We start from the raw sequence: 119,452 nt of genomic DNA, 5'->3' as shown, positions 1-119,452 counted from the left end.
CAGCATTCCGAAAAGATATGGGAAAGCCCCTCCCCCTTCGAGCCAATTAAAAGACGTCTGACAATTAGCAACATTTTGCCACCTCAACAAGTACTTCAGGCTCCAACTTCATTTGAGAAAATGAATAATATTTTTTTTAGGACTCAACTTATAACTGGAAATCAGCTGGCCAGCCCAGATGGGGCCCCATTTCCGACCTATATGGCTTTTAGCTAGGGCCCATATGAGGCCCACCATGAGCCCATCTGGGCTTGCCCACATGGGGCCACCATGAAATCTCTGGCCAAAATTAACTGGGACCAGGCTGGGCAGCCCAAATGGGACCCATTCACCACCCCATATTCAACCCACATGGGCCCCACATGGGTGTCTTGCCAGTGATGGTACTATAAAATCAAATTATGAATAGATGTGGGGGCTTTTTGTCCCATCATCACTCTTCACACGAGTCTCTTTTCTTTTTCTTTTTTTTTTTAATGCTCTCATATAACCTACAATTCTCTGACTCAGTTAACTGTGATTTGTGCAGGGCTTTTCCATAATTACGATTTATGAATGTTTTTGAGTTTGGAACAGTGATTTTAGGTGGAGTTTCCCCTCACTTGTGTCTACATCAAACAGTGAAGTATCTTTTGTGGGATGACCTTTAAAATGGCAAAGGTAAAAGAGATTAGCTCGCGCTCATAGAGATATGCAGAGAGGTGAATCATAATCCGTGATTCAGCTATCCGACATTATCTTTCAATCGTTTGTCTGACTTTCTTCAGCTGCTACTGGCAGACACACACAAAACAAAACAAACCCAAAGGAGCCAAACGTTGACTAGGCACGGGAGTGGGGAAGCTGTCTTTATATGACAAAATACAAAGTAACAACAGAGCGGGGCTGCATTCCGATGGCCTTGAAGAAAACAGTTGCTGGAGAAACCTTGACTGAGAAACCTGGATTGAGAGAGCAGGGCTGGATGCATGGAAGCAGAGACGTGCGGAGTGGGGGACTATGGGTGTCCACTCGGGATGTAACGATATCCAAATATCACGATACGATATTGTCACAATATAAAAGTCACGATACGATAATTATCACGATATTGTGGGGGCATTGACGACATTTAAAAAAGATCACCATCCATCCATCCATCCATTTTCTTGACCGCTTATTCCTCACAAGGGTCGCGGGGGCTGCTGGCGCCTATCTCAGCTGGCTCTGGGCAGTAGGCGGGGGATACCCTGGACTGGTTGCCAACCAATCGCAGGGCACTAAAAAAGATCACAATATTGTAAAAAAAAAAAGAAGAGAGCTCATACAAAAGAAAAAAAAGCACAATATTGTGCTTTTGTACATTACAGCAATGCATATCAACCACCTACAATCTCTGATAATATTGAGGCACTTACTTGCTGATGCAAACTAGTGTTGTTCCGATACCGATACTGGTATCGGCAGAGGTGCCGATACTGCATTAAAACAGTGGTATTGGTATTGGTGACTACTCACAAGTAACATGCCGAAACCATTAATTCCAAAGCTAATATAGGATTTTGGATGCAGCATCTTGTGTCTTGCTCATGCACGACATTCATTGATATGTGATATGTTCACTGCATGCCAATCTAAGATATCCTATTGGCCCTTGAATGCTCTGAACCAATAGCAGGACAGCTTTTTCATGTTGAGGTAAAAAAAAATACTCATGTATCGGTATGTATCGGTATTGGCCGATACTGCAAAGCTGGGTATCGGTATCGGTATCGGGGGCCAAAAAAACGGTATCGGAACAACACTAATGCAAACACACATTGATCGCTTCACAAGCAAATTAGGTTCCCCTTCATATGGCAATTAGCATAGATTTTAAACATAGAAGGCCACAACATCCCTAATGAAAATTAAACTACACTAATAAACTAACCAGTACAGGGTGCTAAATCGGCACAAATGGAAATCAACCTGACTTTTTTTAACAGATGTGTTCCTTTTAAATATTGTGAACATGACGACGACGATGTGGCAGTTTTAATATCACGATATTACGATATTGCCCTTTTCGTGACATCCCGAGTGTCCCACATGCCCTTTTGGCACTGATGCCCAAAGTCAGGTTGCTCGCCGCTGCAACCTGGTCGCTATTTTTTTTATTTTAGTCTCACTCACGGTAAACAAAAGCCAAGGTTATAGAATGCAGAAAACTCAAGCAAAAAAAAAAAAAAAGTCATTATTTGATAGATCTGTTGTATACTATCACGGAGGCGACTGCATGCTAGTTCTGTCGATCGCGGTGAGTACGCACCGTCCTTCTCAATTTGTGCATTTTTGTGAGGCTTCGCATTATCAAGCATCCGCCAAAAGTTGGGCACTTCCACCAGTCAACATTTCCAGTCTATGACGATGCCCACCTCTGAGAATAATATTTTGGTTCCATAATTTTACGAAACTGTTCTGTTGTGGTGAACTGAGTTGTGATGTTATGAAGTTTTGAGGTTATAACTGGAGATCATTTGCTGGGTTATTGTGCTCAGTTAAAATGATTAAATCACAAGCAATATGTGGAATGAAAATTGATCTATGAATTTTGGCACAAGATTAAAAAGAGCACGAAACAACAATCCCTCCATCGACTGTTCTTCATTGCCCGTAATTTTGTACCGCTCCAGTCATTTCCTGTTTTTGTCCGAGGTTTTTGCTTACACTGTTTGCATCTCTCTTCAGCCTTTCCTGTGAGCATTTTAAATCATTTATTGTTCAGTGGGGCGGCACGATGGATGACAGGTTAGCATGTCCGCCTCCCAGTTCTGAGGACTCGGGTTCGAGTCCAGGCTCCGGCCTTCCTTGGTGGAGTTTGCATGTTCTCCCCGTGCCTGCGTGGGTCTTCTCCGGGTACTCCGGTCTCCTCCCACATTCCAAAGACATGCATGGCAGGTTAATTGGGCACTCCAAAATTGTTCCTAGGTGTGATTGTGAGTGTGGATGGTTGTTTGTCTCTGTGTGCCCTGCGATTGGCTGGCAACCTGCCCAGGATGTACCCCCACCCTACTGCCCATAGCCAGCTGGGATAGGCACCAGCACCCCCTGCAACCCTTGTGAGGAGCAATCAGTTCAGAAAATGGATGATTTTTCATGTACAATTAATACCTTTAAAAACACATTTGCCACTTTGCAACTGAAAACGACATCACGTGTGCGAAGGGCTCAGGTAACAACCAAACGCAGGTGAGCCGTGATTGGTCGTTACCTGAGTGTGAGCACCTGTGATCTCATTTTTAGTCGATAGCACGTGGCAAAATGTGTTTTTGAATGTATTAATGATAAATGAAAAATAATAATAATATCCATCTACCCATCCATTTTCTTGACCGCTTATTCCTCACAAGGGTCGCGGGGGGTGCTGGAGCCTATCTCACCTGGCTTTGGGCAGTAGGCGGGGTACACCATCCACACGAACAACCATCCACACTCGCAAGCACGGCTAGGGACAATTCGGGGCGCCCAATTAACCTGCCAGGAGGAGACTGGAGTACCCGGAGAAGACCCACGGAGGCACGGGGAGAACATGCAAACTCCACCCAGGAAGGCCGGAACCTAGACTCGAACCGGGGTCCTCAGAACTGGGAGGCGGACATGCTCACCACTAAACCTCAATAATAACAAAGTTATCTAATTAATTATAGACAAAATATGAACTTTTTATTGCTGGAATGTCTAAATGAGTCAAGGTTTGTTCGATCTGCACAAACGAAAGGGCTGTTTAGTCTGACAACTACAATTAAAAAAAAAAAAAAAAAAAAAAAAAAAAAAACATGCACTGACATGATCGTCCCATCACAGGGGGCGAACAAGCCTCAGGTGCTTTAAATTCTCTTTCACTTGTGGTTTTAGTAGGGGGGGAGATAACAGACTCCCCACCCTGTACATACTGAAAATAAGACCAAAAAACAAAGGCAATTCTATTCTTTCAACTTCATGTGTTAAAATGGGAAACTTTCACTCTGCCCCAGTGAACAAAGCAAAACCTATAAAGGCCTGCTTGACTGAGTTTGATTTGAAACAACTTGAGAGGCCGACCTCAACCTCATCAAAACGTTTGGAAGAATGAGAACAGTCAGGCCCATCAGCACCTAATGGCCTGCCATGCATAAACGAGTGTTTTTAGTCATTTCAAGAGGTTGGTTGTGGTCACTTATTTTCCAAAATAATTCCACCCACTCTTCACTTTAAGTAATGAAACGAACACACTATTTCAAATAAAGCTTAAACAAGTACGGTCACTTTCTCTGTCAGGTATTTACATGCCTAATTTTCTCTGCCAGTTGAAAATTTATTACATTTCCTGATTATAGCTTCTTAATGTGAGTTTTCCCTTCAGTGATTACCAGAATAACTTTTTCCAGTGGATACCGTGCCAGGAAAATAAAATTAGGCTTTGATTCTGCTGGAAATTCCCTATAAAATAAAGTGCTCTTTATTGTGTGAATGCATCTCGATAATATAATGGTGACACTACTTTAAAAAAAAAAAAGACACTCCCTCGGAGTAAATAGTCTTGGAGGAGCAGTATTAAAAACAAAACAAAAAAAGTTGCAGAACATGCAATGGAATTTTAGTGTCGTTACTTTAAAATGTCACTCTCAAACATTCAGTAATAAAATGCTTGAAGAAATGCACAGTATGCAACGTGAAGCCAAGTTCATCATAGCGAAAACTAGACCATGATAGGTGCAAATCTGTGATATGGATCGACCATCGTTTTTTGTGTGCCTGTAAAATGTTATCGTTCTCACGTGTTTTGGACACATTTTAACTAAGGCTGGGAATCTTTGACTGTCTCACGATTCGATTCGATTACGATTTTTCGGTCTGCGATTCGATTCAGAATCGATTTTCGATTCTCGATTCAAAATGATTTGATTGACAAATGATTTCTGCTTCAATTTACAGATATGCACAACATTGTCATGATCTACTCCAGTCTGCTTTTCAAGACAAAATGACAAATAGAGACATCAAAGTCTTTTTTTTTTTTTAAACATTTATTAATTTTGTATTGTAAGTGCCTTTTTCCACAAAAAACAGCATGTGGGCTACAACTGCCTTTTCCCCTTCTTCTTCATTTCTAATTTAAATAAATTCAATTTTTGGATATTAATATCGATTCGATTCGATTAATAAATGAGAATCTCGATTCTTTTATGAATCAATTTTTTTGGCACACCCCTAATTTTAACTCATGAAACCACACTTAAAACACATTTTACTAAGTATTCCTTAGCACCTGTTATCTGTCAAGAAATGGCAGACTATCATAACATCAATTTGACGAAAGGAAACTAGAAAGTTTCTCTCTCTCTCTCGCTCTCTCTCTCTCTCTCTCTCTCTCTCTCTCTCTCTCTCTCTCTCTCTCTCTCTCTCTCCCATCTTATTTTTCACTCCCACTTTGTTTCGTTTACTTTGTAGTTACAGTTTAATGACATTTACCATATACCATTATTTTGTAAAAACATTTTGTTTTGAAAATCATTCCTGTGATCACAACGCAAATCTGAAGTCATGTTTGAACAGCAGCTCGCTTTATTCAGCATGTATGCAACCAGCTTCTGCAGTTGGCAAAACAGGTGAAAGCACTTCCTTATGGCACATGTAAATGGTGGAACCTGATCACAAGTGACAGGGACAGTAAAGCACCCGTAGGAACTATGAACATCTACAAGCATCTTTGTTTTACAACCATAAGTCTTGAAAAGCTACCAAATGTAACACTGCTAGGCTTTGTTCACGTTTACAAATATTATATAATATTTGTACAAGTGAATGGTGTACATAGATTTAACTTTTGTCCAACGACAACAGCCATAGAGAAACCATATTTTAACAAGATTAGCTTGAAACCATCGTGTCATCAAGATGCTGTTATGCTAGCTATCATGACATATGTAGGAAGCCCGTTAGCCTGTTTTCCAGGTTTGGTCACACGACATTCCACACAGAGCGGATTTTAACAAACTTTAATGAAATGAACAGACATTTGAAGCTCCAGTTATTTCGCTTCTCCCTATAGTCCTTTTAAAGACATTCTCTGTAAGTAATAAGTATAGAAATGAGTAAAGTTATTTGTTATGATGAGAAACATGTTAGAACAGAAGTGAATATTACAGCCACTTGTCAAATAGTTGTTTATCCTCACCAAACATGTACCGGTAACTGACTTGTGAGCAAGGTTTGTGAACACGTGTTTATAATAACACATTTTCTTTCATGTCACATACATTATGTATGTATATGTTAGGGGTGTGAATTGCCTAGTACCTGACGATTCGATTCGTATCGCGATTCACAGGTCACGATTCGATTCGATACCGATTAATCCCGATACGAATTTATAAGTCAATTGTTTTTTTTTCATTCAAATTTAGAAAATACTAATCAGTAAGCTTGTAGAGTGTAAGATTTACATGAAAATGTATTATTTATTTATCTGAAATTTCAGTCTTATAGAGGTTGTAATCTGTTTCATGTTTGAACAGCATTAAAATAAAATATTATGGCTTAATGTTCCGTTCGTATAACATTCTTCCATGCTCAAGGTGTGAATCCTAACCCGAAGTCAGACGTTTTGTTGAATATTTTTCCATTAAAAATGGAAGTTTAAAAATCGATTCACACACACACACACACACACAAAAAAAAAAGGCAATGATGATAAGACGTTGAATCGGTAAGACTACCGAATGAACAATTCTGAGCTCTTAAAAAAAAATAAAAAATAAAAAAAAATAAAAAACCATTTTTTTTTAATCGATTCGAGAATCGCGCGATGTAGTATCGCGATATATCGCCGAATCGATTTTTTTTAACACCCCTAGTACTATATGTGTTTTCAGTTTCACATTTTCCATTCTATAGTCATCTTCACTCTCTGTGTTTTGAATTTATTGCGTGGAGGTTTTTAGCTAACTGGATAGCTTTTTTTTTAGAATCAGACTTGAACTTTATATCGCTCTCTCTGTGTGGATTTCCCAAGCAGACATGTTTTAGGGGCTAATCCTAAATTATGCTTAATTTTCACTGACGTTTTTAAAACCTGTGGCCATTGCAAGGCACTTGTGAATGATGGTTCAGGAAGTGATCCCAAGTCAGCTTAGTTTAAAATTCACCAATCAGTCATACTTATTAAAGGATTTTCTACCATTTCCAACAAAGACTCAGAAATGCAGGAGTCATTGCAGGGATCTGATCCAGCGCTTATACTAACGTGTAAATTTAGGAGAACTCTTCTGGCCATGATGGGCTATCATTAGTTCTACATAATATATATTTTATTCATTTCAACAAATGGTACAGTTGTTTATAGTCATGTTTTGTGTGTATGACCGCATGAGATTATTAAAAATGACAGTTTATAGTATTTGGCTCCCAGTGGTGTCACCATAAAATATAATATGTGGCTGGATTTATAGCATTTGAAGGGACGGGGCCAGGGCAGGGAAAGGACAAGTGTCACTTTTTAAAGCCTTAAAACTCAGCAATTGCCCACTTATCCGAAAAGTAAAACATCTGGAATTGGTGTCTAAAACATTTTTGGAAATTGTATTAAGATGTGCCATGAATGTTAAAAGCACATGGTTATTGAGTTCAGAAATGAAGCTGTCGATACTTACTGTACATCAGTGCTTCTCAATTATTTTCTGTCATGCCCCCCCTAGTAAGAAGAAAACGCCCCCCCATCTGGAATGCATCTGAAATTCAAAAATAACATTAAATCCTTAATTAAACTATAAACATTGACTGACCATGTCAAACCATATGATACGGAAAAATAAAATTACATAAAATCAATAAATAATAATGCATTCAAACTGGTCACCAACATTAACTCAGGAGCACAATATTAAAAAAAAAAAAAAAAAAAAAAAAAACTTAAAAAAATAAATAAAAAATAAATACAATAATTTGTGCTGATTTTTTATTTATTTTTTTTTGCTGTGTGCAAAGCGCGCATGCTCAGTGCAAACAAAACCCCTACACCACCGAGCGAATGCTCCCTGCGCACACTCTGCCAATAATGAGAACACCACTGCCCCCTAATGTAGTGGAGGTGCAATTGCACTTTATTCTAGGACAGTAAAAAAAAAAAAAAAAAACATCAAAATAAAAAACTAAAAAAGCATGTTCCCCGAGGTCAAACGCGCCCCCCTTGATGGAGCCTCGCGCCCCCCTGGGGGTGGGGGCCGCCCCACTATTTGAGAAGCACTGCTCTGTACATGGTCACATTTGCTAGCTGAAGGCATTTTTTGACACTTTCAACTGTCACACAACTGTAAAAATAATATCATAAAAAATACTATATTAAAATGAAAAATTAGGTAATAACGAACTACGATGGGAGATGAAGGACGTGGCTTCAATGACAGTGAGCAAAAGGGCAATTGCATGTGATTTGTCTTCACATTAACATTAAAAACGGGCGAGTGTGGCTTTCATTTGGTTCTTTTATTTTTGATACGACTCACTGTACTTCCTATATTGTACTGAGCAACCAGGACATAGATTGATGTCTCACTTTGGGCATGAGATTAATACGAAGTCACAGGTAACTAACTAGCTTGCTTGGCTCCTTTGTTTCAATAAGAAAATGGAAGGGAAAAAGAAACATCTGGAAGTTCATTAAGATGAAGTCTAGCACGATGTTTGAGCATCAAGTCGTTTTGTGTGACTTACAAGACATATTTTTCCCCACAATGTTGGATGGCTGACAAATTGTAAGAAGGGCGATCAAGGGTCCAGTGTGTGTGCGTGCGTTTGCGTGTGTGTGTGCATCTGTTTGTCTGCGTGAATGAGAGAGCGAGTAAGGCATAAATCCAACCAGATGCTTTTCGCAGATCATTTGTTAATTGGACAAAGCTGGATTCTGACTGTGGTTTTTCTGCTTTTTTTTTTTTTTTTTTTTTTTTGAAAACAGTTAAAGTAATGATTCATGAGGAAAGTCCACAACTGAGAAAGGTTTACCAAACTTTTACAGGAATAAGATGGGTTTGTTTGTTTATCCTGTTTTTATAACAAGCTCATTCGTTTACAAAATGTTTTTTTGTATAATGATAAATTTATATTGGCTGCACGGGGAATGGCTGGTTAGCGCGTCTGCCTCCCATGCTGAGGACGTGAGATCGAGTCCGGGCTTTGACCTTCCTGGATGGGTTTTCTCCGGGTACTCCGGTCTAATCCCACATTCCAAAGACATGCATGGCAAGTTAACTCATTCAGTGCCATTGACGGCTATACACGTCAAAGATCCATTTTTACTGGGCTGGCAGTGAATGAGTTAATTGGCCGCTCTGAATTGGGATAGGCTCCAGCACCCCTGTGACCCTTGTGGATGGATGGATAAATGTATAAAATTGTTGAAAGGTTCGTGATCCTCTTCCTGAATAAAGACTTAAACAACCATATGCCCTCTGTTCGTAGACTGCTCCGCTGCACTCTAAAAAGAGAATTGTTGCGTCAATGTAAGATTACAAATGGAATTGTTGACCAACTTCAAAAAATTGCTTCAGTTGGTAGCACATGATAGAATTAAGTTAATCCAAAGTGAATATAGTATGTTTAATTAATTATGAGTTCAATATTTTTTCACTTTGGATACATTTTGGATTTAATATATTAACTTTAAAAAATGTAAAATTCTACTCGATTCTATTCTTCACCCGTCTTCTGCTGAGGATAGGAAATAGAGAATGTGGGCTTCCATAACTCCCACGCAATGCCACGGGCTGATTGCATAAATTCCACATTCCAAACAAGTAGAAGTGAAGATTTACAAATCGTTTTCAAAAAATAACATACATTATTCTAATTTTTTTAAATCCCGTTTTCTTGGGTTTTATGAGCTGGAGGCCCAAATTATGTAAAAATAGAGGGGGAAAAAAAGTAATACTTTAAATTGTGGGCTCTGAATCTATATGAAAGTTTAACTTTTTGAATAGCGTGGGAATTAATCAACTTTTTCATCATATTCTAAATTTTCGGAAAGGGTCTATATTCCATTTTGCAATTTATTTGCCAGCTCTGCTGAATTTCCAACCTAATTAAACCCATTACTGTAGTAGTAATATAAATACATATATATAAATATATATATATATATATATATATATATATATATATATATATATATATATATATATATATATATATATATATATATATATATATATGCAATAGACATGACATATTTGCGTGTCTAAACCAATGAAACGCATAATTTGATGTCAACACTGCTGGTTCATGATTGGATCTTAACTAACCAATCACAATCGCAGTTGATTTGCATGATGTTCGTGTTAAAAATGTTACATATAAGCTTATAAGTTTACAACATGTTGCAGCCATATTTTCCTGGCGCCTACTATAGAAACTAAAAACACGAGATAACCCCCCCACCAAAAAAAAAAAATGTCTGAAGGGGCTACGCACTCTCGAGAACACTCCAACCATCCGTGCTCTTCACTCGGAGGACAAATAAAACACAACACAATTTAGGTTTTCCCTATTTATGTCAAATTTGTATGTACACATAATAGTCAGAAAGGCACACAAAATAGTGCTAAAACAGACCAGCAATATCAAGCAAAACACTCTAGATGACGATTAATATTTTTTTTCCATCTGAAAAAAAAAATGTCAAACTGCAAACAATTTCAATTTAGCGAAATAATGATTACTGCAAATGCTCAGTGGTGTGATTTTGTGAGTGCCACACAATATTTGGTCACGATTGCATGATGGCAAAATATGTTACAACTGGAATATATCTTTTTGTGAGAGTTTGCAAGACGCATGAATGAAAACAAGCTAAGTGGCGGTCTTCAGCTGAATCATCTTATTTTTCACTTGCTCATTAAGAAACGTGATGCGCTCTGAATTGTTATAACTCAAAACACTAATATATATAGCATAAAGAATAATCATGATACTAATCACTTAGTTTTTTGTTTTTTTTTAATACTTTGGAGGTAAATAACAAAACCAGTCTCAGTTTTGTGGTCCAGGTCTAAAAAAAAAAAAGAAGAATCGTAGAAATAGAATAACCAGAAAGCTGGATTGTTACTGAATGATACTGTAACTATGTTTTTGCATTCTCATGACTAAAATACAGACAGAACCAACAGAAGTTCTCCGATGAAAGTGTTCTGTTACCATCAAACAAAATAGGCTGACATGTTGGACGTCCACATTTGAGAATGAATATGTGGAAATTGGGGATACAGAAGAGAAGTTTCTCAACTGAAGAAATAAAGAAGAAACAACTCTTCAATTTATGATGACATCACTCACTCAAAAACTGTAAAAAATGATATATTGCAAATGATATATGTAAACATAGAAAGATGTAGCCACATAAACAAACAAACAATTAAAAAAAAAAAAAAAAGAAGCAAAGTTTCGGAGTTGAATGCATGTGCAAGTTCATATGAAGGAGGCGCCGTGACCAATTGGAAGCCATCTTATTTGAAGACGTTTTCGAAGGCGGGGCATTTGTGGGTCTTGAGTTTCTTGATGGCCTTTTTGAACTCTTTGCTGGACTTGTCCCACTTGTGGATGCCCGTGAGCAGGAACTGCTTGTCAACCTTCCGGCCCATGATAAGATACTGGTTCCCCAGATTGTCCAGCTGCTGACACGGGCAGTCGGCACCGTTCTTCAAGTACATCACGAGCTTCTTCAAGTCCTTCTTCTTCAGGTTGCCCGCTTTCAGCATCTTCTTCCGCTTCTGAAAGGTCACCTTGCGGTCCATGTTTTCTCGCTTCACCTCTTTGATCTTGGTCTTAAAGGCTGCAGAGGGCAAGGAATTACGCACATCAATTAATTGATTATACGTGATGAATGTCTTGATGTAAAAACTTGAAATTGAATCAGAAAATTCAAATGAAAAACAATAACAAAACGTGAAAAATTCATGTCCGTTCGTCTTTTCTATAACCAGAAATCACTTGAACTGAAGCTGTTTTAAGTTTCTCCCACATTTTTTAATTATAAAAGCAAATGTTAGACTTTTAACTCTTTTACCGCCAACAACGTTTATTGACGTATACTAAAATCACAATGAGTGCCACCAATAACGTTAATTTATTTTGCAAGGTCCACAGATTATTGTGTTTATTGCTATAAAAGCATGGAATCTATCAAAAGAAATATTAAAGTCTCTTCTTTTATCAGGAAAAAAAAAGTATGTTTCTATTTGTTTCCGTTTTGCAGCAATTAGCATTAGAAGAGAGCTAAGTTTAATCAGTTTTCACAAATCTATTTAAAATTGTAAGTAATTGAGCTTTTTTTTCTAGATGGCTCTGGTTGATCTCCTTTGATCTGCTGCCACCTGCTGGCCGTTTGTGTAATAACTACCATTTCTGCAACCGTTCTTTGCAGTTGAGAGGCTGCATCAAAGCCTTATGTATGCTCTAGCATAAAAAACAAAACAAAACAAAAACGTATAAATACGTCTTTGGGACACTTAAAACATTAAAAAACGTATTTACACGTTATTTGGGAGAAGATGAGTTAAAAACTATGGGGTGGTAGCTGGGAAGGTTCCTCCGTCATGTGTAGGGGGACCTCAGGTGTTGCCTCCCTCCCCTAAGTCTTCTTCCAAGTCAGTCCCCAGGCACACAGCTAGTAGGTGTCTCCCTCTTTCATGGGGCCACAATCCTCAAACCCATGCAGGCTCTCACACGGTACTGTAAAACAGCCGACAACACACCGGCACACGCGCTCCAAAACACAAGGCCACCACCAGCAAATCTTCAGCCTCCATAAAAACAATCAAACAAAAAAAAACGTATAAATACGTCTTTGGGACACTTAAAACATAAAAAAAACGTATTTACACGTTATTGGGAGCAAATGAGTTAAGTATCGTGAACATGACGACGACGATATCGTGGCAGTTTTAATATCACGATATCACGATATTGCGCTTATCATTACATCCCTAAACATGAGGGCAGTTATTTCCTATTTTCATATGCATACAAGAAACATTAAACATACTGTATGTTACGTAACTGGGTGTTTTGTTTTATTGTTGTAGCTTGCCTCTGCCTGACAGCAGTTTTTCCTGGTAAATTAGTTCGGCTTAAGATCTGGCAGCCATAAAGCCAAACAGAAGCGTGTGCCGCTGTCTCCCATTCACAATGAATGGCAACGTGGCTCATCCAAGTGGCTGAAGGGATCAGTCCTGCAGTACAGAACTGCCCCGTTCACGATGTCAGCGAGGGGGAAAGCAATTTGGCAACGACAACAAAGTGAGCTGTCCTAAGCAGAGACGAGGTTTAATTGAAGGGTGTTGGGAGTTTTTGTGTGCAATTGAAGTCCCATAAAACTCGAAGCATGGAGAGAGAAATTGCGGTGGGAACAAAGTGTGGAGTGACACAGGCCGTAAATCTGTTCCGAGCTGAGTGCCGTGCAGATTTGTGTTTGACGGAGGGAAATTCATCAGGATCCCTGAAACATTAGGGAGTGTGATCGTGTTGAGGGAATGACTTAAAAGCATGGGTGTCAAATGTACGGCCCGCGGGCCGGATCAGGCCCGCAAAGGGGTTTAACCCGGCCCACGAGATAAAGTAAAAAATAATTTGTAATGTCGGGCCAGTTAATCAGCTGTCCACAATCAAAACATATCAACTTAGAATTTCACAAGCAGTCCTCAGATGAGCAATGCAACTTGTACGGGGGATCGTCCTGGATGTCATTATTTTACACACAACCTAAAGTTACGATGTATTTATTTATTTATTTATTTATATTTTAAATCATAGACCGACATAAACATGTTAAATACGACACAAATTAATTACTGGTAACACAATAGATGTGACAGATTAACATCATTAACTCATTTGCTCCCAAAAACGTATAAATACGTTCTATTTTAAATATTAAGTATCCCAAAGAGTTTTTTTTATTTTTTATTATGATACAGCATACAGAAGGCTTTGATGGAGCCTCTGAACTGAAGAGAACCGTTGAAGCAATGGTAGTTCTTACAAAAATGGCCAGCAGGTAGCAGCAGAGTATAAGAGATCAACCACGGTTTACAAGCGTTTACCCAGTTTTAAACAGATTTGTGAATCATGATAAAACTTATATTCTAATGCTAATTGCTGCAAAACAGAAAAGAAGAGACTCCAATCTTTCTTTTGGTAGGTTCCGTGTTTTTATAACAATAGAAGACAATATTCTGTGGGCCTTGCAAAAATCTGTCAAAATCTAGGAAAACAGCTGGGTGAGAAGGGGGTTGCTTAAGTGAAAATGGCGGCGAGTGAATGCGTTAACTGCGCCACACAATGGATTCTGGGAAGAATATATATGCAAAACAGGTAGATTTTACACGTCCAGAACACATACAGGCCAAGTGTTGCCGCGTTAGATTTGCATTCATGGTGTTTTTTTTTGGAACAATATGATTACAGTTGAGCTCCATAATTTAGGGCTAGCCCACAAATGGAGAAAATGTGCGTATAATTGACGCCAACAGTTATATACCATTATTTTACCGATCCGGTAATATATTATCCTCTATGCGGCCTCTGAGCTAATATGAGTTTGACAGCCCTGCTTTAAAGTGTTACTTTTTTCAGCAAACATTCTGATGTATTGGAAGCAGAGCAAGTAGAAGAATCCCTCCTTACATTTAACTACTCTGAATCAAAAGCTGACTTGGCTTAATTATTATTATTTTCTGCTTTTTCTAAGGTCAAACCACATGGGGACGTGCCTGTGCATTAAGCAGGAATCATTAATGTGCATGTGTAAAAATGTTGAGGAGATACCAAAAAGACAACAACAACAATTTAAACTCCGCCTCTAAATGAGAACAGATTTTCAACCATTTCCAGTAAGTACGATTTTCAGTGGTCAAAGAGGGCAAGCCACTGCCAGAGTGGGTATATTTAATAAGGATTTCTGCAAAAAAAAAAGTCAATGACTCATTCCTTAAAACCTCACCAAGCTTATCCATCTCATTGTTGCACTGAAAGGAACAGGAAGTATTTCAAACATATCTATTTTATGGTCCACCCCAAACAAAATCGACAAGCCTGTGTGTAAAGTCAGCTTGTAAACTTGGTCCCAAATCCTGCTGCCCCCATTCCCTTGTTTTCAAGTCAAAACTGAGCACAATGCATGCCATAGGTGTGAAAAACGTCATAATCTTAGTGTGGGTCTCTTCTAATTTGCGTGTATTTAATTGGTTTCCCGAATACATGCCATGAAGTCATGCTTGGCTTCAAACGCAGTTGGAAATATTTTGCACTTTGCGCGTCCTACACGAAACACTCTCAAGTTGGCCGGCTGGAAGAAGAAGCAGATGTTTGGCCGAGATGTTGCAAAAAATGCTATGTGCTGTCATGCTGCCGTACATTTCTTGATACCACATCGCAATTAACTCTTTCACTCCCAGCCATTTGGACTGAAACAATCCCCTTCACTTGTCTGGATTTGGACTGATTTTGCAAGGCCCACAGAATATACTGTGTTCGAGTGCTATCAAAACATGGACACCTACTAAAGGAAAGATTAGTCTCTTTTGTCATCAGGAAAAAAAAAGAACATTGGGGAAAAAAGAAGAGCTTGTTGGAACATGGCCCTGGCTGATCTCTTATACTCTTCTGCCACCTGATGGCCGTTTTTTGTAATACTACCATTGCTTTAAGTGACCTCTTCAGATCAGAAGCAAAAATAAAGCCTTCTGTTTGCTGTAGCATTTAAAAAAAAAAAAAAACATTAAAAAAAACGTATAAATACGTTTTTGGGAGTGAAGGACAAAGTATTAAAAACACATTTTATACGTTTTTGGGATTGAATGAGTTAACGCAACGCCGTAACGGGATCAAAGTGGCCTATCCCTAAGACGTGTTTCTGAAACGGCGATGTTTGTTTAATGCAGGTCACCGGGGCATCATTGTCTGCGTCAACTCACAAGACAACTTTTAACGAGGAAACAAAAGCAATTTTCCTCCAGGATGGAATAAGGAAATAATGTGCTTACCACCCTTTTGGCAAACGACGACGCAATTGGCAGAAAGGCCAGACTCATTACCAGTCTAAACAACAAGGCAAAACATGAAACAATAACTTTCAACCTGGGATGGGATAAGGAAGAAAATCTGTTTTTAATATTCATGCTAGGTCAGCAGGGAATGTGGAAGGAAGTCAGCTTGCCAATATATTGTGGAGCAGCTCGTGAATAAAAGTTTGTAAATGCTCTTTCTGACGACAATCAAATACTTCCATTCGACTTCCTTCTCAGAGTGGTTTGTTTAGGTTGTACTCCATCTGGTTTCCATTGCAGTTGGCCAGATGACCCTTCAATGCGATGAATGCAGACATCTATATGGCTTCAATACAGACTATTTCCTGTGAAGATTTGATCTGATTTCTCAAACAAGGGGACAATCCTTATAATCCATATATACACCAGTAATTCTCAGACATTAACTCACACTTTTTTTTTCATAGTTTGGCTTGTCCTGTGACTTATAATTAGTTGTGAGTTGTACATCACGTTGAAACCTTTATACTTTTGGTCAGTCCACACGTGTGGGTGTTATTTTTTTATGAATTATTGACAATCAAAAGTGTTGAAAATTGGTGATGGAATGTTGAATGAACACATTCAGTTTTGTTGGGGGTCTCCTCAAAAGCGACAATTTTGGAGGTGCAAGGTTTTGGCCTGATTGACACTCAAAATAGCCGTTCCCTAATTGTGTTGACTTTCTGTCCGTTACTGCCACCTTGCTTCCACTGGTGGTGATGCACCAAATGCATTTGCAGGCTGCCAAAAGACAAGAAGAAATGGGAGGGGGTAAAAAAAATAAACCAAAAAAAAGCACTCAAGCATTACCGCCAGTGAACACCTTCTTTATAGTAATCTTAAGGGACAATAACCGACAAGGGTTCTACCTATGGCCACAATGCAACGTGGAATTCTACTTAAAGGTGGATTCAAGGAGTTTTTTTTCAAAAAGTGGAAGCCAAACATCTGTTTGTTCTCAGGTATTTTCAAAGTACGCGGTCAGCTTGGTGGAACTACAACGACGAACGGCCGAATCCGAAGCTTAGCGGCTACATGCTACAAACACTTGAAGTGCGCATGCGCAGCTAGGAACGAGCACGCACGACGTCGTTACGCAGATTGATCATTACTTATCATTACTTTTATCAATCTTTGTTACTTTGTATAATGTGTTTTATTGTCTGTTTTTTTTTTCTGTTTCTGTGATCTATGGAAGCCCATTCCCGCCAGTAAAAAAAAAAAAAAAAAAAAAGGGAGGTTTTTTTTTGCTCCCGCCAGTAAAAAAATAAATAAATAAATAAATACATAAATAAATTACTAAATAAATAAATAAAAATAATATTTATTTCCACCGTCAGAAACCGCCAGTGGATTTTTTTATTTTTATTTTTTTTTACGTTAGAACGAGAATCCGCCAGTGATTTTTTTTTTTTTTCTTAACACGTTCGAACGAGAATCCGGCAGTGGGAAAAAAATAAAAAAATCACTGGCGGATTCTCGGTCTACGTAAAAAAAACAAAAACTCCCTTTTTTTTTTTTTTTTTTTTTTTTTTTTTTTACTGACGGGAATGGGCTTCCAGAGTGATCTGCCTGAGGGCAATGGATGGAAATTGTGTGGTGTGTTTACATGCATGAGTCCCATGTAATGTTCACTAACATGCGTTGTTCAGACTAAATAAAACTGAAATTGAAGTTGAAAAATTGCTCAGTCCATGTATTTTTATATATATTTTTCGCGTCATTGTGCACTCGCCGAAAGGTGGGCGACGTCATTGACGGGAAGGGACGGTTAAAAAAAAAAAAGTGCACGGGCTCTGTCTGATGCGCTAACAGTGTGTGTGTTCAGAGAGGAAGAGCATGCTCTAATTTTTGAACCCAGACTCTTATAAAGCAATCAGCAGCTCGTGCTTGAACTTGGTACTTTATAATGCACTGGGCTCCAACACTTCTTTTTGGGGGGGCACTCGGAATAACCAAAATGCTCAACAGAATGGTCAGAGTGAAGCAGTGCAAAATCCCTCAACATAACCCATGTTGAGGGATTTTGGTTGGGGGCTCGTCCCAACTTCTGTTCTTGGTCCTGTTTTTTTGGGGGGGGGGGAATACATTTCCCAAAAATATCTGACTTATACTCCAAAGCAACTTATATGTTTCTTTTCTTCCCCCCAATGCATTGATCTTGTCCAAAAATATCATCATATATTTATTAGAGCTGTCAAACAATTACATTTTTTAATCAGATTAATCACATCTTAAAATTGTATTAATCATGATTAATCGCTTAATTAAAAAGGATTCTTTGTCAACGTTTTTTGCCTGCCAAATTTAAAGAGCACTATTATTTTTGTTTTCAACATTTAATATGAGGATGTCTTCAAAAAATTTTATCCACTGCACATGCTCATCCTCTTTTACTAATCACTTAATAATTTAAAATGAAAAAAAAAATACCCCAATAGTTTGACATGAACAAATACTGTGAATGTCATATGTAAACATTTATTAAATGTTTTACTTTAATACATGTAATTATTTTTATTGCTCAAACACAGCCTGTGCTCCCTTTAAAGTAACCATCCTGTGTCAGCTAAAGGATCATCTGCGGTCAGAATTAATAGTGTGATTAATCTGCATTAATACATGATTAATGCTATAATTTTTTTGTGATTATTTAATTAGTTAACACTTTAACTTTGACAGCACTAATTATTAATGGCACTGATTGCAAGCTAATATTTTACGAGTACTTTTATATTATTTATATAATATATTTATCTATATTTTTAGTAGATTTTTGGTTATCCATTGTGTTTTATAGGATAATTAGCATTGCATGATTTCTGTTAATCATTATTTCATTTTATTCAGAAGTCTAAACGATACGGGTAATATTCGGGTAACAGTTGGCCCAGACGGCAAAAAAAAACAAAAACATTCAACTTTACTGCTGTGTGGCGCTGTCACATAAAGACTTTAACGACCTCACTTCATTAGCCACTGAACACAATCCTCTCCCAATCCAGACAAACTGTGACTTGTGACCAAAAGATAAAACCTGAGAACTGGTTTGAGTCACATGAAAAAATACTATCAGTTGTGTCGAAATAGCAAAGTACCCTTATAGAGGTTGCCCGCACTTTTAAAAAAAAAAAAAAAGAATGTTGCTTGACATGCTGAAACAAAGTTTATGTAGAGGTCAAAAGCTGTTTTAAGATAGATGATGGAAATTAAACGAATGCTGTTCACGGGAAAATGTTTATGCATAAACTTTATCCTTACCAAATTCGCTGGCACACATATGCTCCAACATGGCATCCGTTTTCATTTCATTGTCACAGGGAGGGCAGATGGGAGAATAACCTGCAGAGAAATCAGGGGACAAAGTATGTAAAGTATAATGGCATGAAAATTACATTTGCAATCAGACAAGAGCAATTTACAGTATACTGTATCCCTATTAGGGACGTCACGATAAGGACAATATCGTGATATCGTGATATTAAAACTGCCACAATATCGTCGTCGTCATGTTCACAATATTTAAAAGGAACACGTCTGTTAAAAAGAAAAAAAGTCAGGTTGATTTCCATTTGTGCAGTTGTAGCACCCTCTAGTGGCTAGTTTATTAGTGCAATTTAATTTTCATTAGGGATGTTTTGGCCTTCTATGTTTAAAATCTATGCTAATTGTTAGATGTAGGGGAACCTAATTTGCTTGTGAAGCGATCAATATGTGTTTGCATCAGCAAGTAAGTGCCTCAATATTATTATCAGAGATTGTAGGTGGTTGATATGCATTGCTGTAATGTACAAAAGCACAATATTGTGTTTTTTTTTTTTTAAATATAAGTTCTCTTTTTTACAATATTGTGATCTCTTTTAAATATCGCCAACGCCCCCACAATATCGTGATAATTATCGCATTGTGACCTTTATATCGTGACAATATCGTATCGTGATGACTCCACAGCATTTTGGCTGCATGACCAAATCATATTTAGTGTTTTAAAAACTCCAGTCGTTGCCTTTTTAAGCTTTGTATGCCCTTAAAACCTGCCACAGCGAGGAATGTTTTCAACAGCTGTCACTAAAATAGGCAGAAAGCAATGTTTTTTTTGTTTTGTTTTTTTGTTGTTGTTTTTTTTACATTCTGATTGCGTGTGTTTGAACGTGTGCTTTCGATTTAACCAAACTACTCGCAGCATTTCGCAATCACACAGGGGTAAAATGGAGGCTAAACAAATAGTTTTCTCTCCATTGCCAGTTGTCCATTACATGTGTTTAACAAAAGTTCGTCAAAGTGACACCCTGGTGTAAAGAGCTTGTGAAAACAGACACTGTTTACCAAGCCTCGCAGTCCCTTTGCTTGTTTGAGATGGTTTCTCCTTTTAAATCAATTATCACCAAATTGTGTGTCGCAACAGGGGAGTTGTAAGCCCTGTTGGCTGACATCTTTTGAACAACAATGACGGAAAGCTGGACGGATATGTTTGCATGCTGATGCTAGCAGCGGTTAAGTTCGTACCAAGCAGACCAGTGACAACAACTGATAACAGGTGATGTCTGTCGAGCGGGGACATCTGTGTGGTCCACTCGACTCTTTTTAGAAAAACAGGCCTCGGTCCATCCATACCAACGTGTCAGTCAATAACAGCCGCCTCCTTGACACACACGGGGGCCGTGTCCTCTGCTCAGGTACAGTGAGCGGCTGTGTAATCGCTGGGAGATGGCACAGTCGGCCCATTTATAGCTCACGTGTAGTGCGAAAAAGCCTTCAAGTGGTGTCGTTAAAGCGTCAGATGGAAATCGAAGTGAGTTGATGATGTGATGATGGAACCCCCCCCCTCTATGTTTGGTTGAAAATGAATGAGATGGCTGTACATTCCCTACCCGGGTGTAACAACTCACTTGAGGCATGTGGCGTCGGGGGGCACAGCAACACAACAGCAAACCGTACTTTTATAATCAACCCACACTTTGTCTTTCCCCAGACTTGCTGGTTTTGGCCATCTTTCAAGGTTCCTCTGGTATTTGTCAGCTTGGCTCGGCCTGGAAACAGGACGCCCCCCCCCCCCCCCTCCCTTTCCCTCCCCTCCATTGATTCAGTGTGAGGTGTGTGAGTCAGCCTCTGCAGGTTTGGGGAATGAGCAGCCTGCAGAGAGCCATTCGTAATGGATGACGGCTCGCGGTGGGGGTGGGACGGTTGGTGCGGCTTGTCGTCTTTGGCAGCTCGTTTTAAGATTGCTTAAGAAGTTGACAAACCTCCGAATTTTAAGGTCCCCGTTGAGGCAATATTGAAAGAAGATGTGCGTCTTTTTCCTGTTTTGTTTAACTTATCATTGAATAGTCCTAATAAACTGAGCTATTCTTTTTTTTTTTTTTTTTGTGGGCTTCTACCCAACATTGTATTTTGCTACTCAATGAGCACAGCATAAAAACGATCATTTTAGCGATCCATCACATTAAGTAAACAACATGCGGACAGCTTTTTGTGGTCATGGATTCAAGTCCCTTTAGTACAGACTAAGAAATTACAATCATGTTAGATGTGGGTTGACGTTGCAAAGTAGAATGCGCTTCCTCAAAAGGCTGCATTCGGTTTGTTTGTGTTGGGATTTACATCGTCACACCTTCACCCCTGAAACAACAATATCAAGCCAATATATCTGCACCCAGTGTCACATTTTACAGGGCGGCAAAAGTGGCCACTGTTTGTTTTTTCAGCAGGGGCACTTTGGCTTGATTTCTCGGTCACTTCATTGTTCTTCACAGTTGTCGGTGACCACATTAGACAATTTGGATTGCTGAGTAGGGCAATGAATTTAAAGGCAAAACAAATGAGCGGATTAACAACTGGTGACGTTTTAGGGTAAAACAATGGCTGGCGTTTTTAAGGATAATGTTGTACACATCCAGTATTTTATGTCATTTCAACCACTTTGGGTTTAGAACTTGACTGGAGAACTTGAAAACGCGCGTGTTCAAAAAATTATAGACTGACTAAACATCCTCATTTGCCCGGATAATTCCACTTTTCCATCATTATTGTCTTTTTTTTTTTTTTTTTTTACATATATAAATTCATGAAAATGTCCAGATTTTAATGTGCGATAAATGTGATGCAATGTGCACAATGTTACCACGACTGGTTGACCATGAACTCCCCACAAATTGATTGCAAGCGGTGTGGGGAAAAAAGAAAGGCGGGCTTTTGTTTTGTTTTGTTTTTTGTTTTTTTTAAGCCAAAAAAAAAAAGTCAATTTTACAAAGCTCACTTCCTAAGCGTTCATCTAAGCCTACAAGCTACATTGGTGGCCCAGAACTTCAGCTCACCGCTAGTTCTTTATAGGTCAGTAACGATAATGGCAATATCGTGATATTAATCGTGATATTAAAACTGCCACAATATCGTCGTCGTCATGTTCACGATATTTAAAAGCTACACATCTGCTCAAAAAGTCAAGTTGATTTCCATTTGTGCAGTTCTAGCACCGTCTGCTGGCTAGTTTCTTAGTGCAGTTTAATTTTTACAAGGCATGTTTAGGCCCTTCTATGTTTAAAAGCACTAATGGTCAGATGAAGGGGATTGTAATTTGCTTGTGACTTGAGTTAATATGTGGAGGAACTAAATGTGTTTGTGCATTAGCAAGTAAGTGCCTCAATATTGTCGCCTTTTCTATGTATCGCCAACCTCCCCACAATATCGTGATAATTATCGTATTGTGAGCTTCATAACGTGATAATATCGTATCGTGATATTTGGAAATCGTTACATCCCTGGTTTACGCTGCCAAAAGCAGGGTGAGGGTTCGATCCCGGCTTGCGGCATTAATAATAATAATTAAGGATGGGCAAGTACCGACACCAGGTATCGGTATCGAGCCGATACCAGCCTTTTTTTCAAGTACTCGAGTACTCGTGACGCAGACGAGTACAAGCGACCGATGGCAGAGGGGGAAGACATTAAGTGAGTCCTCCTTGCCTGTAACTGGCGCAAGCTTGCAGCAGTTTTTCACCAAAACTTCACCGGTTTGGAAATACTTCAAAATTGTGAATCTTCAACTAAAAGAGCATTTTTGTGTTTTATTTTGAGCGTTAAGACTATTGAAGAGTGACTGTGCTGTTTTTTGTTTTTTTTTGGTCAAAATTAAAGTAAATATATTTGTTTAAAAATAGCTTTTAGTGATTTTTTTTTGGTCAAAATGTACTACTGGTATCGGCAGTTGGTATCGGTATCGGTGAGTACTGAGGGTCTGAGTATCGGCATCAGTATCGTTCTGAAAAAAGTGGTATCGAACATCCCTAAAAAAAGTAAGCGTCGATCTGTATTAGAAGTCCGTATTTGTTTAAAAATCTTTTAGTGATTTTTTTTTCATTTGTCAAAATGTACTACTGGTATCGGCAGTTGGTATCGGTATCGGTATCGGTCTGAAAAAAAAAGTGGTATTGAACATCCATATTAATATTAATAATAATAATAATAATAATAATAATAATATATAAGAAAGATCGAGTGTGGGAGTGAAATATGATGGGCTTGCAACTTTTGTCATTATTTATTAATTTATCAAGTAAGACGTTCTTCGGCGTTATTGTGACCGGTTTTCGGCTTATTGATGGTTCTGACCAAGTCATTTCAAAATAAGATCATGCCCAGGGGTTTTAAAAGAGCTCTGTTTCTGTTTTATTTTCCCATACAGAGGAGGCATGCATTAAAGTAGACAAACAGTTTTTTTTTTTTAATATGGATGGCATATTTGAATAAACTTTGAGCGTCCTCTGTTTTTTTTTGTGGAAAAGAAAATGTGGTCACCCAAAATAGGCTAATTATTAAAATACGGTGAAAAGAACGGTCTTTAGACTCTTACCCGTCTGCTTTGTGGATTCAGTGGCGTTGGGTTGAGTCATGGCGATGCACACGTCGTCTTGAGGGTATTTGTCGCAGGTGAGCATCTCCGGCCAGGGGAAGCCAAACGCCTCCATGATGGGGGTGCAGCCGTCCCGCACGGCCTCGCACAGCCATCTGCACGGGTAGATGGGCCGCTCCAGGCACACGGGCGCAAAGAGCGAGCAGAGAAACACCTGCGTGCCCGGGTGACAGTTCTTGTGCACCAGCGGCACCCAGCTGCTGGCCTGCTGCTTCACCTCGGCCATGGTCTCGTGCTCCAGCAGGTTCGGCAGCAGCATCTGAGCGTAGCCCACGTTGTGGCACAGTCGCAGGTCGTCCGGGATGTCCACACACTGCGGGGGCTTGCCGTAACTGCGCCCGCCGTTGTACGAGTCTGTCGACTTCCAGCTCAGATACTCGTACTCGGAGGCTCCGCATGCTGTCAGGAGCAGGATCACTCCAAAAGCTGCTTGAGAAGTTGTCTTCATTGCGCGATTCCAACCAGTGGGCTTCACAAATAAGATGTGCAAATAATGACCCGCTTGTATATGTAACGTAAAGTCCTTATACGTGTTGCGCTCCTCTTGAGCGTGTGCCTGCTGCAGAGTTTGCCGCTCAACTGATACGCGGTTCGAGCACAAGCGCACAAGAGGTGATTGTAAAGTGCGCGCTGGCCAATAAGAAAGCGCCTCACAGCCTTTTGGCACTATTGCGCTGTCAGTCAAAGCGCTTAATTACCCAATGTGTAAAAACTCCCCGGGAGGCTTTCCTATACCCTTCCTTTTACTCCCCTGCTTGTAGTTCCTTTGTCAGACCAAACTGCGGAATAGAAATGCCCAAAATAAATCACACAATGGTAAATGAACGGCTAATTCACGGGCTTACTTCGCCGCAGTCAAAAATTATCATAAGGGACATCAGAATGACTCAAATGCAAACATTATACTGAGCTGTAAGTGTCATATTTCAGTTTCAGTTTGTGAGACTCAAATGACACCTTTTGGCCCTTCAGAAAGAAGTGAGTCAAGTGGCAATCTAATCAGAGTCATTCATAAGATTTTCCAGATAGACTCATCTGATCATGCTCAGTGAGGATTTTCATGTTAAATGCACTGCTGCTAAAGTACAATTTGACATTATGACTTGCAGACACATCACGTCGTTCCGGAAGGATATTTTTTAGAGGAAATTTGCAGTTTTTTTGTTTAGTTTATGATGGGTGAAAAGTAGTGTTGTTCCGATACCGATACTGGCACCTCTGCCGATACGGCATTAAAACAGTGGTATCGGTATCAGTGACTACTCACAACTAACATGCCGATACCATTAATTCCAACGCTAATATAGGATTGTGGATGCAGCATCTTGTGTCTTGCTCATGCACGACATTCACTGATATGTGACATGTTCACTGCATGCCAATCTAAGAAATCCTATTGGCCCTTGAATGCTCTGAACCAATGGCAGGACAGCTTTTTCATGTTGAGGGAAAAAAACAAACCTTAAGTATCGGTATGGTATCGGCCGATACGGCAAAACTGGGTATCGGGAGCCAAAAAACGGTATCGGAACAACACTAGTGAAAAGAAACAGTTGGAGAGGAGGACTTGTTGGAGAGGGTGAACCACTGCGAAACTTTCTTATGGTTTCGTTGCTTTAATGTTACGTTTGCTGCTTTGTATGTTTTGTGTATTTTGTCTTCACACGTGTACTTTAATAACCAGTCTGTATATGAGGGTCATTCAATAAATAAGGTGAATTTTTCAGTATATGGACTTCTAATACAGATCGAAGCTTACTTCTTTTTTTTTCTGTTTTACTTCTTTTCCACATGGATTTAATTTCTTTTGCAGGTGAAAGAAAAACTTTGAGAGTTTTGGCAATTAACAAAGGTGACTGACCAAGAAGCATACTCCAGGATGGAACAGTGGTCACTTATCAAGTATTTGGTTGCTGAAGGGTGCAAACCGGTTGAAATTCATAGGAGATCGTGCCGCTCCAGACTTGAACCTGTTTGGTCCCTTGAAAGTGTTCACGAGAGGCACAAAGTTTGAAAGTGACGATGAAGTCAAACGTGTTGTGAGCGACTGGCTGAGACATCAGTCGAAAGATTTTTACGCTGAGGAAATACGGACGCTTGTGCACTGATGGGGAAAGTGTGTGACAGTGCTGGCAGATTACGTTGGAAAAAAAAAAAGAAGTAAGCTTCTATCTGTATTAGAAGTCCTTATAGCGAAAAATTCACCTGATTTATTGCAGTATATGGATCTGCATGGCTTATCAGAACAGTTCCGCTGGGGAGTTTGACATACTTTGCAGTGCAGGTTGTTTGAAATGAACAGTTACACTATTAAAAATGTGATGTACACTCTAAAAAGAGAATTGTTGAAACAATTTAAGATTGAAATTTGAATTGTTGACCAACTTCATAAAATGGCTTCAAATGGTAACACATGATCGAATTAAGTTAATCCAAAGAGAATATCCATCCATCCTTTTTCCTAACTGCTTACTCCTCACTAGGGTCGCAGGGGTGCTGGAGTCTATCCCAGCCAGCTTCGGGCAGTAGGCGGGGGACACCCAGAACTGGTTGCCAGCCAATCGCACACAGAGACGAACAACCATCCACACTCATAATCACACCTAGGGACAATTTGGAGCGCCCAATTAACCTGCCATGCACGTCTTTGGAATGTGGGAGGAGACCGGAGTACCCGGAGAAGACCCACGCAGGCACGGGGAGAACATGCAAACTCCACCCAGGAAGGCCAAAGCCTGGACTCGATCTTGCGCCCTCAGCACTGGGAGACGGATGTGCTAACTAGTCAACCACCGTGCCGCCACGAAAGTGAATATCCATCCATCCATCCATCCATTTTCTTGGCTGCTTATTCCTTACAGGGGTCGCGGGGTGCTGGAGCCTATCTCAGCTGGCTTTGGGCAGTAGGCGGGGGACACCCTGGACTGGTTGCCAGCCAATTGCACACAGAGACAAACAACCATCGTGAGAGAGACTTGGCTGGGACGTGATAGAGACTTAATGTGGGGGACTTGACTTGACTTGACTTGACTTGACTTGACTTGACTTGACTTGACTTGACTTGACTTGACTTGACTTGACTTGACTGCAAACAACATCAACACAGCACGCCACAACAGACAATTCTCCCACACCGCATGAACAAACACCACTGACTAAATACACCAACACTAATGAGACACTAACAAGACACACCTGGGAAACACAATAGGCTGAGGGCACTGATTGGTCAAACATACTGGGAAGTGAAGACACACGCAGGTGGACGAGGTTAACCATGACGAGACAAGGAAGCAAAACCAGGCAAAAGACAACATGGACACCCAAAATACAACAAAAACCCAACCACACCGAACCGAAACATGGCATAAAGAAGAAGTAGCACACATGAACATGTGCGCCAATGGATGCATAACCTCTCTACATCCCCATCAAAAACACGTTCTTGTGAGATTCTTCTGTAGTCGTATATTGGTGTACAATGTGAAGCAACAGCGATATTTTATGGCCGTTTCTCGTGTTCATCAAGTGCTGTAAATCTGTGGGCCGAGAGAAGAATCCGCACACCGTAACTCTTCATGTTGACATTTTACAATGTTGGATTACAAACAAAAAAAAGTCAAGGTTGCAATAAAATTGAGCAGTGCTCTTTTCGATGAGAAACAGATACGACAGGGAGTTCCTGGCCATATTTATCTGATCAAATGCAAAGCAGTTAATGTAATGAAGCGCTGTTTGTGACTGCCACATTCGGGAAGTGCCACTTTGTTCAACCTAATTATAAACAAGAGTCTAAAGTCAATTTACTGACCAGCGAGTGTCCTCACAGCTGTGCCAACTTTCATGATAAGAGTAAAGGTGTAAATTACCTCTATTTAAATGTCGACACATTAGCATTCCATTGTGCTATCAACACATCTTGCAGAGCTTAAGGAAAACAAAGCCTTTAATTAGATTTTAAGTGTGGGCAGACCTTGTAGAAAAATGGCCTCGCTTAATGTATTTATCAAATGAATACATTTTACAGCTCGTGCTGCCACACTCACCCTGATTTTTTTTTCCCCCACTTGTTGAATAAAAGCCAGAAGACAGACTGCATTTTGAACACAATATGTAATGCATGATGGTGAAAGATGACAACATAATCAGAAAGTAAACTCTACTTTGCTACTGGGCATAGACTGTAAATGTAAAAAAAAAGCCTGTAAATCAGTTTGTAACTATGATCAAACTTGGAAGAAGGCATCTGAAAATGTGCATAAATATTACAAGCTCAAATGGCTTGTCAGTCAAATTTGTTGCGAATAAGGAGTCTGCATGCCAAAGTGGTGGCGCGTGTCGACACTGAAGCCAACTCATTCCCCAAACTGCTTAGGAGACATATTTCAAATTAAAAGTGATGGTTTAATAAGCGTTTGCTGCGCATGTGGGGTTGATGACATCAAACTGATGGTTGCTAAAGCAAACCTTTTAATGTCTCGGACAGACGAGGGTTTTCAACTCAGGGTCAGACCTGGCTTTGCTCAAATAGACTGCCTGTTTGGGGTTGAAGGGCTGCTTCAAACATGTTTAAGGATAGTAATAAGCAAGTCCAGCTACAAAGAGCCTTTACAGAAGATATGTCTACACTTGGTTCCCTTCTTGATTTACAACAGAGAACATTGGTCAGTTTGATGTCACTCCTATCATTGTGTTTCATTTCAAAGTGATGTTAAAAGCAAAGACAAGACTGATAGAAACTAAATATTTGCTCAACACAGTGTTTTAACTGGGCCGGAACACACCAGTACGCAGCTTGGGCGCTTCTAAAAAGATCCCTTGTGTTCAGGTACTTCTCAACATGCAAAGAACATGCAGCACTCCTGCATGCTTGACAATGCGAATGTTTTCGACGCTTCAAAAAGTTGCTTTGCGAGTGAAGCGCTCGTGCTTCTCTCAAGCCGCCCGCTATAAACATAAGATGCTAGGCTAGCCTGAAGCTAGCCCATAAATTGTGTCGATGTGAATGGCAGCCATCTACCACTAGACGTAAGACTGAAATTCATGTGCGTTACCACGAAAGGGCGTTTTAGCAATGGCAGGACTGACATAGGGCTCAGTCATCACCAACCATTGAGTCAACCCTGGACCGTTCCCAGAGCATGACGTCACCACCGAATAAAAGCTCTGTTATAGCCAATGCGAAATTTAAAAGTAACAAGCACACCTGCTTTTTGTCAAGTCACACCAGGGGAAAGAAAGAAGTTTAAAGTTCTCTTGAAAGGCCTCTTGCAGCATTTATAGTGGATACAAAATGTCTACACACCTCTGTTCAAATGCCCATTTTTTTGTGATTTAAATGTGACTAAGATAAACCATTTCAAGACTTATGCCTCCATTGATTTTACATATAACCTCAACAACTCAATTAAAAAAAAATTGTATTTCAGAGAGAAAGTAAAAATAAGTAGTTTCACAAGTGTGCATGGTGTAGCCAAATCTAAGGGGTTAAGATTGTCACCTGCCACCGCGGGGGCCCCCAGTTCCCTGTCCATCCAAAACAGGTGAAAAGATAAGAAGAAAACTGGTCAGCAACACCGAAGACGCGGCTACAGCAATTTCTGGTAATTACAGGCTGTTTAGTAAGCTTGCATCTTCATATGTCTTGGCTATGGGGTAGGGCAGCAAGGCAGAAGTCTTGAAGTTTGACTTTCTCGAAAACACAACGCAGGATCCCATGTGACGTTTTGTTTATGTCCACGCGTTGCATCATGGGAGACTTGTGTGGCAAGAAGCAATGTGTTCTACATGGAGTTCATTGGTTTTTGTACATTCGGAGGACGATTAAGAGAAGCAGATGGTTAATTCTTGTTTTGCCATCAACGTATGGCCTGTCGGGTGCCTGCTATTTTTTTTTTTTTTTTTTTTTTTTTTATCGCATTCCCACCGAATGGAGCCGCGTAAATGGAAAGAAAGGGCTTTGAGCCGGCCGGGATGCTATAACTTGATGTTCAAAATCTGCATTCTGGATGAGGCTGACAGGCTGACTTCGGGCACAATAAACAAATAATAAATAAATAAATAAATAAATAAATAACAATAATAATAATAAGAAGAAGAATTGATGGTCCAAATTTTTCCCCAAATTCCCAATGTTATTTTATTTTATTTTATTTATTTATTTATTTATTTTTTTTACACATCTCTGCAACATCACATGTGCTCTGTGGACGTGGGGAAAGGGTACGATCATTACCCTCATGGAGTCTTATGTGGCGTGCTTTCCGAGTATGGCGTGCCGAGCCCCGCTATTTCGGGCTGTATTGTCCCGGTACGACAAGTGTCTGCATTGCCAGACCGGAAAGTGGGCTGAAGGGACTTGGGATGTAACGATATCCAAATGTCACGATACGATAATTCTCATGTTATTGTGGGGAGGTTGTCGATACAAAAAAAGGTTACAATATTGTTAAAAAAATAAAAAATAAAATTGCTCATACAAAAAAAAGTACAATATTGTGCTTTTGTACATTACAGCAATTAAAAATATAAAAATACTATAAATTAAATATATAAAAAAGAAATATAAATATACTATCTGTATATATAGAGGCACTTGCTTGCTAATGCAACATAGAAGGGCCAAAATATGCCTTGTTAAAATTAGAAATGGAACGATACCGGCAATATCGTGATATCGCAATATTAAAATTGCCCCTCTGGTGGCTATTTTTTTTTTGTGCAGTTTCATTTTAACAAGGCATGTTTTGGCCCTTTCATGTTGCATTAGATATTGTGACGTGACGACGACGATATACCGTGGTAGTTTTAATAATCGCGATATTACGATACTGCCGGTATCGTTACATCTCTAGAAGGGACTCACTTCCAATTCAGTAACCCCTGCTTGCTATTTACTCAATCATTCGCTTGCCATGCATCACAAAAGGTTTTCATCTTTTATTAATGACTTAATTTCATGTTTTTTTTTAACTTGTTTGTAAGTTAGAATGTTCAAATTATGTGGCAGGTTTCGTATCAAATCCAAGGATACACAAAGTTTATTTATCTGATTATGTCTCATTAGTTCATTCTTGGTATTGAAGTATGGCCACAGTAATGTTTGTGGTTTGGAGCTGTGTGGAGTCACGTGGAGTCGCCGAAGAAAGTCTTCTACAAGCTGAACATTACAAATCATGTCAATTTAAATAAATAAAGTAACTAAACTACATATTTTCATGAAAGACATGAAATGGAATAGACCTACAAACCGCGAAGGCTCTTGCAAAAGGTCAGGCAAAGGATCAGAACTGAACAAAATAAAACATCACAGGATAAATCCATCAAGTAATTATATGACCTAAGTGGATGAACACCAAGGAATGCACCAAGCTTATTCACTTACTAAATGTTTGCTCGATGACACACAGTTGAAAGTAATAATCAGACCACAACAACAGAAGGACATAACTAAAGAAAAAAGAAAAAAAATAACCAGGGCTCTACACGTGTTAAATAAATAAATAAATAAATAAATAAATAAATAAATAAATAAATAAATAAAATGTATAAACCTGGTTATATATACACTGCACTTAGACATACGTGCATTTGCCAATAACATATTTACATGAAATTCCTAGACATATACCATAATACTTATCTAAATCATATACACATACATAATATGTTTTTTATATTTCATCTAATTTTTTTTTTTTTTTTTTTTTTTAATGTTTCATCTTACATCAAGTGCCCTTCTCCCTCGCAGGATTGCGCCTAAATGAAATGAATTAATGAGCTATCATTCAACAGGTTTCCCCTGTAATATTGTGATCGCAAAGGACCATATATTTAAATACTGTATACGCATTGACCCGAGCAGCACCACTATGGGGAGCCGCTGCCGTGTTGCACTGTTTTTTGTTTGTTTTATTTATTTATTTTAAATAAAGGGGCAAAAAAATAAAAAATAATAATACAAAAGCAACCCGGAAGCAGAGGGCGGCGCCATGCTCGGCTTCCCCGTTGCCATGGTGACTCGACGAGTCAATTGAAGCGGTCTTTTAAAGTCCAGGTGAGACTACTCAGTTTTGATATAACTCACTGGAATCAGCTGGACTGGAACCGAAAACGCAGAGTTGCCTATCCGAGGGAATGTCAACTCGTTGTTCAGGGTTAATCTAACAGTTTCTTCAACCTCCTTTGTAAAATACAGCCCTGGATTGGACAGCAGTCAATCGCAATGTACACTCACTTTGCTGCCTATTCTCATAATGCTTGCTCAAGTAATTCAGAATATTTGACACCTTTAATTGCCCTATTCTTCAGATGTTATCCTAATCAGGTAAATTATTTAGATGTTCATAGTTTAACTGCATGGACAATGAATAACTTAAATGCTAGTTAACCAAAACATAAACAAAAATATGTCACAGTTTCATTGTAAGAAGTTAACAAGAGCTAGAAAGGTCAAAGGTTGAACTTGCATTTTATATATCAATATGACACTGAATTTTTTGAATTAGGGACTAGCCAGCTATTTTAGGTTTCCAGTCACAAATTAATATTTGTTTGTTGTGTTTGTATTCTTTCATTGCACAAGTATGAATTACTCATTAATGTTTAATATTAATAATCAGCTTGACTTTATCCAGACTTCTAATCGTTCTAAAACGGCAATATTAGTGACAAAACGACCCGAGTTTAGTATATCCGTCATTAGGGATGTAACGATAAGGACAATATCATGATATCGTGATATTAAAACTGCCACAATATCGTCGTCGTCATGTTCACAATATTTAAAGGGAACACATCTGTTTAAAAAAAAAAAAAAAATCAGGTTGATTTCCATTCTAGCAACCTCTGGTGGCTAGTTTATTAGTGCAGTTTAATTTTCATTAGGGATGTTTTGACCTTCTACGTTTAAAATCTGTGCTAATTGTCAGATGAAGGGGAACGTAATATGCTTGTGAAGCGAGTCAATATGTGGAGGAACTCGATGTGTGCGTGCATTAACAAGCGCCTCAATATTGTTATTAGAGAATGTAGGTGGTTTATATGCATTGCTGTTATGTACAAAAGCACAACTTTTTTTAGTATGAGCTCTTTTTTTTTCTTCTTTTTTTTACAATATTGTGACCTTTTTTAAATATCGCCAACACCCGACAATGATAATTGATAATTATCATATCGTGACCTTCATATCGTGATATTACCATATAGCGATGTTTGGATATCGTTACATCCCTATCTATCATGGGGCATAATACATCATAAGCAAATAAGACGATTTTATATCTAGATATCAGGATAAATCAAGAAAGAAAGTAAAGTGAGCGAAACTGGAGTTATTCCCAGGAATCCCATTCCCAGCTGCCCAAGAGCCATGGGAAAGCAAGCCCAGAGAGTGTGGGTCAGGTCAAGCTTGTCTCCTTGCCTGACTGTCAAAGTAACAGTACCTTCCCCTCAGGCGTCCAGTGCTGCCCGATCGAGCCGTGTTGCTGTGAGCTCCTGCACAGAGGGTTGGAAATGCAATTAAATCAAACATGGGTGAGTAGCTGCAGAACAAATGCCTAGTCAGCGGTTTTCAGTGAGCTGAGAAAAAAAACCAGCTTGAGTTTTTTTTTTTTTTTTTTTGCATAGAAAGAGATGGTATTGTAAGTGATAAAGAAAACCCCCACTCAACACCTCCCCAAAAAAAAACATCTTGGAGATTTTGTTTTTAGTTGGTGACCAACGCGGGTTTTAGCAAATGGGTAAGAGAAAAATTGGCCCAATTCAGACCCTCTTTATTCTTAAGTGTTGGCCTAAAACTTGAGGTCAGACATATAGGGCGACCCCTGACCGATATGTAGGCTGACCCCTGACCTCCTGGTTCACGTATTCTTGTAATTACCTTTGCGCATCAACTCATCGGCCACCCCCACCCAAAGACAATGTAACAATTTGTCTTTTCAATTGTCTGTCAGTCACTCTCGAGCGGGCCTTTTCAGTGGGCGTATATGGTTTCTTTTTCCATTTGTATTTATTTATTTATCTTGCTTGGAGAGTTGGGGGGTTGTCTGGCCCCAGAAACAGGGAGTCTTTGTTTGGGCAGGTTTCACATGGATATAGCTCCCCCTCCTCTACCCCCCCTGCTCTCTTGCCCTCTATACAGCTCCCCATGAACAGAATCCATAGATTTGTTTGGGGGTCATTGTACATGGCATTTCCATAACCATTGACCAATCAATGAGACCTTTCTCTCTCTCACTGGCCACCAAGGTACTCTTTCACCTGCAAAAACCTGTACACAAAAATTAGATGATGAATTCTACATATAGTTGCCAAACGTATTGGGACATATACTGTATATATATATATATATATATATATATATATGTATATATATATATATGTATATATATATATATATATATATATATATATATATATATATATATATATATATATATATATATATATATATATATATATATATATATATATATATATATTATATATATATATATATATATATATATATATATATATATATTAGGGCTGGGAATCTTTGACTGTCTCACGATTCGATTCGATTACGATTTTTGGATCTACGATTTGATTCAGAATCGATTCGCGATTCAAACGATTTCCGATTCAAACTTATTTGGATTCATACTTATATAATATTTGATTCAAACTTATTCTGCTTCAATTTACAGATATGCACAACATTGTGATGATCTACCCCAGTCTGCTTTGCAAGACAAAATGACAAATAGAGACATTAAAGAGTTTTTTTTTTTTTGTTTAAACATTTATTAATTTTGTATTGTAAGAGCCTTTTTCCACAAAAACAGCATGTGGGCTACAACTGCCTTTTCCCCTTCTTCTTTATTTCTAATTTAAATAAAATCGATTTTGGATATCAATATCGATTCGATTCGATTAATAAATGAGAATCTCGATTCTCTTATGAATCGATTTTTTTTTGCACACCGCTAATATATATATATATATATATATATATGAACACAATGTCGCTCTGTGATTGGGTGATTGGTCCGAACCACCAGTGGTTTGGGAACGGCAGAGTATGTGAACTCGCAAATACCGCGAGAATTCATCTTGCTAGAGCAAGGTTAAAATTTTAATTTTTGTTTATTATATTGAATGTGTGTTTGTGTGCGCGCGTGTATATGCATGTGTTTTGACCTCAGTATAAATGACTCTTTGCCAGAAAGCCTACTGAGTTAGTGAAGGAACATTTTGGTCATTGGAACTGTGAAGGAATGCTCAGCTGCAAAGCTTATTGGTTGTTAAATTGGACATTTGGATTCATTGGATCTTAAGTCAGCAATCGAGTTATGTGGGTCATACGACTCTCTCTCTCTCTCTCTCTCTCTCTCTCTCTCTCTCTCTCTCTCTCTCTCTCTCTCTCTCTCTCTCTCTCTCTCTTACACACACTGTAAAACCTACTTGATTTAAACGTCATGATTAATGTCTCTCAAACTGCTGAGTGAAAAATGAGGTAATCTGACTCTCCAATCCAAGTCAAAACATGCCCAGCCCGAAGAACATGTCCTGATGGGGGTGAATGGGGTGATTTTGCATACCTATATATGTTGTATGGCTTACAGCAGCCCTCAAAATATGTTTGTGGACAAATCCTCACACGCAAATGTAGAATTAAGATGTGACGCAATACAATGGAAGCAAATGAGATTCTATAATGGTAAAGGGTTGGGGAAGAGATTCCTACCGGACACTCAATTGAGATACTTCACAACACTGATTTAAAAACGCACCCACGCATACACGCACACACCATTAGCAGGATATTAAACAGCTAATAAACATTTAGAGGCATGTATATTTCCCTTTAAGTCCTTTCCCTGTCATCTTGAGGAACATAACACTTCAGATTTCCATATGCTCTTGAATGTATGCTTTTGACCTGATACTAGTGAATCACATGGAGGTGAGGTAATAACATCATGTCCTTAATGGTGTAATTTGGGCTGGCGTGGACTAGTGTGTGGCACACAAAACCTATGTGTAACTGTTGCATTTATGCATGAAATCCACAGTGCTCCGTTCATGTGCAATTTTGAAAGAGAAACAACAGTAATATTCAAAAGTCCATTTAAATGATTATGAAGGAATGCCACTTTCAGGAAAAAATTTGGCATGACATTCATGGCTTTCTAAAATCAGCACTATTTTGGTCACGATATGGGAGATAGACCCAATGGCGGAAAAACAAGGCAGGGAGACAGACAGGAATGGGAGTAGATTTATTGACTATAAACAAGTAGAAGACAGGATGGGACGTGAGCGGACTGGTCGCCATGACTGGACTGAACGCGGGGCAACTTGGCTTGGACGTGAGAGAGACTTGACGTGGGGGACTTGACTTGACTTGACTTGACTTGACTTGACTTGACTTGACTTGACTTGACTTGACTTGACTTGACTTGACTTGACTTGACTTGACAGCAAACACTGCACGCCACAACAAGACAAGACAATGCTCCCACAACACATGAACAAACACCACTGACTAAATACAACACTAACGAGACACTAACGAGACACACCTGGGAAACACAATAAGCTGAGGGCACTGATTGGTCACACAAACTGGGAAGGGAAGACACACGCAGGTGGACGAGGTTAACGATAACGAGACACGGGGAGAACTCAGGACAAAACACAACAAATACTTAAAACCAAACAAAACCTAAGCACACGGAACCAAAACATGACAATTTTGAACTTTTTTTTATTTTTTTTTTTTACTATTTTCAATGTGAATGCTAACATATTTTTATCTTTATCTTTTATTTTGTCCACACATACAGATAGCAAAGTCCTGGCGAATGCTTTCTACCTTTCATTTTTAACTTCAATCTCAGGTAACATTAAAAAGATGGCACATAGACACAACATAGTCTGTCAGTTTTGCGTGCGTATTTTGCTGCTGGGTGTTGTAGAGAGTCACTCTCGAGACACAGGAAGGCAAAAACACTAGCTATTTCAAACTCCATCTGAACAAAGTCCAAAAAACAAAGGGAACAGATATCTTTTCTAGTGTCAAAACCAAAAGATTTCACACAACTGGCCATCAGCTGCAGTTGAAAAGAAACCAAGTATGCCTTCTTGTATTAATTCCTCTTTGTGCCTTCATGTGATCTGAGTTGCTTCAGTATGATAAATAAATCTGGCTAGACATATTTTTCTTCTTTTGAACTTGATATGAATGCTACATGTTATCGACCAACAAATACTTTAGTCTGGGATAGTTTATTTATATTAACTACTTGTTGTCTCAATTGTATACATTTGCCTAGTCTTCATATACAAAAGTGATGTAAATGTGTGTTTGATGTAAGTGCAGAAAAATTAAAAGTAACTTAAGTTAAATTCTTTGGACAGATAATCTCCAACCCAAATTTTCACACAGTACTTTTTAGTCTTTACAAATAATGCAATAGACACAGCTGATATAAATGAATGACCAAGTTGTTGTTTCTTTCCAACTAGAAAGAGGTTGAGTCATTTCTGGAGTATTTAAAGCATTTCCAAGAGAGTCCAACTTCAGCAAGAGTTGCCTGTACAGCAGTAAAACCATTGTCGTAGGCTATTAACCCCCATGGGTTATAAATGAAGGACCCAAATGGCACTCATTAGTGGTCTCTCTCCCGCCAGCGCACACAGAGGAGTGTGGTTTCCAACCCTAAGCTGCCAACAGAAGTGAAGTCAGCGCCAAGTGTAAATGTTTTTAAATCCAGGTTGAAAACTTTGCTTTTTTCACATACCTTTGATTTAGGTCTTTTAAACAGTTTTTGGATTTTTGGACATTAATCTCTATTTCATCCTCACCTGCAGTGTGTGCGATCAGCACTGACTTACCCCTGATAGCGTTCTGTGACACGAGAGCATCCGTCGGCCGCACACAAGTTCATCATAGCATTGGTAGCTGATTTATCAACTGTTTGACCTATTTTCTAGCTCACGCTGATTGTTTTCTAATTCACTCGTATTGACGCCCTGACCCCCACCGCTAGGGGCGCACTTCAACGTGACGTCACACCGAAAGGGTCTATATAGGCTATGTGTGTTACTTGTTTCGTCTCAGTCAGTGTAAATAAAATCAAATACATGTGGAATTGTTCTTCATTCTGAGCGTTAGAAAAGTGTATCGTTTTTTTTGTTTTGTTTTTAAAGTCATTTCCCACTTTGCCTGACTACACGGAACCTTGTTGTGTTGTAAATGTTTCCGCACGGATAACTGTACTAGGCGTACGTACTACTGCACAGCTAACAGAAGATAAACAGAAATCCAACTGACGAGTCAGTAATATGGCAGAGGTAGGTGAGATAATGTTAAATAAATTGTTTTACGTTTGTCGCTCCGATATTTGTTAGTAATAAGGATACAATTGATCGATGGTAGCTGCTTAGTAAATCGATTGGCTGCATTTAGAAACTAGTATATCCATCTTACGGATATACTTGAATTGTTAATTTCTCAATATCGTGAAGAGGATGTGTTTTATTTCAACCGTATCTACACTACAAGTTTATTTATTTATTTATTTTTAAATATCGATCTGGGCTGACTGAACGGGGCTTCCAATCCACCAGGGTTCATCATCATCATAACGTGAAATGGCAACGTTACAACAATGCCGTTGTCTCAGCAGTTTTGTTTCTATTAAAACAGACTTAATGTTATTGTGACTCCATATGGCCGTGTTTCGTTAAATAGCTTGATATGTCACAGAAGCATTGTAATGTGTATGTAACTATAACGTTGTAAAAACTGCAGCAATTATGTCTCGTGTAAAAATGTGTTGCTACGAATATTTGATTGAATGACTATTTGTCTCTTTCATCTCGTGTTTTCACAGACTCATAGTTTGCATCCCATTCGGCAACAGGCTACAATTGCTGCCAAAGTCTTCATACAGAGGGATTATACTAATGGCACTTTGTGCCAATTTCAAACCAAGTTCCCTTCTGTGCTGGAGACCAGGGTAAGACAGTTACATCTGTGGATATATAATTGTTCTCATATAATCTGGTGGATGGCGTTTTCTGTGAAGGAACCACTGAGGAATCCTGATTCTTAGAGTTGTATATAATAGAAGGGACACCACTCTGCTCTCTGCCAATGGCAGTAGCTTTAATCACGTAATTACAGTCATGCATGCTTCTATCCGATGGTGCATAGTTACAATAACCAAGTAAATCAATATTAAAATTGTTGCATACAAGATTAATCAGAGATGGTCAACATGAGCGCAGTCTGCAGATTTCATTATCACCAAGGTCTGACTCACTTAGTAATGCCATCATTTTGGCCTTGCCCAGGAAATAATTGCTGAGGTGCAAGTGACTCACTTATACAATTTAGTCACTTCACTTCAAGTGGCACACACTGGGGATGAATATTTTTATATTGCATGCGAACTGCATCCCTGGCAGGCATGTGTGGAGTATGGCCCACAGCACAGTTTTTACTGGCCTTTGGGATATTATACAACTAACATTTAATATTTATTGAGTCAAGCTGCCTTGGTCCTGAGCAGCTTCGCTTATGATTGGACAGATGTGCGTCAAGCAGTTTTCTTTGCACTCCTTGTAAGCACTAAATGATAGTTAGTCATCATGAAAATTCAGAGGGGGACAGAGAACCAACACATAATTCACAAAGTTGACATTTTCCCATTCCCTTAACAAGTGACCTTACAACACTTTCAGAGATATACAAACAAACAACATTCTGGATCTCAACAAGATGAGATGTTGGTGGTAATCAACACTTGAATTGCAAAAGAAATAAAATAATGGAAATAAATAACTAATAAAATCACAGCTGAACACTTGCTAAAACCGAACCACAAACTTTACAGATCTCTCTCTTTTTCTGAATTAAGAAACAGATGCATTTGACAGATTTTCACATTTGCTCGTTAAACGTCATAGAGCAAGTGTTGCCAAATCTGGTACTGGAGAGTTCCTAGCCAGTCTGTTTTCCATGTTTCCCTCCTCCAACACACCTGTATCAAATGATCACAAGCCTGATAACTGTCATGGCCTGCGTCGCATGCGCCAGAGTCACGTCGTGCCAGAGTTCATGACCTGTTATGTGTCTGTTTAGGTACTGATGTAACAAGTGTCTGTTTACAAAATGTGATGTTCGTGATGTCAACCTTTTAATCCTTTAGGTGATGTCGGGACCTATGTGATGTCGTTCTTTAGTCCTTTACGATTCACTGTCCGCGGGTGGAGTCTGAGAATTGTGTGTGGTTTGCCGGATGATTGTCCAACTGCCCTGTGTACAGCGTCTCTGAGTTTCTGCCTCTCGATGTGAATAAATGGAGAAAATCTTATTTGTGTCTGCATTTGGGATCCAAACTTTTCAGTACACAACAATAACGGTCCTGATGATTTGATTCAGGTGTTTTGGAGTAGGGAGACATGGAAAACAGGTTGGATAATGGTTCTCAAGGATCGGACTTGGAGACCCCTGTCATAGAGCAACTTGACCAATTGATGGCGCTACAATAATTTCCTGTAGTTTGTTGGCGGATCCTTCGTTTATGTCATGTTTATTTGTCAAACTCAATCGCAATATCGCAATAACTTAAACCTGGAAACGAATCTTCTGTCAACAAAACAAAATGGCCGCAACGGGAATTGCAGAGGTTCGCCGGACTCACCCAAAGGCGTCTATTGGCGCTTCTGCTCTCAATCCTTATTCTGTAGTTAGTCAGAAGTAGTTAGACAGGAGCGGGAGCAACGTCTTCTCCCCACCATACTCAAAGATACCCGAATCTCTGACGTTGCGTTGAAAATTCAATATATGTTGTCATAAACAAGCAGAGAATCATTCAGAAGCAACAGGAGAGTTGTCACACATACCGGCGCACTGTCCGCCATCTTGCTTCACTCGCCAATTACCATATACACCATACCATATGTTTACTTTTACGATCAGTAACACATAACTGTTTTGACTGAGGTCAAGCGATGAAGATTATTTGTGTGTAACAATCTAGGGATGGAAACGGGTCATTGTGACTGAACAGGAGCTATGCAGCATTTAAAGAGAGCAAGTGATATCTTGACAGCTTAATTGGAGCACACGCAATAAACAAGAGTTATTAAATTAAATAAAAAAGTTGACTAATGGAGTTTTCCTATTAAACCTTTGTTTACAAGGTTCCTGTTTTGATTTCTTGACCTTTCTAATAAGAAGAATATCACTTGTAATCTCGTAGGAATGCTAATTATCAGGTCAGATGCCCTGGCAGAGAAACGCGGTTTGAGTTGGAAAATTGGAGGAAGAACAAAGCGTGTACAAATGTGCCTGCTTAGGCCACTGGTGTTTGGAGCCTGTCGCTACATTCCTCAAGACACACGAGCAGAACTTTGGGAAGGTGTCAGAAAAGCCAGATTCCCTCAGCTGCCTGCTTATCTGCTCGGAAGATTCTTTCTTTCCTCAGTCTCACATGAGAAATCACTGGACACCCTGTGCATTAGCCCGATATTGACATTCTCTGTCAAGCGGCCCGTTTAAATAACATCTAAGTCATGGCTTCGTTTATAGCCCACAGAGCAGCTGAGATTTAGGGCTGTTTGTCTTAGTCAAGGCATGTAAGTAATGTAAGTACGACTGGAGCCTTAATATTTCTGGATTTTTACGGTGTGTATTCAGCTATCAGTCTCTCATTAGGTGATGACATTCAAAGAACACGTTGTTAAGGGCATCTTAACCTTTCCCAGATGTTGATGATCATCACCCCTGATGTAGTTGCAGTCCAAGAAATATGAAGATAGTATTTTCAAACCGAGTTAAACTGCGCTTGAATGGCATCCTTTGACCATGCATATTTGAAACTGGAGCATGTGGAAGACAATGGGCCACTCAGAAGTAGAGGTCTCAATCTGTTGTTGCACATGAAAACTGGACAACTTGCAAAATGATTCTTGTCTTAACATTTACATTTTTATTTCCTCCCCACCCCTGAATGATGTGCTACAGATCGACAAACAGCAGTTTGAGGAGACGGTGCGAACTCTGAATAATCTCTATGCCGAGGCCGAGAAAATTGGAAGCCACTCGTACATTGAAGGTTGCTTGGCCTGCCTGACAGCTTACACCGTCTTCCTGTGTATGGAGACACATTATGAGAAGGTGAGTGAAACTTGCCTGGACTAAGAAGCAATCACTAGCACTTTTCACACTTACCATCGCAGCCAGCGTTGTCACAGGTTTTTCCTTACTTGGAGCCCGTGTCAGGTACCAGAACAGGCTCAGCTGGAAACAAACTTGCATTTTGAACTTTTTACCTTGGCAAACTCAATTTGATTTGGTTGATATTATTCATGATCAGCATGTTTTTTTTCTTTCCTTTTTCTTCTTTCCCTTTTTTTACAAGTCTGACCTTACAGTAGTTCTTTTAAACTTGTCTCACACATTAGAGAGCATTCAAAATATGTATTATTGTCATGACAAAGAAAATTCTGAATGTTTAGTTTAACACAGAGTTTTTGTACAGAATGCAACGTTTGATCTCTGTCAACTGGCCTGGTGTGTTTTACATCCTTCAAATTTTATTGGGCATTTATATATAATCTGATTTTTTTTTTCTTTTCTTAAATGAGAGCGTCATAGTTACCTTGTAAAACGTGATGCAGCTGTTTAACTCATTTTGTTCGTCAGCTTCAAAGCTTTATGAGCAAAACTACAACATCTAAACTTTTGTGGGAAACGTGTTGAAATTATTTTTCAAACATCTTTGCCACATTTCTTTGCATCTGTTTGAAATGTGCAGTTTTTTTTTTAATTGCCTGCTGTGTTCTCTTTCCAGGTTTTAAAAAAGATTGCAAAGTATGTGCAGGAGCAGAATGACAAGATGTACGCTCCCAGAGGTCTCTTGCTCACCGACCCCATCGAGAGAGGCCTTCGAGTCGTATCCTCTTCCTCAGTGTCTGTTATGTGTTGGGAGACAACACTCCACTGTTCCTTCTCCTTTGGCTGAAATATTTCTCGATCCATATTTAACCACTTAACAATGATTGTCTAACAATAAACAAAGAGATACATTCCTAAGCAGAACACACTGGCCGTAATAATCAATTTAAACTCATATTTGAAACTTCATTAATACACCAAATAAATCAGGGGGAGCACGTCGCGTATGTCAAAGCTAAATATATATACGCAAATTAATTTGTAATCATTTAGTATAATTTGTCAAACAATAAGATGAGCATTTAATCACATTATAGTTACGCAAAGACTGCAGTTAATCAAAAATAATAAAAAGCTTCGGTGCTGGCAATTTACAAGAAACCCAGCACTGTATAGGGGTGTCAAGTCCAAAGAACAAATCAAGATTTGTTTGTAGTCCGTAACATCTGCATAAAATTATTGGCTTTCACCAGTATGTGTTTGGGAAGTCACAGACTGACGCAACATTGTAATTAAATGGAGCTGAGCAGCAATCGGAGATTAGGGATAACACAAATATGACTGAAATTGTTCACAGCTGAGCTTTGTAACTAGCCTCGCCCCTTGAGTTTATTGGGCTGACAGGGTTCTGGATTATTTCGCCAACACTGGGGAGCTGCTGTGCTGTGTTTGGCAAATGCGTCCTGGTGGAGATTGACAGGAATGTATCACCTGAACACTTACTTCAACGTCAACAGCAGAATTGCCAGCTCATCGCCTAGCAACATCAGCCCTCAAATGTCAGTCAAGTGCTGTCGTGCGAGTTTCACCCGAAAAATAGTTGGGGGATCTTTTTTCGAAATGTTTTTGTAACGGGTGAAATTCCCTGACACGAGCGAACGTGAGATATTTTGTTTCCGTTGGCCTTCAGTTGACTAAATTGAAGCCAAAAGTTGTTCAAATGCTCTTCCTTGACTGATTTCATTCCAGATTGAGGTCACTATCTTTGAAGAGAGAAGCCTGACCAGATAGAACTCTCCCAGGTGAGTTTCAAGGATTTATTATTTTGTTGTTATTATTTTACTTTTACCAGGACATCCAGAAATTACAGTCTTGATGTGAACGTATGGACACGACGAGGAACCAGATGTTGACTTTTTGTTTTGGAATGTTCTCGTGAAATCAGCGATGTTACAATTTTGTAGTCATTGGGATGAAAATGACTCAAAACAAATGCAGAAGTCGTGTAATTAGCTGTATGGTTATTTTCTATATCGCGTTTTGGAAGGCTGTTGCCCAATCACAGACACATTCACACTATTTTCCTGCCCTTTTAGTAATGAGTATCAAATCTTTCCCAGATGGATTATGCAACAAATGGTCTGTCATAGCAGGTTAAGGTAATCCCCGTTCCAAATGTAATACCCTCAATGATCAAGAGCACATCACCCAAAGCCTTCAGCCATACACATTCAAGCTTAAGTCTCCTCATCTGCTTGTACTCCTAGTGAACTGCTTTCGAATCATGCGGTTAGCTTCCATAAAGCATTTAAGGATAATTCTTCCTAGTTTATGACATTCACATGGCTGCTGCTCGGTGGCTTGTCAGGCTTGTCACTTGTTTGCAAAAAAAAATCCAAAAAAAAATCTGCGAAACAACGAGGCCGCGAATGATGAACCCATGATAAACGGGTGAACACTGTATTGAGAAAGACATGCTGATCAATGATTTTTTTTATTTTTTTTAAATAAATCAAATACAAAACACAAAGCCGTTTGAAATATGAGGGAAGTTTTCAAGGCGGAGAAATCAAATTCCACCCATTCGTCAGCTTTTTTTTCTGAGCAATCTCATTTTTATTACGGCTTACCATCAGTGACACTTGCTGTATTTTGTGCATGAAATCACTGGAGACAACAAAGTAAGATTGTCAACCGCAGATGGCTTTTCAATATCTGATGATTTGTCACTCAGGCACCATGTGTTTTGCCTCAAGAGTGCATCATCGCCTGTTGTAAATAGTTTCCACGGGAGATTCCTTCTCTTCCTCGGTCCTGGATAAGACCGGGTCATGCTGTTGTCCAAACATCGGGGACCAAACTCCACATTGTTACTTTACCCATGCGCCACATTTTGTTTAGCAGCAGTTTGGAAACCACAAAACCCTGTAGATGGAATTCACGTTGAAGAAATACATGCACAGATTAGATTGTTCTAACCATGCGCTTTCATTAGAAGCTGTTGAAAAAAATAGCATGTTGTTCATAGAGATTGCAACCAATAGGGATGTAACGATATCCAAACGTCACGATACGATATTATCAAGATATGAAGCTCACGATACAATAAATACTGTATCACGATATAGTGGGGAGTTTGGCGTTATTTAAAAAAAAAAAGGGCTCATACTAAAAAAAAAAAAAAAAAAAAAAAAAAGCACACTATTGTGCTTTTGTACATAACAGCAATGGTATGTTGTTATTATTATTATCATTATTATTATTATTATTATTATGTTGTTGTTGTTGTTGTTGTTGTTAATGTACGCACACATCAAATTCCTCCACATATTGACTTGCTTCACAGGCATATTACGTTCCCCTTCATCTGACAATTACTGTAGATTTTAAACATAGAAGGGCCAAAACATCCCTAATGAAAATTAAATTGCACTAACTAGCCACCAGAGGGTGCTAGAACTGCACAATATTGTGCTTTTGTACATAACGGCAATGTTATATTATTATTATTATCATTATTATGTTATTATTATTATGTTGTTGTTAATGTATGCACACATCAAGTACCTCCACATATTGACTTGCTTCACCGGCATATTACGTTCCCCTTCATCTGACAATTATCATATATTTTAAACATAGAAGGGCCAAAACATCCCTAATGAAAATTTTATTGCACTAAAAAACTAGCCAGCAGAGGGTGCTAGAACTGCACAACTGCAAATCAACCTGACTTTTAAAACAGATGTGTTGCATTTAAGTATTGTGAACATGGCGACGACGATATTGTGGTAGTTTTAATATCACAATATTGCGCTTATTGTTACATCCCTAGTAACCAACTGTGAGCCTCAGACTGGTTCATACTAACAGTCCCCCTGGAAGCACGGACTGGTGCAACCTCAATGAATGAACTCTTACAGTATATGCACCATTTCCACATTTGGCATCAAAAAAAGAAAGTGGTCGGACAAGTATGTGCAATATGAATTCACATATATGGTGTTCCACAGGGTTCAATTCTGAGGCCTCTGCTGTTCCATTGTATCTGTTCTGCTTGCCCCTGGGTTCAAAAACAGCGTCGGTTGTTTTAAAGTGCTCTACAAATATAGAGTTGAGTTGAGTGATGGGAGTCAGCATCCTAACTGCAGCGATTCGCTCATGTCAAGTTGAGCAATTCTAGTCCAGCACAACTAGTTATCTAACAAAACTAAAGGAAAACCTCCACATTTGTCGAGTCCATTTCTTGTGAGCTCTTTTCTGAGTCGGCCTCAAGTGGTGTTTGGCAACACGCTCAGATGTGAAGACTGCCCACTTGTCCGGAACGAGTGAAGAGAGGAGAATAAAGTCACTGTATGTAGTTTTTCTTCAGTCCTTTGACCTGTTTTACGGAACGTGGAAGTTGGATGTGCATAAATAAATCAAATTGCTTTATCATCATGGATGCATAATTTCAAATTTTCAGTCCTGGACCAAAGGGAGCAAAGACATGCAGTTTCGTTTCCACATACTCACTTTATTTAAAAGACAAAAAATCTACTTCTCAGCATTACCACGTGTCACTGGAAACGCATAGCGGTCTTGTACACGTGACCATTTACATTCAAGGCAAAAAGTGTACTCAAAGGTGAAAGGAGTGACCTATCATAACAAACCAAAGAGGCGCCACCTTGTGGTGTGATATCGTACTACGGACTGTTACAATATGCACCTGGAATTTGTATTTCTACATGACGTCACACCTTATGTTCATTTGTTTGTAGGAGCTGCTTTCTGGGCGGGGCTTCTGTGTCAGAGCACCAAAGCAACCCCCCCACGCAAAAGGACCTCACGTACCTGTACTCTACTGCGTCTCAACAATCGATTCTGTCATGCGGCCCTCAGATGACAGTACAGTATTCAAGATGGCGTTTGCTCTTGTTTGGTAGTCAACGGCAATCAACAGTCTGGCTCACGAACTCTGTTCTCCAATTTGCACTGAATCGCTCACAAATGAGCTTTTGTTTGGTTTTGACCAGAATTGTGCAATTATGAGTCCTATTTGAAGAATGAATCCAAAACCAATACGTGATATTATTTTTTCTTTTTTTTCCCTATGGCGCGAGTCTGCCATCCATTTTGTTCTGTGGAACATTTTTTATGGTCACTTTTTTTGTAATGTCTCCAAGGATAACCTAACATGCTGATTGTTGTCAGACTCAGACATTCCAGTCACACTGCCATACTTTCTAATCTTAATATTTTCTTTTTAAATGTCTCGATTCATAAATTGTAGCGTTCTGAACATGCTGTGTTCATAATGTGCATGAAATGCCAATTCAGGCTCTTAACATTTGCGTACTGTGCCTTGCAAAGCGTTTGGTGACGCATTCAGTGTTCATTTCTGTCATCTGATATATTGTCATGTAAAATATGAACGATGATAGTGCCTGCTTTGTAATTATTATTAGTGGTTAGGTTATATTTAACCCTAAACCAAACCCCAGTTATGATTATCATTATTATTAGTGTGTTTTTTTGTGTGTGTGTGTGATGACAAGCACCAAAAAGCGTAAACGTGTTGAGATTCTCATTGAGGTGAATATACATGCAGCACTTAACAAGATTTGTGTTCACAGCTACCCAAAATTAACCACAATGAGAATTCCCAAAATGCTTTTTGTGTTTCTGTAATATATAATGTATGTTGTTATTGTGTACTCTTTAACTAAAGGTGATATTTTCACTCCTAAAATATATGTAACAATGTTTTGCGCAAAGCAATAGAAACTCTATTTACTGCTTAAAGGAACACTTTACTTATTTAGCCATTTTTGGCAGTCAAACATGAATATTTTGCCTATAATAAATTTGATATTTTCATTATTTTTCATGCACAATTAGTACCTTTAAAAACACAATTTGCAACTTGCTGTCGACTGAAAATGACATCACAAGGGCTCAGGTAACCAACCACAGCTCAGCTTGTGAATGTCACATGGCCACACCTAGAAAACAGGTGAGCTGTGATTGGTTACCTGAGCCCTTGTGATGTCATTTTCAGTTGACAACAAGTTGCACAATGTGTTTTTAAAGCTACTAATTGTACGTGAAAGATAATGAAAGTATCAAATTAATTATAGACAAAATATTAACGTTTTATTGCTATAATGGGCTAAATAAGTGAAGTATCTCTTTAAGATTGTTATTTACGTGCATCTTAGCATTTTACAGTACGTTTGACCTCATTTAGCCAGACATTCGCAGTTCAGAATCTTTAGTGCATCGTACTGCGGAAGCCCAGAATTTTCCCAAACAAGCTTATATTGATGTGAATTAATGTAAACCTATTGTACTCCATTTCTGATTCTTCTCTTGTATTTAGTTGACAATAATATTTTATGTGTTGCATAACTGTGGGAGATGTGACAAGACTCAAGATTTCTGGTGCTTTTTGAAATTGACGACTTGTTTTGGTAGCTACATAGTACTATATGAAAAAAACAAAAAAAACAAAACAGTACTGTATGTATATTAATCCAGAACGGGACAGGATTCAGATTAGGTTCCTTTTTTTTGTGAGCGTGGTCTTGAGGTTGCTTTCTCACATGAACTGCAGAGGAACGATTCTGGCGTTCTCCAACTTGTGACTTTGATGTCCTGCGATTGACTTCAATGTGCGAAAGAAAACAGTGTAATGTTGTAACATAACATGTTGTCGGGGAATGAAAAATGTCATTTTTATCACAGTACATATTTCACAGTATTCAATCTGAAATGAAGCTGCTTTGCGGAACACCGCTACAAAACTATCGATTGTATAGCAGGTAGTTATGTTCCGCATGTATGTTCAGTTGTTAATTGTGACAATCGGTTTGTATTACAGCGGTTTGTTTGCCAGCTAGTTAATATTCTCACAGACCCATGACAAAGCCACAACTGTTGTACTTTTCAGACCTTAACTGTTTGAATTTATGTCATGTGGTTCCACATTTGTGCAGTGATGAAGTGCTTGTGATTATTATTGCTTGCAGAGATTATTTAAAGTCATTGCTGTGCTCTTTTGCTATGAATTGGTAGTATGTGTTTTCAAGTCTCCTAAATTTTATGGTAAAGGTAAGCTTTGGAAAAATCACCCCCACCCCAAACTGATTAATTAAATAAATGTAATAAAACAGCATTTCCGTGCCTCATTTATTAGCAAAAATGTATTTGTGAGCAATCCACCGTTTTTTTTTTTTTGTACATTTTTCAAAATGAGTGACAGGCCTGGAAGATCATCGCAACTAAAGTTATTGATGGGGAAAATGAAGCTTCATGAAGCACTTGTGATATGTTTTGACTCCTCTAGATGGCACTGTTAGTTTAAACATGTAGTGTAAAACTAAAGTTATTGATGGGAAAATGAAGCTTCATGAAGCACTTGTGATATTTTTTCACTCCCCTAGATGGCACTGTTAGTTTCAACATGTAGTGTAAAACTCAAGTTATTGATGGGAAAATGAAGCTTCATGAAGCATCTTGTGATATTTTTTGACTCCTCTAGATGGCACTGTTAGTTTAAACATGTACTGTAAAACTAAAGTTATTGATGGGAAAATGAAGCTTCATGAAGCACTTGTGATATTTTTTCACTCCCCTAGATGGCACTGTTAGTTTCAACATGTAGTGTAAAACTCAAGTTATTGATGGGAAAATGAAGCTTCATGAAGCATCTTGTGATATTTTTTGACTCCTCTAGATGGCACTGTTAGTTTAAACATGTACTGTAAAACTAAAGTTATTGATGGGAAAATGAAGCTTCATGAAGCACTTGTGATATGTTTTGACTCCTCTAGATGGCACTGTTAGTTTAAACATGTACTGTAAAACTAAAGTTATTGATGGGAAAATGAAGCTTCATGAAGCACTTGTGATATTTTTTGACTCCTCTAGATGGCACTGTTAGTTTCAACATGTAGTGTAAAACTAAAGTTATTGATGGGAAAATGAAGCTTCATGAAGCATCTTGTGATATTTTTTGACTCCTCTAGATGGCACTGTTAGTTTAAACATGTAGTGTAAATTTAATCCGTTTCCATCACACTAGCCTTTACCTCTACCATTTAGAGGAGTACAAAATATCACAAGTGATTCATGAAGCTTCATTTCCCCATCACGAACTAAAGTGGAGAATTCCAAGACTTTAGTAAGACCTTGCAAACTGATAATGACCCAAAGGTTACTGTTGATGCTACAAATATTTTTCAATGGCTAATATGTATTTTTCTTTGCTTAGAAAGCAAAAAAAAAAAAAAAAGCCAGTGGTCTTCTATCTATCTCCAGGGTCTCAGAAGTTGGTGATTTCAACGGGCTCCTAAAAATGGAGGTACTCTGCATAATGTGGTGTACTGTAAGGGCAAAATAAAATAAAAACAAGTTTAAGTCTAAACTGCTGGCTCTAACTGGCATAAATAAATAAATAAAAAAAATCATTCCAAACGGATTTCAGAACACTCCAGCCAGGACTGAGATGTTCTGTCTCCAGCTCACCCACGACCCGAAGGGAGTACAAGTGGGGATAGAAAATGGATGGAGGAAGAAAGAGTACTGTCCAAAGGATGAGATTTACTTGCAGTTTATTGCCTTTGTGACCAATAAAGGCACAAATTGTACTCATCTATGTCGTTTTTTTTCCAGCTCTTATTGAATTGGAAAGATACTGAGCTGTCACGACGTAGGCGTATTGTTGGTGGTAAGCCCGCAAGAAAAAAAAAAAAAAAAAAAAAAAGAACTCTACTGAGGCATTGTTAAACTGCAAGTGTTGACATCCTTTTTTTTTTTTTTTTTTTTTTTTTTTTTTTTTACAATAAGTGTCAAAGCAAAGAAAACATGTTTTTAAGACACTTTTAAAACAACTGTTTGCGCCAACTCAGAAAAACAAAACACATTTTAAACACCCCCCCACAAAGCCCCCACCACACCCCCTGCAGCTATAACCACATTCTGAATTATTATACACACACCATCACGATTATTGCAAACCCTCATCAGAAATCTTGAAAAGTCATTCAGTTATAACTCATTTTTGGCATCGAAACAAGCTCACCTTATTGTGCACCATGAACTGAAAACTCTTTAGCTGGAAGAATCCTAATTTTTACCACATGGAAGTTTGACATAAAAAAAAATAAAAAAATAAAAAAGCTGGCGGGAACTGGACCTATTTTGTGCCAAATATTAGCTTACAGTATCCTATATACAGTATAGCAAACTCTCAGTGGCTGCACTGAAGCAGATGTGAGAGGAACTTGAAAGCAAACTTTTACTGGATGGCGACATCAGGTCTGAAACAGGAAACAGAAAACTTGAAATATACATTAGGCTGACCAAACGTCCACTTTTGCCTCAACATATCCATTTTTTTTTTAATGTTCTGTCTGGAGTGGGTGCTTCAGGTTTAAGTTATAAATTCATGACAATGTCCGGTTTTCATTGCGGGACAGATGAGAAACAGCATGAGCCATGTTTTTGTTATGACTGCAGAACAACGCCTTAAAGTCGATTACGAGGGGTGTTGTGTGTGTGTTATGTTTTTTAAAAAGTATTTTATTATTTTAAAAGAAAAATGTAGGTCAACTTTTTTTTTATATACTTACTTTCTGAATGATGAATTAAGGTGGCCCAGAATTTTAGCTCACCAGTAGTGCGTTGAGCTCACAAACTGGAGACATATGCTGCATTCGAGGATGGTCGGAACTCGGAAATATCCGAGTTCAAACCAGGAAGTGCGTCTGGGAACGCCCCCCTGAACTCGTAAATTTAACTCGCTAAGTCGGAAAAAAAACAAGGACCCCTGACTTCACCGGTGGACTACAATGTGACGTCACTCTGAATGGCAAAACACAATTTGCTCGAGTATAAAACGAGATAGCCTGCGATTGGCTGGCAACCAGTCCAGGGTGTCCCCCGCCTACTGCCCACAGCCAGCTGTGATAGGCGCCAGCACCCCCCGTGACCCTTGTGAGGAATAAGCGGTCAAGAAAATGGATGGATGGATAAAACTAGATAGCTTTCTTCATTCATAAATATTCACCATAACTTCATGTTAACTTCATGTTAACTGTATGGAATGCCTATGAAATCAGATTAAAACAATAAATGAAGCAAAATTGCAAAAAGGTAAGTTTCCTGGAGGTCAAATTGAGGTTGCGGACCAAAATCAAAAACAATTTATCACTATCCGCCATTTTGGTTCTCGAACGCTTTGAGGTCGGAATTGGGAAGTTTCAACTCGGATATTTCCGACTTCCGACCATCCTCGAATGCAGCAATAGTTGTAGAGAAGTTCCGATTAAAGTCCCAATGCCATCAGCTTTGGATTTGCTTAAATATATTTGCATGCAGCATATTCCACACTAAATACATAGGCTACTGTGTGTATATATAACAGAAATTATGTAATTATCAAGCATCTCATTTGATTATTGCACTAATAACATATTGCTAAATACCGGAGTGTGGAGAGTAAAGAAAATATGACTTACATTTGTCCCTTCATTTAGCCACATCTCCACAATTTAACAAGCAAGAAACTACTGACCTTCAACCCTTTTCTCTCTTTTTTGTTTCTCATCTCTTCAACCCAGTCCCCTCTCAAAAGCATTCACAACAGTCCTGTTACTTTTTTTTTTTTAGTATATGGGTTCAAAATGTATTTATTCATTCATTCATATTTATTTATCTAATTAACTAATCAGCCAAGTGATTTATTGTCATCATAAAATCTATTCATCTATCCATTTTCCGAACTGCTTATTTGGGGTATGCTGGAGCATATTAATTTAAATACTTTTAAAATACATTCCTTTATATTTGATTTATTTGATCAAACAATTCAATTAACAATAAATAATATAATTAAAATAAGACTTAAAAAAAAATATTACAATATAAACTCCTAAAATTAAAGTGTCCACCACACTAAGTAGTCAGTGCCTGTCTCCAGAAGAAGGGTGCAGTACTCGTACAAGGCCACAGGAGGTCCGTCTTGCACCATTTATGACTTGCAGCGCTCCTGTGTTATGTTTGTGACTGCTGCCCTCTAGTGGCAGATCATTTTGAAGACTATTCTCGAGAGTGGATGTTGACGAATTGAAAGAGAGAACTTGTAAATTCACTGTCGATTATTCTTGCCATTGAAAAATCAATATTTACTTGACTAAATATGTCCTTTGGTAGGGAAAATACCAAAGTAAGAGAGAACATAAAATTCTTTGTTTGCTCCATATCTTTATTAGATTTTAACAAATAATGCAAATTTCCTATGCTTAATTCAAGTATACTGTGAGTATACATAATGTAGCTTGTAAAACTCATACTTGTACCCTCAGAAAACAGAGGGCCAGTTTGATAGCACCATAATAATAATAAAAAGTACAATAAGATGGAATTCACACACACCATTGTACAAACCACGTTTTAAAACAAGCCAAAAGCGAAACCTGATTAAACAGACAGCAAGTTATTAAAGAAGAAAGCACACCCATCCAAAGTTGTGAGTTTTTTTTTAAATAGGGAGACATTTGAGTCCATGGCCTCATTCACCACACTTTTAGAGTCCACGATGATGTTGTAGTCCAGCTCTGTAAAATCTTCACGTTGTCAAGCATGCTTTTAATACAAATTAGAATGACATTAAATACCCACAAATGCTTTATTGTGGATCTTTTCATCATGAAGGAATTGATTTGCTTTGACAACTTTTTTTTTTTTTTTTTTTGCTTGGTTGGTGGCATAACCACAGTCACTTCAGTGTATGCAAAATGTACTTTTTGAAAACGTGTTGAAGGAGGCCCAGCAGGTCTGAAAGCCAAAAAAAAAAGCAGTCACGAGCGCTCCACTTTAAATGACACAGGAAAGCTTTCAAAGCAGAACCCTTGCAGGAGGTTCTTTTTCTCCTGTGCTCCACGATCATGAAGAGGCTCCCGTGAGACTTTGAATCAAATTCCATCAGCGGCCCAGGATGGGGACAATGGAACTAGAGCTGTTCTTTTTTTTTGAGGGGGGGTATAACATGAAGCTGGCAGCACAGGTGGGGACGTGTAGCGGCTGTGGGCTTCAGAGCTTCTCCCTGTCGGAGGGTGAACGGCTGGTGGGTTTTTTACCTGTGGGTGACCTGATTGCTGAGGAGGCCGGGGAACGTCTGCTCGGACTCCACGCTTAATGAGCCACCTAGCAAAGACGCACAGACACTTTGAAAGCAACACTTTCTTCCTTACGCAACATCTCATCCCAATATTGTAATAGCCACTTTAAAGGCATTTCACCAAAAATGATGAGCAGAATTTTTGTTAGGGATCACTCATTTGACCATTCATTGGTTCATCAGAAATATTAAAGACGCAGTCTGCCGGATTCACTCAGGAAAATGCACTTTTTAAATACAGGATGTGCGATTGGCTGGAGGGGTGTAAACACTGTCTTTCCACAGAAACGTCCCGCTGTTTACAAAACAAACACAAAATGGCAAAATACAGGCTGGGGGGGGTTAGCACGAAATCACCACCAAAGATTAACATAAACACAGATGTGTAGACTGAGAGAAAGTTAAAGTGTGTACATCCTGTATTTAAAAAGTGCATTTTCATTTCATTTCATTTTTATCAACGGTAGCCCAATTCAATATAAGGAAGTGATCTTCACCATTGCCCTTCACTTCTCGGCGAATATGCGATCAAATTTAATGACAACGTTTGCACACATAATGTTGGCGGTGAGAATCTATTTTCCAGGTGCGCAGTCTACTGCTGATCCAAATTACGATTGTTCAAGCCTTTGTGGAGGTCGCTCTATAAAGCATAATACGAGTACGCCATATTTGAGACGTTTATTAGTTTCAAATGAATTAGAAAGCATCCATTGTCTGCACTGCACATACACACACAAGTGCAAGGATGATGGTGCACGCACACAGCGACTGCAAGAAGAATCTGAGCGTGTTCCGCGTTGAACCTTCACCGTCCGCTTACAAGGTCCGCCTCCTGAGGGATGAATTATTCCTCCCACACATCATTTCATTGCGATAATTGTGTGTCACTTGAATGTCTTTGAATGCTTGCTTCAAGGCTTTGCAGGATAATTTGAAATCATTTTTTGGATGAGTAAGAACCTTCCTATGATACAGCTAATCAATTGGTTTATTGCATCCTGAAACTTTGTAAAGAGCTTGTGATGAAGGCTGAGGCTGAGAGCTCTGTGGGAAGAAATTATCGTTTGTATTGTAGCAGTGAAGCTGCGTTCAATTTGTACGGAAGCATAGAGATGCCAATGTGGAGTAAACATTTTGGGCTGGCGAGTATGTTCGAACATACTCACAAATATGTTCGAACGTATTGAAATATGTTTGAACATACTCGCCAAATATGTTCAAACATATTCGCAAATACGTTCGAACATACTCGCAAATATGCTCAAACATACTCGCGAATACGTTCGAACATACTCGCAAATACGTTCAAACATACTCGCAAATACGTTCGAACATACTCGCAAATACGTTCAAACATACTCGCAAATACGTTCGAACATACTCGCAAATACGTTCGAACATACTCGCAAATACGTTCAAACATACTCGCAAATACGCTCAAACATACTCGCAAATACGCTCAAACATACTCGCAAATACGTTCGAACATACTCGCAAATACGTTCAAACATACTCGCAAATACGCTCAAACATACTCGCAAATACGTTCAAACATATTCGCAAATACGTTCGAACATACTCGCAAATACGTTCAAACATACTCGCAAATACATTCGAACATACTCGCAAATACGTTCGAACATACTCGCAAATACGTTCGAACATACTCGCAAATACGTTCAAACATACTCGCAAATACGTTCGAACATACTCGCAAATACGTTCAAACATACTCGCAAATACGTTCGAACATATTCGCAAATACGTTCGAACATACTCGCAAATACGTTCGAACATACTCGCAAATACGTTCAAACATACTCGCAAATACGTTCAAACATATTCGCAAATACGTTCGAACATACTCGCAAATACGTTCGAACATACTCGCAAATACGTTCGAACATACTCGCAAATACGTTCGAACATACTCGCAAATACGTTCAAACATACTCGCGAATACGTTCGAACATACTCGCAAATACGTTCGAACATACTCGCAAATACGTTCGAACGTATTGAAATATGCTCGAACATACTCGCAAATACGTTCGAACATACTCGCAAATACGTTCGAACATACTCGCAAATACGTTCGAACATACTCGCAAATACGTTCAAACATACTCGCAAATACGTTCGAACATACTCGCAAATACGTTCAAACATACTCGCAAATACGTTCAAACATACTCGCAAATATGTTCGAACGTATTGAAATATGCTCGAACATACTCGCAAATACGTTCGAACATACTCGCAAATATGTTCGAACATACTTGTAGGCTACATGCTACAGTTAGCATACCTTCCCATAATGCCAAACACTGTACTAATAAATCGTAAAAGTTACAAATGAACACTGTTTTTTGTCTACTTAATTTTCTAATGAATTGGTAATGTGGCTCAAATGCCTAAAAAATGGGGTTTTGTTTTTACTCGCGCATGCGCAAATAATACCCCTTGGCATTATGGGAAGGTATGCTAACTTTGTAGCATGTAGCCTACAAGTACGTTCGAACATATTTGCGAGTATGTTCGAACGTATTTTCGACTATGTTCGAACATATTTCAATACGTTCGAACATATTTGAGAGTATGTTCGATCGTTTTTTTGAGTATGTTCGAACATATTTGCAAGTATGTTTTAACATATTTGCGAGTAAGTTCGAACATACTCGCCAGGCAAAAATGTTTACTCCACATTGGCAGCTCTACGCTTCTGTAAATTTGCATCCTGATAGTTCAGTTTTTGTTTTTTTGTTTTCTTTAAACATTATTTTCATGTGTTTTGTACAGAATGAAGTGCAGGCTCCCTCTTGTAATTGGCTGGTACTGTATGTGTACATTATCAATAAAATTGATAAAGTCACAGTGTGCCTCTCACAATTGAAACATTTGCAGTGATGATCATAATACCTTCGAGTTATGGACTTTTTGAACCTTACGTTATGGATACAGACAATGTTTCAATATCTTTGGACCTTACCATTGTGACAGCTGTACATCCACACACGATGACCATCATATCGACATCTGCATTTCAGGATGTTATTGGTGTAATCAGACTCTGGCACTTCATAGTTTGGATTGATTATTATCTGCAAAAAGAATACATGATGAGTTGTTGTTTTCCCTTTAACAGTACAATGACAAAAGACGTCAAGAGACAAATGTTGTCAGTGAAGTGTGACCTGGAAAATGTAATCTCCCGGCTTTATGTCCGTGATGTCAATCCACTGGCAATCGATGTCGTGCCTGTAAGTGTCCCAGCAGCCCACAGTGATGCCCTGCTCTCCAAAATTGTCACACTCATATTGCTTTTCAATGCCTGCAAAAAGACAAAGGAGAAAATATTTACTTTTTTTTGTCTCTTTTGAGACACTTAACATGTCACCCAAAAAAAACAATTTATTGGAAGTTATATGAAGTAAGCAGGCTCACATTCTTAATATGGGTGTTGTTTGTATGTTTTACACTCATTTACTTGACATTTTTAAATGGGATTTTATTTTATTTTATTGACGACACAAGTTAAAAAAAAAAACGTTTCCAGAAATGATACTGCAGAGGTGTAGTATTTTTGTCCACTTGGGGGCAGCACCTACATCCGTCTATCTATCGTTGGAAAACGCTTGTCACAAAAGTGTGAGCCTGAAGTCTGAAACCGGTTGAGATGAGATCCTACCTTCATCACACTCTGAGTCCTCCAGACAAAAACTGGCTTTGTGTCCTTCTGCCACTTTGGTTCCATTCAGCATGAACAGGTCGTAGGTCGTAAATACCTCCATGCTGTGATAATGCCTACCGACACATGTGCAGATTTTTAACAAAAAACAAAACAAAAAAAAAGCTGTAAGGCAGCACCGTGAGTACAAAAATACCCTGCACCAAAGCAAAAGATAAAGTGGTGCTGTCAAGAAAAAAATAAAAATAAAAATGTTTTTGCATTTTCAAGAAGCTCCTCCTGCCGATGTCGATAACCGATAAGTAAGCCGATAATTGTTTGCAAATTGAACTTGAATACAAATATTCTTTCGAGTCCTACGATAAGTCTAACGTGGACAAATACATTGAAACGTGTAAAATTTACACGTTTCAAATCAAATTGTCAATTTCAAATTGGTCGATAATTGCAGATAATTTTCAGCGGATTTCTTTATTATCTGGTTTATCTGTATGACGTCAAATTGGTTGATAATTTTTGGTGAATTAGTTTATTATCTGGTTTATATGTATGAAATCAAATTGATTGATAATTGCCGATCATTTTTCGCAAATTTCTTTACTATTTGGTTTATCTGTACAATGTCAAATTGATTGATAATTTTTGGTGAATTAGTTTATTTTGTTTATCTGTATGAAATCAAATTGATTGATAATTGCCGATCATTTTTCGCAAATTTCTTTACTATTTGGTTTATCTGTACGATGTCAAATTGATTGATAATTTTTGGTGAATTAATTTATTATCTGGTTTATCTGTATGAAATCAAATTGGTCGATAATTGGCGATAATTTTCAGCGGATTTCTTTATTATCTGGTTTATCTGTATGACGTCAAATTGGTTGATAATTTTTGGTGAATTAGTTTATTATCTGGTTTATCTGTATGAAATCAAATTGATCGATAATTGCCGATAATTTTTGGCAAATCTCTTAATTATATGGTTTATCTGTATGACGTCAAATTGGTTGATAATTGCCGATAATTATTGGTTGAGTTGTCTATTATCTGGTTTATCGGTTTGACGTCAAATTGGTCGATAATTGCCGATAATTATCGGCCACCGATATTATCGTGCATCCCTATCTTTTTTTTCTGGTGAAAATAAGATATTTTAAACTCAAAATCTTTCTGTAGGTTGATATGCAGATGGCTACAGTCTTGGTAGACGTCGTTATGTTTAAAAAAAATCATAAAAATATTCGGCTTTCGCAAGCAAAGACGCGTAATGAGGAACTGACCGATGACAGTCATGCCACACCCAAGCCTGTCGGTCAGCTTTGGGCCGGAAGTCGGACTGGCCGTTGTTGTGGATCTGCGAGGAGAAGCGCAGCAGCCGGCGGTAGGAGTTGGCAGGCATCTCTTTGGAGGTGGAGGACAGGCACTCCTCCTCAAACGCACACTGCAGCATGAACATGGGCCTGTCCTCCATGTAGGTGGTCTGCTCCACCACCTGAGGGTTCAGCACCAGGTCAGGGGCCGCTGGGGGTGGGACAAGAATGAAGGATGAAGCCACAATTGCACCCGTCCCAGGTTGCAGGTATCACGTTCAAAAATGAGCAAATATTTGCAACAAAAAAAGTATGTTAGTTCTGGTCAAATATCAAGTGAAAAGGATTTACAAATGATTGTATTCTGTTTTTATACCCGTTTAACACATCACAAATTCTTTGCAATTGGAGTTTGTACCAAAACTAAGTTTAGCTCAGGGGTCAGCAACCTTTACTATCAAAAGAGGCATTTTAGGTCAAATAATAACAAAAATATCTGTCTGGAGCCACAAAATCTTTGAATGTGATGAACGAAACAGTGTTGTTCGTCTAATATACTGAGGGCCCAAGAGCTAATTAGAAAGAAACAGAAAATACTACAGAGAATCATTTCATTCTACTTTTTGTCTTCTGTTATTATTATTATTATTATTGTTATTATTATTATGTTGCCCTGCGATTGGCTAGCAACCAGTCCAGGTTGTAACCCGCCTACTTCTCAAAGCCAGCTGAGATAGGCTCCAGCACCCCCCGCGACCCTTGTGAGGAATAAGCGGTCAAGAAAATGGATGGATGGATTTTTATTATGTAATTTATCAGACATTTTTAGACTGTTCTGCTTTTCTGTCAAATTTCTGACATTTTTGGCAATTTTATTGACATCAGGTCATTTTCTGGCCCTTTTTTTGGACTTTTTTTTTTTTTTTTTTTTGCTATCAATTTTTCTGTCATTGTTGGCCATTTTGTGGATACATTATGGTCATTTTGGAGATTTCTTACTTTGTTTTGGATATTTTATATTTACTTTTTAAACATTTTCTTTATTGCCTTTTTAAAAATAAACTGATTTTTGGGGGTAATTTTGTGTACATTATATGGTAGTTTTTTCTTTTTGTTTTTGGACATTCTATAGTTACTTTTTGAATCTTTTATTTCATGCCTTTTTTTTTTTTTTTTTTAAGGACTTTTTGACAATTCCAAAGACATTTTATGGTCACTTTCAGCCTTTCTTCTTTTGTTTTTGGACATTTTATGGTTACTTTTTGAATGTTTTTTTTTCTTTCTTTTTTAAAAGTAATTTTTCTTAACTTTTTCTTTTGGGCAATCCCGTGTACATTATGTGGTAATTTTTCCGCTTTTCCTCTCCTTTTTGGACATTTTATTAATTTATAGGCATTCCGTTTCACTTTTTCTGACAACTTACAAATTTGGACTGTCATTTTTAAAAAATATTTAATTATTATTATTATTTTTCAAAGTGTTAGTTCATTCAAATAATTTTATCTTAAAATAAATATGTAAAAAAAACAATATTAATTTATTTTTAGAGAGCCACAGGGAGAGGGCCTGCATGTGGTTGCAGAGCCGCAGGTTGCAGACCCCTCGTCTCGCCAGTCCACGCGCACGCAGATTTACAACACATCTTGTGCCAGACTTTCATTGGCCACAAAAAACTGTAGTGAGTAGTTCCAGTTTGAAATATGTCTTTTGTGATACCAGTATGGAAAAACTTTCTGAAACTGCAAATGCAAATTGTGAATAGCGACTCGCCCCCTGCAAAAAAAAAAAAGATTCATCTTACTTACTCTCAGAGCAGGAGACTCCGGCGACATTGCGGCCACCTCCCTTGGCGCAGCTGAGGTGGGCTCCGTGGTGCAGGCAGTGGGACAGCGACATCTCAGTGCCAGAGCAGCGAACGCCACTCATCGCCACGCTGTCTGCGCTCACCTCGCCTTGCCAATACCATGTCTCCTGTTGAGAAAACAGACACACACACACACAAAAAATAATCATAAAATAACACATGATGCATCTGTGCGTTATTTTGTTAAACAGCAGTGACATTTTAAGTAAATTTGCCATTGTCTTTCACACAAACTGCTTCCTCAATTGAATGTGAAGTGCTTGGAATTATTTTCATGATTATACACCAGTACTACTTATAATAAATTATAATATTTCCTTGTGTGTTATTTAATGTTAAATGTATACTGTACATGGTATAGATGGTGAAACGTCTGTCATGGTAAATAAAAATATTAATAATAATAATAATAATAATAATAATAAGTAGAAGACTTTCAACTACAAATAAGCTTAACTGCAATCAAGTAAAATTATTTAATCACGTAAATTTTAAAATATTTTTTGAAAAAAATGGGTAAGGCAGAAAGAAAGAAAAAAACAAAGAAAGAAACAAAGAAAAGAGATAGAAAGAAAACCACCCACCGTCAGCTGGGATGAGCTTCAGCTCATCTGTCACCCTGAACAAAACAAGCAGTCGAAAATGGATGGAAATTTTTCATATTGCAATTTCAATTCTGGCCACTGGAGGGCACTCTGGCATTTTTGTTAAGTTTATCAGGAGTCGATGAGTGAAATCGCTGCATTATACTGTAGTTCCATCCATCCATTTTCTTAACCGCCCGCTCCTCACAAGGGTCGCGGGGGTGCTGGAGCCTATCCAGGGTACACCCTGAACTGGTTGCAGGTATACTGTAGATTATTGTTGGAAATCATCTGACTACATATTATATTTAAACAGAAACATCTGTGAAAGTTTACTAATTATAGGAATTTTTTAACTTACACTAGACTATTAGGACAGTAAACCAAAAACATGTTCCTGATCATTCACAGGTGCCATAACGGAAGTATAACGATTCATGGTTTCCCCTTGTACAACTCAGTTCTCTCCCAACTCCTTGCAAACATAAACTGGAGCTTCCTCAAGTATTTCCTCCCATTAGGAGAAAGTCACTTTATCTGATCACTCTCGATCGAGGCTTAAGCAAGCTGAATGGTCTTGGATTCTTCCAATTAAACAAAAATATGTCATCAAATGTAGAAGTAGTGTGTTTTTACTTCCTAAATCAAACTTCAGGTCAGCAAGGCCTCAAAAATGAATACATTACAAAACAGAATTTTAACCAAATATAATAACTGCTCATCATACCTGGAAAAAATTGCTTGCAAAGCCCAAGCCCAGCTGTCTGCAGACAACCATGGCCTCCATGGTTCCCCAGCCCTCACCGCACACCGTCCCCCACACCAGAGAGCCGTTCTTCTCCACCAGAACCTCCACACGACCCTCGAAGGGGTTTCGGCCTCCACTCAAACGCAGCTGCAGATAGGCGCAACGGGAGAGGGAGGCACAATGTTTCAGGCTCACGTTCAACAATCAACGTCAGATATCGGAGCAGATTCAATACGACAGAAAGATTGCTCGTCGCGTTACATTAGACAGGAAGCAGATTTGGAAGGAATACAGTTACATGACATCATTGTTTTAAGTACAGGGTGTTCCAAAATGGTTGACCCCATTCTAAATATCTCGGAAACTACTTGATGGATCTTAATGACACGAAATACACTTTATGTTGAAGGTCATACGTTTTATTGGTTAAAATTACAAAGAAAATAAAATTTGTGAAGATTTTGTCTTCGGTGACTGAGTCCGAGCATACTCAAACACGCAAAATGTCTTTTTTATTTTGAAGTGAACGGCATTTCTTAAAAGATAGAAATGCCAAACTTTACACACAAAAACTTGAAATGTTTCTACACGAGCTGGGAAAATTTGAGGTCATTCCAACGAAAATTGTCAAAATTATAAGCCTACGAAATGGGGTCAAAACATTTTGGAACACCCTGTGTACAGGAGGGAAGCGTCACCAACCTTTTTGGAATTGAGTTATTGGTACTGATAAATTTGAAGCACTAACCATTTAGAAACTTCTGAAACAAAAATGTGTTAAAATTACATTTAATTATCTGCTATTGATAATAATTAATGACAGTCATGCATGTGCAGACACGGAATGTTGATGATTTCTTACTATACAGTATTTTTTTTTAACAACTATTAATCAAGGTACAAAACACACAAATATCAATATGTCACACAAACTGTCTAACTCAATAATAAATCTATTAGTTACTAGGGATGTAACGGTATCCAAACATCACGATACGATATCACAATATGAAGGTCACAATACGATATTGGCGATATTTAAAAAAAGGTCACAATATTGTAAAAAAAAAAAGAAAAAAAAAAAAAAAAAAAAGCTCATACCAAAAAGCACAATATTGTGCTTTTGTACATAATAGCAATGCATATAAATCGCCCACAATTTAAAATAACAATATTGAGGCGCTTACTTGCTTACTTCCCCTTCATCTGACAATTAGCACAGATTTTTAAACATGGAAGGCCAAAACATCCCTAATGAAAATTAAATTGCACTAATAAACTAGCCACCAGAGGGTGCTAGAACAGCACAAATGGAAATGCTGACTTTTTAAATAGATGTGTTCCCTTTAAATATTGTGAACATGACGACGGCGATATTGTGGCACTTTTAATATCACGATATCACGATATTGCCCTTATCGTTACAACCCTATTAATTACATGACAGTGCAGTACAGTAAGCACTTACCCGTATGCTTTTGGTGGTGTCAGAAAAGTTGCAGCCAGGAATGATATCACAAAAGATACATTTAATACTACCAAACTTTTTACATAAAAAAAAAAAATCCACTTTGATAATGATTTCCCAAGGCTTCGGGATCTACAACACAATGCTGGTATAAATAATTAAATTCCCACCTATAGTATGACTGTGCTTTCAAATCCCTTTGAGAACGAATGAGTCGATGGAAGACGCTGTTTACCAAAAAAGAATCACCTAAATGTGAACTCACCCTCTCCTGGAAGCCCATAGCAGGCACATTACATCTGACTGCTGCATCCTCCTCATGGCTGCAGCCCAAAGACTCCTTGTCGAAGGAACACTCAGTGATGGACTTCTCAAATCCGGAACACGCCACTTCATTCATATGGACTGGACCCATACCTTGGAAACAAAAAAAAATTAAACAATGCTCCAATGTCTTTACGTTTAACAGTGTGACTATATGGACAAAAAGGACAAATGTATGTATACAGTACTTGTGTACTGTACAGTGGTGCCTTTCAGATACACAATTAATTCCTTATAATTGGGGAAGCAATGTAATTACATGTATTAACTCTTTGACCGCCAAAAACGTTTAATAACGATTAGTAAAATCAGGACGTATGCTGCCATAAACGTTAAATGACGTCAACTAAGTTTTTTATTTTTTCCTCAGTGCAACGTCTAAGTGCAGCACTGCCTGGTCAATGCGTTGTGGAATCAAACACACTAACTAATAGGGATGGGCGAGTACCGATACCAGGTATCGGTACCGGGCCGATACCAGCCTTTTTTCAAGTACTCGAGTACTCGTGACGCAGACGAGTACAAGCGACCGATGGCATAATAATTGATAATAATAATAATAATAATAATAATAATAATAATAATAATAATAATAATAATAATAATAATAATAATAATTGAGAAGCACTGTTTTAAGTAAACAACTCCAATTTTCATATTTGCTTTCCATCAACGACAAACAATTTTTGGTACACTACAGAAAGTACATCAGCCAGCTCAATTCAATAATTTGACTTTCTTTTAGTCTTCCAATCTAGACTTCCACTGTATTTTCTGATGACAAGTCAACTGAGTCCATAAAACATCTGCTGAGTGTGTGATTTTCAATGGGTCAGCAGCACATTTCAGTTTTTCCAACCCGCTTTTGTTGTAAAACGTGCAGTGAAGACACTTCATGCAAGCAGCGGTATAAACATTGAGCACTGTTTGAAGTCTGGAGTCTGGAAAGGAAGTCCTTCCAGTGGAGGCCATGATTACAGAAGTGGTTACTTAGATCACGGAATGTCTCTTTTTCGCATATGTTTTTTTTGTCCGTCAGCTGGTTTGTGTGGTCAACTGATTATATATGTGACATATGCCCCAACATCCTGTCGGGGGGGGGGGGGGATCTCAATGATACGTTACATCAGTGGTGTCAAACTCAAAGGCCGTGGGCCATTTTTAGGTCCACAGGATGATATTTTGTGACACCAGCCCTACTTTACATCAAAATGTAATGTTTTTGTGGCCCACATATTTTGTCATGTCGTTGCCCTGGGCACTTTTTTTTAAATCACTTATGGCCTGCCACAGTTCAGGCTCATGACAGCTTTCAGCGAAACGTGATCCTGAAGTGACACAGCGTGGATGGGAAATGGGAAAAATATCCAGCCCCGCAGTTCCAGCCATGTTTTTTTTTTTTCAAAACCTGCCGTGAAGAGAAATGTTGGCGATGAAAACAGCCAATTCCATGAAAAGAGGAGACGACATGTTTTTTTTTGGAGTTTGTTTTTTTTGTGAGCACAGGGGCACGCTGATATGTCTTGAATGTGAGGTGCCCAAGAAATCACGTCATTACTCAACTAGACATACTGAGGAACATGCAAAGTACCAGGGAGATGACAGACAGAATCGGGTCGCAGTCACGTGCTGAAGAACCGCGAGTGTTCTGAACTGTTATTAAAAAGATCGAGAGAATTGAATTGATAAGATATCACAATATGAAGGTTATCATACCATAATTATCACGATATTGTGGGGAGTTTGGCAAGATTAAAAAAGGTCACAATATTGTAAAAAAAATGAACTCATACTAAAAAACAAAAAAAAACAAAAAAAACATTGTGTATTGTACATAACAGTAATGCATATAAACAACCTACAATCTCTAATAAGGGCCAAAACATGCCTTGTGAAAATCAAACTGTACTAAGAAACTAGCCACCACAGGGTGCTGACCTATTGTGGCAATTTTAATATTGCTATATCACGATATTGCCAATTTCGTTACATCCCTAGTAATAGTGCATTTGGACCATGCAACTGACTTGTTATTGCACACAAATACAAATTTCACATTCAGAACGGCTCGCTATTAGACATACTTTCAGAATTAAGCAGCTAACAGAATTAAGCAGCTAACAGACGTTATTACTTAAATTCAAAGTGTACTTTAAAAATGTAGGGCCGATGCCTGGAAAAAAAAAAAGAAAAAAGAAAAAAAAGGAAAAATTAATGTAGCCTAAACCCAGAACATGTTTGTACTAGGGCTGGGTCGAAAATATCGATATATTGATAGCGAATCGATATTCCTTTTCATTGCCCAATATCGATTCATAAAAAATGAAATCGATAAATTAATGTGGTAACCGATTAATCAGCCGCCGATTATAATCGGCCAATTATTGGCCAAAACATTCGGCCAATTGAGCTAAACGGACGATTATTTTCCCCTTAAAACGTTAGCTGAAGAAAGCTGAAGTTTCCGACGCTGTGACCCTGGCCTGAATGCACCAATTTTACTTGTGTAGCATTAGAAACTAGCAAGTGTGTAGCGTATGTTATTCTGCTTATTCTGTTGTCCCAAGGCGTCATTTAAGCTGTTTAATGACACCGCAGTTGGCGTTAACTGTAAAACTAAGTACACAACGTTAAGAATTACATCCACTGTATATTTAAATACAAAACACGCTTCATTTTTAAAACATCGCTAGCCTAGCGCTAACAGGAAGTTAGCAAATGCTAATGGTAAGTTAGCATCGACTTTGTGAGTGTCTTTCCTTCAAATAACAAATCGAATCGGGCCATACATACTTTACTCCTGTAAGTTTTTGCTTTTCATATTTGAGAGTGCGCTCACGTGAACCCACCTTGTCCAAGGCGACCACCAGACAGGGCCTCCTTGGCTGTACCGAAGCCCAGCTCTCGACACACCACCGTGGCAGACAGCAGGTTCCACTTGTCATCACATATGGTGCCCCACTCTCCATTTTTCAGCACTTCCACACGGCCCTCGCCTATTATGGCCCCGCCACGCACACGGACCAGTGGTTGCTGAAGAGGACAAAACATTCTTACGATAACATCTATGTTAAGTTTTTTTTTTTTACATTATACTATATGTTTACATTGAGCAAACAGACTTTCATGAGATGAAATGATACAGTTTTGTTGAACATCGTGGTGTTTACTTCTTGTTTTATGGGTTTGTTTGACAGTAAATGGGACTGACAAATAAACAGATTATTGGAGAAGGATGCTATACAACAGTCTATCTTGACAGCAAAGGAGTGAGAACAGACTTTATGGACTAATTTAATGTGTGTGTTTTAATAATTTGTCTTTCATTTGGTGTTTTGGCAGACAGGTAGAAAGGAATATTCCCCTGCCAGCCCTAAGTGGTTCCCCTCATTCTCTTTAATATCAGCACAGTTGAGGCACACACAGTCCTTGACATTGCCGAAGCAGAAATTGACTCCGTCTGTGCAGGTTTACGCGCAAAGTACGTTTATAAACTCCCCTTGAAGATGATGTAGTCACTCAGTAGCACGTGAAGTTGGCGATTTGACACCTTGCACCCCCAATTGTGTGACATCCACCATAGAGCGCCGAATCCCTCTGGCTGCAGCTTGAATCAAATCCACCAAAATCCCGTTACACCACCTGCGCCACAACTTAGACCACCTCTGAGCGAATCTAAAGACTATAGTCTACTTTTTGTCACCAAATTGGCAAGTGTGACGAGGGGGTGGGGGTTCTAGAAAATGACCTCAGTTCGCTGGAACAGCTAGCAATGTGCAGCGCAGTCCAAATTCTAAAACACGGTAAATTAGATTTGCCCCAGGCCAGCACAAAAATGAATATGCGCCCATTTTTACACCGAGCATGCGGGCACCCGTATATAAAAACAGAGCAGCAAATCTGAAATATGTATCAAAGTTTGTGTCTTTCTACCTCAGGTGAACGTTTTCAGTTCAAACTTCTTGATGATAAAGGTTATATCACACCGTCGCTATGGGTGGTGGGAGCCGTGCCATTGGGAGTCAATATGGTTGTGCAGATTTCCAAAAAATAATAATAATTTTAGTTTTTATAGTAGCCAGAATCTTGGTGGGCAGGCACGCCCCCCCTGTGGTCTGCCCATAGTGACGAATGCTTAAATTCATGATTCAATAAATACACCAAATTGCTTTTCAAGCATGAGCAGAGGTTCAGTGAGACGGTACCTCTTGTCTGAAGGCCTTCCTAAATCCAGTGGCAGACGATGGAGCAAAGGCCCTGCCGGGAACGCAGCTCACCACCACAGGCAACCCATCAGGACAGGTTCCGTTGGACTCCAAAGATTGATCCCGCCCCAGTTTACAGCTGGACAAATGGGCCTCGTTGCCGGTGCAGTTGATGGCAAACTCCCAGTACGTGGGCTTCCTCCTGCGAGCAAACATTCTGCACAGATCAAAGAAGAAGCATCAGTTACAATCACAAACTGTTGAGACACGTTTATGGATGCAAACATATTTACAGTATGTACATTAGGGAGTGAGAGAGATGACACTGGGTAGCCCAGTAAAACTATGACAGTAAATATTGTTTTTCAATTATGATTATATTATTATTTTGTCTACTGTTGTAATGTTACTGTTTTCATTTATGATACTTTGGTCTAAAATTTATAAACGTGAAAAAAGATTGTCATTGTGATACACACAAAACGGTTACCAGCTATGAAAATCACATTTTCATTAAGATTTCATTAGATTTGCTTCAGCACTATATATTTTAGTATATTCATTGTACTAATTTTTAAATCTCTTAAGGCCTCAATTTATACACTCTGTTGTATATTTTTGTAAAGATGACAAACGGTGATAACAAAATGTACAACTAATAAATACGACAAAAGCTGTTATGTCATTATTATTGTCATTTAAACCTAATACCACTAAATGAACTCTTGATAAAACCATATTAGAGTCTGTGCAAGCTGCGTCAGAGCAGCGTCAACTTTAGGATTATTGGAGAGAAGCCAGATTCACCCTTTAATGTCAGACTTAAAGAACACCACACATTTCGCAAGGAGTAATAGCGGGAGTAGGATGACACGTAGATGGAAAGTTGAGGAGTCATCATGCTCTGCTGCAGAAAAGGAAAATTCCAGCCTCTGCACACACTCAATTTAGTGTTAAATGCAATAGCACTATTTTATAGTAGACTATGATTAACATGTCGCTGTTTGGCTCATGAAAGCACCATTCATGTGACTTGTGGAGTCAGCACGCACCTTACACCATTTAATTATCCCCAACGGAATTTAGATGTTCTTGCAGGCTTTTCCTGACATTTTTGTAGTCACATCTTTTAACACAAGTCATGGTCTGCAGAGAACTTCCACAGCATTAGTGAGCTATCACTGTACTATATACTGTTACCTATGTAACAGTCAAGAGAATGATAAAAAAATAAATAAAATTCCAAGGGATTACATAAAGGAGACAGTTATCAGCAAGTGGAGGAAAAAATAGCACAACAGTGTTATTTCCAACTCCAAGAACTGGACATCCATCCAAAATTGAGGAAAACACGAGAAGAAAACTGGTAAGAGGCCGACAGCAAAATTGAAGGAGCTGCAACGGCAAGCACTGACTGATGGAAAATGTGTTATGATCCCATCCGTCCAACCGTCCGTCCATCCATCCGTCCGTCCGTCTGTCCATCCGTCCATCCGTCCGTCAATCCGTCCGTCCATCCGTCCGTCCATCCATCCATCCATCCATCCATCCATCCATCCGTCCAACCGTCCGTCCATCCATCCGTCCGTCCGTCTGTCCATCCGTCCGTCCGTCCGTCCATCCATCCGTCCATCCGTCCGTCCATCCGTCCATCCATCCATCCATCCATCGATCCGAGGCCAGGTACAACCTGAACTAGTTTCCAGCCAATCACAGGACACGAATAGATAAACCAACATTCACGCTCACATTCACACCTACAGACAATTTAGAATCTCCAGTTAACCTACCATGCATTTTTCGGAATGTGGGAAGAAACCGGAGTACCCAGAGAAAACCCACATAGGCACAAAAAAAAAAAAAAAAAAACAATGTCCACAATGAAAGGCCAGAGCCCAGTTTTGAACCATTGACCTCTGAGCTGTGAGTAGGATGTGCTAACCAGATGTCCACCATGCTACTGGGGCTGAATTTACATCTTGCCAAAAGTTATGTTTGACATAAATACGACTCATCATCAAAATACCTACAGTGAAGCCTAGTGGTGGCAGCATCAAGATTTGGGGCTGTTCTTCTTCAGCTGGAAATAAGGACTTAGTTAAGTTGGAAAGAATTACAAACAGTTCCATGTTAGGGACACCTCAACTTTATTTGGGATTAATTATAGGCAGGTGGCAGTTGTGTGCCACCTCACAATTAACATGAATTTGAACAAAGCTACATCTCCACTTATAAGAGGGGGTGCACACTTATGCAACCACATTATCTTGGGTGTTTATTTGTACTTCCCTTCTCTAGGTGAGTTGTACAGGTTATAGGTCACGATAGGTCACAATTACCAGATCAGTGGACTAGTGGTAGCGTGTACCCTGACACTGGGAGGTTGTCAAGTCAAGTCAAGTCAAGTCACCTTTATTTATATCGTGCTTTGGGTTCAATCCATGGCTGCTCACCTCTCCCTCAAGGGATGGGTCAAATATGTAGAGAAAGAATTTCACCCCACTTAGGTGGATGTGACAATCAGTGGTACATAAATAAATAAATAAATACATAAATAAATTATGGTGGATGTCTGGCGGTCGTTTTCTCACAAAACAACAGTATACTGTATTTCAAAAACGTGAATTCTTTTCGAGATCTTACACCTACGCTAGACTTGGAATGCAACACGTACAGTAAATACTCACTTGTAGACTCTGGCGTTGTATTTCCTCTCCCCAGGGAAGCCAAACATGCCACAGATGACTCTGCTGTTAAACTGGGTCCACTCCGTGTTACAGATCTGCTTCCATTTGCCGCCATCCTTGACTTCCACGTAGCCCTCTGTCACAGGGATTCGCTTGCGTAAGGATGACAAGATGGCTCGAATGCGCACATCCTCGACTTGAATATCGAGGTTCTGCAAAAGGAAAATGAAACACGCGTAAAAGATGGAATTTCGACAAATTTAAAGTATTCTTGCTACCTCAATACCACACAAATTATATTACGTTGTTTGTTCAACCATGAACACTGCAGGCTCAAAGAGAGTAAGCACATTTTTAACACTTTAGATACAGTACATCAAATAATAACTAAAAGAAGTTTCTAAAAACTGTCATTTTCTTCCAAGTCCAACACAATGCCAAAAATGTGGGAACTACAAATCACCAGTCTCTGTCCTCTGCTACAGTATTTCCTGCCAAACGTAACTGCATTTGTCCAACAAAATCCACAGTGCAAAGAGGTTGCGCAAAGTAGTATGATTGAGAAGAAGTCCTGTATCACAAAGATGGCACATGACATGATGTCTTGTGACTGTTTTTACCAAACGCACAATACATGAGTTAAACAAACATTTTTGTGAGCCAAGAAAGACACCAATGGATGCTTAAAATTGAAGCTACGGTTGCAAAACATAAGCAACTAAAATGCATCTTTTCAAGGGGTCAACAACATCACTGCCAAACCTCACACTGGGTGTAGAAATGTTTGCACTCATTGACATTTCATTCTAAAGGATGGCTCATGTCCACTACAAGGTTATTATAGTTAACTAAAACTAACAAAATAACTAGAACTAAAACTGAGAAGAAGAAGAAGAGGAAGAGGAAGAAGAAGAAAAAGAAGAAGACGAAAAAAGAAGAAGAAGAAGAAGAAGAAGACGAAAAAAGAAGAAGAAGAAGAAGAAGAAGAAGACGAAAAAAGAAGAAGAAGAAGAAGAAGAAGAAGAAGAAGAAGAAGAAGAAGACGAAAAAAGAAGAAGAAGAAGAAGAAGAAGAAGAAGAAGAAGAAGAAGAAGACGAAAAAAGAAGAAGAAGAAGAAGACGAAAAAGGAAGAAGAAGAAGAAGAAGACGAAAAAGGAAGAAGAAGAAGAAGAAGAAGAAGAAGAAGAAGAAGAAGAAGAAGAAAGAAGAAGAAGAAGAAGACGAAAAAAGAAGAAGAAGAAGAAGAAGAAGACGAAAAAAGAAGAAGAAAAAAGAAGAAGAAGAAGAAGAAGAAGAAGAAGAAGACATTTTCGTCCAAAATTTTCAGCCAACACGTTCGGCTGGCCCCGTTTGCGACACGCCACCCCCTGCTCTGTGATTGGCTGGAGGGGTGTAAACACTGTCTTTCCACAGAAACGTCCCGCTGTTTACAAAACAAACACAAAAACGGCAAAATACAGCCGGGGGTTCGGACAAAATCACCACCAAACTTTAACATAAGCCCAGATGTGTAGACGAGAAAAAGTAAAAGTGTGTACATCCTGTATTTAAAAAGTGCATTTTCCTGAGTGAAACCTGCAGACTGGGCCTGCAAAGTTGCGTTGATCACGTGTTTGAGATCATGTGACCATTCACAATGGCAACCTCGAGCGGAGGAGCTGTATGTTTTGCTACTCCCACGAAAAAGAAGACAAATGAGGGCTGCTTCTCATGAAATGTGGCTGTAAGCTGGAAAATGTACAAGTAGCAGCGCACCGCATGTAGAGCCGATGATGCCCGAGTGCCGAAATTATCAAACATATTTAATACTCACGCTCAAAGTGTGCCCACAAATGTGTGTGGTGTGGATAGCGACATACCGAAGCGCGGATGTGCGCGCTGGGCTTTAAAGTGGCGTGAGAAAGCCGGGCCCCAAAACTTTCTGAAGCTTTGTTGTATTTTCAAAAGGTTAGTTATCATTGGAAATAAATGTTGCTTAACACAGAAACTTAGGATATAATAAATCGTTTTTAATTAATTCCATTGTTTAGAGAATGCTGCACACTAAAAACAGAGAGGGAAAAAAAAGGCAAGAATGAAAAAATACTGCACAAGTAATTCAAATAGATAGTAAAAGAATAAATCCAGCACAACAAAGAAGTTTCAAGTCAACGAAATTGATGAAATTAGCCTTGAAAGTGACAGAAAATCAACCGTATGAGCCATGTCTGTTTGAGTTACATCACAAGCAAAGCAGCGGCGATGTGTGTGACTTTGATCTTTTTGATGGCGATTTGTCAACTAAACATTGGGAAATGTTCAACAATAAGCAGCCTGCATGTGATTAATTAACCAAGAAATGAAAGCAGTTCAAAGGGTTTTCTGGTTGTACGATTGTTGAGTGACAACTACGGGCACACAGTGACACATTTAAACGCATTTAAACCAGTGGTGTCCAAACTACGGCCCGGCGGCCATTTGCGGCCCACCGTCCATTTTTCAGTGGCCCGCGACATATGCTAAAAATGGCATTTGACTCAGTTCAAATAAAATAAAACAAAAATGTTTGGAGATGGTCAAAGTAAGAAGGGAGGGTATCGAAAAACAGGTGCCATTAAAAGGTTATTTTAGTTAACGAAAGGCTTTTAAAAAAAATGAAAACTAACAAACATGTTTTACAAAACTTAACTAAAACTAACTATAATTATAGCAACCATGTCCTTCGTTTTAGTCTTTGGTAATTAATTTAACGCATGAGGATTTGGGGGTGATTTTAAATGTGATTTTTAGTAGATTTATTTTGATATAAACCGGAATAATGACGTTTGAAAGTATGTCACACAGAAGTGACGTCATCTAGCAGCAGCCAATAGAAAAGCACCTTCAGATGACGTTGCTCCCATGGTGTTTTTTAAATATTGCGCACAAGTAATACACCTAAAAAAAAACAACTAATACTAATACTGAAACTAACAAACTAAACTAAAAAAAACTAAGCATTTTTTTAAAGAACTAAAGTAATAAAAACTAACAGAACCACCCTGAAAACTAATAAAAACTTATTAAAATGAAAAAAATCCAAAACTATAATAACCCTCCTGTCATATTACAAATAAATTGGTTTATATACTGTAGAATTTTTCTAAATATGCACAAAAAGACAAATTATTTGTACAATTTTTAGGACTAAACGCAATTTCTCTTCATAACATTTGTGGCCCTTGCGTCCTTCTGATTTTCTGTATGTGGCCCTCAAATAAAAAAGTTTGGACACCCCTAATTTAAACGGTACAAAGGTAAATGTGATGAGGGTTAATTAGTATATTTATTAGCAAATTCCCGATTAAAGTTACTCTCATCAAATTATTATTTATTATTACTCTCATGATCAAATTATTATTAAAATCCTGCTTTTAGAAATGACTTTAATTTGAATTCTTTGTGCATCTTGGGTAAGATGTTTTTTTTGTTTTTTTTCAAAAGCCAAGGAAATCAGACACTTCTCACGTGCTCTCTCACCCTGAAAATGTGAGACATTCAGCTACCAAAAAAAAAAAAAAAAAAAAAATTGCAAACATGTGTGTCTTGTTTTGTTGCAGCACTCTCGAGGGACAGAGTCCTTTCCTGTGTCTTGTTTTGGGGGAAAGTAGCACAGATGGAAAAGCCATTTGTGGGATGACATGTAAAAAAAAAAGAGGTGAATGAACCTCCATCTTGCAATACAATATAGCAGTGCAAAACTATACACCAATACTGTAGATGCTATGACGATCTAAGCTAGCATACAACCACCTCTCTCTCTCTCTATATATATATATATATATATATATATATATATATATATATATATATATATATATATATATATATATATATATATATATATATATATATATATATATATATATATATGAAATAAAATAAGCCACAGACTTGCACAAGCCCAACTAACAGTAGATCTGTAAGTGGAAAAAAAAAAAAAAAAAAAAAATGACGTTACTGAATGCTTTCCTGCTTATTTAATACCACAGCTTTGACAGCTTGCGGGTGATGAGATATCCAAAACACAAATGACTACTTCTGGCTATGATTGTGAAAATAATGATTGATAATGATTTAAAAAAAAAAAAAAAAAAAAAAAAAAAAAAAAAAAAAAAAAAAGTAAGTTACTCAATATAACCTTGCCAGCAAGATAAATTGTCGCGGTATTTGTGAGTTCACAAACTGCGGCGAATACATCTAGTATAGGGATGCCGAATGCCGATATTTGGAATTTTGACAAATATTGGCATCGGCCATGTTTTTTTTTTTATCTGAAGGCCGATAAAGCTGGTATCTCGCTGAGCAGTAAATACTTGCAAATGTAGCGAATTTGGGGTTTTCATCAGGAATTGTAAGATGTTCACGGACAGTTTTTACTTGTAAACACATTTGGAACATATTCAGACAATTTTTCACTGCAAAGATCTTTTCAAACGTTTTACGAACCCGAATAAAAACCCCAAATGAGCTACATTTGCATGCATTTGTCACTCAGTGAGATGTAGGGAACTTTTCATTTAGGGATCTATTTAAATTTCCACTTTATAAAAACTAGGAACTCCCTACACGTTTTAATTTAATAAATATAAAAAATAAAAAAAATAAATCAAGAAATTATGTTGACATTTTATTAAAAGAATATTTATAGTAGAAATCTTTAAGGATCTATTTATTTGCTTTTTAATTTTTATTTATGTATTTTTAATTTAGCCCAACACATGCTAATGACCCTGGAAGCTCCCTGCAATTGTTATATATATTTTTTTTAAACAAATGTGTCAATATAGTTTAAAAAAAAAAGAAGAAGTTTTTTTTCCCGTATTTTTTCTAGCTTACAGCAAATGAGTATCGGCATGAAATATCGGTTATCGGCCTCCTTGACTACTAATAATCTGTATCGGTATCGGCCTCTAACTTGCTTTTTTTTTTTTTTGTTTAAGAAATAAAGATAATTTTGCCAAGACTTGATAAATGAGGCTTCAATAAACTACACTCGACTCACTTTATTAAGCTTAAAAGAAAATCTCTACAGCAACACTAGAAAAAAACCCATATTAAAACAATGTTTTTTTTCTGTCTGCATAGTTAATGTTGAACCCTACAAAACAGATTTACAATTAGCAGTGTCGTAATCCAAATGAAACATTTTTCAACGTCACATACGGTGAGAGAGTTAGCCCACAGTCGCATTTCTCCTAGAAAATGTGTTTTTCATTATAACTGAGGTCAATAAGAGGTTTCAAGTGTCAAAATTTGCTAAGTCACCAAGCGATCTCTTCCCTCACTTCAGCTTTTATAGTTACACATTTACTGACACATTTGTCTCACAGAGTCCACAGGTGGAAAAAGTACAGCTACAGACAATATTTTTTAGATTACAGCACACATGGTAGTTTTTTATTGGTGAGTACAACCCTGTATTTTCACGTTAGAAGAAGCTTTAGCTGACGTTTTGGGTCGTTACTTTCAGTCACTGCCACATATACAGGCTATAATGTTCTCATGCATTACAGCAACACAGCAGCCCAAAAAATATTTTCGGTCTCAACATTTCGACTGTGATGTACTTTCAGTACATACCTCTCCTCCAGCACGTGAACATTTGCCAGCAAAAACAACACACAGTTTAGGAACACGTGTTTCTAATAGAGGCCTTCAACAGCTCTCAAAAAAATGGCAGAAATCACCTCACATGCAGAAGAAAAGGCATGCAAAGACTCAAACATACTGTAAATGCCTTTCATTTACTTGTATTGTAAATAGGTGCATTTATGTACTTTAGACATTATTAAAAAAAAAATAGGAAGGAGATTTAAAGATTAGTGAATTATTTTAAGGAAGAAAAATGTGTATTTTTAAACTGTATTTATGTATTATTCACGGATCTAGTCAATGCAATACAAACTATTTTACAGTTCCAAAATGTCCTAGTTTGCAGCGCCCTGTTCAAAAAATTCATTCGTTCACAAAGTGGAAACAGATGTTTCCCCAAAGCCTTGACAAACAGTTGAACTAGAACGTATTCGAAACAATGCCTGAATGGAAATTGTTCTTGAGTGACATATGAAGCTACAGCAACAATACCTTCTGTAAAAGAATATTGCATATCTGGTTTTATGAAACAATGTTGTCATTTTCCATGTATTGCGGTATGACTTTTTATAATCTCTATTTTGTTCCCAATACCGCATCTCATAGTGAAGTGTGATTCAAAGTATATTTTGAATTACTGCTAGTTCTTATTACGCAAAGGAGGGTTTGAGCATGGAGTAAGAAAGAGCCAAAACAAGGTATAGCTTGAGATTATGGAGATTATGTCCCCCGCCTACTGCCCAGAGCCAGCTGAGATAGGCGCCAGCACCCCCTGCGACCCTTGTGAGGAATAAGCGGTCAAGAAATTGGATGGATGGATATTTCAAAACGTCACACACTTAACGCACCATGCCATCGCATCTCATCTCCTTTGATTGACTGTTGATCAGTTCAGGTTGCGCCAGGCCTCTCACTCTAAGTTAGCTTGGATAAGCTCAAGCGTTTCAGTCACCCTGAACAAGATAAGCAGTGCAGAAATATGATCGACGTACTACTCTGCTATGCTTTCAAGTATTCGACCGGGCATCTGTTTGCCTGCCTGCAAGCAAATGTCGAAGACAAAGCTCAGTATGGGTCAGAGCAAGGTATGAGAGAACAAGAAGATTTTTATGATACTCAGCTCAAAAGCAGCACATAATGGTTTAGGATTGATCCCTGGAAATGGTAGCACACAAAAGACAATATTACGCAATATGAGTCCTCAAAGCGAGGATTTAGCACAAATTCATAATGCGATATACTTGGAATCAGCTCTTTGAAGTGTTTCTTTTGGATGTGAGCATACTTTAAGGTATCGCATACCAGTTATGAGCTCCATGGCTCACAAGTCGAAGACCAGGGTTCCCTACACCGGAGTTAAAAGCAGCAACAAAAGCATTTCTTGTTGCCCTCGTCAGCTTAGCTCCTAAAATTTCCACCTGTTTGTTTAGGGTGACTTTATATAAATGTGCTCTCCAGCTTGAGAAACCTTGGGGTCATATTTGATCAGGCCATGAACGTATTAAAACTGCAGCCAGTTACTGCTTTCTTCAGTTCCAAAATATACCAAAACTTACATGTTATCTCATTCTGAACTCACAAGGACCATTCAGGTTTTTCGATTTCGATTTATTTGAGTATGTGAGTGACCTAAAAAAGTGCTATAGAAATTAGATGTATTATTATTATTATTATTATTATGAAGTATTTAATGAATAAACTGTGTTGAGATCTCAAATATTGGTTTAATGTGGAAAAAATATGCTATGATGATGACCAAAATACAAATGTGGCCAACAGTATGTTATGGTCACACAAATTCCTAGCAGTAGTTATACCAATGTGTCAATGTTACGCTTAAAACCATAATTTTAAAATTGTTAAATATTGATGCTTGAACATAGAAATCACGGATTGTTCTTCAAATGAACATTCTGCCTTATGGGAAATGATTTAGCCAATGGTGAGCCAAGCAATTCTCAAGTTTAAGATAAGATGAATACCAATTAAAAACCTCTGTATGAAGTTTGTCATTTCTGGAATGAAAACGTTTTGTAAATAAAATAATAACCATGTGCCAATGCAATTGAACAATTACTGTGCAGTTGTGACGTCTGAAAAAGCAATTTACAGCTCAACCTGGATGTAGTTGGAAGTTCGCAGGGAGTAATGTGGAATATTTGAATTTACGGTCATGAAGGTGGGGGGGGGGAAATGACCTAAGAGGAAAATGTGAGTTATATATTAGCCATGAGGTGACTCGGTGTAATTTTCTTATGAAGTGTGTGTGCATGAGAGTTGTTGGAAGATGAGAAAAGCTGCAGCCAAACAAAATAAAGTCATAATTCTAATGTGATGGCCCGGCTATTCTTCAATCGTGTTTTCTGTTCTCAACAAATGCAACAAAACAACAGCTGCGCTGTTTAAGACAAATTGACCCTTATTATCGTTAAGATTAGTATTTCTTGCTCAACATTAGCGACAAAAAGGCTTTCAGAAATGAGTTTTTAATTATATACATACTTTAGGTAAATCATAAAGCGAACTCTCACAAATATTCTACAACTAATTACCGTATTTTCCGCACTATAAGGCGCACCTAAAAGCCTTCAATTTTTTCAAAAGCTGACCATGCGCCTTATAATCCGGTGTGCCTTATATATGGATCAATATTGAGCCGCAACAGGTTTCGCTGTCAAGACGCTATCGGTGACCCTGCACGATCGTGACGCGCATGCGCAGAAGATCCCGCCATCTTGGATCGCTAGCTAATACTAATACTTTAGCTCAGAGATAATAATGAAACAGCTGTTTTTCATTTTAAGTGAATAGAGTTGTCAGAAAGCTGGTTTGTAATCTATTAATAAAGTTTGACTGACCTATCTTGACTGTTTTGTTGACATTCCCTTTAGCGCAGCACCATCTAATGGATGCATAACGTAACCCCAGCCTCTACTGTAGCGCCTTATATATGGAAAAAAAAGTTTGAAAATATGTCATTCATTGAAGGTGCGCCTTATAATGCGGTGCGCCTTATATATGGAAACACGGTAAATGAATTTGTCTGCTTGAGCTGCATACAAGCGGGCACTGCCAAGCCCATTTTATAAGCTTCAGAATTTAAACATGTTGAAAATGTTTAAAAATAGAATGGAATGCAAGCTTACGAATGCAGGTCAGACCTCAGAACATTTCCAGTGGCCAATTCAAGTGTAATGTTGAAACAGCAACACAAATACACATGGATAGAAAGATAAATATTTCAGAAAGTCCGGGTTCAGTAAAAACACTGGGTGTCAGTTGTTTACCGTTTAGCTTGCTGTGACAAACACGTCAAATATATTCCAGTGGAAACCATTGCAATGCAGCATAATAGCCAATTCTAACAAATGTTCAAGATTCAACACCACCTATTCAGTTTCAAAAGCGCAAGATGGCAAACAACTTAGAGAGATTTCTTTTCTTTTTGACTACCTTGATGGGCATCACACTGACGCTAGCACCACTTTGGAAGGCGGCGGCTCCTCAACATGTTCTCGGAGCACACTAATGATCCAATCGCACAAAAACTCCAACTATATGTAATCGTTGTCACCATTACACATCAGTCAGTGTGTCTGGGTCGGTCATCGGGATACCGCTTCCAGATGATAACGCAATGTGTATGCAATGTGGCATGTGGTCCAGATGTGTTTTCGAATGGAAACGCTGAATCAGACTTTCACCACAAGGCTCAACTTCAGACATCTAGACCTCTGGGAAACCATTCCATCAACTTGTGCACATTTCAGATAGATGCATTTACACCTACAATTCATTATAAAAAAGATCATAACTCCCACTGCAGTAAACAAAGTATAATAGTCCAAACAGGAAGAATAAAATAATAGCAATAACATGAGAAGCCCAAGATCCGGTCGGTCCTTGCTCAGTTATCCAAGCAAGTGCACTTTTCTCATAACATTGGAATGTGAATTCATGAGGCTTGCACAGTGAACAAAAAGATAACGCTGAGTTTGGTAATAACTTTCATGCTTATTGTCCAAGCCCAGAAATCAGCAAGACCTTAAAAATGTCATTCCAGCCAACTTTGACAGTTACAAGTGCCAACACCTAACAATTACCAGTTAAATATTACTCTCACAGACACACACTCACTGAATGATGTGGAAATTACTATTATTAAACCAGAGAGTCGGGGTGTGCTATTGACCTCAAGTGTGCAGAGCTGTTTAAAGCCAAGTAATGATGACCTGTGCATGTATTTTACTCTTCCAAATGAGTCCATTCATTTTAAGGGAGTTCTGTCCCAAGTTTCCTTGCCAAACCGATGGAAATATTTACTTAATTCTTATCTCAAGTCTCAACTTAACTAATTGGCTATCCAGTCAAGGTCTGGTTTTTCTCAACAATTTTCACTGTATTTTTTGTATACTTGTTGAGCCTTCAAATTTGTCTGTATTGTTTTATAGTCTGTATTTTAGGCCGTGATAAAGTATGAGTTCATATTTGTGAGTGGTAGTAGCGGGGCTAAAGCTATGGAGATTTGATGTACGTTGTTGTACATTTAATACTTGGATGTAAATCATTTGCAAATTGCAATCAATGGAAATGTTACATTCTGAGCCAATTAAATGTCTGCCAACTTTACAATGTTTGTAAAGGTTGAATACTTTTTGGTTTCACACACTTTCAAATTTCACCAATTCCAAAGAAGTTGGGATGCTGTGTAAATTGTAAATAAAAACAATATAGTGATTTGCAAAAAAAAAAAAAAAAAAAAAAAGCACAACCGTTATTCAATTGACTATACTACAAAGAAAATATATTTAAAAATATATATATATTAAAAAAAAAAAAGCTGTGACAGGGGCATATTTACTACTGTGTTACATCACTGCTTAAGAATTTTCGAGGATGCTAATTTGCAGATCATAATTCGCCACACATTTTCTATGGGAGACGGGTCAGGACTGCTGGCAGGCCAGTCTCGTACTCACAGTCTTACTGTGAAGTCATGCCAGGGCTCTACTCTAACTGAGTTCGGGCACAGAGAAGCTTGTTATTGATACAGACTATATGGTTTCACGTTCTGTGGGGGACGTTTCTGCGGAAAGACGGTGTTTATACCTCTCCAGCCAATCGGCAATCGCAGAGCGGGGGGTGGCGTGTCGCAAACGGGGCCGGCGAATTTGTCGGCTGCGTGACATCACTCCCGCGGCAACTTGACAGCACGCACGGATTGTTATTTATTTTATTTTTTTTCACTCACTCACTCACTCACTCACTCACAGAAGCTTACATGTGTGAACGAGTGAGTGAAAAAATAAATAAATAATAACAATCCGTGCGTGCTGTCAAGTTGCCGCGGGAGTGATGTCACACAACTGACAAATTCGCCCGGCCCCGTTTGCGACACGCCAGCCCCCCCCCACCCCCGCTCTACGATTGGCTGGAAGGGTATAAACACTGTCTTTCCACAGAAATGTGCCGCTGTTGACAAAACAAACACAAACGGGCAAAATACAGGCTGGGGGTGTGGGGGTTTAGGGAAAAAATCACCACCAGACATTAAGAGAAACCCAGAGCTGTAAATTGAGAAGTTGTTTGCTTAATTCATGTATTTAAAAAGTGCCTTTTCCTGAGTCAAAACGGCAGACCGGGCCTTTAATTGTTTTGTACTTTGTAGCTTTGTAGAGTATTCAATTGAATATAGTTTGAACAGGATTTGCAAATCATTATATTCACGTACAGCACCACACTTTGGAAGTAGGATTTGTAAATCTCCAAGTTACCATAAAAGGAGGTTCTTAAGCAAGACTGGTGCAACAACGTTATACTCAACAAAGTGTGATTAAATTATGCTCACGCTGTACCTCCACGTGGTTGGGAAGAATGTTGATAAATTTAAATCCGGGGATCCTCTTGTCGCTGCACATCACGCCGACATCTTCACTGTGCTTACAGTCCGAAACGCCAATTCCATTGGAAGGACACAGCGCCAAAGTCTTTTCTTTGCCAGTGCAGTGAAGATTGTCAAACCAGATGGGTCCTGATGGGGGGAAAAAAATGATTAATCATCAGTGCCACATGGTGGTAGTTGTGAAATCAACAAAGGAAAAATCGACTTAAGGTGTTCTATGAAAATGACGGAAAACTGGCCACAAACCAAATTTCAGATACCAATGAAACTAAAGAAGAAAAAAAATCAAGAAAAAATAGGGGGCATCATATTTTTCTCCTCATTACTTAGTTTGTTGAGATTTATACTTATTTCATGAATGCATAAAAACATGCAACGGTTGCTTGAGGCAAGAAGTGAAGAAGCGTGAATATATTCCACAGTCTCAAATAAGTGCAACATCAAATACCTTCTCCTTTCCCATATTTAGCCGACGGTGACCATGAAACCGCTTCCACATAGCCCAGCTCCCGGCACACCACCTGTGCAGCGTGGATCGTAAAGTCGTCATCACAGACGGTTCCCCATTGGCTGTTGTAGAAAACCTCTACACGGCCCTCGTTGTGTTTCCTCTTATCTCCCGACAGCCTGAGTTGAATTCTGGGAGTGTCGGGCGCTAGCTGGGGAGCAGAGTAATGCTCCTGTTCTGGCTCCGGGTAGACAAGGTGCTCGTACTGGGCCACAACGAGCTCCAGTGGCACTAATAGGCTGCAGCAGAACATGTACTGGATGAGCAACATTTTGGTCAGACCTGAAGAGGAAGAGGAGATCATTCACTTGATAGTTGAAGACAGTTACATAAGAGGAAAACATTCTAAACGATACTCAAAACAGACTTGCATGCAGGTTGTTTGAGTGAGAGCATTTTACTCTTCGTTTAGATACACTACTGCTGCCATGATATAATGAAGATCTTAGTAACCTTGAGGATGAGGAAAATGACTCAGGATGTACAGTATTATAAAGTTGAAGAACATGAAATCATCAACACAAGCATTTTTTTTCAAGATACAGTTTTTAACTCTTTGACCGCTAAAAACGTTTAATAACGATTAGTAAAATCACGATGTATGCTGCCGTAAACGTTAAATCACGTCAACTATGTTTTGTTTTTTTTCCCCAATCAATCGACAGTACAACATCTAAGTGCAGCGCTGCCTGGTCAATGAGTTGTGAAATCAAAAAACACGCACTACTTATGACCAGCAGATGGCAGCATTGTATCTCTTTTCAATGGGGTTGTTTTATTGATAGATATGAAATGTGCTGAAAGTCATCACCAAAAAAAAAAAAAAAAACTTAAAGAGGACAATACATCATCTCAAAGTCAAATACTTACATAACCAAAAGTTCACAATTAGACAAAAAAAAAAAACTGCAAAGGAATGTTACAACAACTATTATGTCAATTCCTCATATTTCAGATATCATTCAATTGAGTTAAAACCTTCACCAGCTGCATTCTAAAAGAGAATGTGTACATAAATCTTCCAGCAAGGTTTCTACACTTCACTTGCATTACATTACATTTCAATGAGTTTGAAACATTATGAGCAAAACATGACCCCGTTGACTCTGCGTGCAGAGTCCTCTTTAGAGCACAAAAGGCCACAAAAATTCTTGAAACTCAAATGCTGAAATGATACCAACAACAGCATCAGGAGATTCATACAGAAACACATGAACACAACTTCTTCTTTTTTTACATTATCATGAAGCACTTCTGTGTTTAATTAAGGTTAGGAGGTCTACACCCTACTTCTTTTTTACCTGCATGACACAAATCCCACCTAATTCTAGAAGAGTCAAATGTCAACGTCACAATTGTCAACTGTTCGTTTGCATTACTGTGAATGTTAATACACAGCTCGATTTAAACCTCTTTTAAAAAATTTTTTTTAAAAAAAGTCTTTTGAGGAGCAAAAGGTAATTAGTAATTACCCACATTGGTCTCGCAAATAAGAAGTTGACTTACTAGTTATTAAAATAATTTGATTTCTTAACTATTCCAGAAGATGTGTCACAAGTTTTTTCGGTATTACGGTTTAGTTAAGCTCTAACTCGGAGATGTTAAGACGCTAAAATCGCAATCATAGTTACACAATGTCGACTGCATCATTACTGAGATTTCTACTTCAACACTCAAGTCAACTTACTTTTGCTTCTTGTCCGCGAACAGTCCAAGTTGAGCAGGCTGTGGTAAGAGGGAAGCCCTGTGAGAACAAAATCAGTCACAAGCCTCGTCGACTTCCAGAACACGTTCACTCCCTGATGTGAATTACAGGCTTTGGACCGGACCCGTACGCCCACTGACACCCATCTTTACAATGACATCACTGGAGATGGCCCGAGACGTGGAAACACGCACGAATGCAGAGAGAGTCGAGTCAGTGAACGCAGCGATGCTGCTTTCAAATGCTGTCGGGAAACTACAAACGCCCTATCGCAGGAAACCGGAGTAAAATAGTTCACAACAGCTGTACTGTCTGCAGCAAAATATGCTTAAACCAACCGATTAAATAATTCATATATATATGTAAAGGCTCCGTATGACGTCGTTAATCGATGGAAACAAGAAGAAAGTACATTGCGTCTACGTTACTGCTCGATACGGTAACGACATATGTTCTGGTTTGTTCAGCATAGTGCATTAAAAAAAAAAAAACACTTTTATTACAGCTTTTATTGTGGATGCTTGTCGCCATGTAATAACGCTTCGGGGATAGATGGGGGGGGGGGGGGGGGGAGAGAGAGAACTGGATGAGGTATGGGGGGGGGGGGGGGGGGGAGAGAACTGGATGAGGTATGACGAACCCTTCACCGTGAAGCGTTTAATTGAACAAAATTATACTTTGCTGCCACCTTGTGTGAGGCGAGGGTAATTAATACTACTGTAATAAAATGCAAAACCCCACTAATACAAAATGTGTAATTTGGGGTTTTCAGGGAAAACCAAATACAGTTTAGAGATAATGAGCCTCACTGTTACATAAAGTAAACAAAGGCACAAACTTGAAAGAATAAAGATAAGCTTTATTAATCACATAATAGGGATAATCCATAAATGATGCACACTCTCATTATCATTTAAATATACAAATTGTTTACGTCTGGGGGGGAAAAAAAGCAATGTGTGTTTTTTGTATATTCAAGAACAGAAACCTGCTGATTTAAAATGTCATCTTCTTTGGTTTCATTAAATTCTCCAATCTGGCTTTGACAACGAAAGACAAAAAACTTCCATTATTGATTTTCTTCTTGAAGCAATGGCTGTGGAGATATGGTAGAACATGTTTCACTGATACTAATCAAACACATTTTATTTTAAACAGTCTGCCACTTGTGTGATGATGTAGAGCTCACCGTGTAGGTCACATCTACAGGCTGGCTTTCTGGCCTCTGCCACTCACGAGTGGACAAAATCTTGAGGACAACTAAGCCAAAAGCTACAATCAAGACTCCTAATGAATTTCCCAGCAAGGCCTCGGCGGGAAGTTGAGAATACGGCTGAGACCCATTGGTACTTCCTTTCCTATTAAAGGGGTTGCAAATTATAATCATTATCTCTCAAGGAAATCATTAGGGCAAAAAAAATAAGGAAAAAAAGTACTTACAGGACAAAGAAGAGTTTTTCGTTAATTCCCGAGATACAAGCCGCAATGCCAAGTGTCATTAAACCCCCTCCCATCCAGACATGTTGAGGTTTCAGGAGTGCGCGCAATGAAGCGGGGGACCAGGGCAGGAGGAAGACCGCCATTCCTGCAGCCCACTGGAATGACAAATTGATTAAAAAAAAAAAAAAAAGGAGGGGGGGTAATAAACATTCACATATAGCATTAAGAAAGGAACATAATGTCACAGTTCCATAAAGAGTAGGGATGTAACGATATCCAAACATCACAATATGAAGGTCACGATATGATAATTATCACGATATTGTGGGGGCGTTGGCGATATTTAAAAAACATCACAATATTGAAAAAAAAAAAAAAAAAAGGTGCTCATACTAAAAAAAAAAGCACAATATTGTGCTTTTGTGCATAACAGCAATTCATATAAACCACCTACAATCTCTCATAACAATATTGAGGCACTTACTTGCTAATGCAAGCACACATTGATCGCTTCACAAGCAAATTAGGTTTCCCTTCATCTGACAATTAGCATAGATTTTAAACATTGAAGGCCAAAACATGCCTAATGAAAATTAAATTGCACTAATAAAAGGAACACATCTGTTAAAAAAAAAAAAAGTCAGATTGATTTGCATTTGTGCAGTTCTAGCACCCTCTAGTGTTTTATTAGTTAAATATTGTGAACATGACGACGATGATATTGTGGCAGTTTTAATATCAAGATATCACGATATTGCCCTTATCGTTACATCCCTAATAAAGAGCACACAATGTTTTCTTCTTTCTCAAGTAGACCAAAAAAAATACATTTGTAGACAGTCTATTCATTGGGCAGCAATGATATTTAGACTTCAGTCATTTTTAATCTGAAAGATACATTCAACAAAAAGTATACATCATGATTCTGTACATGAAGTTGTACCTGTGTGGCAAAGAGAACTGCAGTGATGAGTCCAACCCAGCTGTGCAGGGAGTATAAATTGGGGATGTTTGCGGCATTGTGATTGTCAAAAACAGCACAAAGTCCAACAACTGAAAGTATCAGCGCCAGGAGCATGAGTGCAGCGTGCAGCAGCTTCCACGGAAGTTTGTTCTCTCCCCAAGTCAGAGGCACTCGATACAACACAGCTCCTGCAGGGAACAGCAATTTATGTTGCCTTACACGTCGATTGTCTGCCATTATTGCAAGCGCAGCTTCAAAAGCACATAAATGATAATATTCTTGAATGAAGGTTGTTCTCAGAAATGATGGTCTGCCCCAGGCTGCATATGGTTTGACAGTCATTTTTTCCCCCCTATATCAATCACCATATTTGACTTGTTTCCAATACTGCATAGATAATGCAGAGATAAAATAAGCAACCTCACTGAGATGTGTGCTGTTGTTTGTGAGTGAAAGTATTTTGAGCAACTAATAATAGTCGCTGCAACTACTTCCGGTTCGTGACACCGCCATGTAAACAGGACCCCTTTATATCCTTAAAGGGATACTTCACTTATTTAGCCCTTTATAGCAATAAAAAGTTAATATTTTGTCTATAATTAATTTGATACTTTCATTATTTTTCACATACAATTTGTACCTTTTAGAACACGTTTTGCAACTTGCTGTCGACTGAAAATGACATCACAATGTCTCAGGTAACCAATCACAGATCAGCTTGTGAATGTCAAATGATCAAACCTAGAAAACAGGTGAGCTGTGATTGATTACCGGAGCCCTTGTGATGTCATTTTCAGTCAACAGCAAGTTGCAAAATGTGTTTTTAAAGGTACTAATTGTACATGGAAAACAATGAAAATAAATTTATTATAGGCAAAATATTAATGTTTGACTGGCAAAAATGGCTAAATAAGTAAACTATCCCTTTAAAATGCATCACTTTCAAAAACAGTTGTGACAAACTATAGGTGCGGGTCGATTACCGGTTTGATGGCATACCGTGCTTAAAAAAAAATAAAAAAAATCAAGATTTCAATCACTGCTAAAACTGTCACCCATATTGAGCTTTTCTTTTTCTAGGGGACTTCTAAGCAGGGCAACAATATCATTGATATCATTCATCACAGAATTGAGTAGACAAACTACTTTTTTTTTCCAAGTTAATGAGAGGGCGGACACTTTTTTTCTTCGACTCTACAACTCAAGCGTGCCAATGATGCTAGTAAATCGACAAGCGATTGATTTTTATTCACACTTCTATGAGGTTCTTTGGGTATGACAGTCCGAATCTTGATATGATTATTTTAATAATAATAGATCCATCCATCCATCCATCCATCCATCTGAACCGCTTGTTCCTCACAAGGGTCGCAGGGGGTGCTGGAGCCTATCTCAGCTGGCTATGGGCTGCAGGCGGGATACACCCTTAACTGGTTGCCAGCAGGGCATAATAATAATAATAATAATAATAATGTTTATCACCAGGGGTAGCACTTTATGAAGGAATAAACTCTATTTAGTAACATTACGCTTATCTGCCTGTTTACCAAAAAGAATTATAAACACAACAGTTATGTTTTAAATCACATTTTCCTATGTATGGGAAAAAAAAATAAAAAATAAAAAATAAATAAATAAATAAAGCTTTTTTTTTTTTTTTTACAATTTGGGAGGTCCGGGGGGGATGGTGTACCCACAATTTGCCTCACGCAGCGCAACACATCTCCTTCGCATAGCGTTATCAGTTGTCACATTCATCCGCGGCCATCCTCATGTTGCAGCGTGATAATGCACAGCCCCCATGCTGCAAAGATCCTTATACTAGTCCTGGAAGCTGAAAACAGCCCAGTTCTTGTAGGGCCCAAGCATATTCACTAGACGTGCCACCCATTGAGCAAGCATGTTGAGGATGCCCTGGACAGGCGTGAATGCATGACAAATGAAGGATACTGATACATGCCTTTATGAGATGTGTCAGATTTGATTACATCATCTGTCTGAGTGAAGATGAGAGTTGAGAAGTAGAAATGACACACTAATTTGCCCTCAGTTTGTCAAGCAGGAAAAAAATATACTTACCGTTGCCATAGAGTACCAGCATACCAGTTACCATCAGGACCGGATGCCAGTTGAACTGAAGGGAAGTGCCATCCCAGGCAAAACCGCCACGCCAGTGGCTGTTCCACAAACAGACGCACACCACGCAGGCCAGACCCAAGCCCAAGCACAGAAAGTACCATATGTAGAAGCAGGTAATGGACATCATCCTGGAGACACTTGAACACTGAGACAAAACAGGAATATAATTGTGAATATTTCGCCACAGACACGCTGCACAATCTAATAGATTAGTTGCAGAGACCAACTCTTCGGGTTATGGCTTGAAGTCTAACTACTAAACGTTTGTCCATATTATTTAACAAACAGTTAAAAGAGTTATTCAAATAGGATTACAATGACAGAAACTAATATCATGAGTGACTCATTTTAACATTCTAACGTTTAACAAATTAAGTCGTTAAATGTGAGCATCAACAAATAAAAAAAAGGGAAACTTGTAGTCAAGATCAATTATGACGTTCAACTTCCTTTACTTTTGACTATTATTTAACAATTGCTATTTGATGGACGTTTAATTTATGAATGAGTCTTACCTTGTCAATAGCAGCTTTGAAACAGTGATCAAACCAACTGGTGTGCACAACTTAACAAATGAACCATTTCCTGAACTCATGATCTCTGGTTAACGTTTCACCATCCACCTGTTATGTAGTTTGCTCTCACTTCGTGTTTTCTGTGTAGTGCAGTTCCAATTTCACGCTCGGCGGTATTGAAGTGGGAAAAAAAATCAGAGGTAAGTGAAGAGTCTGTGGATAAAGCGCCAACCTGATGCATCTACCTAAATAATACAACACAAAAGGGGCATGGGGGCATACAAAGGAGTTTTGTAAAAACAAACTTGCCAAATAGGACATTTCAAAACCATATAATATATGTCGTATGCCAAATTGAACTGCAATGTGCTACTGCTACAAATTATTTACCTTCGTCAGTCGCAGACCGTGGGCAGTATCCTTTCTCTTTGTAATGTGGAAAGTAACGGAAAACGTTCCAAGTCGATTGTCAGCAAAATCGCACATAAATTACTAATATCCAAGTGTTGTGTACTCCTTAAAGAAAAATGTATATACCATTAAACTCTAACTCTAATAGAAGAAACTTAAAGCTGCCTTGAAAAACGCCTTGACGGCTGTATTTACAACACAGGAAAACAAAGTTGTCACTTCCTCATCGGTCGCGCAAAGAATTTTGGGAATAATTCTTATCAGTTTATGTCACCTGGTCCGAGGGCGCTACCTGGTGGTCTGTAGATACGGGAAGAGTTTTAACTGCAAAAAAAAAAAAAAAAAAAAAGTCAGGTAACAAAAGTAGCGTTGAGTCGTTACCGAATTTGACAAATCTTGTTACATGTCGAAGTGACCTTCTGAAATGAACTTGTTTTATTTTCCAAGGTGTTCCATTCTTCTTCCTTTTGTCTTCAATGTATCCTTTATTTTTCTTCCTCTTTCTTTCTTTCTTTCTTTCTTTAACCGGTGTCGAGGTGAGAGCACGTACTTATGAATGTCCGTGGGTGGGAGACAGCGGAGGAACCCGACGCTTATTGTCCAAAAAACGACGATCAATCGGCAACAAAACGTACCGTTATGTGGTTTCGGGGAGTGTTTCTCAACCCTGGTCCTATCGGGTCCTTTAGGGTAAGACTAACCTACGCAAACGAGAAAAAGATGTTTCACAAATAAAAAGGCTGGGAGAGAAAGCTGACATCGATAGCAAAATAATAAAAAAAAAAATGTAATTGCAAAAAAAAATTGTGTACTTTTAAGAGGTCAAGATTTTATCCTATCGGTGTGGGGTTTTTTTTTCCTCTACAGTTTAAAGGGAAGTCAACTCAAAAATATTATTTACAATATGTTCCATACACCTTCACATGGCATTGTGATTAATATTGCGTTTGTGGAACAGGGAATATGAAGCAATTATTCAACTGCACATACTCGCACGCACAAGTTTCCTTTATGCGGAACTTTGGTCCCTCTCCAAGGACCAGTTTGCCCCGTGACCTTACCTGGGCTGGTAGCTCAAGGAGGAAACATACCCTACCGTCCATAATAATACTGACACATGTCAGAGAGTAAAGCAGCAGCAATGTCAGTTGGAGTCTCTGCGTCAACCAATGAGTGAATAACTAACTTTGAAAATTTTGCACACATAAGATCGATCTGGTGGACAGCAATAGGTCCTCTTCTTGGTTTTGCCATATAAGGAAAGCACATTAAATTCCATCAACGTGATGCAAGAGCAAAACCAGCTAAACTAGAAAATATGACGACATACTGTAACTGAAGTTTGTTCAGTCTGTGTATGCATTCCCTTTGCTTTTGGAGTGAGTGATGAGTGAATTGATTTGTATGTTGTTAAGAGTGTGATATGGCCTAATTTGAACAAACTGACCGACAAAAGTTTTTTTTTTTTTGTTTTTTTTAAAATCAGGTTTGACTTGAAACTTCCCTGCATAATTCCCCCCTCCTTTTTTTTTTTTTTTTGGAGTGGCAAGAGCTCCTCTCCTCCACCCTTTAACACTGGCGTAAACATAACACTTTCATCAAGGGAAATGCCTAAAGACTCGTCAAACCACTAACACACGAGGCCTGGCTGGGAGTGATGCATGGGTACATTAACAGGACACATGCCCAACCCTGGTTGAGTCATGCGTCCAAAGGTGCGATCTTATTTAAGCCACATGCCAGTTAATGAATGTTCACAGTTCACAGTATGTCAGCATCAGTTTGTAAACTATAGGGGGGGAAAGCAACAATTGCAATAGTCAAAGTTCAGCTATCCACATGACAATATACTGTATGTTGAGTTAGAGTAAAGCTCTCTAAGTTGTCGCATTTATGGGTAAGCCTTGAGCAAGTCTTTGTAACAAGAACGAAAGGGGGAGAAAAAAAAAAAACAGTTCATAGCACAAATGTATGAAATATTTTTTATTGTACAGCAATAGCTCCAAGACAGACGCCAGGAGAGTTACAAATATGGAATACTGTATCTACAATCTAATGTTGACAAATATCAATTTCAAATCTATTTCACAATGACTGCAACATTGATAGCCCAGAGTTTGCACAATCATATCACTGGCTTAATTAACAACTTGTAATGTGTTCAAACCGCACAGATACATGTAGATAGCAGCATCGTATAATCTCACATTTTAACCTTAAAACTGACAGCCCCTCCCCACCCATGAAAAATAAAATAAACATCTCAAACATGAAGCATGTTAAAGGCATCAACACTGTCATTAAAGGGATACTTGACTCATTGAGCCATTTTCAACAGCAAGATAAAATTTTGTCCAGAATTAATTTGACAATTTCATTAGTTTACATGTACAATACAATTAAAAAGTCATTTTTCCACTTGTTGTCGACTGACGATGACCTCGCCTGCAAAGTGGGTAACGACCAGTCATGGCTCAGTTTGCTAATCAAACCAAGAAAACAGGTCGTTACCTACTTCCTCAGCACAGGTGATGTCATCTTCAGCAAGTGGCAAAATGTGTTTTTAAAAGGTACTAATTGTTCATGAAAAATAATGACATCACATTGTAAGACAAAATATCTTATTGCTGAAAATTAAGAGCCAAGTATCCCTTTTAATGTGCCCTCAACCAAGTGACATGACACGGCTTCACACTAGCATTCAACGTGTCCATTGAGAAAACTTCCCTCCTTCATTAGTTTAGTAATATTTATATGAGCTTCAAACACAAAATAAGTTAAAATCAGAAACATTGTTTGCAGTGACGAGCAACCCAAATTGCCAACGGGATTCCATTTAGACCATTTCACTAAAAATGATTTCATAAATGGATACATTTAGGGTGGCTGGAGTAACGGACAGCCATAATGCAGTTCATTACATCAACTATGGCAATCACGAACAGTCACAAAAGCCACATTTTTACAGGCGACAAATGAGCATATCTGAATTTTTCGCAAGTAAAGCGCGAGTTAAGACACAAGTGCTGCAAAACTGCCAAAAACACGAGCAAGCATGTAAATCGTCTTACTCTTTGGCATTAAATGTTCTCATCCAGTAAGAACTCAACAAACCCCGACAGTGTTCACACGTTCATCCAACAAAATCATTCCTGAGGCATCTGAAGGAACACGGTCAGTCATGTCACAGACACTACAGCGAACATAACACTTTAACAAAACGCTTGCGATAGTTAATTGACATGCTTTCAACACACATTTGAATTCAAGTTGCAGCTGAAATGCATCCCGGCCCCCCGCAAGCATATTTGTTCTATTGCTCAGTGTGATTAAATCACCAAAGACCCCTTGCACTTCCAGTCAACACTGCGCAGTATAAATACCTGTACATATCTGCAAAGGTTCAGAAGACATAACCACTCCTGTCACAATCCCGCAGAGTGTACAAAAACTATACGCCATCTGTGGTGATCTAACAAGTATGCAGAGTAACCACAAACATTCTGCAAATAAGTTAGATTGACTTCTCTAAAACATAGTGACCATTTTCCAGCGCTTTCTCCTTGATCATCTCAGCCGTACGTCTTTGATCAAACTTCAGTAAAGCTTTCAGCAGGTCATTTAAGCTGGCGTCTTTGCCCTCCTTCTCAAACCAAATGTTGAGCAATTCGTGAATCCTGTCCTCATATTGAAGTTGGTCCTTGCTTTTGATCACATTGCTGGTCAGGTCAAGGTGACGGAAGAATCTCTTGTAGTAGTCGATGTCAACATCCTCAAAATACTGGAAACACCTCCTGAGAGACTCTTCACCTGCGAACAAAGTACAATGCTTCCAGTTCAGGTATCGTGTCATTCGCTCCACAAGTTGCTTACTTTATTATTCTGAAAACTAACACTTGGGTGTACATTTGCATTAAGTTTGGGAAGAAAGTGATGAAATACTTTTTCTTTAATATGAATTAAGAATTGGTAGGATTTAACAAATAAATCAACTTGATAAAAGAGCATTATTGAGAATAAACGGATAAAAAGCACTCATGAGTTGCTGGGATTATAACAGCCATGATAAAAATTAAGAGACCACCCTTGTTTCATGTTCATTTTACATGCATAGTACAACTAAAGGTACATTTGTTTGGACCAACTTATAAATAACAAAAACAGTTCATAAGAGTTGAATTTAAGAGCTATTCAAGATATTTTCCCAAAGGTTTTCTACTTTTCTTGATAACCAAGTAAATCACTTGACAATTTTTAAAATACATAACTATGGCAAAAAAAAAAATATAAAAAATGCTTTTTTGTTGTTGACTTGATACACGTTTGTTGCACCAGACATTAACATGAACAAGAAATCCTAATTATTTCCATGGCTGTATGTAAAGTATCCTGTACCGTTACACTTCAAGATTCTATTAGCAACATCCGTTTTAGAGAATCACAACCAAATTCGATGACCTGCTAATGGTTTGGCAGCTCTCAAGAGTAAAGTACAGTTTCGGAGCACAGTCAGTTGCATCTAATTGCTATTGGAGTTGATGAAAAATATAATGAAAGGAATGCTCACTGTATAGCTACGCTCAAATGCTAAGACCGAATGATAGATGGCAATATGGAAATAACTTTTCCAACACCGTTCATGTGGGATTTCATTTGGTTTTCTTTGAGTGAGAAGCTGGTCCTGGGTCAGGCTCCATATGGCAAGTGTCATTAGATAACTAGATTAGTCATTTCTTGCCAAGAGTGGTCATTTCTTGCCAAATACGGCATGAAATAAATAAAAATATATATCCCCCCCCCCCCCCCCCCCCCAACTGAAGCCGTGACCAATAATGATATTCATATGGTATATTCTGTTCTGCATTTAATTTGTGTTGCTAAAAAAATAAATAAATAAATAAAAAATGCATTTAATTTAGATAAGATGACTGGATCTGTGCCAGGTTAGGCCCGTACGACAAATCAAGTCAAACTACAGCATTTAGTAGCCTTACTTACGAGTAACACAAATTAGTTAAGACTTACCATTTACAGGAATCAGATCTGGAAAAGGCTCCTCCTCCTAAATGTGATGACATATAAGGCATTGAATTTCCAAATCATATATACAGTACACACACGTACGCACACGCCCACACAGACAGTCCATTAATGTTTGCCAAGCAGGTTGAAAGAGAAATGTTTACTGCGGTGATTGAAACACTCTTTCGTTGTCATTTGACTCATCAGTTTCCCGGCAACACTAATAACACAATTACAGACGAAATGTGTAAACAACAATGAAGGTTAAAGAGAAAACATCTGCAGCACTCAATAAGCCATGGACGTTCGTCAACGACAAGAGAAGACTATATTGACTTGTAAATACAATAGTTTAGTATCCCTCGTGTATTACCTAGGGTGGTGAAAAAAAAAAAAAAAAAAATTCATTTTCTTCATGTGACCAAAGCATTTGAGACATCACATCCATGATAAGTTATCAATAAAACACTTATCAGAGGCCACATCAAATGGCAAATCTTTTATCTGACACAAAATTATTCAATCAAATTTCCCACTGTGATATAATGACCTCATTTACGCAAGAAAAATACCACAAGGAGCAACAACAAAAAAAGCAAACTTTGCCTCAGAAGATGAATTATAAGATGAATGTGAGATTCAAAGTTGAAGCTAATTTCATCTCAAGAGATTAAACTTCAAAAACATTTAATGGGTTCAAATCTCAGATGATGGCCTTGCCCGTTATTGGAATTGACTTCCCGTTGATATTTTAACAGTTCCTGAAAATTTCAGGTTCATATCTTTTTCCTAAGGCACTGGTCGAAAGATGCAAGTACAAAAACGTTAGACCCCTTTTTCCTAAAACGAGGGATTTTAACCTTCCAACAGTAAAATTGCTGTAACTGTCAATTTTTTTATTTTTTAGGTACTTCCATTTATTATATATCATTTTAAAGGGAATTAAGTGCAGAATTCGATTATATCAATATCTCAATTTTGATTTCTTTTTTTGGCACATGCCAAAATTAAAAAGGCTAATTTAACTAAACATTGGAGGACTAATGGACAAGTCAGTTTGCCAATGACAAATTACACGCACTTTGACATCACAGTAATTCTCTGGCACATCACCAAAAAAAAAAAAAAAAAAAAAAAAAAAATGTGGAGGGGGGAATCAATATGTGAGGATTATATTAAAAACATTTGACAGTTTTCAATCTTTTGTGCCATTCGAGATAACTACATTTTGAACATTACAATATGTTTGTATAGAAAAAGAGTATTCATGACCGAACTGTCCCAATGAAATCCCTTTTCACATATCTTTTGCCACATTTTGAGTCCAGCTAAAAGACAAATTCCCTTTGAACTGAGGCTGTTACCAGTGTATGAATAATCTTGGCTGTGTATCGATAACATGACTGCTCTTTATCATTGCTCAATGGAAACTAAAGTTTTAGGTTTTCACATTTTACGGTGGACTGAACCTTTCACCAGGGTCGACTGGGATAGGCTTCAGCACACCCACAGCCCTAATGAGAAGAAGAGGTAGAGGAAATGGATAGGATATACGGTTTCACATTACTTCAATGTCAAGCACTTCAAATGAAAGAAAAGTTAGCTTTTTAAAACGCAACATTAAAATGAAACTAAGATTTCACAGAATCCTGAGAAAAAAAAAAGGTGGAAGAACAAGGCGGCTCACAGAGTTGAGAGGCAGCGAGAGACTGCAAGAAGCACAAATGAAGCCGAGTTTGCTGCGCTCACCCTCAAATCGGACGGACTGGCGACCAGACAGACTCGATGGGCAGAGGCGGGGAAGGCAGGGGGCAGGCTGGTTAGATTTTGCTGGGAGTTACTGGCCGAGCTGTTGCGGCTTTCACACAGCGCTTGACACTCATCCTCCACAGCGGCTGAGCTTTGAACCCTCACCCGTGGTTGAGAAAAGATCAGACTGGAGCATCCCGGCCTTTGGGTTTGTTCGTTTTTCCCGTCCTGCATGTGCTGCCGTAGGTTAAGAACACGTTTAAAGTAAGTTGTGTAAAATTATCTTGAAGCGTTCCTCCTCAACTCAATTATTCTCCAAGTAATGCCGACATGAAACTCACCTCAGCTTTCAGCTCGCTTCCTACAATGTCTAAAAAGGAGATTCAAGCACCAAGATTAATTGTCTAAAATCAGAACAATATTTGGAAACCAAGACAAGAATTGTACAAGTTTTGTTTGGTTGCACCTACCTGTTGCCACTTTTGTCTTGCACCAGTAAATCAGCCCAATCATCAACACTAAGGCAACGAGCACAGGTACGACAATAATCACACCGTTTGCTGCTTTGAGGGAAGGTAAGAGAACCACATAAACACCATTATGATACCCATTTGAACATATATTAAGTCATCTTAATACGCGTATCATGCTAACAAAATAATGACAACACGGAAACAGATCTGTAGAATGCAAACTATATTAGTTTTCACTATACCTGAGCTTGAGTCAGGTTGCATTGGGATTTTCTTGCATTCCGTGTTTGAGGTAGCGGTGCAGTTCCGAACAACCTTTTCATCTTTCTCACACCTAATTTAAAAGGCAGGCAAAAAACACTGGAGTTGAAGCAAAGACACATGACTGATCTGTCATGAACAGTGTTGGGCAAGTTACTTTCAAAATGTAACATGTTCCATATTACTAATTACTTGCATTTGAAAGTAGTAAGTTTCTTTCCAATATTAACATTTCTGTAGAGTAATGAGTTACTCATATTTAAGTTACTTTTTTAAGTTTTTTTTTTTTTTTTAAATCAGGGTTTACTTTATTTAATCATGAGCTTTTTAAGATGTTTAAAAGCAATTTATTATTTGTTTTGTTATACTTTGTATTTTGAATGTTTGGGGTTTTATTTCATAACACCGTGACAGAGTGGTGTCACAATGACTTCTCAGCCTTCTTCTGAGCTGACTATCGTGTTAATATAACACGATGCTGTTCTCAAATGAGGACCAGTATCCAGGGCATCACTCTGTGATACGTTGTTTTAATGCAACAGTAAGCAACTCTGCTCACAGATCATTTCTTTACATTGAATAATGATGTTTGAAAGTATGTCACACAGAAGTGACGTCATCTAGCAGCAGCCAATAGAAAAGCACCTTCTGATGACGTTGATCCCATGGTGTTTTTTAAATATTGCGCACAAGTAATACGCTTGTTTTTTTTTGTTTTTTTTTTTAAACTAATACCGAAACTAACAAACTAAACTAAAACTAATCGTTTTTTAAAGAACTAAACTAATTAAAACTAACAGAACCACCCTGAAAACTAATAAAAACTAACTCAAATAAAAAATTCCAAAACTATAATAACCCTATTGCCATATTACAAATAAATTGGTTTATATACTGTAGCATTTTTCTAAATATGCAAAAGCACAAATAAATTATTTGTACAATTTTTAGGGCTAAACACAATTTCTCTTCATAACATTATGTGGCCCTTGCGTCCTTCTGATTTTCTGTATGTGGCCCTCAAATGAAAAAGTTTGGACACCCCTGCTCTAACGTGTTACTTTTGAAACATGTTACCCCCAACACTGGTCATGAATGAAGAAAACGCACGCTATCACCTTGAACATTTTTTGCACATCTCGCATGCTTGTTCAGGTGCGCAGAATCCTCCTCCTTTGCACCGACATTCTCGGTTTTGTGTGATGTTACAAGGCCGGACAATCTCCTGGTCTACAACAAAACAAAAAAGGGGAAAGGCCTTGGATTATGGAATGTATCCTCACACCAGTTGGAAAATCTTGAATGTCATCTTTCCCAGTCATTCCTTTAAAAAAAAAATGCAAGTTCACTAAGCTAAAGTACCTGCCCGACACGTGGTGCACGCGATGCATTGCTTGAAGTGATTGGCATGTTCAGTGTATGTTTCAGCTTCGCATTCATCACACTGCCCAGTTTCACCCGACGCGGCGCAGGCTGACTTCAAACTGGTACCTGAAACAAGCACAAGGCAGTCAACATTTAACTGAGCATCTAAGTCAATTTGTCCCTTGAGCAAACGCTTTACCATTCATTGTGCTTTATGTGAGGGACTTCTTATTTGTGCGTGTCACAAAAAAACGCAACGGTGTCAATGGGCTAACACGTTTGAGCTTGCATTTGCCTTACCAGCTGGGCAGTTTAAGCAGCAGATGTTGCCGTTCCGGTACTGTCCATCTCTGCAGATGGCTTCCCGCCGGGTCCTGATGCTTTGCAAGTCGAGGCCAGCCCGAGGAAATGCGCCAGTGGGTACAAAAGACCAAACCAAAACAAAAATGACCTATGGTGGGGTAGAGAGTACCTGTTTAGCCAATCAAATTGGTATGGTTACATCCCTGTAATGATCAGGATTCATTCAGTGTCTAATATATAAATTACAATTACAACCACAGAGTGATGACTGATAGTATCAACATTTCTGGTATAAAAACAAATCAACTAGCTGTTCTGTTTCTGAGGCAGGCTGGTGGCAGCTGACAGACGAGACTTTTTGGACTGGTCACCAGTATATCACAGGGCACGTAAATATATACACACACAAACAAATACACTTGTGAGCAATTTAGAGTCGATTTGTAAGCATTTGACTTGCCTCAATTTGTTTTTCTAATTTTATCACCACAAACTACCTCAGCTCAATAATAACATGCCACGAGTTACTCTGTGATTCCCACTGCGAGATATGTGATATAACAAACAGCCAGCTTTCAAAATATGAACTTCTAAGGTGAAACATTTTAGAATGACTATAATTTCAGCATTGTACTACATCTATAAAACAAAAGACACAAATGGTCATTTGTTATGTTTATAATGACGGGATTTTAGATGCACCTGCCATTACTTAAATTCTCAAATCTCGTCACCCTCTAACGCCCACAAATACTGTAATTGGAAATTTGACCAAAAATGTCAGTGCTTTGTCAAAACTGATCATTTTCTTTTCCTAGTTACAGTACATATGCCTGAGATCAAAATTAGAAATCACTTCCGCTACACGCGTGTTGTGGCATTCTCAAACTTCACAACAACTTCTTCACAACAACTTCTTATAAAACTTTAAGAATCGCCGGGTATGATGTCACTCACTCACTCACTCACTTACTCACTCACTTACTCACTCACTTACTCACTCACTCACTCCCCACTCACTCACAATTTTCAAAGTTAGTTTTGAAAAGGGGTTGTCTTTAGAGGAAATTAATTGACCAACCAGCGTGGAATTTCGCAAGTCTTCACCGGGAGATTTTGGCACGCAGGCGTGAACAAACTCACTGGAAACTACCAGACAAAATGTTGTTGTACTGGAGGAGGGACCTACCGGTATAATGTGGCCTTACTGCTTATCCACGAGGTCTCAAATGTCACAACTGCAGGTTACGTTAAACCAAAAATTAAAACCCCGTATTTATTCCCTTCATTCATAAGAGAGTACACGGTGACGGTTTACGATATAATACAGTATGCCTTTTCGACGCGCGTGAGGAAAGCTTCATAATACTGTACACTAAAATTGGCACTGTGCTCCTCAAAAGAAAGTGCGAATGAAACTTACAAACGTGGGTCTGTTCATTCTTCGGTGAATGTACTTGTAGTCCAGCAGACGCGGAGCCACATATTCTTCCTCGAAAAAGTTTTTCGAGACTGACAAGGAAATTCTCAGGTGGGGCTAATGAATTGCTTCAGCTTCATGACGTAAGGGACAAGGGCGGGGCAAAATAGTGGACTGTAATACAAACAAGGGCGGGTCAAAAGTGAACAATTAAATACCAGTAATTGTATTGTAACAAAAAATAAAATCAATTACTGCCACTTTTATTTACTTATTTAATTTTTTTTTTAGGATAAACTTTAGCTCGTTTTTATGACAGCTTTTCTCAGTCCTATCATTGTTCGTCTGCGAAAGCCATGCATGTTCTTTCTTATAACCCTTAAACATCTCTCAAAAGTAAATATATCTGCCAGTGAACAATGAACGGCAAGTCTTTGCGCCATTCATGTTGTCAAAAAACTGTACATTGGAGCAGGGGTCACCCACTGCTTGTCTTCTGATAAATGCAAAGGTCTTTTTATTGTGCTTTTTCTTTCTGTAGTCAACCCACACATACCGTTATGCACCCGCAGATGCGCGTACACCCAGATTAAAATCAATCAATAAATAAATAAATAAATAAATACTAAAAAAAAATAATCAATTTTTATATTCTTTATTTCCCCACGTTTTTTCCCCTGATTCTTTTTCCACATTCCCTCCCTTCATTTTTTTCATGTAAAATATATATTGAACGTTTTTTTAAGAATTTCGTGGGTTTGTAACAATAATAAAAATATTTGTAAAAAAAATAATATATAAAATATATAATAATAATAATAATAATAATAATAATAATAATAATAATAATAATAATAATAATAATAATAATTACCCAGGGCGGCACGGTAGTCGAGTGGTTAGCACGTCCGCTTCCCAGTTCTGAGGTCTCCGGTTCGAGTCCAGGCTCGGACCCTCCTGGGTGGAGTTTGCATGTTCTCCCCGTGCCTGCGTGGGTCTTCTCCGGGTACTCCGGTCTCCTCCCACATTCCAAAGACATGCATGGCAGGTTAATTGGGCGCTCCGAATTGTCCCTAGGTGTGCTTGTGAGTGTGGATGATTGTTCGTCTCTGTGTGCCCTGCGATTGGTTGGCAACCAGTCCAGGGTGTCCCCTGCCTACTGCCCAGAGCCAGCTGAGATAGGCGCCAGCAGCCCCCGTGACCCTTGTGAGGAATAAGCGGTCAAGAAAATGGATGGATGGATAATTACCCAATGTAGTTCAAGAATGAGAATAACATTCTTTTTTTGTCATGTACACAAAATTTGACCTCAGAATTTAACCCATCACAGCAAGCACACAGGGGAGCAGTTTGGGATATCGGTATATTACTCAAGGACAAAAAGGGTGAACCTCAACCAGTCAACCAGTAGTGTCAAAGACTAGTACTCGAGGGCCTGAGCCCTGCATGTTTTCGAGGTTTCATCAGAATGCTCTGCAGATTTGGATTTATGGAAATAAATTAACTTTTCCATTTTTTTTTTGTAAAGGGTCTGTATCGAATATATATATATATATATATATATATATATATATATATATATATATATATATATATATATATATATATATATATATATATATATATATATATATATATGTATAGACATAAATCAAAAATGAACATAGTCATAGCATTTTACATATTCAGAAATTCCCATGCCTCAGATGACATTTCGCTGGCATTGAGATGAAACCTCCTGTCACGATTAAATTTTGTATGTTTGAGGATTGCGTCCGATGTCAACGGCACACTTACATTTACGTTAAAAGAAGGGAAAGTTTCATCCAGACCCAGAATTTCTCATGCAGCCAAGGGACAAAATTCATAAATTTTAAATGCCAGTGGCCCAGTACGAATTTGAAGGTGTCAAAAGAAATCCAGACAAATTTTCAGCCATTTCGCCTTTTCCTCCGCAACCATTACTTTTGCCCTTTGTGCAACACCCCCAGTCTACTTGTGCATAAAGAGGACTGTAACCGAAGAAAAACAGGAAGATGATTTTGAAGTTGTATCTGTACAACTGATGCTGACCTTGGTGCAACAGATAAGCACAATGTGGTGAAATTCATCTGAATGGAAAATGGGCCTGAACCCTTTCAGCTGTGTCTCTTGCCTTATCACTGAAAACCTCCTGTTCCAATTGCATGTATGATTAAAGGTGCAGAAAGAAAATATGCAGACTGTGATAAAGAGGGAAAAGAGAAATATTGAAGTGCAATGTGGATTAAGAGTTTAATAAACTGCAGACTTCTGGTATCTATGTGAACCTGTATGTTGTCTGTCTCAAGGTGCCAAACGTCTAAAATCCTACAGTCAGCAAACTCCTCCCTGGTAGTTTTCCATACATTTCTACTCATGCTTATGCCATTCACTTAACGCACCATAACATTCTGTGGCAAGTTCCGTCAGAGCAAGCTGTGAACATGAGTCAACATCCACTGTCCACAACATTCGTCCATACCGTCTAAAAGTTGCTCTTTTGTCCCGCCCTTTCCTTTTTGATTGCATATCTGCGAGCTGCAGACAACCGCTCCTTCGATAACGTTAACTGGCACATAATGTTTTCCAAAAACTGACACGCAGTTTATGAAGATTGGCATTGCAAAGGACAGTAGAGTATCCATTTGACAGTAGCCTATGCTATCGACAGCAATTGAGAACAAGAATAGCAATATTTTGGCCCAGTACAAAAAAATATAGAATATTTTAAATGAATTAAATAATTGCTAGCTAACGTTACTGGTTCTTTCGAGAGGTTAAAGCCAAGATGGAATGCTTTGACTTGAAAATCACCGCATATAGAGAATGTCAGGGGATATAATAAAAGTTTCTAAAAAACATTTTCATATTTAAGTGATGATGTAATTGCCTTATTTTTTTATTACCTATTTGTATTGAAACCTAATTGTTCAGTGTTAACAGGGAATAATAATCAGGTGGAAGTAACACTATTTAGGAATGGAATCAAACTTCTATCAAATGAAACATACACACATAACTATGTCTATTATGTCGCTCCATCCATGTTTTGTCATGCTTATCCTCACTAGTGTTGTGTGTGAGCTAACCCTGCTAACTCTGGGCAAGAGGCAGGACACATCCTGAACTGGTTACCTGCCTTTCAACAAATAAAATCCCGCAGATTTGTTCAAATCTCCTCAGTAATCTGCGATTGGCTGGTGAGTCTGGCAAAGTCCAGAGTGTGCCCTGCCTCTCACTCGTTCAGTTCCAATCGGCTCCAGCTTACATCAAACCTAATGAAGGTAAGCACCAACAGAGATCAACATATCACTGAATAGAAGATACAAGCTGATAGGCGCAGTCACAGTAAAAAAAAAAAAAAAAAGAAGCCCTTTGTACTATCTGGGCATTGGTGGAGCATGCATGTGGTAGAACATTCTTTAAAGCCACAGTGTGTAACATTTAGCACCATCCAGTGGTGAACTAATATTTCATTCGATTTAAAAACCCACTATTGATTTTAATATTATGCAAAAAAAAACTGTTCTATTGCATCAACATACATTTAAAAAATATATAATCATAGGTTTAGTAATCACTAATTATAGTACATGGTTGGAGTCTCACCTTACAAGAGGCTGACATGTTTCCCTGGTGTCGCTTGCACCTAGTCATCGCTGAGTCCCGTGATTCAAGCTCCCATCGCTTGTCACCTTCTGCTTTGCTGTTGCAAGCTTTTACTAGCTTTTTTTTTTTTTCATTACTAGCTTCTCCTGCTAGCCGCTCTTGTTCGCTGCGCTAGCTAAATCGGGCTGCATAGGCTTCAGCCGCATTCTATGCCATAGCAACATCTCGTGGTCACTTATTACACACCGTACTTTTAACATTACATTTTAAACTCCACAATGTAAGTAAAGCAAGTAAGTAAAAAAAAGAAAAAGAAAAAGCCAATTGATCACTTTCAACTGTACATTTATTTCCAAAACGCTGCATATACATTTGCAAATTCTACTGTACAGAAAACATCCAAAATGTCCATAATTATAGATCCAATATACCACAAAGCTGCCCAGGCATTACCAAACCTTAGCTGTTCAGCACTAGAAAAGCTCTGCAGCCTATTCAATATTAGAATTTAAATACGTTTTGACTAGACCTTTAAATGTTTATCGGTGTAATTATTTTTCTCATCCCCATCTGTACTTTACAACATTCACCATTTACAGTAGTTAAACAAGGCACGAGAATAGTGATATGAAGCCAAAGGCCCATGCGTGAGGCAAAAAAAAAAAAAAAAAAAAGAAGAGCATGAGAAGGACCAACTTAGGTGAAAGGAAATCCTTCAAACTTCAAACTTTAGCTGTTGAAACAGATTAGTGCTCGACCAAAGCATTGTACATAGTAAGAACAAATGTGTATATTTGCATGTCTGACGTCAGATTTTATAAACCAAAGAGACACTGCTGACATGTCTGAAAATGAAAGTCAATGCTAAAAAAATAACACAGGCACGACGCTCTCAGTGCAACATAAGCCATCAAAAAGCTTTTCATTTTTCAGTTTTTAGTTGCGGCAAATATAATCGATCATCTGTCACAGTTAAAGAGACTAATCAAAGAATTCACATACCTGTCAGAATAAAGTTATTAAAGTAATTTATTTTGGCTGGAAATGAAATATGGAGGCAAATGAAAATCTTGTACATCTTGAAAATCTTCTCCCAATAAAGTTGTTCACATCATTCACACACATAGCAAGTTATTCAGTCATCCCATGATGAACCAATAATAATTGTTGGAGCCGCATTGACTTATTTGGGGCATTTTGTTTTGACAATTCTGTGTTATAATTTAGGCTTAATTGTATTCTATTAATTGTAAACCTGTTGTGTATTTACTTTGCTTTTGGAATAGTTAGGAGGAGGGCGCTCCCTTTTGTGTCATTAAGGTATGCAGTCTAGTTGGGGCTGATTAGCAGATGCAAGGCGGGTGTGCCGGGGTTGCTTTTGTGCTTTGACACAGATGGGGTGGACAGATAGTTTTTCGACTACTTTTTTTTGTTTTTTGTTTTTTTTTTTTTAAATTATTACATCTTTGCATTTTAAAAAGATTTTGCGTTGTAATTTGGATCGCTAGGAACTGACTTGTGAATTTCGGATCAAAATACTGTACACTATTTGGACTCTCGTTATGGACTATTGAATTGTTGGAAAGTGCGTCAGAAACCCTACCCTGAACAAGCTTGGACTGGACGTCGAAAGCAGGTACAATAATGTATGTTTGAAATAGCCAACACTGCAATTGGCTGGGAACCAGTTCAGGGTGTACACTGACTACTGCTCAAAGCCAGCTGGCATAGGCTCCAGCACCCCTCCCCCCCCTTTTCGAGGAGTAGTGGCTCAGAAAATGGATGGATGGATGGATGGATGGATGGATGGAAAATAGCCGACAGAATCTCAATCAATGCAATTAATGTGTTGAAATCACATCTATGAACAGAACACCACATAATTGTTATAGCACCCAGGGAGAGAGAGAGAGAGAAAGGGGGGGAGGGAAGGAGAGAGAGAGGGGGGAGAGGGAGGGAGAGAGAGGGGGAGGGGGAGAGAGAGGGGGGGGGGCAGAGAGAGAGAGGGGGGCAGAGAGGGAGAGAGGGGGAGGGGCAGAGAGGGAGAGAGAGGGGGGGAGGGGCAGAAAGAGAGGGAGAGGGAGTGTGGGGGGCAGAGAGAGAGGGGGAGAGAGAAAGGGAGGGAGAGAGAAGGGGGGGAAGGAAGGGAGAGAGAGAGAAGGGGGAGAGGGATGCAGAGAGAGGGGGAAGGGGGGGAGAGAGAGGGGGGGGGGCAGAGAGGGAGAGAGGGGGGAGGGGCAGAGAGGGAGAGAGGGGGGGAGCAGGGAGAGAGAGAGAGGGTGAGGGGCAGAGAGGGAGGGAGAGGGAGAGTGGGGGGCAGAGAGAGAGGGGGAGAGAGGGAGAGAGGGTAGAGAGAAAGGGAGGGGGAGAGAGAGGGGGAGGGGAGAGAGAGAGGGGGGGAGGGGGGTAGAGAGAGGGGGAGGGAGAGAGAGAGAGAGAGAGTGGGGAAGAGAGGGGGTAGGAGAGGTGGGAGGGGGAGAGAGAGGGGGGAGAAAGGGGGTAGGAGAGGTGGGAGGGAGAGAGGGGGTAGGAGAGCTGGGAGGGGGAAGGAGGGGGAGGTAGAGAGAGGGGGGAGAGGGGGAGGGGGAGAGAGGGAGAGAGAGGGAGGGGGGGTAGGAGACGTGGGGGGGGGGGCGTTGTTGGTTGGTTGGTTGGTGCCTGAATGTTTCTGGTTAACCATGAAACTTATGCAATTTCCATTTGGTGTAATTCCAACTACCCCACACTATTGGCTGCCTTTTTTTTTTTTTTTTTTATAAATTTTCTCCACTGGCTATTTCCCAGAGAGAGCTTTGTTGAACAAATCATTGGGCGTACATCTGAAGTGCCACTCTAAAATTTGAAGTGCATAATAATAAATGACAAAGTGAGGTGTTTTGACACCGATTAACACAGACCGCAATTACTGATTGCCTGAATAACACTGATGAAGCAGGTGTTATATGGTGGAGCATGCAGCTTCTTCACACAGTACTCGGATTGTGAATGTCCTGACGTTGAGTATCTGTTGTTGTGAACTGAACTTGCATGTACAGGTATCTAATACTGTATGTAGACTGCAGCACGTCTGTTACTTCATGGCACCAACATTGGATGTGTTCATATTCGGCTAAGGCAGCAATACAGAAATAGTCAAATTATTTTACGTCCAATTTTGGAAACATCTTGCTGTTAGGGATGTAATGATAACTGCAATATCATGATATCGCGATATTAAAACGCCCACAATATATCGTCGTTATCATGTCAAGATATTAAAAGCAGCACATTTGTTAAAAAAAAAAAAGGGTTGATTTCCATTGTGCTGTTCTAGCACCCTCTTGTGGCTATTTTTAATGCAGTTTAATTTTCCTAAGGCATGTTTTGGCCCTTCTATGTTTCAAATCCACGCTAATGGTCATATGAAGGGAATTTGCTTGTGAACCGAGTCAATATGTGGAGGAACTCGATGTGTACCTCAATATATGCATATTATATTTATATGTATTTATAATATTTTTATATTTTCAATTGCTGTATTGTACAAAAGCACAATATTGTATGTTTTTTTGTGTGTTTTTTTTTTAGTATGAGCTCATTTTTATTTTTTTTTTACAATATTGTGACATTTTTTTGTATCATCAACCTCCCCATAATATCATTATAATTATCATATCGTGATGTTTGGTTAACGTTACATCCCTACTTGCTATACCCCAGTAAAATGTAGCCATTGAATGTCATTTGGTGCGTGTGAAGTCAAGATGACAGCTCTTAATGGTGTCATTGGTTGATAAGCCACAGTCACGCACCCCCCCCACCACCCCCACAGCTCTCGGAAATGAACTCCTCTTTCTGTCAGTGGAAAAAAACTTGGATGAAATCACTCTACTACTGGAAAGTGACCATGTCAGGTAGTCGCACTCTGGCCATGCTGTCGTAGGACAGATGATATATTTTAGGCCTATATTATAATTTTATCATATAACATATATTATGTTCCAAGTCTGAAATTAGAACTAGATTTTCAGAACAGTTTGAAGAGATGAATGCAGTCCAATACAGGGTGTTCCAAAATGGTTGACCCCATTGTAAATGCCCATATCTCGGAAACTACTTGATGGATCTTAATGAAACTAAATAGACTTTATGTTGAAGGTCACAAGTTTTATTGGTTAAATTTGCAAAGAAAAGTACAAATATTTGTTGGTTCTATGACAGATTTTCTGCAAACGACGAGTCGGTATTCGAGTTCGTGCCAAAAAGGGCCCTTTTCTTGAAATTTTTGGTGCCAAGTCCAAATTTGTTTTGTAGTTGGTGCCTTCTTTGCAAAATTTGTGAAGAAGGCACGCTGCACCGTCTTCGGTGACTGAGTCCGAGCATACTCTAACACGTTTTCTTTTGAAGTAAACCGGATTTCTTAACCTGAAAAGATAGAAATGCCAAACGTTACACGCAAAAACTTGAAAAGTTTCTACACGAGCTGTGGAAATTTGAGGTCATTCCAACGAAAATTGTCAAAAATGATTGGCCTACGAAATGGGGTCAACCATTTTGGAACACCCTGTACTTTGAATGTTCACAAATACAACATTTATCAGTATATTTATTAGTATCTTCGTCCAAAAGACTCCCAAGGAGATGCTGGATTTCTCTTTTGCTCTCATGCCAATTTAGAAATGTCTAGATCCAAAATTATCTTCCTCATCCACCAATCCACTAGGCTGAAATACAAACAAAGAAAATTCAATTGTAAACAAAAGAATAACGTGAAGAAGCTGATTAGCAGTCTGTCACTGGACAGGCTATTAATAAGAAGTACAGCAGTGTTATCGTCCATCCAACCTCTTCCCGTTCCGACACATCTTCATGTCACCATCAGCTTTGCATCCTACCAACACAGTTCATCATCCGTCCGTCTGCTTGATGCTCTTCCCCAAGCCGGGATATGCGGACGCCGTCTTCGGCCGTATTGATGTGCACGTTCATCTTTGACCGCATGCCTGTATTTGATTCAAGTCAGTCTCCTGCTCATCGCGACCCTTGGGGGAACCTTTGGGGTGGATCTTGCCAATCTCTTCAAGGGCACTGGCGAGAGCGTCGAGGTCAGCCGTGTCCTGGTGGCGAGCCTCCCACAGGCACAAGATGACGGCTGAGGGACTCCGTTGCTTTGCAAAATAACCAAGGTTTCTGTTGAGGTGCAAAAAGAAAAAGAATGAATGAATAGAAAAAGAATCATGAACTTTGCAAAATGCAGTTGGTCTCTCGTGTTCTGCCATTCTCAGTTGAGCCAGATAATGGATTTACAATGTTATTAACAATAAACAGTACCGCCATGCATTTTTTTTTTTTTTTTTTTTTACAGACACATCCCAAAATGGGACAGCGCTAACTATTCCCTTCATCATATCATAAATAATTATTATTCCACTTCCTGTTTTGACAACAATGAACCCACGAGCAACGGAGCATGTCTGCATTTTTTTAACCAAAACTTCACCGGTTTGGAAATACTTCAAAATTGACAGCCAACTTTACAACAAACTCTCCAGAAGACGGATTATTTTTGTTAAAAATATCTTTTAGCGATTAAAAAAAAAAAAAATGTATTCATTTATCCAAATGTACTACTGGTATCGGCACTTGGTATCGGTGAGTAGTGAGGGTCTGAGTATCGGTCTGAAAAAAAGTGGTATGAACATCCCTAGTTTTTGTATACACACCATACATGCAAATGCGTTATGAACACGGCACATTTTAATCCAAATGAGAGCATGAAAGAACATGAAAAGGAATTGCGCAATGTAAGTTCGTTCATTCAGTTCACAAACGTCAGAACTTGATTGACACCAAGCAAAACAGATGTCAAGCTCACGTGATTCACAGTAAAGCAAATTACAATATTCAAAACCAACTTGTGCGTATATTCAGCACATTTTAAAACCAAATAAATCAAAACTCTGCGATTATTCAGAATACAGTCTAAAAGTGTTCCGCCTGGGGAAGATGACCCTCCATTGTCAGCTCGCTGCTTGGTAGTACTTTAACACTTGACACGTTGTAGGGCCTTAGCAAACCAAATTTATGCTTATGTGTTTATGTTTATTCCGACTCGACTGTTATGCCACCACCACCCTGGAAGTCGTTTTTGTTTGTTCACATTACTCAGTCGTTTAAAAAACCTATGTTATAGTTCTTTGTGACCCGATTCTGCCGCTTTTTTTTTTTCTCGGTCCTAAGCACAACAGCATCACTTCTGTAGCTGTTGCTTGACTACATTTGTGTTGTTTTTATTTGTTTTAGAGGAAGTACGGTTTCATTTAGTGTATATTAACTTATTCACTGCCTTTGACAAGTATACTTGTCAATTGTAATTTTTAGAGCGGGGATGCCTTTTTGTATCCTGTTTTTCTCTCCTGTTTGGAGCGCCCTTTGTTACCCTTTTTAAGTGCCATGTTTTTTTTCCTCCATTTTGGGAGCGTTTTTTGTTCAGCAGTTTTTCCCTCAGTGGAGAGGTAATTTGTGTACGTTATATGTACGTTTCCCTCAGTGTAAAATTAGTTACAGTTCAATGATACTATAAGAATATTCTAGAACAGGGGTGTCCAAACTTTTTCATTTGAGGGCCACATACAGAAAATGAGAAGGACGCAAGGGCCACATAATGTTATGAAGAGAAATTGTGTTTAGTAATAAAAATTGTACAAAACATTTATTTGTGCTTTTGCATATTTAGAAAAATGCTACACTATATAAACCAATTTATTTGTAATATGGCAGTAGGGTTATTATAGTTTTGGAATTTTTCATTTTAGTTTTTATTTAGTTTTGAGTTGTTGTTTTTTTTATTTAATTAGTTTTAATTAGTTTTCAAGGTGGTTCTGTTAGTTTTTATTAGTTTTAGTTCTTTAATAAATGCTTAGTTTTAGTTTAGTTAGTTTCAGTATTAGTTTTAGTTTTTTAAATGTGTATCACTTGTGCGCAATATTTTTTATTTTGTTTGTTTTATTTTAGTTAGTTTTGTAAAATGTAGTTTCAGTTAGTTTTCTTTTTTAAAAAGCATCTTCGTTTTTATTTTATTTTGTTAATGAAATTGTTTTTTTGAATTTTAGTTTTTTCGTTAGTTTTAGTTAACTATAATCAACTTTAATAACACCTGTGTTTTTTTGACACCCTCCCTTCTTACTTTGACCATCTCCAAACATTTTTGTTTTTATTTTATTTGAACTGAGTCAAATGCCATTTTTAGCATATGTCTCAGGCCACTAAAAAGTGGACGGCGGGTCGCAAATGGCCCCCGGGCCGTAGTTTGGACACCACTGTTCTAGAATATCAATGCAACTCCAATTACTAGTACCACTATCCCTTGTACTTTATTTACCACTGTTGCTGTCTTTTTCTTGGTCAAGCCACTCTCGTCAGACAGCCGCCCGCTGCTGAATACTGATTTTTTATTTTTTTTTCAAGATTCTATGATTTCTGATTCAGTGTTTTTTTCTTTTGACAAAATCGTCAAATGTGTGTCTTTACTGTCTAAGGATTGTATTCCAAACCGATTTCCATATGAAAAGTGCCTTGGAGCTTTTAAGATGGCAGAGATGAGGACGAGGTGGGTTTTCCAAACCATAAATTTCAGGGCACCTTGTTCAGCTTGACACTGAATAGCTTTTATGACTGTGGCTGTATCGGTGTCATTGGCATGCGGCAAATGAAATTTGGGGGGTGACGGGAGTCAGTGACGGTCACGCGTGATGAATGAGAACCAGTCTGAGCTCTCGATTCCACCAAAGGTAAAATGTAGCACCAACCTGTAAAGGGGACGATGAACAGGGAACATTTTGGCTCTTTGACCTCCAAAAGAAAACCAAACATTTGGAACTGACTGACTGATGATGGCGCTGGATGAACATAATTTCATCTCAAAGGTAAAAAAAGTTTATGTGTCTCGTGTGCAGCTGGCTGATGACCAATCAAGGGTGCACCTGGTCAGTTCATTTGATTTGTTTATTTATTTCAGGCAGCCATCAACATAATATATCAATTTTACTAGTAGACTGAAAAGGAGTGGGAGGAAGAAAAACATATGTTGAGGACAAACAGTCGTGAAAATGGATGGATATTATCATTTTTCTGCCAGCGCTTCTGCAGAACCACTTGTCAGATGCAAATTGTGTGATTTTTTTTACACTCTACCATGATGTTCACGTTTTAGATGATTTTGCCTGCAGCCTCATCTGTTTTATTAATCTCACTTCATCTCAAATTCATCCTGCAGTTTTCTCCCCCTCTTACAATATTGTTCATCAGCACAAAAAAAACTGTTAAGTGCTAATATATATTTTTCTTCCATGTGCAAATAATCTACGGGACCCAGAATATAAATATAGAGGTGCGCATTTGCATAATGGGTGCGCTACACGTTTAAATGCTGCAGGTGGCATAATTACAGTGGTGTGTCATCATCTAATTTCCAAAAGAATTAAACATGTTGATAAATTATATGCAAATGCCAAATTTTGGCCACCACATATGAGAACATATAAAGTTTTATTCAAACAAGTTAGATCTCTATGGACCTACAGATTTTTCGGACAAAAAAAATGATTAAATTTAATTTGTGCTTAAATTAAAAAAAATAAAAATAAAAAAATAAAAAAATAAATGATGCCCCACAACACCTTAAATATATATCACTACACATTAGTACTAAAAAATAAAATAAAATAATGCAAAACAAAACACAATCCTGTGACTTGGCTCATTATTGTGATAGCGTAGTCATTTTAACACGAAAAAAATGTGTACTTGTGTGAGCATGTGCTTCACACTTGAACACTTCGTGAGAAGTAAAAAAACACAAAAAAACAACAAAAAAACAAACAAAGAAAAACAATCAAGAATATGATCTCATAACAGGAGGAGAAAAACTGCATTGCTTAGATTTCGGAGTGTAGCCCAAATGAAGGAGCTTGTTGCCATGCCAATGAAAGTGTCATGAAAAGATAGTCCAGTGGGGGTCAGTGTTTGACCGCAGCTCATTAACTTTTTGCCTTTAGTCTCATCAGGTGCGATCTAAAGCCGCCACCCAATGTTGAAGAGGGAATCTTATCGAGATCATTTGGAACCCCAAAGCACTCAAAGATAGTGGCCCCTCATGAACTCTGAGCGGGAGATTAGAGCCACCACAATCTCAAAGCCCTGAAAGAAAACATTGAGGAACTAAGTGACCTTAACAAAAGGGGCTCTCTCCGTTCGTTACGCGCAAATAAACGCACAACTATATCTGAGTGCATTCTGTTGCTTTGAATTACACTTACTTGATATTTCATCAGGCACACACCAGTTAGACTAAATCAGGGGTGTCCAAACTTTTTCATTTGAGGGCCACATACAGGAAATCGGAAGGACGCAAGGGCCACATAATGTTATGAAGAGAAATTGTTTTTAGTCCTAAAAATTGTACAAATAATGTATTTGTGCTTTTACATATTTAGAAAAATGCTACAGTATATAAACCATTTTACTTGTAATATGGCAGTAGGGTTATTATAGTTTTGGAATTTTTCATTTTTGTTATTTTTTTTTAGTTTTCAGGGTTGTTCTGTTTTTATTAGTTTAGTTCTTTAATAAATGTTTTATTTTTAGTTTAGGTTTAGTTAGTTTCAGTATTAGTATTAGTTTTTTTTTTTTTAATGTGTATTACTTGTGCGCAATATTTATTTGGCTGCTGCTAGATGATGTCACTTCTGTGTGACATACTTTCAAACGTCATTATTAAGGTTGACATCAAAGTAAGTCTACTAAAAATCACACCAAAGACTAAAACGAAGGACATTTTTGCTATAATTATAGTTTTAGTTAGTTTTGTAAACATAAAATGTAATTTCAGTCAGTTTTTTCGTTTTTTCAAAAAGTATTTTCATTTTTATTTTATTTCATTAACGAAATTGTTTTTTGAATTTTAGTTTTAGTTATTTCGTTTGTTTTAGTTAACTGAAATAACCTTTAATAGCATCTGTGTTTTTAGACACCCTTCCTTCATACTTTGACCATCTCCAAACATTTTTGTTTTTATTTTATTTGAACAGAGTCAAATGCCATTTTTAGCATATGTCGCGGGCCACTAAAAAAATGGACGGCGGGCCGCAAATGGCCCCCGGGCCGTAGTTTGGACACCCCTAAATTTTGAGGTAGTCATTAACATGATGCTTGATATTGTAATTTTGCAGTGATGTACAACTGCACTGAATCAGACTGAATGATTATCATTAACACAAAGCTCATTAACTACTTTTCAGTCAAAACTGGATTTTATTACGTTGGTCGAATAATTCTCGATACAGAGCTCATCTCGCCTCTTAATGGATAATATCCAGCTGGTGTCCTGTGCGAGTCATCTGATCACTTTGTGTGAAACAAAAACAAAAACAAAAAAATCCATATTGTCTGCATATAACACTTTGAGACATTCTCATCAGCAGAACAAAAGTTTTAAATGTGACCCAGAGTGCACACGGAATGCAAGAGAGGCAGGTGGCTCACCGATCTAAATGGAGTTTGTGGGCTAAGAGTTGCCAGTCCTTTCCCTTGGCGTTGGCAGTGTCAAAGGTGGCGCAAATCCTCTGGCGGATGGAAAAGGGGATTTTGAAAGCCTTGGGCCCCGTCTGAGAGGTGATGGTGCAGTCTGTCTGCATGAAAATTGGAACCAATTCCTTTTCAGTCTAGGGGGAAAAAAACATTTTTTAATCCGTTAGTAAACTAAATGTGTGGGATATATTTTTTAAAAGTCACATTACACTAACATATACAATGTGATTATATGCACGAAAGACATAATATAAACATGAATTCACATTTCTTTCTCCTATACAGAAGACACTGTAAAAATGATCCTTTTGGTCATATAGGGCGAGTCATTTAAAAACACTTGCCACACTTTGCATATATTTGAATTGAGAATTGGAATCATGGGACTTATATCTCCTCGCTCGTCATGGTAAACATGCAGAACAACAGTGTTCCATAATTCATGTTGTATGACTGTAACATACTCGCGTATGCAAACATTCTCTTTTTCAACAGACCAAAACCGCCTGCATTTTTCAAAATCCAAGTATGAATAATTGTAATTGCTACACTGTATAACAATTCAACAAAAAATATTTACCTACTACAAATTAATTATATTTGTTCAAATGAATCTACGATCAAACTGGATATTGCAGAATGTACAAAATTAACTTGTTTCTAGCCATTTTAAGTGACATTTTTTTTAAAGGGGAGATCGGGGCATGTTTTTCTTTACAATAATGTATTCTATGCGCCCCAACTAGTCTGTACACATCATTCATGATTAAAATAGTCGACGGCAACTGGCAAAATGGCCGCCCACTGAGATGGATTAAAACAGGTAGCGTTTGATGTTTTAATTCATATTCCACATACGCAATATTTAACCCTATAATTTAGTACCACCATTTAGTTACAATAGTTTTTAAGACTAGTGGGGCTGCACTGAACATGTTATTGTACAGATATTTTTTTTACGGTATTGACTTCCACTTTAAAAAAAATAATCTTTACGTTATGCATCCATTAGATGGTGCTGCGCCAAAGGGAATGTCAACAAAACAGTCAGATAGGTCAGTCAAACTTTATTAATAGATTACAAACCAGCTTTCTGACAACTCCATTCACTCCCAAAATTAATAAACAGCTGTTTTATTATTTTCTCTGAGGTAAAGTATTCGTATTAGCTTGCGATCCAAGATGGCGGGATATTCTGCGCATGCGCGTCACCGATCGTGCAGGGTCACCGATAGCGTCTTGACAGTGAGACCTGTTGCAGCTCAATATTGATCCATATATAAGGCGCACTGGATTATAAGGCGCATGGTCAGCTTGTGAAAAAATTCAAGGCTTTTAGGTGCGCCTTATAGTGCGGAAAATACGGTAAATATCAATATATAGCATACACCATTGTTTGTTACTTTATTGATGCACAAATGCATAATTATTATCAAGATACAAAGTTTTTTTTTGAAGCGGTGCGAGGATGCTAAGGTAGCTTAAGTTTCCTATTTAGAACAGGCATTGCGGTTTGTCTTTTTTGCTTGTGACATAAATATAATTAATATATAACTAAGTTTAGCGGCTCCGCTACTGCTGTGGGTGGAAAGAATATTGTGTTTTGTTTGAAACATCTGACAAAGAACAAATCAACTTGTGATGATGAGAGTTTCGTCATGTTGAAGTCCTCACGGCAAGATCAGCATGTAAGTGACTGAGTGTGAACAAAAGCACTTGTGAGCAGACGAGAATCACTCACTCCTCAAGCCTAAACATCCACTTGTCAAGGTGCTCTTGAGTAAGGATTTCAAACTTGTAGCTGCTCCAGTGGAGCTGACGGAAGACGGTTGCTACCCTGAGAAGCTCCCAGGTGTTTATGCATGTGAATGTGAAAGCAGTTATTTTCTGGACAAAAGTGTCTCTCTGAATAAAGATTAGTAGGTGTTGGAAAATTGCTAGTCTGTTGTGATGTATATACTATACTTTTTTTTTTGATATGATGGTGTCCTCACTCTATTAATACATATTGCATGCTCAGGAGAGCTCTTCCTGCTGACGGTGGACACACTGCGGGAAGGTTAGACAAAGGTTGAGCAAGAAAGTACACCGTCCCGACCGTCTCCCGCCCGCAGCTCAAGTGGCTCACCTTGCCAACAGATGTGTAAACCTGCAGAATCTGTTCGTGGCCTTTGACTTGCCGTACGCTGATTTTGCAGGAGAGCTGGGTGGTGGCCTGGCTGTATCTCTCCAGGGAGAAGGCACAGTGCAGAGGCTGCTGATTGCTGCACCACACTTGCGGGAAGGAGAATTCCTGCCAGCAACATATGCAGTAGAGTACACAACGGTGTTGCGTTAAAAACACGACTCGACTTTCAACCTCAACAGCCGCCGCTACTACACATACAGGTGCAGAAATGTGAGACAAAAATAAAAGAAAAAATTGCGGTTAGCTGTGTGCATCCATCCATCCATCCATTTTCTTAACCCACTTGCTCCTCACAAGGGTTGCAGAGGGTGCTGGAGCCTATCCCAGCTGGCTTCGGGCAGAGTATTCTGTTGTGTGCTGAGCGCAGACACAAATAAGGTTTTAACTATTTATTCACATAACTTGACTAAAGTAAAAACAACGAGAATGCATCGAGAATCACAACACGCCGAGCCCCCTTGGGCTGCAGAGAAGCACAGAGAACATCCATCCATTTTCTTGACCGCTTATTCCTCACAAGGGTCGCGGGGGGTGCTGGCGCCTATCTCAGCTGGCTCTGGGCAGTAGGCGGGGGACACCCTGGACTGGTTGCCAGCCAATCGCAGGGCACACAGAGACAAACAACCATCCACACACACAAACACAACAAGGGACAATTCGGAGCGCCCAATTAACCTGCCATGCATGTCTTTGGAATGTGGGAGGAGACCAGAGTACCCGGAGAAGACCCACGCGGGCACGGGGAGAACATGCAAACTCCACCCGGGAAGGCCGGAGCCTGGACTCGAACCGGAGTCCTCAGAACTGGGAGGCGGCCGTGCTAACCACTCGACCACCGTGCCACCCAGCACAGAGAACAGCGAATAATAACCCAGCATCAAATACATTTTTCAGACAGCTTATATAGAATTTAGTGTAATATTTTTACTCAAATATTCCTTGGTTAGTCAAATGACGTAACCGAACTCGACACTGAACCTGAAGACGGCATTTCCCTTTTTCTCTGAGAGGACAACGAAGGCACTTCTTCCAAAAGTGTCAACTCAATCATTATTTTGAAGATTCTTGCGTGAGTAATGTAATGTAAATAAACGACAAAGTTGCTTCCCGTCTCTTCTGGTAGAGCTCATGGGACCTTAGATTGTTAAAAATATGAATGATCAGTGAGTTATGAAATCCAAATATGTTGTTCTTGAATTTAAACCATCAATTTTAAGGTGGGCGTTACGGTGGTCGAGTGGTTAGCCCGTCCGCCTCCCAGTTCTGAGGACTCGGGTTCGAGTCCAGGCTCCGGCCTTCCTGGGTGGAGTTTGCATGTTCTCCCCGTGCCCGCGTGGGTCTTCTCCGGGTACTCCGGTCTCCTCCCACATTCCAAAGACATGCATGGCAGGTTAATTGGGTGCTCCGAATTGTCCCTTGTTGTGTTTGTGTGTGTGGATGGTTGTTCGTCTCTGTGTGCCCTGCGATTGGCTGGCAACCAGTTCAGGGTGTACTGCCCAAAGCCAGCTGAGATAGGCTCCAGCAACCCTTGTGAGGAATAAGCGGTCAAGAAAATGGATGGATGGATGGAAATTTTAAGGCTTAGTGGTAAAACTGTCGAGATAAAAGCTTTTGGGGAAAAATGTAATTAGAAAAACTACACAGGAGGCAGTCACGAATGTGGCATTATAGCGTTTGCAGCTTGGAACCAGGCATAAAGGGTGGCATGGCTCAGTGGCGGAGTGATCATCTCCCAACCAGGAAGTTGTGTGTTCCATCCTCAGTCCTTGTGACCGTGTTGACATGTCCAGTAAACCTGAATTTGCTCCCAGTGAAGCTGCCTGGCATCCTGCATGGCAGTAGTCGTACTAGCCGACGACTGGTGTATGAATGTTAGTGGTTGAATGCGAGGCTTTGTAAAACAATTTTGCTGCGCGCAGCAAAATGTTGTAATTTCCCAGTAATGTACTGTAATATACAGTAATTGCTTTGCCGCAGCAGATGTGAAATTATAGTATACAGTTGTGCTTTTACAACAATGCATTGTAATATCACAGATGTGAAATGACAATAAATTGCTGTGACTGCATT

The 119,452-nt window shown here is 38.7% G+C and overlaps 6 protein-coding genes across 12 annotated transcripts in view; 1 reads left to right on the top strand and 5 right to left on the bottom strand.

The window, feature by feature from the left end:
• Positions 1 to 10,525: 10,525 nt before the first annotated feature.
• sfrp1a (secreted frizzled-related protein 1a) lies at positions 10,526 to 24,582 on the bottom strand. 2 transcript variants are annotated; one of them, XM_077522877.1, is made up of 3 exons: positions 23,926 to 24,582; positions 19,338 to 19,418; positions 10,526 to 11,821 (listed from the first exon to the last, which is right to left on the bottom strand). In XM_077522877.1, the coding sequence occupies exons 1-3, from the start codon at positions 24,431 to 24,433 to the stop codon at positions 11,496 to 11,498; spliced, it is 915 nt and encodes a 304-aa protein (XP_077379003.1). In that variant the 5' UTR covers positions 24,434 to 24,582; the 3' UTR covers positions 10,526 to 11,495. The 2 variants fall into 2 exon arrangements, with proteins under 2 accessions (XP_077379003.1, XP_077379004.1); XM_077522878.1 differs by lacking the exon at positions 10,526 to 11,821 and adding an exon at positions 16,302 to 16,817.
• A 13,639-nt stretch (positions 24,583 to 38,221) lies between these two features.
• On the top strand, positions 38,222 to 49,319 carry golga7 (golgin A7). Its single transcript, XM_077522610.1, has 6 exons — positions 38,222 to 38,325; positions 38,868 to 38,993; positions 42,008 to 42,160; positions 42,837 to 42,938; positions 43,910 to 43,962; positions 46,924 to 49,319. The coding sequence occupies exons 1-5, from the start codon at positions 38,317 to 38,319 to the stop codon at positions 43,949 to 43,951; spliced, it is 432 nt and encodes a 143-aa protein (XP_077378736.1). The 5' UTR covers positions 38,222 to 38,316; the 3' UTR covers positions 43,952 to 43,962; positions 46,924 to 49,319.
• A 4,080-nt stretch (positions 49,320 to 53,399) lies between these two features.
• loxl2b (lysyl oxidase-like 2b) lies at positions 53,400 to 85,436 on the bottom strand. Of its 2 annotated transcripts, XM_077521424.1 has the most exons (14): positions 84,919 to 85,436; positions 83,172 to 83,513; positions 82,677 to 82,852; positions 71,208 to 71,419; positions 68,521 to 68,737; positions 67,165 to 67,348; positions 64,257 to 64,408; positions 62,503 to 62,670; positions 61,133 to 61,298; positions 59,298 to 59,538; positions 58,018 to 58,133; positions 57,524 to 57,660; positions 57,319 to 57,430; positions 53,400 to 54,352 (listed from the first exon to the last, which is right to left on the bottom strand). In XM_077521424.1, the coding sequence occupies exons 2-14, from the start codon at positions 83,500 to 83,502 to the stop codon at positions 54,282 to 54,284; spliced, it is 2,283 nt and encodes a 760-aa protein (XP_077377550.1). In that variant the 5' UTR covers positions 83,503 to 83,513; positions 84,919 to 85,436; the 3' UTR covers positions 53,400 to 54,281. The 2 variants fall into 2 exon arrangements, with proteins under 2 accessions (XP_077377550.1, XP_077377551.1); XM_077521425.1 differs by lacking the exons at positions 82,677 to 82,852; positions 83,172 to 83,513; positions 84,919 to 85,436 and adding an exon at positions 73,022 to 73,033.
• A 338-nt stretch (positions 85,437 to 85,774) lies between these two features.
• cyb561a3a (cytochrome b561 family, member A3a) lies at positions 85,775 to 90,728 on the bottom strand. 3 transcript variants are annotated; one of them, XM_077522933.1, is made up of 7 exons: positions 90,385 to 90,728; positions 90,103 to 90,239; positions 89,420 to 89,624; positions 87,320 to 87,528; positions 86,377 to 86,531; positions 86,126 to 86,294; positions 85,775 to 86,032 (listed from the first exon to the last, which is right to left on the bottom strand). In XM_077522933.1, exons 3-7 carry the CDS (start codon positions 89,604 to 89,606, stop codon positions 86,006 to 86,008), a joined length of 747 nt encoding a protein of 248 aa, XP_077379059.1. In that variant the 5' UTR covers positions 89,607 to 89,624; positions 90,103 to 90,239; positions 90,385 to 90,728; the 3' UTR covers positions 85,775 to 86,005. The 3 variants fall into 3 exon arrangements, with proteins under 3 accessions (XP_077379059.1, XP_077379056.1, XP_077379058.1); XM_077522930.1 differs by having other exon boundaries at positions 90,125 to 90,239; XM_077522932.1 differs by having other exon boundaries at positions 89,995 to 90,239; positions 90,385 to 90,727.
• A 1,645-nt stretch (positions 90,729 to 92,373) lies between these two features.
• On the bottom strand, positions 92,374 to 101,147 carry hdr (hematopoietic death receptor). Of its 2 annotated transcripts, none has more exons than XM_077520716.1 (10): positions 101,002 to 101,147; positions 99,576 to 99,726; positions 99,273 to 99,401; positions 99,029 to 99,140; positions 97,892 to 97,983; positions 97,647 to 97,739; positions 97,518 to 97,546; positions 97,177 to 97,413; positions 95,431 to 95,467; positions 92,374 to 94,215 (listed from the first exon to the last, which is right to left on the bottom strand). In XM_077520716.1, exons 1-10 carry the CDS (start codon positions 101,017 to 101,019, stop codon positions 93,920 to 93,922), a joined length of 1,194 nt encoding a protein of 397 aa, XP_077376842.1. In that variant the 5' UTR covers positions 101,020 to 101,147; the 3' UTR covers positions 92,374 to 93,919. The 2 variants fall into 2 exon arrangements, with proteins under 2 accessions (XP_077376842.1, XP_077376843.1); XM_077520717.1 differs by having other exon boundaries at positions 97,647 to 97,736.
• A 5,977-nt stretch (positions 101,148 to 107,124) lies between these two features.
• Positions 107,125 to 119,452, bottom strand: part of unc5db (unc-5 netrin receptor Db) — a 168,481-nt gene continuing 156,153 nt past the window's right edge. For both annotated transcript variants that reach the window (XM_077522285.1, XM_077522286.1), the window contains 3 exons: positions 117,323 to 117,487; positions 115,150 to 115,328; positions 107,125 to 109,797 (listed from right to left, as the gene is read on the bottom strand). In XM_077522285.1, the coding sequence (XP_077378411.1) occupies positions 109,593 to 109,797; positions 115,150 to 115,328; positions 117,323 to 117,487 (549 nt within the window). In that variant the 3' untranslated portion in view covers positions 107,125 to 109,592. The remainder of the gene's footprint in view (positions 109,798 to 115,149; positions 115,329 to 117,322; positions 117,488 to 119,452) is intronic.

Source organism: Festucalex cinctus, chromosome 5 (genome assembly GCF_051991245.1).
Source record: "Festucalex cinctus isolate MCC-2025b chromosome 5, RoL_Fcin_1.0, whole genome shotgun sequence".
Lineage (NCBI taxonomy): Eukaryota > Metazoa > Chordata > Actinopteri > Syngnathiformes > Syngnathidae > Festucalex > Festucalex cinctus.
The sequence above is the reverse complement of the archived record's forward strand: the minus strand, read 5'-3'. Positions and strand labels throughout refer to the sequence as shown.

Bases quoted from the DNA above. Each gene is read 5' to 3' on its own strand.
- sfrp1a (XM_077522877.1), bottom strand. From the start codon at position 24,433: ATGAAGACAACTTCTCAAGCAGCTTTTGGAGTGATCCTGCTCCTGACA. The intron at 19,419-23,925 runs GTAAGAGTCTAA...ATTTCTCTGCAG, and splicing joins TGAATCCACAAAGCAGACGG to GTTATTCTCCCATCTGCCCT. The intron at 11,822-19,337 runs GTAAGGATAAAG...TGCCCTCTGCAG, and splicing joins TATGTGTGCCAGCGAATTTG to CCTTTAAGACCAAGATCAAA.
- golga7 (XM_077522610.1), top strand. The intron at 38,994-42,007 runs GTAAGACAGTTA...GATGTGCTACAG, and splicing joins CTTCTGTGCTGGAGACCAGG to ATCGACAAACAGCAGTTTGA. The intron at 42,939-43,909 runs GTATCCTCTTCC...ATTTCATTCCAG, and splicing joins TCGAGAGAGGCCTTCGAGTC to ATTGAGGTCACTATCTTTGA.
- loxl2b (XM_077521424.1), bottom strand. From the start codon at position 83,502: ATGTTGCTCATCCAGTACATGTTCTGCTGCAGCCTATTAGTGCCACTG. The intron at 82,853-83,171 runs GTATTTGATGTT...TCCCCCCATCAG, and splicing joins TAAATATGGGAAAGGAGAAG to GACCCATCTGGTTTGACAAT. The intron at 71,420-82,676 runs GTACAGCGTGAG...TTCCTTTTGCAG, and splicing joins TTCTTCCCAACCACGTGGAG to AACCTCGATATTCAAGTCGA.
- cyb561a3a (XM_077522930.1), bottom strand. From the start codon at position 90,235: ATGCATCAGGTTGGCGCTTTATCCACAGACTCTTCACTTACCTCTGAT. The intron at 87,529-89,419 runs GTAAGTATATTT...TGTTCCCTGCAG, and splicing joins GCTGGTACTCTATGGCAACG to GAGCTGTGTTGTATCGAGTG. The intron at 86,295-86,376 runs GTAAGTACTTTT...CCCCTTTAATAG, and splicing joins GAAAAACTCTTCTTTGTCCT to GAAAGGAAGTACCAATGGGT.
- hdr (XM_077520716.1), bottom strand. The intron at 97,547-97,646 runs GTAGGTGCAACC...TCTCCTTTTTAG, and splicing joins CAAGACAAAAGTGGCAACAG to ACATTGTAGGAAGCGAGCTG. The intron at 94,216-95,430 runs GTAAGTCTTAAC...CTTTGTTCGCAG, and splicing joins AGATCTGATTCCTGTAAATG to GTGAAGAGTCTCTCAGGAGG.